Here is a 118,237-nt window from a genome sequence, read left to right on the forward strand (position 1 = left end):
TTCGGAAGCGAGAAAAGATCTTTCTTATTCTCTTCGTTCTTTGTTGTTATGTATGTTTAACATAGACTGTGATTTCTCTTCGTTTCGTGCCATCTTTTATTTTAGTTTCTAAACAACGTCTCCAATAATTAACCCTAAAATTATAATAATTATTGTGATTCAATAAATAATCTTATAAACAAAAGTGACGATAGAGAGAGAGAGAGAGAGAGAGAGAGAAAGAGGTGTGGTCTGACGTCTGTGAAGCTTGAAACAACTATCGATTTAATAGAGATTTTTTTAGGTAGTTTAACTGGGAACTCATCAAATTCAAATTGGATTGGGCAACTCCAAAAAAAAAAAAAAAAAAAAAAAAAAAATTACAAATTTGCCATATTACAAGTTTGTCATGAAAGCCCAGCCTAATAACTAATTCAACCAGTCTCACTATAACGAAATTATGGGGGTACATTTAAACAGTCTCGCCATGTCATACACTCAAATGATACCACCATATTGTTCTATTGTACATGCACGCGGTCTGAGCTTGTCGTTTGAGAATTGGCTCTCTGGATTCTCCATGGAACGGTCTAAGTGTGCCGTTTGTGTGTACACTCAAACGGCTTGGCAATATCGTTTGAGACAGAGCTCTCTGTTTTTTTCATGGAACAGTCTGACCATATCTTTTGGTATCACATGCAAGTGGTATGGCTGGGTCGTTTGGGGCTTCTATGGAGTGACATAGGGGAGTCGTTTGGATTAAAATAATTGAGAAGTTTTAAACCAAGGAAATTCCTGATTAACCAATGATTAGCCCAATTAACCAATAAAAATTGGTTACATAAACACCAATTACACTTTTCTTATACATAAACACTGAACATTTTTCCTATAATACAAATCATTAATCAATCATAATTGTACAATAATTTATTTAAACATTGATCTGCAAAATTGAATTAGTAATGATCAATTATCAACACATCCAAATTGAGTTAGCAAAATTGAAATCCGATTTAAAAAATTGGGTTAGGAACAACACAATTAGTTGCACCAACGCAATTACATGCATTATGCACTCTTTATCTTCTGTTATGACATAGTATATATATAACCAAATTAAAATATGTAATCAAACATGTAAAAATCTAAAATAATGTAATGAAACATGCCAAAATCTAAAATAATAATTTGTTTTATATCTAAACTTGTTACTTTTTATTTTTATTTTTCAATTGTGAATCATAAACTAGTTTGGGGTTTAGGATTTGGGGTTTGGGGTTTGGGGTTCAGGGTTTACAAATTTTGTACCAACATATTTTACTCAATTATTTGAAGTAATAATTTGTTTTATATCTAAACTTGTTATTTTTTATTTTCTTTTTCAAATTGTGAATCATAAACTAGTTTGGGAGTTTAGGGTTTAGGGTTCAGGGTATACAAATTTCGTACCAACATATTTCACTCAATTATTCAAAATAATAATTTGTTTTATATCTAAATTTGTTATTTTCATTTTATTTTTCAAATTGTGAATCATAAACTAGTTTGGGGTTTGGGGTTTAGGGTTTAAGGTTTACAAATTTCGTACCGACATAAATAAAATTTAATTTCAAACATATTTCACTCAATTATCTAAATCTAAAATAATAATTTGTTTTATATCTAAACTTGTTATTTCCCATTTTTTTCAATTGTGAATAATAAACTAGTTTAGGGTTTAGGGTTTACAAATATATTTCACTCAATTATTTGAAATATATCAAAATTTCAAATATCTCTACACACAATACTCAAGTTTCTCATTTACTCCTCACTCTTTTTTTCATACTCAATCAAATACTTAAGTTTCTCATTTACTCTTTACTATTTTCATACTCAATCAAAACCCAATCAAAATCCTAAATGGAACACGAAGATAAAGAAGAAGCATTTGAGGTAATGTTTGAGGTGCAACAACTAATTAGAGAAGTAAAAAATAGAAGAAATGTTGAAGGTGAAGAACAATCAATAGAAAGTGAAGAAGTGGCAAAAAATATTGAAAGTGAAGAAGTGGCAAAAAATATTGAAAGTGAAGGTGAAGAAGTTGAAGAAGTTGAAGAAATAGAAGATGCGACTAGTAGAGCAAATGAGATACCGAGAAATCGTCGACGACAAATACAACCAAACCTAAATAATGAGGTAACACTTTATTAGAATGGATACAAAACACTTGATTGAATGAATGAATAAATGAATCTACAAGAGAGCATTGATTAGAATGAATGCAAAACACTTGATTGATTAAATGAATGAATGAATGTAAAATACTTGAATCAATCAATCAATCAATCAACAATATTTAGAACCCGAGCCCAAACAACACCTTTGGGTCGTTTAGGAACTCCAGCAATCAACATGGCTGGGTCGTTAGGACCCTCTATGGAACTACATGGTTGGGTCGTTTAGGTACCCTATTGGCCGATGTGGCTAGGTCGTTTGGACTAAATTTAGTGAGAAGTTCATTTTTTTTTTTGTGACTTTGAAATCCCTCATTACACAAATTGTTTTAGACTCTTGTTTTACTCTATATGTAGGATCATTTGCCGCGATCAGAGAACCGATCTTCTGCAAACTCGAATGACATGGATTGTCAACCGATTTTAAGTAATACAACAAAAATATTTACTACGAAAGAGGTATGATGGAGTATGCATTGATTTCATTTTTTTTTATTTTTTAAATATAATTTTATTAGTGTATTAATAATAGTTTTTTTTTTATGTGTTTAGGTCTTTCATACACGTAGCGAGGCAATTAGTTAGGCAACCGCTAGAGGAAAATAAGTTAATGTGGTTGTGGTAATTGAAAAGTCGAAGTATGATAAAGAAAACCGAGTAGCAAGATTGAATTTGGCTTGCGAGTGCTTGGGTGTGTATTAATCACACAAGAAGGAAGGCGAAAGGAGGGCTAATAAGAGAAAGTCTGGAACCAAGAAATCGGGATGTCCATTTAAGTTAAAAGGTGTTTTCCAACACGACACTGTCGATAGTTGGGAAATAGAAGTTAGAAATGGTATTCACAACCATATATTGGCAAAGACCCTTGAAGGACATGCATTTGCTACTCGTTTGACCGCTCCAAAGTTCGAGTACTTGTCAAAGATGAGTAAGTGTGGAATAAAGCCTAAATAAATTTTGGATTCCATCAAAAATAGGTATCATGAAAACATATCTAGTATATCCCAAGTCTACACTGTAAGGCAGAAGGTGAGGAGATTTGATATGAACGGTCTCACACAATTACAGAGATTGCGTGAGTTGTTAGCAAAAGAACATTATTTTGAGGAGTTGAGAGAGGATGAGAATACCGAAGAGATAACGGGGTTATGGGCCCATCCAGAATGTGTTAAGTTGGCTCGGATTTTTCCAACAGTTTTCATGTTAGACGTTACCTACAAAACTAACAGGTATCGGTGGCCTTTCGTACAATTTGTTGGGGTGAGTTCAACGTGGAAGTCTTTCATCGTGTGTCAGGTACTGCTTCAGTCTGAAACAACAATCAACTATGAATGGGCCTGCGTCAGTTTAATGGCTTGCTTGGTGACAGAAGCTCATCCATGATCGTGTCTGACAGGGACTTGGCCCTGATGAGTGTCGTTGATAAAGTTTTCCAAGACTCACACAAGCATCTATGTAGATGGTATATCGCTACATGCGTCCTTTCAAAATGTTACGATATTTTTCCAAGCGCAGAACTTGTAGAGAAGGCCCAATTCTCATGGAACACTGTAGTCAAATAGAAGATAGAGGTTATTTTCCAACGTAGATGGGATGTTTTGGTACAGGGTTGAGTACTCTAATTTTGTTAGTTATTTGCGAGAGACTTGGTTTCCTCACAGGGATCGATTCGTATGTTGTTGTATTGACCAACACATTCACTTTGGGAGTACAATGACCAATAGAGTTGAAGGGTCTCATGCTCAGGTGAAGCGTGTACTAGGAAATACAAACTATCATGATTTTTTGAGATCCACCCGATTCTAGAGATCCAGATGTCTGAGATTAGAGCTACCTTCGAAAGGAGTATGATTGTAACTCAGCACCACCACCAGATTCCTTTGTTACATGAACTCAGAGGCCTTGTCTCACGCAAATGTTTAGACTTGCTATTTGAAGAAATAGATACCTGTGTAAAACATGTTAAAGATGGAGAGATCAGGTGTTGGTGTTATTTGCGCACGAGCCATGGACTACCATGTGCTCATGAATTAATTGAGTTTGAAGAGCAAGAGCGGTCCATCCCTTTGATTGCTATCGACCCTTTTTGGAAAATATTGTCTGCTTCTCCCAATGTGTTAGTGGGTGTTGGACCCGATGTTAGACCCTCGATGGACTTGTTCATGAAAAGATTTACAATGGTTTCTGAATAAGAGCAGAGGGTTATAATTAGGAAGCTTATGGAGATTGTCATACCAGAAAGTACATGGCTAGTACCGCCTTGTGAGGAAGCAAAGACCAAAGGTCGGCCGAAAGGTAGCAAGAGAAAGCTTCCAATTGGATATGAGAACTCTTCAAAGCGAGGTCCATCTCATTTTGAACATTCTCAATGTGACTATGAGGAGTGGGTCTCGTCACAACAAAATACTACGCCCACCCAAAATACCCACACCACACCAAGAAAGAAGTCTTCTCCAAAAACACCAACCCAAAACACCACACCACACCAAGAAAGAAGCCTTCTCCAAAAACAACCACCCAAAATACCTACACCACACCAAGAAATAAGGTTTCTCCAAAAATACCAAAAATAACCACACCAAGAAATAAGGCTTCTCCAAAAACAACCACACCACAAAATGTGAAAGATGGGGTAGACTTTGGAAAGACGATGGGTCCTAAGGATTACGGGTTGGATATTCCTGATGAAATGCACAAATATATTGTTATAGTCAATGACCCTATTGGTGATGGCAACTACGGTTATAGAGCTTTGTGCATTGCATTAGGAAGAAGTCAAAAATATTGGCCGCATATGAGAAAGGACTTGTACCAAGAGCTTATTGACCACCTCCCCCTTTATTGTATTTTGTACAATCAAAATAATGAGATTGTTTATGTGAAGAAAACAATCCCACATGAAGAAGGTTACACACCCTTAAATAAGTGGATGAGCATGCCCTTAATTTGTTGGATACCTATTTGCTTCAAGATTTAATGTTGTCCTCCTGTATTTAGGAAGTCGTCAATGCTTCCTTATCATGCCACTGAGAATCCAAGCAAATCCTAAGAGAGTTAAAAAGTGTTGGGTAGCGCACATGTTGGTGGAAATTATTTTGTCAATGTTGAACTTGTTGAAGATTGTCTAGTTCCTTCAGTAATGTGTCAATGGCTTAGAGCTCAATATAATATTACTGAAAGTTGGAATTTGGCATTCACAGCAAGGCAATTGTAATTTATGGCATTGAACATTCCCAATCTAATATGGGAAGATGAGCCCGTTGAAGACCTAACAATACATGATATCGACTAAGTTATTCGTATGTTGTCAATATGATATTTTGATGTAATTTGTAAATTCATTTTGACATGTTATTTTGATGTAATTTGTAAATTCGTTTTGACATGTTATTTTGATGTAATTTGGAACAAGTGTAATTTTATTTTATTTTTATGTTATTTGGAAATAATGTTTGGGCTTTTATTTTGTTTGATTTGGAAATCGAGTGATTGACTAAGTTAATTCGGACGGCAATCGAGTGATCGACTAAGTTGTACAATGTTGTCAATATGATATTTTGATGTAATTTGGAGTAAGTGTAATTTGATTTGATTTGATTTGATTTGATTTGATTTTACCCCAAACAATATGGTGAAGTCGTTTGACCTTTGAACCAAATGGTCTGAGCTGGTCATTTAAGACAGAGCTCTCTATTTTTTTATGAAACGACATGGTGAAGTCGTTTGACCTATGAACCAAACGGTCTGAACTGGTTGTTTGACCTTTGAACCAAACGGTCTGAGCTGGTCGTTTGAGATAGAACTCTCTGTTTTTTCATGAAACGATTTGAATGGGTCATTTGGGAATTCAAGGGCACGATGTGGCTGGGTCATTTAAGCATTCAAGGGGACGACATAGCTGGGTTGTTTGGACAAAAAAATTTTAGAATTTCATTTTGTTTTTACAACACTTTCATATCCAAAAAACAAACAAATTTCACTTTCGAAACATCAAATTCATATACCAAACATCAAATTCATATACACTTTCAACTTCATTCCAAAACATCAAATTCCACTTTAAACCATTAAATTCATATACATCAAATTCAATTCGAATACATCAAATTCCACTTCAAACCATCAAATTGGATTCCACTTCAAAATACATCAAATTCAAAAATACATAAATTACATCAAAATCGGAAGCCACATTCAAAAATCAATTATGATAACTGTACCGCCCACCACTGTACTTGCACTTAGTCAAGTTGTACGCCTCCTCGAACGAGGACCTTGCTTCTTCTGGAATATTATTCCCACCTAATTGCATACCTCTCTCTAGTAATTGACTCGTTTCATCGATGACGTTGTTCTGTTGAAATAAGAATGCAAAACAATCATTAAATACCATACCCAAAATACAATTAGAAAATCATAATACTCACAATCGGTGCATAAGTGGGAAGTGCCTGCAGGGAGAAATGGATAGGAAGCTACTTGGGATTTACCAATCGAATATGAGAATGCCTCACATACCACTCCATGTAGTTTGGATGACACTCCCATGGATAAGTACAAATGGGTCCTCAACTATTGGGTTGGATCACGTAATTCTGCCACGACTCCCAATATACAGGCCTAACAGTTGTCAATGTCCATTTCACTTCATACTCGCGTCCGGCTACAGTCCTGGTCGTGTAATTTGGTTTTGGAGGAGCTGTAGGTATAAACTGCATATGACCCAACTGACGCATGAGCCCTTGCAACAGCATTAATCTCCACAATGTCAAAAAAACAGCTCACTCCCTCAAAAAAAGGCAATGTCTTCTGTTTCTACCAAATATGATCAAAACACCAAGTGATGACGAAAGAGGTGAATAACGTAGAAGAGTAGTGCGAAAAGTGATGGTGATTGAGTGAATGATGAGACTGTACCTTTCGATTGCCTACGTATCCAAATTATCGATGGGATCAAGTCTCAAAAACGTAGTTCTTTATGAAAAAGTCACTACAAGAAAACAGGTTATTAGCCACGGCCCAAAACCGTGGCAAAAAACTTTTACCCACGGTTAAAATCTGTCACACGACCGTGGGCTTTTTGTGCGTCGGTAATAGTGTGCCCACAATCATGACCGTGGCAAAAGCCAACCAATAGCCACGGTCATTGTGTCGGTCTAAGTCCGTGGAAGTCGCGACGACACTAGTCCGTGGGAAATGCTGGTTTTTGCTTACGATCACATAATATTAGCCACTGCTTTGGACTGTGGGAAAAGACTTTTTTTTTATTAAAAAAAAATTAGGGCCAATGTCACATTTCAACCTGTTTCTACACATTTTTTCTAATTAAACAACCACCAATTGTCCACAAAACTTTCTACAGATTCTTCATTACACAATTATTAAAAAATAGTTAATAAGGAGAAATACAAGTTGTTCAATTGAAAAATATATATATATATATATAAGTTACGTTTTACTCTAAAATAAGAACATGGACTTGAACACACCCATCTTCATCATCTGGCCTTCACGATACCGTTAAGGCAAGTCTAACCCTTTATATTCTTCAGGCACTTCATGCTTCCCACCATCATCACTTCCATATGGGAAACTAACCTTCACATCATACAAAAAATTCTTATTTAATTGAATAAATTCCAAAATAGTTGTTGCAAAGAATGACCAGGAAAAGAAAAAAATGATTCGTCAATGTACATTCTCACAATCAAGTTGTTTTAAAGTAAGGTCCTTGTTTTTTAAAGTAAATTCTCACAAGAGAAACCATTTATTTAGGAAATTCAATGTATCAAAATAAACTAGCATGCATACCACAAAACACAAAAGTAAAATGCAATCAACCCACGTGTGAGTAGCAATTATAACCCAATGAACATAGAACAAATCAACCCCTATGCCAAGTACGTGACCACTAAACAACATGTCGCCAATAACTAACTTTGAAACATGCACCTCATGTGGTCAGTAACACAAGCCAACTTTGAGAGTCACCATGTACCAATAACCTTACATAGATGCAGTTCTGCTATGTATACCCCATCTTAGTATACTCATGTTCATTAAAAATAAAAATAAAAATAATCTTAATAGACTCATAAAAACTTCATCCTTAGAAAACAAGGACCAATGTATTGAAAATCTGAAATCTATTAAATATTGGGGGCAACAGAAATATTTTGTAATTCATTGACAATATCATATCCTTTCTAGCCTATATGACATATATCAACCTCATGTGTCTACAAAAGATAAACATGATACATAATACATATCAAAGGTCACAACTAAAAGAATAAGATGTGAACTTCAAATAACTAAGTAAATTTTAAATACTAGCTAGCTGCTTGTCAATGTATGAAAAACTCCAAGAGATTATACCTAGCACGAATTTAAGCTCCAACGAATTTCCTTGTACTTGTCAATGTTAAAGAACTCCAAGAGTTTTCCCAGGCATCTGCTAGACAAAGGAAGAATGTTTACATTAGCACCCTAATTATGATCTTCCAAATCCAATCATATATAAGTACCTTTATCTATTGCTTAAACACAACCTCATCAAGTTCAGCATATATAAAAAATCAAGTTAAGGTCCTTTGTGTCGTAAAATAACTCTTATTTCAAATACACATACAAAAAAAATATCTCTAGCTTTCCGTACTTCTGATATAATGATATCAATTCAAGTAGTTTTGTTAACCTGATCCCTAAACCCAAATTACTTGGTTGAAGTGCATGTTCACAAACTCCGCAAGATAATGAGTATTGATCGAGAAAGAAGTTAACCAAATATTGAACTATTAAATTAAAATATGGAATTGGTCAAATCAATCCATCGTCTGAGGAGGATGTAGAGGTATCATCCATTAGAAAACCTATTTAACCATCCTTAACAATAAAAGTCAACAAAATCAGTCACAATTAATACTCGTGGTGGGAATAGCTCCAATGCCAAGTTACAATACTCAAGGTTAACCCAATATATTGGGAGCCTAAGAGTTGGGCCCTTTTAGAAGTCCAAGATTTGCATACACACATTATCGAAAATCAATATATACTAAAAGAGCTAAACTTACCAGGTAGCGGAACAATGAGAATATCACCAGCCTTAACAACAATACTACCCATAGCACTAATATTCATAAGATCAGAAACAGTAGTAGAATACCTTGCTGCAATACCTACCAACGAATCCATAGGCATAACAAGATACGACGAATAAATAGCTGGCAGAAAATTATCATAGTAGAGTTATAAAAAGTACAAGAAATAAAACAACTAAACTCTCCCCAACAATCAAGTACAGTAGGATCCGGTATCGATTTGGCATCTCTAAACTGATCAGAAGAAATAAACAAAACCAGTTAGAGAATACCAAGCCAGCAATAGATGAAATTGTATATCCGAAGGGCATGTTTTAAAATGCGTAGAAACAGATTTATGGATACCATCTACCCAAGAACAGGTAATGGGGATCATTAAAAAGAGATGGGAAGGAATGATAAGGCATTCGACATATGAGATACCATTTGCATTGGTAGTTAAAAAAGATATTAGGTTGATTCGGAAAAGGGCAACGACTTCAGAGACTTTGAGGTCAGTGTAGAAAGTGTAACCAAACATTGCATTGCAACAATCAGAATTTGAGCATTGTTCAATTGTTGATTTTGAGTGGACTAGTGTATTTAACCAAAAAGTTTTAGCAAGTTCTTTGACTGTAAGTAAAGAGCTTTAAGAATATGTGTACAAAGAAAATAAAGTGTTTGATACGTTACATTTAAATCCAAAACATAACAGCAAGTCAGCAACAAAGATTGAGTTTTTCACCAAAATTACCAACAACCGCATTACATTTAAATGAACACCTTTGAGTTCAGAGAAACCCCAAATCGAACAATCAAAGTCCATAGCCGAAATAAAACATTCAATACCAATTGGTGGAGAGAGGGAACCCAAATTTATACCAAATGCTCGGAAATTTTCCTACCAAAATAGAAAAGCTTTTAAGAACAATCCCTAAATGACAACCTTTGCTCAACTTTTTTGGTTTTAGTTTCTATTCGAAATTTAGTAATCTTAAAATCAGTTTTCTTTCCAAGCACTCAAGAAATTAGGCAACAATTTTGATGAACTGGGTTTTGGGAAACCAAAACTTGGAAAATAACTTCAATTAAACTTGAAAAGTGAAACCCCAATGAACGAAAATTATCAAAGTTTGGAATTTTTAGATTTACTTTAAGGAAGAACAAAAGAGATTTTTTTCATCTTTGACTATCGAATTGAACCAAGAAGAGATGCGTCCGCCCTCCACCTTCAAATCCCAACGACTTAATTATAATTCTGATTCAGGCTGTCACAAAAAAATGGGGATGAAAGTTCATCTCGTTGTGTTAAAGAAGAACAATTTCGCTCTAGGGCTTTTTCTCAAGTTCATTTTTTTTTGTTTCAGAATACGTATGTTATTAGGTAGACCTTTGCCTACGGTTCTTGACTTCACAGCAGCCGTCGCTTAACAGTGGCTAAAGGATGCAAAATTGGTCCACGGTCCTTTTAGGAGTAGCGACGGTCACAAAATGTTGGGTATCTAGCAAGGGTAATTGACCGTGGGTAAAAAATCAGGGAATCCGTGGCCAAAAGCTCACTTTCTTGTAGTGAGTAGTTTGGTATTTATATGTATAGACTAGAAACTTCTTGTAGCTCAAGTAATTGTAATTGAACATGACTCTTAATTGATGATTATCTCTTTAATACGAAACGAATCTAGACATAGATTAATGTACGTAAGTAGCAAGTCATGTGGTTAGGGTTCAGACCTAGACAGTTTAGCTAATGGGCATGTACATCATTCCATGATATTGCAAATTGGTCCTTAGCCCTGTTGATTAAACGAATAAAGTGGAGACTTTCACCAATGGACATTTGCCACGTAGGTGGGGGTCGAAACACCGCCCCCTCTTTGGCATGCTAACAAAGTTCATATGGCAAAGAAGGGAAGAAAAATCGAGGAAAAAATGGAATAAGAAAAGAGTGAGCATAATGTATAACAAAGTGTCGTGTGAATGTAAACAATAGGACAATGGACTGTCGGGAAAAATACATGAAGTATTGTGAACGAAATAATGTCAAACTAACTTATATGGGATGCAATGTAGTTAAATGAAAGATGGCTGAAGTGAGAATCGAAATGGGTGGCACAGAAAAAATTGCAAAAGAAATTGATGGAAAAAATTGTACCAAAATAATTACGTAATAATAATAAAATTGATTTTAACTATTCATGCCAATGGACGTTTGCCACGTAGGTGGGGGTCGAAACTCCTTCGACTGGGCGTATAGCTCTAACATTATCATATAGACGCCAATCAACCTTAAACAAAATAAAATGTGTCATTAATCACATACTCAAATAATCAATTACTAAAAAAAAATGAAACAAACTGAAATACTTACATTGAACACCGTCATATCATCAATTATCGCTCGATAATACTGCAATGCATAACATGGGTTCTCATAGTGCACAATGCTAACTGTGTGTCTAAGAACAGGCGACCCAGCTAACTTATACTCCAAGTTTGGGATCGGCCTGAATAACGGGAAGTACTCATAGATCCACGCCTAGATATATACACACACAGTTAACATACTAATAGAATAATATAATTAACATTAAAAAGAATCTGCAAAATATTTAAGTTTTACCTGTAGAAGAGAGGAAGCCTGAAACACCTTTCACCTTCGCACACGTGGCAGTCCAAAGTCCTCTATACAGAAAGGCCAGAATTGCTGCACCCAACGCATACTCACCGATCTCACTGAATTTTAGCAACAGCCTCAAATAATAAACATGCACTCCAATCCTAGACTTGTCGGTGAAGATGGTACATCTAAAGAAAAATAGTAGATAAGCTCTTACAACCCGATGTATCTCCACCAAAGTCGACACCTTTCCCTTTACATTCCTATCTTTGTCCTTATTGTAGACCTTCCCAGCAAACTGGCTCTGCAGGAATTCCAATCTTACCTTTGAAATGAATCGGCTCATGTCCATCTCCACTTTAATCACAGGTAGCGAGACACCCAGAGCATGGTGTAGGAGACTCTCCGATTGTTCACGGGTCAACTCTGTGTTCCCTCTCACTGCTCTACCTCTAATCGCAACGCCTAAGATTTGGGAGACATCATCCAAAGTCACAGTCATCTCCCCAAATGACATATGGAAGGTGTTGGTATCTGGATGCCACCTCTCCACAAACGCAGAGACCAATGCCGGATCTTGATGTTTGTAACACCCAAATACCATATCATAAAACTCAGTCCTCTTAAGCTCATTTTCAAATCTGGGAGATCTTTTGAACTCATTCTTGAGATCCCATTGGCTTAACTTGGATAGATGCAAAACACACTTCAACACTTCACGCTCCGCCTGAAACAACAAAAACTCAATGAGGAGAAGCCAAAGGTTTTGTAAAGACAAAGGAAAATCAAGATACTAAGTATATGATAATACCTTATTTTTCCAAACATCACGAGCCACATGCACCGAATAGTCATACAGAAGCTCTGACTCAGTATGGCCCCCACCACATACACCTCGTGTGTACTCCAAATCATCTTTGGATTTTCTCACATAGTCTACCACTGAAGGTGCTTCGACTTTGACCGGTGCTTCAACTTCCATCAATTCTTCCAAATCATCATCCTCCTTATCATTGTCATCTTCTTCATCACCCTCCTCATCACCAGACTCTTCCCCATCATCCCCATCATTTTCAACTATACTCTTTCCACGATCCATTGCTACATTTACATCATCTAAATCTTTATCTACATTATCTAAATATTTATCTACATTAATATCACCCTCACTCTCAGTTTCATTATCACTCTCAGTATCTACATTACTCGGAACAACCTCATTGTGATCCCCTCTACACACTAAGGCCGAGGTTCCCGCTTCTTTTTTTCTCATATTCTTTCTTCTACATCACCCACATTAGTAGGATCATCATCTGCTTTTCTATCGCCTCTACGGATTGAAGCCGTTGTTTTCGACCCCCTATCTCTCTTCTTCTCAGGCTTAGGCACGTCACCGCGACCCGAAGAGAAATCACCGCCACCAAACAACTTCTTTACACCCTTGAATATAGATTTAACTACATTCTTGACATTCTTTGATCGAGGACCCATTACTACAAAGAAAAATAAAACAAGTATTAGGATTCCAAAACATCCAAACTTCCAAAAATTCCAACAAGGATTACTTCAGCAGTGAAACAAATGTCATAATTGGTAATGGAATCGATCTAAAACTAACTAACAAAACTAATCGAACAAATGTCATAATTGGTAATGGAATCGAACCCATTGCTACAACGAAACAAACTTCCACCAAGATTATTAAAAGAAAAATCAAACACCATTAAATTCAAACAATTTCCAATAGATAATGGAATAAAACTAAAACTAACCAACAAACTCTAGTATTAAACCAGACATTGCATTACTACTCAAATTAAGCTTCCATATTTTTTTTTCTATATTTCCAGCTAAATTACAATGCTTTCTACATTTCGAGTTAAATTAAAATTCTTTCGACATTACAATCACTACAATTACTAAGATGGATAGTTGAATAACACAAACACTCGAACCCTACAATCACTACAAACACTCAACTCTATGACATCCTAAATGAGAAACTTGAACACTCAACTCCTTACAAACACATTCAAATGACCTCATTGTGTCGTTTGGGTCATATACAAAACGACCTCGCTGAGTTGTTTGGGGCATTTTCAAACGACCTCACTAGGTCGTTTGGGGTTTTTTCAAACAAAAACAATAATTCGTTTTGGTACTTCCAAACAATCTTGGACTCACCAAAATAACAACAAAACATTACGAGTAATCAAAATAACAATAACAACCATACTCATTATTCAACAATATACACAAAAAATTGAGAAACTAGAGTTTAATCAAAAAAGAAATAAATTAAATTGTGCACTCACCAAAATTGTTATTCGAAACTGGAGAAATGATTGTTTGCACCAAACTCCAAACTCTCAACCAAGCTCCAAACTCTCAATCTCCATAATGCGCCCAAACACAATGTCCACAATGAGTGTTAACAACAATGTCCACAATCAATTCAAACTCAAACTCAAATTTTGTTTTGGCGTTTTTTGGATTTTTTGGTGAAAAATCGCAAGAGAGATGACCAGTTAGAATACTTTGTAGCCAGTATGCGTTGAGGGGGGTGGGCAATTGAGTTTTTGCTGGAGGCTGCCCAATCGAATTCTAGTGGTGCCCAATATAGGACTCTTTTTATACCATATTCTAGACGAATATCGGTTGCTGTTGATACTTTTCATCTTCGGATGTGAAGAGCCCAGTATGTGGATCAGTGGATGCGTAGACAGTCTTTGGGCACCCACGGGTTATGGAGTAAGGGCCCAGCCCACAGTGAAAATTCCAAGCAGTCAATCATCAGATTTCCTAGGCTCAAAAAATTGATTTTCTTTTCTGTTAAGTTGTGTGATGAAAAACAAAGTAAACATCTTTTTTCGAGCTCGAGTTGTCCTGTGCTACGAGAGCTACCCATCATACTGCAAGATGTATGGTCGCGATTAGAATTTTACAATGTTTGTACATAACTTGAAGACTTTGCGGTTTCGTGCAATGAAGTCTTCTTATTTTATCTCTGCCCCGTATCTCCAGAGAATTATCTACGCTGATGCCACAGCACCAAACATTAGTCCGGAAACCCTCACTTCTTTGGTGAAAGCGAGTTTCAGTTTCATTCGGTGTCGTATGTGCATTGATCTAATGATATTCACCGTGCCAGTACGATCTTGAAGAAGTTGAGTAATGTGGTTTCACTTAAATTGAAGTCTAATTACATTGAGGTAAGAATAATTCTATATAATATCAAATTTTCAGTTATTTAGCTTAGGGTAATAATATATATACTTCACAATGATTACATTTTGTGCTCAGTATCTTTGTAGAGATCCTGAGTTTTTAGCATCACTGCCTCCACCATGTTGTGGCCTGGAAGAATTAAATCTTCAGATACTTCCTACCCAAAATTCAATCATGTCCACATGGTATTCCAAACTTGAAAAGATTGTTCATACGTGTTGATCATCTCGAGGTACGTCTTGAAAACATACCGGTTTTTTTTACCCATTATGGTTACAAGTAGAGCCGTAGAGGTATACTGGCTAAAAATATATATAGTTCGTTGGATCCATGTCATATTCGAATACGGCAGTGTAGTCAAGGCGCGTGCCTAGGAGCGCTTAAAGCGCAAGGCGTACGCATTTTAGTGTCTCGTCTTGACCAAGGCGCGAGAGATAATATAAGGTGTGCGTTTTTTGTGCTTTTTTGCGCTTTTTATCGAGGCGCGCGCCTTATCAACTTTTACAGTTTTTTCATTTTTTTTACAATTTTGCTATACGTGACACATTTACACTCTATCCAATTGTTGTATAATATAAGAAATTGTACAAATTTAGTAAGTTTCATTGTGGAGTACACTTTAAACTTAATTTTGACTAGTTTTTGTTAAGTTGTATGGATTGAGAGAAGACACAAAGATGGATTAAATTTTAAATGAAATTTTACGGGATTCTAAAATTGAATCACGTGTTCTATTTTATGAAGAACTCATTTGGCTCAATTCGATCAGTTCATTATTTTAGTTTATTGAAGTTGAGCTAGATTGTATTGAGAGATACGAGTTTTATTTTGCTCTTTACTTATTGTTTAAGATTTTTCTTTTAAATGACTACAATGGTTTTATGTTTACAATCACATAAAATTAATTTTAAAATTTAGCTAAGCAAATCAGTGATAATTCATATCATATTTAATATTTTTTTTATTTTTTATTTGATATATCTATTTTTTTTTATTATTATGCTCCTCACTTCAATCAGGTCGCGCCACATCTTGCGGCTTAAGCAACAAAAAGGTGTTGCGCTTTAGGTTGCGCTTTAATGCCTTTACTACACTAGTCTATGGTATCTTTTCTGATGTTAAACAGTTACAGTGAGTCCCCTTTATTCTCTTGTAGTCTTGCACTCTTGGGTCCAATAATAACTTTGGCAGTAAATAAATTTGGTTCGAAGATTAATATTGTTGATGGCTATATGGTATGAATTTTTCAGGCCATGTAAGTGTTATAATTTTGATATGAATGCTGAAAAATAAGCATTTCTACTAACTTAACTTGCATTAGAAACATAAATAAGAATTATATTGGAGTGAATATTATGAGATTGGTTTATATAGTTGCTTGAAATTTGCAGAAAATGTACAATGAGTCAAGGACTCAGGGAGGAATATAATTGGATGCTTTTATGCCCAGGTTAATCACGTGAAATACACGTATCGATCTAGTGAAAGAAACTGTTATTCCCAACCCCTCACATTGGGTTTTGTTCTTCCATCTAAAACAATTTTGCCCCTTTTTATATGATACAAAAGATACAGTGTCCGGAAGGGTTTGATTTTACATTTATAAATGCCCCGTTGTCTCAAATATTTTGCTATTTTATTGTGGGTGAGCCTTTTTTACAGTAATATTAGACCAACCCACTTACTTGATTTACTATTAGAACCTATTAATTAATGTGTCCAAAACTTTAATCATTGATTTACAGAGAAATAACAGAGAAATATGTACCCGTGGTTATCCAAATAGTGAGTCCCAATAATAAGTCTTTATAGCACTACTCGCCTTTTTGAAAGCAATCAGGAAATCTATTTGGCTGATACAATCTACAAATTACACGAGTTCTAAGTTGAAATCCTTTGCATTGTATATCGAGTAGAGCAGGAGTGCTCATTTACTTCTGTAATTACCCGAGTAAACTTATGGACAAGCGCATTAGGTTCTGAACACCCAAACCCCATTTCTTCAAACAATTTAAAGTTAAAAACATATAGAATAGTCAAATATCATACCAATCTGTTTGTCATTCATGTGGGTTCGTATAATATTGGACAAGTTCCACGTCTTATGTATAATTTATGATCCGACTTAACAGTAACAAATCATAATTAAGGTGCAACTACTGAGATTAAAATGGAAAAGCCCACAAATTCTAACTTACTTCTTTCTTTTCAAATTTTCAGTTAATTTTGAATTTTGAAATTTTCATTAGAAATGGAAGTTTCTTGTAAAAGTTGCACCCCATTTACATCTTCAACATTGGTCATAAACTCAGAATCACAGACCAGTAAAATTTACAGTAATTTATTTAGCCATACTGATATTCAAACTAAACAAAATAGAATTGCAATTGTAATTTGTAGATAAACAAAGAACAGCTTTTCTCATTAACATAATAAATTTTTTTTCAATTACACTAATAAACAACTATTACAAAAACATATTCCTAATCCACTAGTAATTTCTACATCTAACGTTCCCCATTCAGTCTTGAATGTTGGATCTTCACTCGTCATCAGCAGAAGCAGCAGCAGATTTAGTACCAGCCTTCTTAGGCAACAAGAGATTATGAATATTAGGCATGACCCCACCATTAGCAATAGTAACAGCCCCAAGCAATTTACTCAACTCTTCATCATTCCTCACTGCCAACTGAATATGCCTTGGCACCACTCTAGTCTTCTTATTATCTCTAGCCGCATTTCCAGCCAACTCCAACACCTGAAATAAATAAAAACACACAAACCCAGATTCATAAAACCAAACAATATTTTTGAGAAATTAAACATTGTGAGTAATTGGTTACCTCAGCAGCGAGATATTCAAGAACGGCAGCGAGATAAACAGGAGCACCAGCACCAACACGTTCAGCGTATTTACCAGCCTTGAGAAAACGAGCGATTCTTCCAACTGGGAATTGAAGACCAGCCTTGCTACTTCTTGATGTCGCTTTCTTTGCTGCCCCTGAACCTATTGCCTTTCCTCTTCCAGCCATTTTTTTTTTTATTCAATTGGAAACAAGGTTTTGTGGGATGCTGGTGTTGTTGTGTTTGGTTTATATAGAGAGACTGGGGAGATTCTATTGGTTGAGAAAGAGTGGTGCGGATTGTAATCGTTGGCCGTTGATTTGAAGTTGAGGAATGGACGGTGAGATGAAAGGTTAATTAGTCGGTATTTTAGCATCGTGTACGCATTTGGTTTTACACGTGGATGTCAATGAGATATTAATAACTACTAGGAAATCCAGTATCAGTCTATCAGATGAGCAAGAAAAAACCGAAAAAACGATGAGCTCTTAAAAGCCTAAAAACACCCTTCGGTTTAAGTGACTTGAGAATTCAGATTTAACTCAAATGATTCAATCATTCAATGTGCCTGGTAATGCTCAGATATTAGTGGCTTTCTTTTTTCGATTGTTTTCAGTTTTCTTGTGCGACTTCAGTATTCCTCGTTTTAATTCTTCATTTTGATGAGTCTCACAGTCAGTATATATCCCTTATATAAAGCATTCACTTCAATCCGTGGTAACTCGGAACACACTTTGAAAATGAACATAATCTTGCAAAGACTTGTATTCCGATTCAGTTTTGTTACTGTGTCTGCACAAAATTTTAACTGTGGAATAAAAAAAAACTAACGAAAAAAATTTCCACTGGTAGAGATGGAATTGTTAATGATCTGATATGTATATCGTTAATTCTGTTTACAAAGCTCGACCAGCAAGCTCAATGCCCAAAATTATGTAACCTTGGAACAAATGGATTTTTTATTCCCCGTGTTTGACGGCTAAAATATATTGTTGTTAGAGTCAGCTTGGTAGTTAACATCCACTGCTGCTTGACTGCTTCCCTGAACAAGGTGCCCATGAAGAAGTTAAAGAAGCAATGGATCTATCCTGTTAAAGACCAATCTTATTAACAAATTAATGTACATGGAAAATGGGCAAATTGATCAAGGATCGAGCTAAAAACTTCATAACTTTCTGCAAACCACCATTCTCTGCATAAATCTACAGTACTCAGCAGATACCTCATGACAGTCTTTGTGGACACCTGAATAAAATGGCAGAAATACAAAGAACTATTAACTAGTAAGTTCGAGACAGGCAATAACGGGCTTAACAGCATTTGAGATAATAATCGTTTTTCTCATTCGAGATTCACTATGTTGTTTCAAAGCCAAAGACATACCTCTGAACAATAAAAGCTAAGAGTCCTCATCATCAGAACTGGAATGATCCATTCGACGGTCCACGATTGCAGGGAAGAGACGCTGATGCAGATCTGGAGAAGGTGGCACCGATGGACTCTCCTTATTTCTTGGTATTCTTGTTGCCTTCACTGTCGATTCTTTCACTTCTTTGCATGTCTTGTCTAACATTATCAAAAAATTTCTGACAATCACAAACAAGCGCAAGCCCTCATCCTTCTTTGCATTCCCATGGAAGTAATCAGCTGTGCTTCTTACCAGGGACATTATTCTTTTCTCTTCCTCCAGTAGCCATTTGATGTCGACCTCAGCATTCTGTACAAAACTTTGTAGGATTCGATGGAACCCACTATCTTCCTCTAAACTTTTCATTTCTGAGTTCAAGAATTCCCTGCTCTTACTTAGTGCATTTTCAAGTTTGGCCACCGTGCCTGACAAGCCATCTGCGTCCTGCACTGATGCCTTCTTCACGTTCTCAAGCTCACCACCCAAACTTGAAACCACCTGAAGACCAAGGCTGCCATAATTCTCTTCTGTTTCATGAAGAGAATCCTCAAAAAGGTCATCTGATTTAACACTTGAGAGGCTCTGGCTTTCTCTAGCTGCCCGGGCTGCTCGTATCCCTTCAGAACGGATAATCTCTAAGACAACAAAATTCAAAAGAGTGGTCTTTCCATCTATTCCTTTCACATCTGCCAGTTTCAGGAGTGTGTCAAGCTTGAAAGCCTGAGCGCCACCGCGGAATGTACCATCGTTCATGCGGTTGCCAGTTTTGAGAACAGCTTCCAATAGTTTTAGGAACAGCCGACTGTTTCTGAGTTCCTTGCAAGCTACCTGCAATGCAAACAAAGTAGGATACAGTAAATACATTAATTAGGATCTGAGATAAGATGACTGCGATTAGAGGTCGCTTTTCCCATTATCAGTAGCAATATATATCTGCGCTGTCTGAGCAGTAATATGCAGTAAACCAAATTTTAGCAATTTCAGTAAATCTTAAATTTATCGAAGATATATTTCTAAAAATGCCATAACATCCCTTTTCCTTTACCATTTGATCATTAAGAGCTGCTGCTTCAAATATTTTAAGATATAGGGAATCACTTTTGGACTAAAACTGTTGATCGAATTCTTCCTGGGAAACAGGAAAGAGGGCATCCACTTCAGAAGAAAGAACCAACTGATTTTATGGTTGCAATGTGGCACAAAGCTCAAAGATAGATCCCCCTAATAGGGGAACATCTGCTGCTTTTCATCATTAGTGCATGCAGATCTTATGTTTTATCATTTGTTGGAGCAAAGATTCATCAACAACGAAACACTTAACAAGGACAGCAAAGTTTTTTAGTAGAAGTACAAAGAATTTACTTTATAAACAGTCGGACATGTGCACTCCCTAGGTATTTTGTCAAGAGGTTAGCTTCATCATTGGTCTATACTCTATACTCTACGACTATACCAGAGATAACTTACAACTTCAGTCCACCAGGTAAGTCTGAAAGATCTATTCAATTTAGCATTGTTCCAGACCGTCAGAAAGTATGAGATACACTCCCGCTAAAAGGTTCACAAGTACCACATCTCTCCATGCTAGGGACCACCAAAACATGTAAATACAACCAATCTTACTGTTCGACTCTTTAAGGTAAATTGCATTTAGAGACTATAAATCAAGGAGAGGAGTTTCATGAGAGGGATAAGTGTGGAACGAATATTCGAAATAAGGAACAAGACAAAATAGATAAGCTAATTCACAAGGAACAATCTTTCCATGTAGGGTGAAAGGGTGACAGCTGCTTGACCAATAACATACTCCTCACTTTACAACTATCATCAGCCACTACTCGCTACTCTGGAAGTATATAGCGTATTTTATACACCTTTAGAGACACACTCTACAAAGGCCTAAACGTCAACACAATGAGGAATCAAATAATGGCAAGGACTCGGACAAACCACCTGATAGGCTCTCATAGTATGTCTAGTTAGCTACGCATTGCCCCATTATTTTCATAGATGGAACCATTCTATCAGTAGGAAGTTCAAAAGTTCATAATTAAAAAGGGTGCTGACAATGTTAAAAAAAAAATCATTGGCATCCCCTTTTTGACGAAGTACGAATGGTAAATATTGCAACACTTGGTAAGTGAATTAATTTAGAGAACCTAGTCCTCACCTCTAAAGTTGCCAATGATTCCTTCACACTCGAGACCTCCTCCTGGTAAGAACTCATGAAGCACAACGAATCCAGTCGTCTAAAAGCAAAAGGGATATCAACTAGAATTTTTAAGAATCTCTCTGCCGGCCCTAATTGGGAAAGCTCGCCACTATACAATCTAAGCTTCAATTCTTCTTCCGCTGTTGGTGCCATCTTCAACAATGTCTGGCAAAGCTCCACGGGAAGCTCATTTCCTGCTTTGGTGAACGCAACATGTTAAATGAAGATCTACCGCAGTAAAACAAAATACAACCATACCAAAAATGAGCAAACACTAGAAAGAAGTAATCAGATACATAAGTTCGTAACATAGTTATTTGGATCATGTAATCACACGCAATTAGAATCATTACACTTTCGTTTTAAGAGTATGTATATCACTATTAATACCCAACATTTTCGTAATAATAATGGATCTCCTTATTTAACCTCACTTGTCCATTTTCATTATTTCATCGGAGCAAAATGGTCTTGGAGCAAATTTGGAACTTCCAGTAAATATGAGAGTCCAGTGGGTGTTGGGAGTAGAATGAAACCTATATTGCTCACCTAAACCTGATTAGGGGGGAAAAAAAGGTAGGCTAGCCATACAGCTGGAGACTTCCATCTAAGTGAGACGTTGGGCCTCTGACACTCTGAGAAATAGAATGAAACTTGAATTTCAAATTTAACTTTATAGGAATCCAAGAAGCAATGCTAAGATCAATCATTAATTAAGGCAACAAAGATTATCTAACAGGACGAAGTATATCCATTGCAGCTTTAACAATGACAGGTAAAGGAATGGGGGAAATTGATTGGGAGGAAATATCTGAAAGAAGAGTTTAAACGGATACCACTTGGCATAAAAAAGACGGTGACACCGAAGTATGAAACATAGATTACGATTGATATTTAGTTCATAGTATGGTTAACATGTTATAAGCTCAAAACGCTTACACAAAGTTGATGAGCTCCAGTAGCAGTTATCAAAATCCGATAATTATCCGATACTTAAAGCATTCTAGGGACATCAAAAGTGGATGTCGTTGAATTAGTAAACAGGAAGAGAATAGAGCGGGACCTGAACATTACTAACTTAAGGAAGGGGCCCTATGAAGCAGTTGGTGCAGGCCCTGTTATGTGCTAATATATACTGGGACAAAGAGAAAAAACAGAAAGAAGAGATGAAGAAACCAACCAAGTTGGTTTTTCAAAATGAATATGGCGGAATATACTTTGGGCAAGTAACCGAAGACAATTCATGAATATGGCCACAGCCAAGGTTCAGAGAATAACATGAAACTAGATGTCATGGATCATGTACGTTGCTGCTTTGCTCACATTTTCCGTTTTAGGCAACCAGAGAACCTTTTTACCAATTCACTTAAATTCTGTGCAGACGAGGTGTGGAACAATTCACTGACACAGCTTTTGTGAAAGCCGTTCTGGATTGGTGAATGAAAGTACCATTGCAATTACAACAAATTGCTTGGCAATGAGGTAAGATATGGTTGTCACCCTTACTTAGGAAGATGCTCAGTCAATTGCATTACCCACACAACACAACAGTAAATATTACAGTATCTTGTCCATCCTATAGTCCTTTATCTATATATTGGCAAGCCTGTTTGAAATGAGAACAGTAACTCAGGAATGCTAACACCCAAAGATTTTACCAACTAAGCTAGCTGGCACCTGCATACTCCTTCAGATTAAATAAGAATAGCATGTTATCATCACTGCAAATTACTTGTGATGATAGTAACAAGAAAGGAGGAATTACCTTCATAAAGTGCATCACAGACTTCTTCTGTTGTCAAATTTAGTGCCCTTAGAAGTATTGATAAATTCTGTGCCTTCTTAGAATCAATAATCTGAATGTACTGTGTAGAAGGATCTTGAGACAGCACATCCTTTTTGCGTTCAGCTTTGGCTTTATCGGCATTGTTATACCCAAAAAGAGTTTCTATCATCTCTTCATTAAACCTGTAAAACTCCATTCTTTCAGTATAACTCACTCCCTCTGATATATATCACTAGTTTAAGATGAAGATTGATGAGGAACTAAAACAGACAGACTTACTGGAATGAGCCTGACTTAATTTGATGCCAAACCATTGACTGATCAGGGTTTGCAAGTACTTTGTCCCAGAAGAACGGCTTTAGCTTAGTTTTTGGAGCTTCAGCTTCAGACTCTGCTCCAGCACTGGCCGTATTTCCTGTATGGTTTTGCCCAAGAGGCGACGGATGAGCCACTTTTGACTTCGTAGAGAAAGGTTGGGGTGGACGAGGTGGTGCACCACCCATGGGAGGAGGTGGAGGACGAGGACCAGGCTTGACGCCGAAAGGTATAGGTGGTGGTGGTGGTCCAGGTGGGGGTGGACCAGCCCTACCTGGAGGAGGCTTTAGAGATTGAGTAGGTGGGACTGGAACAGATGTATTTTCGGCTACAGCAGGTGAGTCGATTGAAAATTTTGCAGAACCTAAAGCAGTTCCTGAAAATGAAGCTCCACTTAGCCAGAGTTTGTCCATATCAGCATCTATCGAATTTCTATCCAAAGACGATAGTCTTCCATTTTGGGTAGGAGAACTAACAGAGACAGTTCCAATCTTCTCTCTGCTGATTGAATTTCCTAAACCCATAGATTTGTGAGAGGATCCTGTAAAAATTAAAAGACCAAACGCAACATGACATAAATAGTTAAGGATGTTAATAACAAAATTAGGACAAACTGATCCATAGACATTTTTTCGGGTACATACCACCAGAAAAATCACTTAAGCTTATGGAGAGGAGAGGACTGTCATCCCTTGGCCCATGTGTATAAGTAGAGCTTTTTCGGTACTTCTGGTAACAACAAAAGAGCAGAGCAGCAAAGAGGAATGTTATCCCTGCTGTTACAACAACAGCAACAATAATTTTTCTTGAGCCACCTCCACCTCCTGATGTTACAGGCAGAAGACTTCCAGAGTTATGTATAGTAGCTGGAGGTTCGGCACTCGAATTAGTAACTTGCGGATAAGATGGTCGTTGTGGAGCCTCAGCAGGGGCCTGAGGGCTGGGAACTTCAGAGCTACCAACTGTTGGACCAGCTGCTGGTCCTGGAGCATAAGTAGGAGGTGCAACCCCAGGGGAAGGGGAAGGGGCAGGTGTTGCTGCCCTTCCAGGCACCTCATCAATCAGATATCTTCTTGAAGCATCAGGCCATCTAAAATGGTATTTAAGGTACTCAGTAAACTGGCTTTTATAGCCAACCTCTTTCCCATAGCGATGCTTTGTTAAACAATCTAGAAGAGTTCGCTTAATATGGGGAGGTAGGATACTGATGGCTTTTCTTAGGTTTCTCCTCGCTAATGACTGTTTGTCTGAGTTGCTAGCTTTGGAGTAAATGGACATCTCTTCTGAATGACACAAGTCACGACCTTCAGAATTTCCTTGCATGTCCATCAAACCCACCTTGCAATTACTCCACAACCACTTTGCCTGCAGTTTCACAACATTGTCAAATTGCAGAGATAGTAAATTAGTGTTACAGTATGTCATGGTGTTTGAAATTTTATCAATTATATATAATCAAGCTTTCTCATGACAATCCTGTGTATTACTGGACACCTTCATGGAGATATTACATGGAATATGAAGAAGGATCAAACTTATGCAGTATGTCGATTGCAATATAAGGGAGTTTACAAAGTAGAGACTAGATAGAGAGTCCATTTCGGGCGATTAACATGACAGACTACAATTATACAAAATTTACAAAATACCCTAGTGCAAACTGTTTTCAAAGTCATATAAAGGTAAAGACCAATTAACGGAACACCTTCTCTTTCTAGCTCAAGCTGATAGTGTGTCACTGATGAGAATGACAAAAAAACTTGAATACATGAAATTACAGAACTTTTGGTTGAAGTGTCCAAGTTCCTTCTAAATAGGGAAGAACAAGGAAAAAAGAAAAAAAGGATTTATCAAAAGTTGAAGTGTCCAAGTTCCTTCTAAATAGGGAAGAACAAGGAAAAAAGAAAAAAAATGATTTATCTCAATTATAGATCATAATCAAACTGCTCATACCCATCATAATAATAAGGTAATGTCCACGTTACTTTTTAGAAACCATCATCTTCTGCAATATAGGTCAATGCATTAGCTAACAGTCATACATATCCTGACAGTAAAGTCTCTCCCTCCTATATATTTCAGTTAACAAGAATCCAAGTTTGACAAGAAGTTCAGAACGATTCTTTTCAAAAAACTTACAACTATTCATCTCATCAATGTCTTATGTTACACGCCTGAGTCGGCGAGTCCAAAGAAAAAAAATATAAAATAAACCTCTTATTTTCACAAAACCATAATCTATGTCTCATGCTGTGCAGCGAAGTCAACAATATAGTTTCGTTCTTCCATAAGCCCATATTCAAAACATGTATAAAGCCTTCCTTGTTAGTTCAACCATTGTTCAATTCCACCTCTTTTCAACCCCAAACTGTACTGAAACAAATCTTTGATTATTGCTGTCAGTGACACCGGCTTTATTGGACATCTCCATACAACCACAATAGAAATTCCAGATCAAGATCTATTTAAAGATGTAGCTTCTCTTGAACCAATAAAGTTATCCAAGAAGAAACAAAGATATATAATTTATTTCCCGCAAGATGTACTCCGCCCTTAAGGGTTGCATATTACAGAACCATAAGATGACTATAGTCTCTTCAGATACCCTTATACAAACACCGATACTCACTGGTATTGAAAAGCCCCCATGGCAATGTCTGAACATCACTAAAGCTATTCTTTGGTCTTTGTAATAGGTTTCTATGCATTCAGTTCTTACATGTTTATAAGGAAACTACTTGGCTAGTCTTGCCACTGATCACAATTGTATGTACTTTTTTCACCACACTAATTTGCATGAGATTCTTATACTACATTTCAAAACAGAAAAAAATATATACAAGTAAATGGCATAGGTATGTATATTACCGTGTATTCATCTTTGTGTTGAAAAGTGAAATCCAAAGAATCTCTTCTAGTCCTCCCTTCCAAACTACCAATCCTTAATGCACAAACCAAACTAACAAAAACAATAATACATCCAAATCTTCTCATATCCATTACCTATCGTATCATTCGTATTCCAAAGCATATTATCTCTCTATTCATTCCAGCTCAATTTTGATAATTCGGTATATAAACCAAAATGTTGCGAAATCTCGGAGACTCTTCTTCAATTTCGTCAAGATTTAGATCTAAATAGACACAACCGTGTTGTTGGGAATAGAAAGTGAAATAGAAAATCTTTTTGTTTGTTTGTTTGTTTGTTTATTTTACTGGACAATGACACTTTTTTTTTTTTTTTGTCGTGTTTGAAAAATGAATGAAGCCGCAAAGAAACAGAAGAAGGAAAGATTAATTAATGTTTGATTCAATAATAACGCGGAAAGGAGACGTGCTAGAGGAAATTACTATATTTTGTGATAAGGGACTTTTTTGTTACAGCAGGGAAACACCTTATGTTTAGGACCCATTTGGTAATAATAATAATCTTTTGTAATAAAACAATAAATTGGTCGCACACCCCATTTTCAGGTGAAAATCACTCTTTGGAAACAATATTTTTTTTTGGATAATCTTAAATACACTTTCCATTTCTAAGAGGGCACTCTCTGTTTGTGTCCCAACTTAAAACTAGGGCTGTCCACAAATAACCAAAATCAAAAACCAAACCGAACCGGCCATTTTTTCGGTTTTTAACCGAACCAATTCGGTTTATAGCTCTAAAAACTAAGAACCAATCACTTTAAAGCGGTTTTCAATTTTGTACCTTAGTTAACCGATATAACCGAACCGGATTTATTGATGTATATAAATATTATCCTATTTTTAGTACGATCTATTAAATTGATGTGTAGCTTATTGGACATCTTGTATTCTTTATAAGTGAAAACCCTATTTTCAAAACCAAAAAACCAACGTATTCTCTTTCACACACTTCACTTCAAGTCTTCAACTATGTAGCCACCATTCTCTACTTAGATCAAAACCCAACAACAACAAGGAGGGAGGAGATCTACATTCATCCATTCCGAATTTCCGACATCTCTAACTCTCCATTTCCACTAGCTAATGCTTCTTCTTTTTATTTAACCATGGATTCTTCAATGCCTCAAGTGGATTCAGAAGTACAAGTACTACAAGATGCTAATGCCACTCAAACACTTGAGCCTGGTGCAAATGCGGAAAAGCGAAATAGAGGAGATAGGTCAGAGGTATGGAGTCATTTTAAAAAAGTTGAAGGTAGTATTCCTTTAAAGGCTCTTTGTAACTACTATAAAACACCATTCAAATGTGATTCCTCTTCCAATCGAACCTATAGTATGAAGTCTCACATTGAGAAAGTATGTAAGAAATACCCTAACAAAAAACCAAAATACCCAAAATAGTCAATGTTATCATTCAAAGTAAAAGAAGATGGTGGGCATGACCTTGTGGCCACTACTTCCAGTCAAGAGTCTTGCCTATAAGCCCTTGTCCAAATGGTTATTGTTGATGAGCTTTCGTTTAGATTTGTAGAGAATCAAGGGTTTGTGAACTTTTGTCGAGTCGTTGTTCCACAATTCTGTTAAAAAAAATGGATTTGCACAAATCCATTGAGATATTAATGAGTAATTTGTCTCCCAAGTTACCCCACTTGAAATGAAATGAAATGGGTTTCACTTGAAACAACACGTAAAGAGAGAAAAATATTTTCGAAATGGTGCACTGGTTCGAAACAGTGCATTATGCCGAAAAAGGTGCGACTTTCGAAATATGCACTAGTTTGAAACAATGTTTTATGCTGAAAAGGTGCGACCTTTCGAAACAGTGTTTTATGCCGAAATGGTATGTCATTTTGAAACACGTGACTTTTCAAAGAGGTGCCTAACTTTTTAAAATAGTCACTGTGCTGTTTCGAAAAGGCACTTCTCACCTATAAATAGTTGATGAATTTGGAGAGAAAGACACACTATATCACACATTTCTTATCTTTCTCTTCTCCCCCTGTTCTTAGTCAAATACTATATTGTATTCACTGATTATGTAGAATTGAAATGCTAGCTTTCTATAGAATGAAATTTGTTCTATCTTAGGAGATAGTTTCCCATCAACCTTCAAGTACCGTGAGGGGGAAAATCTGTCTTAAGGACATAGTGTACCTACACTAGGCTCGGATTTAACAAAGAAGTACAAGACACTTACAAGACAAAATGTTTGTACTGTTTGGTGATTGGTAAAGAGTAAGTATATTTAAGTTGTATATTCCTAACAACTTAAGACATAATTTTATTTGGTAAATTAAGTTCATTCGTTGAACTAAAGGTTTGTTCATAATATATTTGTTATATCAATTTGATTTTCTTATTTACTTAACAATAAGTATAATTTTGGAATAAGTTTTCTACAAATTCAATGTCCCACATCGCACGACAATTACTCGGCATCGTTGTATTTAGGGGTGGCAATGGGTCGTGTTGGGTCGGTTTTGTGTCGTGTCATATTCGGGTCACGTATTAGGAGAGCAAACCCAAAACTGACCCAATTACTAATCGTTTCAAGTTTGTCAAACTCAAACCCAACCAACGGATGACTCGCTAAGCCAACGGGTCAATTTTGGATCAATTTCGGATCGGGTTAATAGATAACCCGTAAATTCTTTTTTTTTTTTGGATAAAGAATATTTATTGATCTAAATAATAAAATAACTTGCAAAAGTGCACAGAGTTGTTGAAACATATCTGCTGACGCCTGAACCAAACAAGTAAATCAAGGTAAGGGATTTGAGAAATAAACTAAGTAAACATAAAAAGAAAATATGAATTACAAGAATTACAAGTAAATCAAAGTAAAGGGTTTGAGGAATTTGGGCAGTAGCTTAAGGAGAATTGGGGTTGAATACTTGAATGTGACTTTGACAGCTTCATTGTTCTCTTTTTAGAATTGAGACTAGGGTGAGGGTTCAATGTTGATGTGATCATATTAATATTGAATAAGTCTATAATATTCTATATGCTGGATTGCCAGCTGATCCCACTCAATATAGTTGATCCTTCTCTTTTTAGTATTTTCTTTTAAGTAATTGGGATTATGAGATTTAATAAAATACGAAAACATATATGTTTAAGGACTTAAAACAAGTCATACGGGTCACAGGTTGATGACCCGACCCATTAGACCCGGGAACTAATCGGGTATACTAACTGGTTACCCGGGTTAACATGTGCAACCCTAACCCAACCCATTTATTTGACGGGTTTGGTGGGTCAATGCTTAAATGACCCAAAAACATTTTTTTCCCAATCCAAACCTGCTAATTTCGTGTCGGATTTATGTCGGGTTAGCGGGTCGTGTACAAAACTGCCACCCCTAGTTGTATTGCTTTATATTTTTGAGGAGAAAAGTAAGTTAAAGCATGTCTTGAAAGGCCAAAAAATATGTGTTACTACTGATACATGGACCTTTCTCCAAAATATTAATTACATATGTCTCACTGCTCACTATGTGGATAGCAAGTGGAAATTGAACAAAAAAATCCTTAGCTTTTGTGTAGTGCCGAACCATAAAAGTGAGACCATAGGGAGGATGGTGGAGAAGTGGTTACTAGAGTGGGGTATTGATACATTTTTAACTGTTACATGTGATAATACAAGCTCAAACAACTTAGATATTGATTGGTTGAAGAAAAATACTAGTTATTGAAAAAATACAGTCTTGGAGCATAAATTTTTGACTTCGATTCTCGAAGAACAAAATGTATCGAATGCCTTTGATATCTTGAGTTGGTGGAAGAGTAATGCCACTAAGTTTCCCATCATCTCTCATTGCACGAGATGTATTGGCCATTCCAGTGACTTCAGTTGCACCGAAGTCAGCTTTTAGCACGGGAGGCATAATACTTAATCCATTTCGTAGTTGTTTGTGTCCTAACACAGTTGAAGCCCTCATTTGTACTTAAAATTGGCTTCAGTCTAATGCAAAGCCAATTGATCTACAAGCTTCAATGAAGGAACTAGAGCAATATGAGGAAATTGATTATGGTAATGTATCCTTTAAAAAATTTAGTTGTTCCTACTAAACTATTACACTAAAATAATTTAACTCATTTTTTAGAGTTGTTCGAAGCTGCGATTTCTTCGGACAACAGGTCTGATTGAAGGATTGAGATGTAAGGGCAATAGCCTTGTTGTTTCTTTTGGAATTTTAGTAAGTGAGAAATCTTGAACCTTTTAAAATTATGATGGCTTGTTTACGACTTTACATTCATTTTTTTTTTAATACGATTTTGTTTTCTCTTGTGGTGATGAACAGTTTTGGAGATAATTTTTGACTTGCTTTCGTGAATGTCGAAGATATGCTACACCACGGGCTTGTTTGCCGAAAGCTAGCTTTGATTTATTGTTGTGAATTTGTGAAGAAGTGTACTTTTGTGAATTTGTGGAGATGCAAAAGCTATGGCAGTGAATGTGCTTAATGTAGTTATGTGAATTTGTGGAGATATAGGCATATATAGTAGTAAATGTGCTGACCTTTTGTATATTTTGAAGACATAGGGTTAAGTTGAATGTTATAACTGTTATTTTATCAATGGTTCATTACTTTAAAATGCCTTGAGAACTTTTGTCATATATATATGTGTGTGTGTGTGTGTGTGTGTGTGTGTGTGAACTTTTGTCAGAAGCATCTACAAGTTTCCATTTTCCATCTAAAATAATCAAGAAATGAAGCTCAGCCCCTTGGTTCTAACTCGGTTGAATATAAACTCTCTCCCATCGACCCATATCACATAACCTCCCTATTATTTAAGTCTCGTTAAATAACCTCTATGTTTTCCAAAAAAGAGATAAAATCTTGTTTGTTTTTATTTCCCATTTTATCTTATTTCCTTTTTACCCTTTTGGGATTGAAATTTTCCCGACTGTATGTAAATGTATTTTTACATAGTCATATATATATGTAAAACTATATTTGCATAGTCATTGGAGCTATAAAAACTTAAATTTACATAGTAACTTTTGGGATTGAAAATTTTTCGACACCTGAAAGAATATATATAAATGTATTTTTACATAGTCATATATATGTAAAACTATATTTATATAGTCATTGGAGTTATAAAAACTTATATTTACATAGTAACTTTTGGGATTGAAAATTTCCCGACGACACCAGACAGAATATAAATTTAAATTTTCCTATGAAAAAAAATTTCATATGAAAATTTAAATTTAAATAGGTTAAGAAGAATGTGTAATTTTATATTGTCATATGTAAATACAAATTTACATAGGATAACGTCAGCCCGGTTTGTTCTTCAACCGAAATTATAAGTAAAGATTGATGACGTCTGCCCGGTTTTTACAGGGGTATTTTGGTCTGTTTTGGCTTTGATGTTATGTTTTAAATAATATAGAGGTTTTATGCATTTGTTCGCTTACAGGGGGGGTTTTTGTGCAACCATTTAAGTACCAGGGAGATTAAACCCATTGTTTGCTAAAATAATTGACCGCCAATCTTGGTCTACTGAAGATGGTAAGACCTATTTGTGTTTTGTCAGTAGTCTTCCACCCAAGTGCTTCTTGACATGCCAAAAATGCAATTCAGAATCACCAAATGATTTATGACAGTACCAACACACCCAGAAATTCCATGTTTGGTGATCTTTAGCACGAGATACAGAATTTGAAATAATATCATGTGCCATCTTTATAGAACTGAAATGAGCCTTGAGATCACTAATACCAACTTTAAAAGAACTCCATTGCTCATAGAGATTCAAGGAATTCCAGTAGCCTCTTAGCCTTTCATTCCTCATGTTCATACAATATGTAATAAGTTTTTTATATCATTTCTCACAGATTTAATTCTTTCTTTAGTAGTAACAAAAAAAAATTTTTGAAGAAGAAGCTAGAGGTTAGGCAGACCTCGACCTGTATTAATATAAATCATGTTCTCAAGTACAATTTCCCTTGTGCATCCTCCTTTACAATATCTAATAGTGCATAGTCTATAGGAGGCAGGAAATACAAAATAGAATCCTCATGTTCCTTACTCATCTTAGAGAAGTAGTCGGCGACTCGATTTGCTTCCCTAAACACATGCATGAAATCTACCCATTCAAACTGATGTTTCAAACAATCGATAGCAACCACTATGTTAAGGTAGTACACTACAAGAATACTGAGTATTTGCCACGGCCATTAACCGTGGCTAAATACTTTTTGCCACGGTCAAAAGCCGTTGCACGACCGTAGCCAATGCGCCTATGGCTAACTTTTTGCCACGGCTAATGGCTGTGGCCAAAGCTTGCCTTTTTCCCACGGTTTTGAACTGTCCCAAGAGCCGTGGTAAATAATCCTTTTGCCGCAGTTGATGTCCGTGGCTAATCCTTACATGAACCGTGGGTATTTATTTTGTGCTAACTGAGTGTATTGTTTGGCCACGGTTTAAGGCCGTGGCAAATGTTTTAAGATATTTAAAAAAAAATTGGTCTCACTTTTTTATTACGCTTGCTGTTCATACAACAATCTAAGAAAACCCAATTGAACAATAATTCTCAACAATTAAACATGGGTTTCATACACAATATGTATTGTACATATCATAGAACCCATTAGCAATCAAAACTTGCATAAATAACAAATATAAGAAATTGGAAATATACTATTAAGAATGACTCCCAAAAAATATGAAAACATCACTATAAACGGCACCTAAACTCGTTGGACTATGTTCCTAGCCATATATACACAATGCATCAACTATTTCTGATCAAAATCTACATATTTTGGTTCGCTTCTCTGTACCTCATCATGTATCTTGTCGTAGAGAGTAGGCTTTGAAAATATATCTACAGCCATATAAAAACAAACATGAGAACTTGAACTACATATATTCTCATAGAAAATTGTGTGATATAGCAATTCAAATATAAGGAAAAATCACTAACCATTACGTGTTGTAACCGTTGCCAAAGTCATAATTGTAATTAGTCGTTGACACCAACTTCTTTGCTCAACTTATATTTCAAACGGCCTAGGTGAGTCAATCCAAATGAGATATAATAAAACCCAAAATCATGGAATATGAAAACTGTAAAAGCCACCCTTATTTATAGTTTCGGTTGAGAGAGAGGAAATGAATGTATAGAATTCAATCCAAGTTCTGTTACAATACCATACTAGCAGGTATTGTTCAAAAGTACATACTCTTCATCTTATAGTTCACCTAGGCAGTTACAACATCAACCAAGGTCTGGTATTGCCTTTGGTAAGTTCTCATTTGAATTGGGTAGGTCAAAATATCTAATAGACCTGCTATCATGCATTCACTTGCAATTTACTAGAAAGGTTAGTTCTAGTAGTAAGTTAACTATACTAACATCATTATAACCTAAGAATGAATGAAAAATCCCAAATTCATGCATCATATTATAATGCAAACCAATGTACCTATTTGCTTTCCCGGATTCCTAAGTGTAAATGTGAGCTTTAGGCACACTACAAGAATACAAACAGAAAACAAGCTATAGTTAAGCTCAAAACAAAAAAATGAACTCACTTAAAATGAAATATAGTGGAAAGAAAATTTGGGCCAAGTACACTAACGTCATTCTAAAGCTTCAAACTAATGCTAATAGCAAGCATCAATAAGCTCACAGTTCACACAAGATATTTATGGGAGAAAGACACAAAATAAGGCATAGGATTTCGTAACAAACTTCATAATAATGATATTACCTTTGCATTTATTGAACCACTAATAGACCACAAAAGTTCTTCAACTACCCCTCGCCAAAAAACTTTTTGAGTAACCAAACATTAGCTTAATAATAAACCTTTCACATCCTGCAAATATTATTTTAACTTGTGTGTGTGTTTTTTTTTGGTGTGTGTGTGAGGGGGAAAACATTATAAAGCTAAGGCTCTCAAAGCTACTTTGCTTGAGTGGTATGCGAAGGAAGAATCCTATTGGAAGCAAAAATCCACCAACCATTGGATCAAAGAGGGGGGGAAAATACTAGGTTTTTCCATCTCTCTACCATATATAAGAGGAGAAACAATAGGATTGAAAGCATAAAAGACAATGATGGGAACTGGCAAGTTGGAAGAGAAGATGTGGGCAAGGCTGTTAATGATTACTTTGGTAACATTTTCTCTTCTGACTGCCCTGATACCAATAATAAGATTTTGGATCTTTTTACTCCTGTTATCACTGATAGAGAGAATGAACTTCTCACTGCTATCCCAACTGCTGCTGACATTTGGCAAGTGGTTAGGAAGCTTGGGAAGCTCAAGGCTCCTGGGCCTGATGGGTTCCAAGGAGTCTTTTACCAGGACTGCTGGGATATTATAGGGGATTGTATCACAACCTTTGTGCAAGATTTCTTTGTTTATGGTAAGTTGAATCCTAGTTTCAATGAAACCTACATAGCTCTGATTCCCAAAGTGTCTAACCCTGATCACATGTCCAAATTCAGACCTATTAGTCTATGCAATTTTAGCTATAAGATTATCTCTAAGATTATGGCTAATAGGCTGAAGTGCCATATAAACAAGATTGTGTCCCCATTCCAAGGAGCCTTCATAAAGGGGAGGAATATAGGGGATAACATTGGGTTAGCATGTGAAGCTTTCCATAACATGAAGATTATGAAAACAAAGAAACATGGATGGATGGCTTTAAAAATGGATATGGCAAAGGCCTATGATAGGGTGGAGTGGTCCTTCCTTGATGGCATCTTTAATAAACTTGGGTTTAGTGACACTTGGAGAAATTTGATCCTCCAATGCCTTACTCTTGTATCTTTCAAAGTCTTGCTTAATGGATCCCCTATTGAAAAAATTGACCACGAAGAAGGGTCTTAGGCAAGGGGATCCGTTATCTCCTTATTTGTTTATTTTGGTTTCTGAGGCCTTATCAAGGATGCTTACACAAGCTGAGGATAAGGAAGAGATCCAAGGAATAAAAATCAAGAGGAACTCTCCGCTATCACTCATCTCCCCGTATGCAGATGATTTGATTATTTTCTCTAAAGCTACCCCGAAGATAGCAATCACCTTAAGGCTATCTTGGGGAGTATTAATGGTGCCTCCGGTCGACTTTTATTAACTATGACAAATCAAGCATTTTTTCTTTAGTAGAAATGTCGATTCGAAAGTTAAGTTTAAACGAGAAAAGATTCTGGAAAATGAAGCTGTTTGATCCTAAGGATAAGTATCTTGGGGTTCCAATCATGTTATCCAGAAAGAAATCTGAGAATTTTGACTATCTTGTAGACAAGGTGCATTGCAAGATCAGGGGTTGGAAAGCTAAGGTGCTATCCCAGGCTGGGAGAGCAACCCTGATACAAGCTGTGGCCCAGGCAACCCCTCTGTATGCCATGGCTACCTACCTTCTCCCTGTCTCTACTTGTGACAAGATAGACAAAGCTTGCAGAGATTTTTTCTGGAATGGGTCCTATAACTCTAATAGTGTCCACACCATTGGGTGGGGGCAATTGTGCAAACCTAAACAAGTGGGAGGTTTGGGTTTTCGCAAAACTAGAGATATGAATATAGCCATGCTAGCTAAACTACCTTGGAAGGCTGCTACTGACTTAGAGTCCTTGTGGACTAGAGTCTTCACCAGCATTTATAGTAAAAGTTGGATTGGGGATGTGCTAAAACCTCCCGAACGACATCCTACTACGGAAGGGGTGCATAAGGTGTTTAATCTCATGAGTGGGGGTCTGATATGGAGCATTGGAAATGGGTTAACCACTTCTCTTCTTCATGACCCTTGGCTTTGTAAAGAAAGTAGACCTAGCACACTAAAAGAACTGGGAGTTGATCACCCAGATCTTGAGAGGGCACATGTGGTTGATATGTTCCTTCCCAGTGGCAATGGGTGGGATATAGGAAAACTGAACCAGCTTTTCCCACCTCTTATCAGCAAACAGATCCAAGAGGTGGTGGTGAGGCCTTTGGGGGCCAAAAAAGACAAGATGATATGGTCTGAAGATGGGAAAGGGGCTTTTACTGTGAAGACTGCCTATAAATTCTTTAACCAAAGAAGTTGGGAAGGGCAGTCCTCAAGTTTCAGTCAGAAGACCATATCTAGAATATGGACATCAACTCTCCCAGCTCACATACAACTGTTCCTTTGGAAAGTTTACAAAAGAGCCTTACCCATGGGAGATTTACTTATGGAAAGGAACATGAATGGGGAATTCGCATGTCCTTTTTGTTGGAATACTATGGAAACAGATACACATCTCTTTTTTGGATGTGACTGGGTCAGAAGTTCTTGGTTTGGGTCAGAGCTTGGACTTCATGTGCAGCTGGATAGTGGGAATACTATCAGATCATGGCTGGACAAGTTTCTGATGTGGTGCTCTAGTGCAGAGGAATACATTAACCAAGCAGGAGTCTACAACTGTGTCTTGCTTTACCATATTTGGGAAGTTAGAAATGCAGCAAAGTTTGAGCTTAAGATTCCTAATAGGGCAAGTCTTCTAAGGAGAAGCTCAGTGGTCACACAAAGCTGCTGCAAAGCATTCAGAGAAGATCTTCCTAACCCTCCCCTTAATCCACATCCAATAAATGATCTAACGTCTTTGTTTCCTGTAATTCCTAGAGATAGCATTCTCATAAGATTTGATGCCGCTTTCCACAGGGATACAGGATGTGCTAGTGCGGGGTGTCTGGCTTGGAATGATGTCGGGGATTTGGTTGGAGCTGCTGTTAGGAGTTTTAAAGATAAGGGCCCTGAAGAAGCTGAGATGGTGGCAAGTGAAGTAGCTGCTCTGCTGGCTTGTTTCTTAGGCATTTATAACTATGTGTTTCAAGGGGACTGTAAAGAGGTCATACAGTCTTTTAATGGGGATGGATGTAGATGGAGTTTGCAGGCTTTACATTTTTCTATAACAAAACTGTTAAGTAGTTTAGAGTCTGTAATATTCAGCTGGGTGTGTCGGTCTGTAAATGGTGATGCTCACCAGTTAGCTCAGTGGGCACTCCACCAGCTACCTTTAACAGCTCTGCCAATGTGTATGGTGGAGACAAACTCTGTGCCTTTATGGCTTTAAGGCTTAATATATAATATGGAAAGTTTATCGAAAAAAAAAGAGAAAAAAAAAAAGAACTGGGAAAGACTTCCGCAGATTGAATCGCATCTTGTGAAGACAGAAGCAAAGAAATAAAATATATCAGTCAATTTATTACGTACCAAACAATTAATTAAATAGCAACCATATATTTTATGATGACGATCAAACCTGGCAACCAAATTTTGATAGGGTTCCAATTCCTGTCCTGTCATCTTTCTGAATTCCATTTGAGATGATATCTTGAACCAATTTGAGATACATGTATTTCTCGTGTTTTTCAAAGATCATCTTTGGCAGGGAAGAGGATTTATCAATCTCAAGTTTAACAGAATTTGAACCATTACTAATATCTCCATTGTTAGAAGTAACAGATTCCAGCGCAGACTGTCTCACATGAATATAGGAAAAATATGAAAGCAGAATGTTGTTTTCTACTAATAGGAAAGAAGAGTACCATGGCTGATAGATCGAATGATCAACTGGAGGCATGAATGTGTCACATTCAATGCTAGTCGACAGCATCACATTCAGGAGCATTGAGCGCCTCCCTACAGTCAAGTTCATCAATATCTCTCCCAACAGAAAAGATATTGTCACCACTAATGGAATAAGTAACAACATACTTACTTCAATATCTGGCCACAACCAATTACGAACACCTTTTCTATTGACAGACAATAGGGAGAGGCTGCTAATAACTCCAGAGCAGAAGTCATGCTTCCACATATGACAACATTTTCAGCAGTAGCAATATCAAAACTCCTTTAAGTAAGCAGCACAACATTTAGGCGACCGGGCAAAGGTCTTTTTTCGGGAGGTATACTTTCCCATGTTTTCCTCCCTATTATGACTGCATTCCTTTTCCCAGGATCTGGCGTAACCATTGTAACCTCTTTAAAAAATTTAAGGTCAGATGGTAAGTTCCACGGTAACTTCCCATCCTTACCAATGCCCATAGTCTGAGTTGTAGCCACAACAACTTGATAGGACCTCAAAGGATTTGAACTCCCATTCGAAAGGTTCACAACTATATCAGCACCAGCCATTCTATCAATCGACAAAGAGCAAACTCCTGTACGTGATAGTGTGAAAAACATCCAATAGGTGAATGGTTTTTCTGATGACGGAATTTAATGACAAGAAAAAATAGCTCCGAACAGCAAGCCAACAAGTAATATAGTTCCTAGAGTGTACTATGAGCATGGAAGAAGCTAGAAACAATTATAAAAACATAATGCAACACTTTCACATGTCACGCTGTTTCAGCATCTAGGAATGTCTAACTAATCCACTTAGTTAACTAGAATGTCAATGACCAACAGGTCTCCCTAGAGAGATGAAACACACTGCATAAGCAGATATTGTCACATACATCCATTATTCCACGCATCCATTACTAAGATTAAAGGATAGTTTGGTGTCATGTCAGGCTATTAGCCATCAACTCAAAAGACGAAACCTACAATGTCCCTGATAAGTAAAAATAGACTGATTGACAACGTGAAATTAATCATTGACTCACTAAAACCTTGCTTAAATAGTTAAATAAACTACAATAAAGATCACAAATAATGTGAGTGAAAGAAAGAGTGGGTAAAAAATCAAACCTGAAGAAAGATTTGTTTGGGGACTGAAACCAATTTGATTTCTTTCTACCAATAAAAGTTACGATTGTAAATTATGAAAAATTACAACAGTGAACTGCCGAACTCATATCTGTGATGGCGTGATGGCGTGAGAGAGAGAGATGGGAAGAAAACCAAGAAAGAGGGTTTACCCTAATGCTATTTTGTCGAATATTTCACAGTGATACATTTCATTTCGTGCACCTTTATTTTTCAAGAGATCAACGGATACAAAAACATAGATTTACATCAACGGTTCAAAGAAAAAGAAACATGACCGTGGCCAAAAACTCACCTAAACTCAAAACCACACACGTAATTGGCCACAGCTGCTAAAAGCTTTAGCCACGGCTAAAGACCGTAGATACTCTGCCACAGCCGTAGACCGTGGCTAAAGCTAACTTGTACCTGTGGCCAAAAGTCATTTTTCTTGTAGTGGTACCAAGGCGGCTCCTCTGTACCAGTAATAACTCCTATTGCACCCTTAGAGTTTGAGCATACACTAATTTGTCTCGCTCCTATCTGAAATGCTCCCTTCATTCCAGCCTCAACTGCCAACAACTCCTGGGTGATTACCGATCTTTTAGTCAAACTCCCTGTAAAAGCAAGCTTGACGGCACCAAACTCATCTCTGATAGCACCGCCAAATCTATTAGAATCTTCTGATACATACCCATCAGTGTTGACTATTAATTCACCTGGCTGCGGCTTAGACCATTTGCACCATATTGGGGCGCGTGAAGTGAATTGAACTTGAATACCAATCCTGTCAAGTAGAACCTTGGTAGCCACTGTTTTAGGCACTTCTGTCAACATAGTTTGAAGATATGTCTTCATCTCTTTCTTGATTTTCGCACATACTTGCGCCTCAGAGTGTCTTTTCTGCTGGAATCTCCTCAAATTTCTCTCAATCCAGATGGCATATATAGTGGCGAGAGGTTCTTTGCTATACTAATTTCAAATTCAAGAGAGGCATTTCGACATATCCTTAGGATGCTATACCACTTTCGGTGAGTTGATGCTTTCAACTTAGTGTTAAATCCCAGCCATCTTTTCACCCTCGACCAAACATCTTTTGTATATGGGCAATCAAAGAGGAGGTGTTTGGAATGCTCCCTGGAAGCATTGCAGAAGCAGTATATTGAGTGGTGAATAATATTCTTCTTAACCAGTCGATCCTGGGTGGGTAAGCAATTCATAAATAGTCGCCAACCAAGAAAAGAGTGTTAAAAGAGTGTTTTCGATATAACCAACTTACCCCCAAACCACTCGATACCATTTAACTCTTGGTTTGAGCTGCTTTAGTGCCATGTACACTGATTTGACCGTGAATCTGCCTGTAGCAGTTGGTGTCCAGATGACTTGGTCCTGCTGAAGCATATGGTTGATTTCAGTGCCTTCTATCTTCTTTTTCAGAGCACTATCTGGTAGACTAGAGACAAGGTGGTTCCATCTACCATCAGAAATGAGATTGTTGACCAAGGAAGTGTGAGGGACCAGTAGTAGCTGAACTGCTTCAACCCATTTTATGAGAGGAGTGTCATGGCACCAAGGGTCATGCCATACATATATTTGCTCGCCTCTCACTATCTGGTGCCGAACAAGCTTCTGTGTAGCTTTGCGATTCTTTAAGACATTCCTCGGACCATGAGCGATTCGGGTTGGGATTTCCATTGTCTAGAAGTGTTGCTTCCTAACATGATGTTCAATCGTCCATTTGACCCATAAAAGAGTCCTCAGAGGCTGGCAATCTTGAACACAAGGCCACAGTAGGCAGCCTTATTCCACATGATGGGGTCCACAATTCCCAATCCTCCATGTTCTTTATCCATTCTAATGAGTGAGTGACTAGCATGGTGCATCTTCGGTGTCATGTCTGGTCCTGCCCATAGGAATCGATTACAAATCTTAGCAATATCCCTCAAAAAAAATTTGGGTAAGATAAACGGTCGAGCCCAGTAAACATGAAGAAAGGATAAGACTGATTGAATCAATTGTAGCCTTCTCGCATGAGTGATTGAATCATATAACAAACTTTCCTCAGCTGGATCATTGGCACCAGACATTGTGTGTGCTCTTACACATTCTCGAATCAGTTCGCGACGCGCATTACCATCATTCGCCACCTCCAAGAGCAAAAAACATTGAGACCAAGCAAACTCTATAGACTTGGGAGACATTTCAACAGCCTTTCTTATTGCACTTCGGATAGCATTATTCGATCATATACCTCTCTTTGAAACCAACATCCATAGTATTAGAAGTCGCAATAGCTTCTTCAACTTCTGCTTGTATTATGTAAAGATAAACATTCTCCTCACCGCCTTCTTGTTCACGTAAGTCTTTCATGATTTTCATAATTTTTTTGTGGCTACCTTCTTTTGCAAACTTAAGTGCACTCATTATCTTTATAGCCTTCCTTTCATTTGGTGTTGGTTCTGATGATGTAGGACTAAATTTATATATAAAAAAAACAGCCTACAAGATGAGGATTGGAGAAAGGCTTCAAACATTTATTGTTGAATCAAATGGTTGATGTGAGAGTTTGGGCTAGTAGTCATGAAATCAATGGACGACAAACCTTTGGAAATATTGATGCGGTGTTGCAAAATAAAACTCTACTTTTACTCAGTTTTTTTGGTCTCATATCATCTATGATCGAGCAAGCCAAGTTTCTTAGAATGAAGTTATAGATAGTTTGGGCCAATAGATATCTTAGCAGTAAGCATGGGCCTCATCGGTAGGGCCTGTTCCTAAGTTGTTGGAATGGGCCTCTATTAAATGAGCCCGTGGTGATGTGAAAATTGTTGTTAGTTGGGCTTTAAGTCAATAGATTCGGTTTTAAAACTGAACCGAACCGATTTTCTGATTTGGTTAGAACTTCGTTTTTTTAGTCATGATGCGGTTATGGTTTGAAAAGTTAGAAACCGACCCTTGTGATTCGGTCCATATATTTGGACTAAACTGACTCGAACCAAACCGTGGACATCCCTACTTAAAACCCAAAACCCATGTTTTCTGAGAGGGTACTCCTCATAAAAAATAGTGGTAACCTCCTATTGCCCTTAACTAACTAATTTACACTATGCAACTCTATACACTATCAAAATACACTCTCCGTCTCTAATTATCTATATCCAACTCAATTTTCCTCCACTTCTCAACTCTCAATACCTCTACATTTTAACTCTTAAATGGAGTATGTATCATTACCCAACTCTTAAATGAGCGATTTATCGCAATACAACTACCCATATCTCAATGTCGAATAAATTGAAGATTATATGATGTTAGAATAACCAATTTAACATGAAAAAGAATAAATTGGAGATTAATATAATTGAAACTAAATGGATTACGATAGTTTGAATCATATATTTCAAAATAAATTTTGTGTAATCTTGATGTATATGCAATTTGAGGAACGATAGCACATTACCATAAAATATCATAAACCACAGTAACGGGTTGCTGAAATATAACTGTAAATTATAGCGTTGGGTTACCATTTACCAAGTAAATATATAACAAATAGACACCGGAAAATCTTAAAACATTTGGTATATCTTGTGTTGTGTTGTCAAATTACAATATTTAAATGTTTCATCATTTATTTGATAATAATTTGATTAATATACTTAGCATATTTTAATTTATTTGTAGTTGTTTTAGGTGATAACTTAGTTCCAACAAATAGAAAACATTTAGGTTATAATTTTTTATTTTTGAATTGGTAGCAATTGTACATGTCTCTAGGGTTTAGGGTTTCAATAAATACAGTTCTAACTAGACTTTGAATCTAACATCTAAATTTTTACCAACAAATTAAAATTGGATTATATGATACAATTTAAATTCGTTATTCAATCTTATTTAAACCCGTTAAAATTGGATTATACTTTAACGTACATCTTATTGTTTTTTCAGGTCACAAGTTTATTTTGGATGAAATATCTCAAAAGATGAACTCTAGAGCCAAAATGAGCTTATTTAACATATTTTATGGGAGCACAAGCTTATTGGAAAAGAAGCCAAAAAGTCAACGGTCAAAGTCAAAGTCAATATTCAAGACTCAAGGACTCAAGCCTAAATCTCACGACTAGAGGACTTATTTTAAAAGACTAAAGGACTTGGTCTTAACTAGGGGTGGGAATTTGGCTCTAACGACCTTAACCCGGCCCTGACCGACCCGACCCTAATCCCTATAAAGCCCTCACAGAGTTTAGGAAAGGGCTGGCCCGGCCCTAATGCCTTCTAGGGCAGGGCTAGGGCTAAGGTTCTAAAACATAGGCCCGACCTTAATTCAGCCCTCATTAGCCCAACCCTAACCAAGCCCTAGTTATAGTTTCACACTTTCACTATAAATACATATACCTTGTCAAACTCTTTGTTAAATATTTTCAATTAAAATAACATTGTCCTTTGTAATTTATCATTTATACCCAAGGGTACTTCCAATAACTTGTCTTATATAACAAAAATTTGTCAACTTAGCAACCATGAAGAACAATGAGCACTAGCCTAATAAAAAATAAGACTTTATTCCTTTGATAATCAAATCAAAGTTTAGAACTTATTATTCTCAATTTCTTTTCCCACTTACTTCTTATAAATTATATTTTTATACACGTCCAAGTCAAGTCTAGAACTAAACGTTTCCTTCCACACCATTAAAGCGAAATACAAAGCAGAGACATTTGTAACACGGAAACCAAAAAACAACCTTTGCCAGAAAAATGACATTTGTAATCTCAAACTTTTCTCCATCACTTGTTCAAAAGCCAACCGTTTCATTTCCACATACAAAGCTTGAATCACTTTTAAATTAGAAGAAATGTAATATTATATTCGTTTGAATCTATTATGGAAACAGTTTATGATATTGGAAACAGTTTAACAACTTCCCTGACCCTTAACCAAAGCTATTATGTTTCTTCTTTATACCTATAACTTCTTCCTTTAAAATGATAATATAATTATTTGTCTATGTACTTGTCAATGTTAAATGTAATTTTAGTGAGGTTTGAGTACAAGAAAGAACAAATTCCGAACTCTCGATGTACTTCAGTTCATTAGATTGTGGATGTGCATTTTAAATTGTTGGACTTATCCAGTATTATTATTAGATTGGTGGGATTTTGAGTTTGTAGATCTTTGTACATTTTTGTAATATAAATGAGTTTTAAAACTGATGTAGTAAAGAGAATAAAATATATAGGCCCCGCCCTAAAGCCTTTAGACTTGTGACCCATCCCGACCCTATACTGATTTTAGGGTCGGGCCGACCCGACCTTAATATTTGAAGGGCTTTAAACGTTTAGGACCGGGCTAGCCCGACCCGGCCCATTGCCCACCCCTAGTCTTAACTCATTCCAAAAATTCAAGTACGGTTATTGAATTGGGTTTAGCTTGAAAAACCTAAATCTCTTGCTCTTATCTAAACTTGGCCAAGAATAAAGCAAAAGAAGACAAAAATGAGTTGTCACAAGAGTAGTGGAGGGTAATCATGTAAAATTCTCTACATAAAGGAAAAAGATTGAGAGAGAAAGATGGTCTAGGAGTAGGTTAGAATGAAGTTTTTATTTTATTTCTTGTGTTTCTACCATTGTTATTTCCTTTCAAGCTTTGTGCTTTCTTTAATAAAAGTTTTTGTTCTTATTTATTTTATTTGTTGTTGTTTTACACAGGTTCTTCATTCAATCTTTACCAATGAAGCTTGAGTAGTCTCTCCACTATGAGGAAGAGATGTGAAATCAAGTGGAGGTGAAAAGGTGATTGAGTGAAGCTGACTTGTGGACTTGTGGTTACTATTGAGTTTCATCTTATTCTCTTGCATGTTAGAATGGCTAGAGATAGAGCTAACTAGAGAGTAAGAGAAAAGAGATAGAAGGTCTAGAGATAGGGCTAGTTCTCTTCACACACTAGATTTGCCTACTTGCAAAACAAGATATGAAAGATCTAGGGATAGAAAACCATGGGATGGTTAGTAACTTTAGTCATCTTAATTTATTCACAAATCTTTTTCCTCCCACTTGGTGGATCACTCCTCGTAGTGATTTCTCCAAGTAGTATTCTATTTTTCTCTTATTGTCTGGTAGTTAGGAAACCAAATCAAAAAGAAAACCCACCCCTTTTAATCATCAAATCATTCTTACGCACCAAAGTTACACACTAAAGTTAGGAGACTTATTCATTGGTGAACCTCAAACACACTAGACTCAACTCGTCAATAGTATTTGGTCTCATTTGTATTTTTTTTTATTAATTTATGAGTGAGCGAGCACTGTGCTGGGTTTGGACATCACTATACATATATATGAGAAAAATGTATGAGTTCTTATTGAAAATGAAGAGAATAACAAGATGGGAGACGTTTTGTATATTCGAAATGTAAATAATAAAATATATTTCCCTGTTCACTTAAACACTTTCTTTTTTAGGATAAATGCCACTTTTTAGGGTGGTTAAAAGATTGAATTAGTTTGAAGTAAAAATACTCCTTAATCTGTTTGTTTTGGTTTCCTATGGTTTTTTAAAGCTAGTTCTTGCATTATCCATATACTTACTAATTTTAAGACTGATGGGTTGGTTTGATTGTTTATGGTGCTTTATTAAAGAAATAAGAATTAAATAATATGTTATATTCATAATAGTAAATTGATGTAAGTATGTTGTTAGAAATAATTGTACTTTATTATAAGTGTTAAATCGATAATAGTACGTGTTATAAATCTCTCTCATTTCTTAACACAAAGTTGTCCATCCTGATCATTTGATTCAACTATTCTCAAAGTCTCCATTGTAATATTTCAAGAGCTTATCAATTTAATCACCATAAATTCAATGTGGACACAACAATTGCCAAACCATATAAATACTTGTATCAACTTACATTTGACATATATTTCTATGCCACTTCTATTGTATGTCAAATAAATACTCACATTTGTTGTACTCATTCGTGCATTTATAACCACTAAGTAACTAACTAGTGACTCTCTGGTATTTCATAATTGAACAGCAAACTGAATTAGTGAATCAATCCTGGCTTTTAACTAGGACTGGTCATTAGGCTCGATGCTAATGAGCAACTCGGTGCTCGGCTAGAGCTCGCTTATTTAAACATATGAGTAAAATATGAACACATTTTAAAGCTCGAGCTCGTGAGCTACTCAAAACTATTTGTATTTTACATAATTTTGTTAAAACATAGGATAATTATTATAATAGTGTGTTGAGTTATAATAATTTATCACATATTGATTGTAACAATAATGTGTTTAGCTTATAATATTTGTTAGATAAAGATTCATTGCTATTTTAGTGAATTGTATTGTAATCACACTTTCATATTGTGAGATTGTCTTTGAATGTTATTTTGGTATTTAATATGTATGATATATCTATTTTTGCTCAATTGTATCTAGATTATGTTTGAAGGGGTTGGTTAAACGAACTCCAACAATCGTGACTCCAATCTAACGCCACATTGAGGCCGTCAGATTATGCGAGATCCAACGAACCGGATCTATTTGATCTATTCATTCAATTATAAAGGGGCGTTTCTGGTATTAAGAATTTTTTTTAAACAAATAAAACAAAAACCTGTAAATCTGTAGAGAAACTCATAATCGTAATCTAATAAAGCTTCAACAGGCAAATTCGTCTAACTCATACTATGGATTGATTGGTACGGATTGTTGATCTTTTTTCTTTTCTTTTTTGGAATTTGTATTCAGGTTATAAGTTGCCAACTAAAATGTGGTATTTAATCCTCTCATTTTCTCAAGTTAACGAAAATGGGATCTTTAGCTCAAATGATAAAACACTTGAGATTTCAATTCATCTCAAGAGGTGGTGGTTTCACCCAAGATCCATATCTCATCAACAAGTTAGATATACTTTTTATTTTCTATCTAGATTGAGCGCGATAGGGAGAGAGAGAAAGAGAGGGACCGTGTGCTGGAGAAGAAGAAGTTGGAAAAGAGATAGAATTTGTTTGGTCCAGAGAGAAAAATGTGAGAGTTGGGAAGAAAATGAAGTGGGAGTCGTGGGTTTTTTTTTCTTTAACTTGCTAATAAGGGACGAAAACACCCCTATTCATATTAGACAAATAAATTGAACAGATCTTGTACGGTAGATTATTTAAGATCTAACGGTCAATAGGCGGCGTTAGATTGGAGTCACGATTGTTGGAGTTCGTTTAACCAACCCCATGTTTGAATTCAAACTTATATATATAAAACAAGTTGAATCAATATTGGAAACTTGTGATAGAGTTCGAACATATAGTTTTGAACCATCAAGATCTAGACTCGAGAGCTACTCGGATACTTGATGAGCCAACTCGAGCTTGATTCGAAAGAATTTGAGCTCCACTCGGGACACATGAGCTCGACTTAACTCGTTTGATGACCAGTCCTACTTTTAACGCTTTAAAAAACCTATAACTCAATGTCTATGAATTTACATGATGCAGATACATGTATCGTGCTCAATGTTTGAAGAGCACACTTAGCTTTATTGGTCAATGGCCCGAGCCAGGGGCGAAGCCCACTTGAATCCAAACCAATAAGATAGGGACTTAGAATTTAAATGTTGTCCAATAAGACTATTATTGGTAGATTACGGACATACCATTCAACCCAAAACTAAGATTATTTTTTTAGTTTTTCAATTTAGTACTATTAAATTTATAACTACTAGTATATATAAAATGTTAAGAGGCTTGATGGATTAGTGTTGTAGTGCCACATATAAAGTTTGGGTTTGTCTTACTACACTCTATTTCAGTATTTTTGAGAGAAATAATAAAAAAATATACTACTTCCATGTAATCTTATTGGACCTAGGCTAGGCCCGAATTCGATCATGTCCAACGAGATCTAGACATTGACCTTCATCCCACCGTCCATTCCACATTAAATCAGATCAACCGCTAAAGACCACGATCCGCGTCACTCCTTATAAACCAATAGAAACTCTCCACTCACGTGATATAAAAGTGATAAACCAACCTTGCTCTCATTGACCTTTAATCCAACCATTAATTTCCATACCACCAAATCAACGGCCAACGATTACAATCCGCACCACTCTTTCTCAACCAATAGAATCTCCCCAGTCTCTCTATATAAACCAAACACAACAACACCAGCATCCCACAAAACCTTGTTTCCAATTCAATAAAAAAAAAAAATGGCTGGAAGAGGAAAGGCAATAGGTTCAGGGGCAGCAAAGAAAGCGACATCAAGAAGTAGCAAGGCTGGTCTTCAATTCCCAGTTGGAAGAATCGCTCGTTTTCTCAAGGCTGGTAAATACGCTGAACGTGTTGGTGCTGGTGCTCCTGTTTATCTCGCTGCCGTTCTTGAATATCTCGCTGCTGAGGTAACCAATTACTCACAATGTTTAATTTCTCAAAAATATTGTTTGGTTTTATGAATCTGGGTTTGTGTGTTTTTATTTATTTCAGGTGTTGGAGTTGGCTGGAAATGCGGCTAGAGATAATAAGAAGACTAGAGTGGTGCCAAGGCATATTCAGTTGGCAGTGAGGAATGATGAAGAGTTGAGTAAATTGCTTGGGGCTGTTACTATTGCTAATGGTGGGGTCATGCCTAATATTCATAATCTCTTGTTGCCTAAGAAGGCTGGTACTAAATCTGCTGCTGCTTCTGCTGATGACGAGTGAATGGGGAACGTTAGATGTAGAAATTACTAGTGGATTAGGAATATGTTTTAGTAATAGTTGTTTATTAGTGTAATTGAAAAAAAATTTATTATGTTAATGAGAAAAGCTGTTCTTTGTTTATCTACAAATTACAATTGCAATTCTATTTTGTTTAGTTTGAATCAGTATGGCTAAATAAATTACTGTAAATTTTACTGGTCTGTGATTCTGAGTTTATGACCAATGTTGAAGATGTAAATGGGGTGCAACTTTTACAAGAAACTTCCATTTCTAATGAAAATTTCAAAATTCAAAATCAACTGAAAATTTGAAAAGAAAGAAGTAAAATTGGCAACATAAAACAGTCTGAGTTTGCAAAGTAGCCTTTTGCCTCGTAAACAGGGGCAAACCTATTTGAGAGCTTATCGTGTGTGATTATCATTTCATCAGATTAGATGCAGTGATTGGGGTAATTTCTTTTCTGTCATTACTTGATTGAATTTGACTCGCGTTTTTCACACTATTAACCTGGCTTACCAGCAAACTTCAAGTAACTATATAAATTATAAAGCAATCTAAGAATATTAAATTGAATCAATTGTTTATTATTAGCATGAATCAAGAGTTTGCACATAATGCAACACTGATTCCTTTATTCTCGTACAATGACCAGAACACCATTTCCTCTTAAGTCTGAATGTCGGGCTATTCACTGCTCCCAGATTTTTCCTGCTGCAAGCAATTTCAAATGATAGAGATTATTGGTCATACCCAAGTAAATATATATTGCTCATCACCAAGTCTTGAAAGAAAATGAATACACACCTCTGGGACATTAATAGCATTCGCCATACATGGAATCTTTTGGATGAGATTTTCACGATGGATTTGCCTGTCAAATATGCAAAACTTCTAATGTTTCAGCCAAAAGCTATAAGTTAATTTTCACGAATTTATATGGTTAATGCATACAACCACACACAAAACCACAAATCAAACCTTAGTTCTTCCTCGAGTTTTTCCTTGTGTTCTTCAAGTTCTTTTTTCTTGAGCATGATTTTTTCATCCTGATAGAAACATAAACATTTAAAACTATTACGTAGCTACAAAATATCAAGATGATAATTGCAGAGATTAATATAAGATGATGAAATAGTATTTTGACTCTGAGTATCAGTAGCCAAGTGACTACCAGCTGCAAATACACTAAGGGGACCCAAGTCATTTCCACTTTGTATGTGTTGAATAGATTGTAGAGATGTCAGACTGAATCAGGGGTGATCCAAGTCTACTTCAGTGTCTAGGACACAGACCCATCTCCTAAATAATTTGACTTCACTAAACCAAAGCCAATTTAAGAGACGATTTGGAACTACCTATTCTAAAGAGAAGCACCAAGCAATCTCTAAAAGACGAGCATTTTACAATTACCCTGAAAACAAGATTCAGGGTAGCGTCATAGCATTTCCAATTTAATTTAGTCAACTAAAAGATTAATTCAATTATTAGATTCTCATTGAATATTGTTATTCTATCCAAATTTAGAGTTAAACATTGTCAAGACTCAATATCTTCTTCGTAAATATGAAATCTTTAAACAAATCTATGCTTCTTAAAACAAATCTACATTACTGGCACACGCAAAAAATGGATATAAGGGTATAAGGGCTACCTGCTCACTTTCCCATTGCCTGCAAATGCAAAGAAGATACATTTGCATAAGAACTTGTTAGATAAATCTATAAACAAAGTAGAGTCAAAATAAAAACTTGAAAATTGGGGGAATCAATTAATAACACCATTACCTTCGATCCTCCTCAGGTATGCCAAACTGACGGAGTATGTCCTTGTCAATCCTAAAAAATCAAAAGAAACCAAAAAAACCATAAAACTAATGTAAGAGATATATTGTGTAATGATATCTATCAGATCTATCCCGTAATAGTAAGTGTGAAGTGTTTTATGTTACCATAATAGCATATAACATTTTTTGTCATTTCCAATTGCACATATCTGGAGACCACAATCCACTAAAATTAAGATTCAAAAGCTTATTTATCAGGCTATACTTTTTTCTTAAAAGTCACCATAAGATTATCTTAAAACTATCCTTGATCTAAACATTGACATAGCATGTCCTATCATGGGTAGGAAGCTCAACAGCATTTACATATTTAAATATATTTTTCATCGTTACCTTCCAATGGTAGCAAACCTGGTCAAGCTACCAGTTGGAAAAAACATTATAAGACCAACATCAGTGCCATACAGAGCTGATACTTCAGCAGCATCTTTGATAAACTCCTTTCTAAGTTTGGAGTAGTGTTTCAGACAGGGCAAATCGACGCTTCATCTCTTTCGGGCAACCTTAACCTTGAAGCAAACCTTGAATATTATTTGGTGAAAAAAATAGGTGAGCGAGGTATTACTTATAAGGAGAAAAGTTATAAAGGCATTCAATGAGAAGCTTATCTCTAAGGTTTTCTTCTGGAAAGAATAGTTTTTCAATATTCCACAAAATTAAATTAGTATAATAAATCACATCTTTCGCAATTGGCATACTAATAAAAGATACATTGAGCCTTCTTAGTTGGCATGGTGTGTGTGTGACACTGAAGGCCAAGAATTATGATTTATTCAGCAAAACTATGCAATAATATCTCTCCTTCAAACTTTATTAACAGTTAACTCCGAATAGTATATATATATATATATATATATATATAAAACGACCCTAAAGTCCCTTTTCCTGCTGATTTGATTCCCAAGACTTTGGGTCCAACCTCCCAACGATTGACAAGTAGGCCACTGGATAGGCGGATACCTCATTATCAATACCACATATCTCAGTCAAAAGCTTGTGAATTTTGGTCTATACCTGGCACCTCCATTCACAGTCCTCCACTTTTTGTCTTTGTTGAAGATAATTAGGCTTAAAGAGGAATCATACCTCATATTAGGTGCTGTCGAAATCCCATAAAGCAAGTTATATTACTTTTAATTAGTGAGTCTTACGTCCTAAACAAGAAAAACCAATACAAGGGTGATGGAGGACAATAAGGATGGTATCTATAGAATTAGGAAGGCTATCTAATTAGTAGTTTCGTATTTGAGTTTAATTAGAATCAGTATTTTTCTTTCTTGGTTATCAAGTATGGCTTATCTATATAAAAAGGCCAATGTAGTTTGTTTAGATTCAATCAATAAACCAATTATCAATTATCAAATCTCCAAAATCCTATTATACTTTTCTCCCTAACTTCTACAATTCTTTTTCTTGATTCCATTCTCTCCTTTGAGGATCTCCGCATCCTTTCATCTCTTTCTAGACCCTTGTTCCCCATCAATTGGTATAAGAGCCTCAATTTCTAGATTCTTATTTAGAAATCAATCCACCATCCACCATTAATAAAATAAAAGCGCTTCCGCACAACAACACCAATACAAACAAGAAAAAACGTCATCTTCAAAAATTCACCTAGAACAATATACTTAGAGTTAGTCGTCAGTAGGTGCCATATACCATTGGAACACAATCAAAGTTCTTCTATCAAGGATTTCCGTATCCTTTCTTCCAAGTCTAAACCCTTGTTCCCCATCAAAGGGGCTGTTGGGAATAAGTTAAAACTATTCCTAGCATAAAGGAGATCGATAAATTACAGATAGGTAGTTCAGATATTACACCTCTGAAACAAACTAGATTTTAATAACTAGGTAAAATCCCACCTGTTTCTGCAGGACAAACAAAATCTACTAAGAGATGAAGAAATAGAAATTGTATAACGACACACAAAAGCTATTTTAATTTTCAGTAAGAGGCTTACTAACTAAAGACCAACTACACATAGTTTCCACACATCCAAAATAAACACCTACTACACCTAACCAGCATGGAAGCAACACTCAGAGTAATTTAAAACGGCAAAAACAATTCAAAAGTTCTCCGTGTGAGACTGAGCATATTTTGAATAAGAACAAATGGATGAGGAATGTCGTCCTTCTAATCAGAGGTAACTGCAAGATGAATAATGGAGATTGGGCTACATGGAAAAATTTAAACACTAGATCACCTGATCAAGATGGGCTTGAATGTTCTTTCCAATTGTTTCCTTTGCAGCTCTCTCCGCTGAAGCAGCAGTCCACCTATTTCTACAGTGTCCTTGATCCAAGCAAGTCTGGCTTCAGATCCTTAATGGAGTTTTGGATATCTCAAACATGTTAGCTATTTCAACATCTCTCCAGCACTTTCTCCCGCAATGGCTGAAAGCTTGCGGTGGTTCTGTTGGGAAGAAACTTTTGAGAATCATTTCTTCTGCAGTGGTGTGGTAATATGGTCCAAACGTAGTGATATAATATTTAGAGGCAAGGTCTTCAAGTGTGATCAAATTATTGTGGATATTGATAGGAGGTCATAGACAATAGGGATTACAAAATCGAAGTTTCAGAATATCAGACTTAACTGGTTCTCTAAATCCAGGATATAGTTTGGCTGAGAATATCAGGGGATCATCCCATGGTTGCAGCTGTGAGACCCTTGGTGATATTCTAAATAAATGTTTTGTACTGCATTCATATTTCTTTCTTCCTGTGCAGCATTGTAGCCTAAGGTCAAGTAACTTCATCACGTTAAGCACTAAATGCCATTTTCAGCCAACCTTGTCACCATTTTTGTTTAAATGTTAGAATTTTAATTCCATAAAGGTTCACTAAAATAAAAAAGGCAAAACCTGATAAAATTATCAATCAAGCAGATTTTCCAAGGGGATAGGCAAGGATACCCTAAAAATACATTTAGTAAATATATCTCAATAATCTGGTAAGTAATGACAATAAGGCATAAACCATATGAAGTTAACTTTGACTATCTCAGGGTTCCCTTCTTACTACTACTAAAAGCTTAAACGTTAAAATAAGTAAACAAAATAATAAAAACTGAGAGACTTTCAAATTGAATAAGGCAATGCACCAAAACATACTGGCCTTTCCAACTTACATGTGATTAATGCATTGTGGATGGGCTATTAACATGGAATGTACTCCTCTTTGCTGCTACATCATGAAGAATATCAATACATGTAAAGAATGCATATGAACTTTTTGTATCATTTCGGCATCCATCACTCAAGAAAGTGCGAATAGTTTGAATTGGGAATTTGTAGGTGGATTAACTAAAAAGTGCACTGAGATGAGTCATGGAGCACATACACTGTTACAGTATCAATTAACATGATATGAATTATACACAACCTAGCAGAAATGCAAACTCAAAAAGGTATGTATAATCAGAATATATGAAGATTGAGGAGAAACCGACCACAAACTCAAAAGAGACTAAAAATTAACAAAATTGGTTTATTCTATAATTTCGTAGAGCTACAATTTAAGTTTAAAATCCTTATTGGAAAGGTTAGAGAGGATACAAAGTGTTCATTGAATGACAAAAGTGTTACCTATCTCAATCAAATATGTGTACAGTCACCAGTAATCCCCACACGAGCAATTCCCGTCTTTGAAATGATGAAAACGACTAGCATCCCTAACAACAATTTCCCGTCTGCTAATCATCGCTATGAACTTAATGACATTGTGACAATCGCTGCAGATTCGATGGCTCTGCACTATTTGCAATGACGTCGAAGCTGACGTACTAATGAGCCCAAAAGCAATGGCCAGCTTTTCACTGTGGTAAAATGAAATCCATTCTTCCTGTTTGTCCACGTCAGGAAGCAAGGACTTATTGGTGGGAAGATAACCATGTTTTGCAATCTCCAGCATCATTTTGTCTAATTTTTGGTAAATCTCATCTGTTTGAGCATGAGATTTATCTCCAGAATGAAAACAATGAGCCTGTTTCTTAACATCAATCCAACTACAAGCAGGAAGCATTCTTAAGCCTCTTCTTCTCAAGGTCTGTACGACTGCAGCAGCTTCCTCCAATCTTCCGGTGCTGTTATATATATTCATAAGCACAACATAGTTGCTAAGCTTCTCAGGTTCCATGCCATAGAGCCTCTCAGCTGCGAATTTCGAGCTCTAAATTCTTGTGCACTCTACAAGCATTCAGCAAAGCAGCCCACATGTTTTCCGTAGGTCTAAATGGAGCTTCTCTTATCAATGCCACAGCTTCATCTAAGAGCCCTTCTCTGCCCAATAACTCAACCATACAGGCATAATGCATTGCTTTCGAGGCTTCACTTTGTATTCCCTACTCATAGACTCAAAAATCTCCCACCCTCTATCAGATAAGCCTGAATGTGCGCAAGCTGATAAAACAGTAAGAAAAGTGACATGGTCAGGAGCCATTCCTTCGAACCATTTGCTCAAACACCAAAACAGCCTCAATCCCTTTACCGTGGTGACTATATCCATAATCATAGCATTCCAAGATGCCAAATTCTTACACGGCATACTATCAAAAACATGACGAGCATCTTTTATCTTACCCCATTTTCCATAGAAATCCACAAGAGCTGTATTAGATTCCAAATCAGACCCAAATCCATTACATTACTAGACCTGCATGAGCTTGCTTAACTGCATTTCGACTGAAGCCAACCTCGTACATAGGCTAATAATTGTCGAATAAGTAACGGGATCCATCTTTACACCCAAATCCTGCATCTCACAATGCAAATTTAGTGCTTTCTCAATATATCCATTATGCACATATCCAGATATAAGTGTATTCCATCCAACTAAAGTCTTTTCCGGCATCTCATCAAAAGCTAATTGAGCATCTTCAACAATACCACACTTACCATACATATTAATCAGCCCACATGACACAAACACATCTTCATTTATACCCATCTTCAATGCATTAGAATGCAATTGCCTCCCTACATTACCACGTCCCAAACCCGCACAAGCCTTAATCATCGTATTAAACATACGAGTACCCGCATCACCACACTCTCTCCACAAAATCAAAAACAAATCAAAAGCAACCTCGTAATCACCACAATCAACTAACCCACCAATAATAATATTCCAAGAAACAACATTCCTAACAGGCATTTCATCAAACAACCTTTTCCCATCCATCATCATACCACATTTCACATGCATTAACAAAACTCTATTATGCATATACTGATCTGGTTCAAACCCAGTTTTAACCATATAACTATACAATCTTTTAACACCTCTAATAGATTTCAACTCAATACAAGCATTAACTAATGCATCAAAAGTACTTACCCCAACATCATAATAATCACCTTCACATTCTACTATTTCAAATAACTCTAATGCATCTCCATACTTTCTAAACCTCACTAGATTCTCTATCTCATTACACAAACCAGAAGTTGATTTCCTAACATGGGACACTTGTTTTTCAATGTTTTGAGTTGGTTTTGGCTTGGGTCTTGGTTGTAAATTAGATGAACATTTAATTAAAGTTAAAGGGGAAGTATATTTTCTTGAAAAAAAAGAAAACTTTTTTTTACTGTTTTTTGTAGTAGTGTGGTCGAATGAGATGTTTGGGAAATGAGATAACGGGAGTTCCATTGATATGGAAGAATGGAAGAGACGTTTTGTTTTAGTGTAGAGAAATTTGCATTTTGAGTGGGTGTCTTGTTAACATTGTAAGCTTCGCCATTTAGAAAAATTCTTTGGACAGTTGAAAAGTAGTTAAAAAACTGTTGCATCATTTACAATTTTACATCTACATTATTTGTTTTAAAGGTTTTGACTTTTGTCAACTTAATTGTGCTTGGTAAATCCAAGGCAAAAAAAATGTAAAGTTAGATACATCATCATCCCACACATATATATATATATATATATACTAGGTAATGCCCGTGCCTTTGGCACGGATTGTTTTTGAATTTCTTGATTTGCATTGATTTTTTTAATATTATTGATTGATTTATTATTATTTTTTTTGTTTAGATTCACTAATATTTCTCCTAGCCACAGTTTTAACAAACATCATCTCTATGTTCGTCTCTTATTTAAATAATAATTATTGATTCATTATTTTATGATTTTGGTACAGTTTTTTGTCTTGAAGATATATATTTTAATTCATGTATTTTTCACAATTTCAAGAAATAAAACAAAAACAAAAAGCACTTGTGAAAAATTTATCCAACCGAAACAATTTTGACTAATATGATACATTAAATGTGCTTGTCCACAAACTTTATACATCACACATGTTTTGGCAATATGTATCCTTAGCATGTATATACACCCTCCTAATGATTTAGTTTTCGATATTAAAAAAATAAAATAAACTACAAAAAATAATAATAATAAAAAATAATAATAATATAAAAAATAAAATAAAATAAAATAAAAATATATATATATATATATATATATATATATATATATATATATATATATATATATATATATATATATATATATATATATATATATATATATATAATTACAAAATATGAATATGATATACTCCATTTAGCCATGAAGGCACAAATTATGTTGTCGTCTTTTTATCTTTGGTGCTATCTCTACACGCCTATGAACACCATGTCGCAAAGAATTTTGGCAAAACCTTCTTTGTGTTTGTTATTTTGGGATATTGAAGCAATACAACCACTGTTGACATTGAAAATGTAAAGAAAACCTATGCAAATTGCAAATATACCAAAGTTATTGGGCAGGTAATTGAACCATACTATACAATTGAGAATATTCACTGCAACAATTAACTACACTTTGAGCAATCCTTTGCACATTGTAAGGTATATCAACAAATGTTAATTTGTTCTTGTTCGACTCATGACGGCACACCTGACTCATCTCTTACTTCAACGTAACCGGTAAAGTATAAGACACGAAATAAAAAATAGAAAAAGATTTGTGTCAAATTCACTCTACAAAAATTATTTTGAACATACTTCAACGGACTGAACATGAAATTTTGTAGTTCAAAAGAAACTTAATTCAGATATATATATATATATATATTGTACGTACGTCCACATTCGTACCCTGGCTAACGAACTCATTAGGGACTTAGTCTTTATAGTAAGTCTAAGTGACCGATCCTCGGCTACCTGGACGGCTCATATGTCCAGTTAGCCACCTGGACGGCTCACAAGTCTAGTTAGCTACTTGGACGGCTCACTTATGAAGTAGACATCGGGACGGCCCGGTCAAACTGAGCGGTCACATGTTCGATTAACCGGCCCTATCTAGTAAGAGTCCTTGTCTTTGTCCGGGGACTCTTATTTTCTGTTTCTATAAATAGGACTCTCCACTTAACAAAGAACTACGTTTTTTAGAGACTTGATTCGGATACATATTCGGATCGTGAGGCGACCATTAAGGCACAGTCTCATTATTTATACAACATCTCCCCTTGCAGATTCAATAGTGTGTCTGGGTGAATTCATACCCAAACATAATTGGCGCCGTCTGCGGTTCTTGTTAACGTTCTCTCTTCCACGTATTTCTCTCAATCTTTGTTAATGGCTACTATAACAAGATCTCTAGCAAACAAGCAGGCAAGAGCACAACCATCAGAGGGAAACAATCAACAAAATGCTGAAGTTCGTGTCGATCAAGTTGCATCAAACCAACAAGCTCCACCTTTGTTGCTTCCAGTACCAAGGCAGTAGCGGATCTAAATTTCCAAAGGTCACGGGCTCCGGTATCTTCTCCTCCTAATGATACTAATTCGCGGCGGATGCGATCCGGATCAGATCGGATCGGATGCAGATGAAAATATGGTTGCAGATCCAAATGATAACGACACAGGTGATGAAGAAATGACCCTGGAAGCTCTGCGTAACAAACTTAGAAGGGAAAAGGAGCATAATGCGGACTTGCAGAAGCAAATAGATGAAGGGAAGCAAGTACAGATAGACAACAATGATACTGCTTCATCTATTCCATCAAGAATCCCAAGATCGGGAGAAAACAGCAGTGTATTCCACCGTTTGCAAAGCAATAGCGAAAGATTTCGAACCACTGATGATGTCCCTGAAAATCGTCCAAATCAATCCAGGCCACGACATATTTCAACCAATTTATTAAGGCGATTGAGGACTCCTGATGTCAACGGTCGTAATAGCAGGCGTGATAGACAACATCACAGGTCACATACTAGTCGTCGCATCTCCCCAAGTGAGTCTGATTCACACTGAACAAGCCACCAGCCATACTACCGAGGTAATACAAACCTCGTAAGCCAGAATAGCAGCACATTACGGCGGTCAGATCGGAGGATACCACCCAACATTAGAACTCACTTGGGGCATCGAAAGCGTGACCTCGGGCAAGATCCGAATCCGCGACCTAAGACTTCGACTTGAGCGAAAGGAATCGGTGTAGAAGACAATTTGGAAGAACGACATAGAGATAACACTCATCATATAGATTACTCTCCGGTGCACCGAGACATTTCAAACTTCCGTCATAGGTCTCGCATGATCGAGAGCACCCAAGGTTTCGGATAGGGGCAACAAGCGGGGGCGAGACGATATGACACAAGGTCAAGAAGTTCAACCACAAGTCGTCCATCGCCAAACAAATGAAGGAATAACATATCTTGAAGCGTGATTATTAAAGACATCGTTAAAAGGCAATGAATAATCTTGATCTAAAGGAAAAACATTGGAAAGACTTAGCGGTAAATGAAGACATCGTTGGGCGTTTTTCTGGCGTATACAAAATCACGAGAACATCGAGGAAGGTTTCAAACGGCCGAATTGCCCTAACGATGAAGCGATGAAAGCGGCGATCCAAACAACCATGTTATGGAGTTCAAAAGCGGCTAGTTCTTTGGCGTAAGGATGGCGCTCTCTTATGCAAACTTTTTCGGCAACCCTAAAAGGGGAAGCTTTGCGATGGCTATCGGAAGTTCCGGCTAGATCTATCGAATCTTTCCGGGGAGTTAGCAGATCGGTTCCGCGGATCGATTTCAACATAATTGGACTCGGCCCAAAGATGTCAATATCTTGCTAAACACAAAACAACGAGAAAGATGAAACACTTGCAAAAATTCGTTGTTCGATTTAGCCAAATCAGCGAGGGTCCACGGATGTGCGGCAATGATGATCATTCATGCATTCAAAGAAGCTCTCGTTTTGATACTAACGGAATATATAACTTCGGTAACGAGATCCTCCCCAGACGAAATCTGACTTGTTCACACGAACGCTACAGTTCATCAATGTTGAAATAGATGCGGCAGCACGAGCTTCAAGGGACAAAGATTTTAGAGGAAAAGAATCTACGGATATCAAAAGCAAGCAGAAACAAAGCACAATGGAAACTCAACAACCGAAGCAGGATCTTAAAAACAAACAATTTTCGAGAAGAGATGAAGCTCACTCAATCGAATGCCAAATATGCCTCAATCTATGAAAAGATTAAAAGTATAATCTGCTTTTCCCTCCAATGCCTTTACCCGAAGGTACAAAGTCTACGGCGTGATAAAATCTATGGTGTCTTTTCCACAATGACTTTGGTCACTTAAACCGAACAATGCGGATCCTTACGAGGAAAGATACAAAAGCTAGTAGAGAAGGGACAGCTAGAGGAATTCTTAAGCACTAAAAGCGCTCAACAGAATTTGTCAATCTCAAGTTACAACGTCATCAAAGCTGGTCACACCAGAATCAACGACGTGTCACGCACAAAACAAAAATGTGAGCAAAGAGAAAAGTTGGGATTTTTCGTGAGTTATATCACATAAATAGCCGATTTTATTGAAGGAACTTCGATAGAAACCATCGAACCAAGCCCACTATGTTTTACTGACAGAGACCTAATTGGCATTCATCATCCTCATTACGATGCAGTCGTTATCACAGCTTACATTGGTCTATGGCGAGTACAGCGTGTCATGATAGACACTGGAAGTTCTGCTAGTGTAATTTTTGCAGGTTGTTATAATGACATGAAACTCTCAGAAAATTTGATTGTCACAGATAACAACCCGATAATCGGTTTTGATGGAACAGCGAAGAACTCGGTCGGAAGAGTTTCTTTACGGTCAAACTCATGGATAAAGGCGGTCAACATTGATTTTCTTTTAATGAACGCAAATCTTCCTACAATGCAATTTTAGGTAGGGATTGGCTCCATTGTATGGGTCTTTGTTGTCTCTACTCTCCACCAAGCAGTGAAATTTCCATCTCTAGACAAAATTTGCAAAATACGAGGAGATCAGATGGCTTCTAGCCGTTGTCACGAAAGAATATTAGATGATTATCGTCAATCTGATATGCATGGAAACACAATTTTAAGCAATTCACAAGAAGTCATTCAAGCACAATCCGCACCACAAAGAAACTGTTCCACCATATCAGCAAGTGAAGGACCACCGACTATAGACCGCCTCTTAGAAGTTCAAATTGGAGAATCTAGCAAAGAAACAACCTTCATATTAGCCGAGCTATCAGAAAATGACCAAAGGGATATGGTTACTCTACTCAGAAAGAACAAGAGCATTTTTGCTTGGTCTTTGGAGCAAATGCCAGGTATACACCCAAATGTTGCCTGTCACAAGCTTGACATTGATACAAGTGTTAAGCGCAATGCGACAAAAGCCCGGGCGTATGGCTCGATAGAAAGCTAAAGGTTAAAGAAGAGATTGATCGTTTACTCTCATCAATTTTATTAGCCCATTTCATACCCTAGATGGTTGTCCAGCGTGGTAGCGATGCGAAGAAGAATGGCAAGATGAGAGTATGCATCGACTTCACCAATCTTAACAAAGCATGCCCTATACACCCATTCCCTCTTCGCGGATATCGGAACTTGTTGATGCCACATCTGGATTTCCACGCTTATCATTTATGGACGCTTCTTCGGGGTTACTATCGGATCCGTTATGCGGTGAAGATCGAGGGAATTAACATCATTCATAAGCGATCAAGGTATTTTTGCTATCAAGTAATGCCTTTCGGGTTGAAGAATGGCGCCACTTACCAACAAATGATCAATACTATATTTGGAGACATGCTAGGCAAGATTATGGAAGCATACATTGGCGACATGGTTGTTAAATCCAAAATCGGTAGTGATCATCGATGGATTTACAAGAAGTATTCACAAGAGTGGAAAAGTTTAATATGCGGCTCAATCCTTCAAAATGCTCTTTTGGCTTGATCTCAGGAAAGTTCTTGGGTTACTTGATGACTCGCAGAGGCATTGAAGCAAACCCTGAACAAATCAGAGCAATCCTCGATATGCCATCACCAAACAAAAAGAAGGAGATACAACAACTCACGCTGGCTGGCGTGAATAAATCGTTTCATCTCCAAATATTCGATAAATGTCGTCCTTTCTTTCCGGCGTTAAAAGACCTCAGCAGTATGGAATGATGAGTGTGAAAATGCCTTTCAGTCAATTAAAAAATATCTGGTTTCACCTCCCATTTTGGCTAGTCCATTTCTGAGGGGAACGTAGGAATTTACTTTGGCGCCACGGAACCACGGTAAGTGCCGTTTTATTTGTTGATGGCGAAGATGGGCGTCCAATTTTTTTCATTAGCAAAACTCTAACGGGGGCGGAAACTAGATATTCAAGAATTGAAAATTGCTCTCGCTTTAGTTCACTCGCAAAGGCGCTTAAGCCGTACTTTCAAGGACGATTGGTCAAGGTATACACTGAGTACCCTATTCGCAAAGTGCTCCATAACGCACAAGAGTCGAGTAGACTGGCTGAATGGGAAAGTTACTTGAGTGCATATAGCATTACTTTCGAACCGCGCACTACGGAAAAAGGTCATGTTCTTGCATCTTTGATGTCGGATTTTCCAATTGATGATATGGTCCCGAAAATAATCAAGGCGAAAGCCCATCCGTTGATGAGGCCACAATTGGGGGCAAAGCGGTATCATCCACATCTATTACCCGTCTTGAGGCGACGTCGGATAGTCTACACGGGCGGTTCACATAACAAGTTTGGATCCGGGCTCGGGTGTGTTTTATTAATCGATGATTCGATGTCGGCGGTCGGTTCGTTTGGTTTCAAAGCATCTAACAATGTAGCAGAATATGAAGCAGTCCTTTATGCCATGCGTGCAGCTTTAGAATTTCACGTTAAAAAGCCCGAGGTTTTCTGAGACTCTCGATTAGTAGCAAGTCAATTTGAAGGCTCTTTTGAAGCCGCGGGATGATAAGATGGCAGCATATCTAGACTTAATCCATAGGCTTGCTTTCGCCAATTTGATGACATTTCAATCATTCAAAGACCTCGAAGCGACATAAGACATGCAGGCGCCTTAGCATATCTCTGCAGTAAGTCGCTATTGATGGACCAAGCGTCGGCATTGACTTCCGGCCAAGACCCAAGTATTGACTTGTCGGTTGAAGCGACTCATCGACATATACATCAACGCAGCGTCTTTGTTTTTCACTGCTTCTTTGAGCCATCACCTTCAAGTATTCATGTTGTGAACACGGAAAAAGAAAAATATGACAATGATGGCGTTTTGTTGCCTAACAAATTTAACATTGACTCCTTGCGGATGGAGGAATGTGTGCTTGAAGGAAATGACCACGAAATTGTTCAAGGTGACCGAATGTCGACAAATCAACGGAGGAGCCACACGTCTTTAATCTACCTATGTTAGAAGCACCAACCGAAGATCGCTTAACCCCATTAATTACCTTTCGAAAGCACCGGCATCATCCCTTCAAACCCCAAACTTCATTTGAAGCGGTAAAGCGAGACGCTTGGAAATTTGTAATAGTATCTTCGTCGAATGGTGTTCTACAATTGTACAGAAAAGGACATCCCTTGTCTCCCATGCTCAGATGCCTCACCAAAAGCGAAGGTCTACTTGTGTTGCAAGAAATTCATGCAGGCATTTGTGGCAATCACGCCGCTGGTCGAAATTTAGCTCATAAAGCAATGACACAGGGATATTGGTGGCCTCATATGCAGCTAGATGCCAAACATATTTCTCAGACATGCGTCCCTTGTCAGAAGCACTACAACATAGGCATCCTACCTGCCACAGAATTACATCCAATTTTTTCTCCATGGCCATTTGCAAAGTGGGGTTTAGACATCATCGGCCCTTTCCTAGAGCTCCCAGGAAATGTACGTTTCTTGCTGGTTGCTACAGATTACTTTACTAAGTGGGCGGAAGTACAACCTTTAGTGCACATTCAAGCTTCCGATGTCAAGCGCTTTTTGTGGAAAGATATAGTTTGTCGTTTTGGCATCCCTGCTGAGTTAATATTTGATAATGGCAAGCAGTTCGATGCAACCGAAATACACAATTTTTGTGCCAATCTCCGTATCCAGCATAATTTTTCTGCTCCATATCACCCTCAAGCTAATGGACAAAAGCTGAAGCAACAAACAAGTCTATCCTAGCTATCCTTTAAAAGCGTCGGCTAGAACATGCTAAGGGGAAATGGACAAGAGAACTACCGGTAGTGCTTTGGGCATCTGAGAACCACTCCAAAAGCGCTCAACCGGTTTGTCCCCATTTAACTTGGCTTATGGTGCGGATGCAGATCTTACCCTAATGAAATATTTCTTTGAAACGACTTCGACCGCTGCAATTAAAATTTGGTTGTAATGGCGAAATGGTGGCTCACTCTAAAGCCAATTTAGATGAAATTAGCGAAGAAAGTATAGCTCGTCTACTCCACTACCGGGCTTCAATGAAAAGGCGATTATGACAAGAAACTTTGCCTAAAAGTTTTTCGGGATGGAGATTGGGTGTTATGCAGAAAACCTAAAATCATCGACATGGGGAAGCTAGGTGAAAATTGGGAAGGACCGTTTGTGGTTGATCATCCTGCCTCGAAAGGATCATATTTCCTTCGCACCATTTCGGGAACACCTTTCCCTAAACCATGGAATGCACTCCATCTTAGGCGTTTTTATCGTTAGGTTTTGTTTGGTACTTACCATATCAATAAATTAATTGTTTCGTTTTCTAGTTTTCATGGTTCATCGGAAAATGACATCGTACATCTTTTCATGTTTGCTCAACATATCAATGATTAATAAAAGTTCATTTCTTAGCATTTATTTCAATCACCGCTACACGCCGGGTATATATTATTACTATTTTTATTATTATCGAGTTTTGCGTTTGCAATACCAAACTCGTGCATTCAAAGTCATGGAGTTTCGTTTGCAATACCAAACTCGCGTGCATTCAAAGTCATGGAGTTTGCGTTTTGCGATACCAAACTCTGTGCATTCAAGACATGGAGTTTTGCGTTTGCAATACCATGGTGCATTCAAAGTCATGGAGTTTGCGTTTGCAATACCAAACTCGTGCATTCAAAGTCATGGAGTTTGCGTTAGCAATACCAAACTCGTGCATTCCAAGACATGGAATTTGGCGTTTTGCGATACCAAATTCGTGCATTCAAAGTCATGAAATTTGAAATTACAATACCACTAATTGTATACATTCAAGCCATGAAATTTGGTCTATGATACCAAAAGATATACAATTAACGCCATAAACGGGTTAACATTTCAATGGTTATGCTTGAGTCAATTAAAAGTTATATGAGCATTACGTATTTTATTTCTTGATTCAAACAAATCAGTAATAAGATTCCATTACCGCACACCGCGTGCAATTGGATATCACATAAAATGACGTCTTAGACTTTTTCAATACATGATCAGTGGAATATCCAAGTTAATTGGCTTATTCATATCAATCTCTCAAACAATTATCTAAACCAAAAGTTCAGTTACACAGTGAAAAACTATGAGTCGAAGATCACCATCTATGGACTATCAAAAACTTGACAGCCCAAAAAAAGCCAAAACTAAGTGATATTTGAATTTTTACAGACCTTGCTTGTAGCTAAAGCCATTATATTTCTTAGAATCCATTTCCATTCACCTAACATACTAAACCATCCAAGAAATGGGATAGCAATGGACAATTGAAAGATATGAGCAAGGCTAAGTGGCATAAATTGTATTTATATAATGATGAAGATGCATGTGTTCAACGTAATATCTCAATTATAGTGGAAAGAGAAATTACAAATCGACAAGATTGAAAAGGAAACTTTCAACTGTTTTTGAGATACACAGCTATTGAAAATATTAAAAACAATGTAATTAAGTTCTAAATCAATCAATAGCCCTCAGAAGTTCTTTCTTGGTTATGTCTGCTGCGAGGTGGAAGCTCAATTCCATCACCACCTTTTGCCTTTGGAAATCTGATTTCCTGCTCCTGAAGATAAATTCTCCTGGCTGCTTCCAATTGAGACATCTCTACATCATATGTAAACCAACTCAATGCCTCAGGTGTACTGACAAACCGAACACTGCATAATCAAGTTAAGTATCGACCTCATTGTCCAAGGGCAGAATAACCCTTCGACATGTCGGCAGCAGATTGTTTTCGTCTTTTGCCACAAAGGGCAGAGTAACGCAGTCTCAGGCATTTTCATACGCCAATAGTACGTCAGAGCAGCTGGAATAGCTCCAACCATTAGAATAATAAGCCAAACGTAATCAGCCTGTGGGACAGTTAAACCTTTTGGATCGATCAAGTAAGAGGGAGCGGCAAACGCACCGTTAAATGCTGATGATACTATAATTCCAACGATCCTACCGGCTAAAATTCCAAAACCTTGCATTGCAAAGACAGCAGCAATGAATGCACCGCGAGTTTTCTTGTTGGCATACTCAGACATGATTGTAGGTGAAGGGTAATCACCACCAATGCCAAATCCAAGCCAAAACCGAAAGGAGCAAAAAGTAGCTATGACACCTTGGGGTTAACTGCTTAACATCTGTTGTGATTAATTCAAATTGTCTTTTTTCTGGTGGGTAATGATCAGGACGGTCTGCAACCACATTAACCGCGTCTGGTACAATAAAACTATGTTCTGGTGTATGATCGACCTCCATGCATTCGAGGAGAAGATTTCTGGTTTTGCTTCTTTTCCAGTATGGGATGTATAACTGTCCGGTTTTGTGGGTGACATGCATCAATGGAATGGACCTCTTTAGCCTTTGAGAAGATCTCTGATCTCGAATGTGCTCGATTGAGCAAATTACTTCTTGAAGAGGGCTTCTCATATATCGACTCATGCAGTGCTCTATATTTCTGCATCTCAAGCTCCGCTTGTTTTCTCTTTACGTTGGAGATCCTCACTTCCTTCAACAACATTTCTTTTTCTGCTGTGTCCAATTTGGATTTCCTCAGCATGGCGGACAGAATCTTATCCTTCTGTTCCGAGTGCTTACGCATCTTTATACCTTCTTTCGATAGCTGTTGAACCATCATGACTGACTCATCCTTTTTCTTAATTTCTGAGTCAAGCTCGTGTCTTGCTACTTCAACTTGTCGGAGGGCACGACCCATTTCAGCTTCAAGCTGACGCTGGTTTGAGACAAGCTCGAGGAATGTAGTTTTATGCTTCCAAAGATCAGAGTTATGTTTTTGAGCTTCTTTCGTTATAGTTTCTCTGAACTCCTCTGCAAATAGCCTCAGCTCTTTGTGACTTTTCTTTACCTTCTTTTCTCTTAGCCTCTACTTCCTCCAAGGCCTTATCTTTTAGACTGTATCATAAGCTCTTTCTCCTGAACCTTTCTGTCAAATTCAAAATAATTTCTTCTTTCTTTATTTTTGTAATCTGTAGCTCATTAACGAGGGCACCAAGTTCTTTGTTTGAGCTGCCTTTTTCGATGAACCAGATCAGTTGCCGTGTTGCATAGATACTTACAACCTTCTCGATTGCTTTTGCATCTTCGGCTTCTTTGCTTCTTCAACTCTTCCACTTCTATTAGGTGCTTTTTCTAGCCTGTTTACAAAATCATAATGGGGCAACACTCATAATCGCAAACAGAACTTAAATACTTATTCACTCATTGCAAGGGTGTCAAAGTGTCGACTTACTCTAAAAGGGAATAAATCAAACGATACAAACATATTCGATCAAATTGTGGCAAATAAATAATATATTATTGAAAGGGAAATAACTAGTAACTAATAGATGAGTCGATGACTATAGCGTAACTACTAAGTCTACGACAAATAGATAACTATTTAAGTTTCATCGTTCGTCTTCTTCTTTAGGCGGGTAGAATCTCCTCCTAAATCATCTTCTAAGCCGAGATCTTCAATGGCGTCTTCTATAGCACTAGGAAGAAGTATACCATCATTTTCTTTCAATGGGCCGAGAATCATATAGCAAAGTATAGTGTTCAGGCGTTTTTAGCACATCAGCGTTCCATTCAGCAAGTCGACATTCTTCTTTTTTGAAGATTCCGGTGAGCATTTTCAAAACTTATTGGCTGGCGAGCTTTGGATTCAATGCGGCTAAGCGTGCACTTTTTCAGCAGCAATTCTCGGCGCAATTTTCTTATAATCTGTATCTTTCACTTTTAATGCTTTCTCCATAGCCATTTTCAAACAACCTTTTTCATGCTCTAAAACAGCCACTTTCGTTCTTTTAAAACCGGCGACTCATTAGTGACTTTGGCAACCTCGGTTGTAGCCTCATCTTTATCGTTCAAGCTTCTCTATCATCAGTGGTGATAGACCCCGTTCTTTTTCTTTACCAATCATTATCATTGCTTTAGCAAAACTCTCTTTAGCCTACAAAAATAAATTTATTACTACAATAAACTATGATAAATCCTATAATTTAAAGTGCAATGGAATACTAACCTCTTGCAACTTTTGCATCCCCATACTGCAAAAATCTGAAGTATCACCTATACACATCAAGTTACCAGATAGAGGGTTCTCTCCAGAAGTGGGCTGCATCAAATGTTTGTTAACATAATCATCGAGCAAATCAAAATCCATAACTTCAGTAGTTCTTAACGCATCTATCATGTCTTCTTCCAAAAAACCAATTGACGTGGGTGCAGCAGCCTCCATTATTGTGGTGTTTACAGCTTGTGAAGGGGCAACAACATCTTGCATAGAGCTATCAACAATAGCATGAACCTCATTGGCCTGGGAAGGTCCACTCCTTGAAGGCTGCAGTTGGGTATCTTCAGTTTCTAAGCTAATTTCTATAACAGGTAAAAAAGAAGTTGCTGCATCTTTGTTAGTTGCAACGAGGAATGCTTTAGCAGCACTTTGAGGAGCATTATCTTCACATGCTTTGGGCTCCACAACATCAATAGAGCGGCTTTGGGAGAGTGTGAACTCAACTTTACCGCTAATAAAGTTTTTCGTCAACTTTTTGTTTGTTCCTTCTACCTTCCTCTTTCGGATGCCTTAGTTGACACCGGCGTTTTCCAATCTTCCCAACCATCATCTTGCACTTCATTGGTTAGTTTTTGCTTCTTTTGATTTGAGCCCTCTCCGAATTGACCGATAATTTCCTTGGCAAGCAATCACTTCTAAGATTCGTTCCATTACCCGGGCGCTTTATCGTCAATTGATCTTTGGATGCAACATATTGCTCTTGATCGTTTTTGGCCCGTAAAGTTTCTCACGATCATTTAGTCTCTCGCTTCGCCAACCCCAATAAGCAACCTCATTAGGCCAAGTTAAATCAAGAATGTGTTCCTCACGGTCACTACTAAAATAAAATTGTAAGTTCTCTGCGTTTTCGTTTTCCAATCTCAATATTTGGAATAATAGGGCTTTCATCTATAGAGCATCACAAAGCGGCATTTAAACATACAAATTTACAACAATCAAATCAATAAAATTCAATGTGAGAATTTAATGCTTGTCGTACCTCGAATTTTATTTGGAACACGTATTCCATGGGGATTCCATGGTCCTCGGAGGAGAAAACAATATTTATCCCAGTCTTTGTAACCTTTTGGTAAGCCTTTAAACTTCTTCTCAGTCTTCCAGTCCACGGTAAAATATGATGACCCATCTGCCTCATTGCGACGTTGCGGTCGCAGCAAAAGAAACAATTCTTCAAAACCAAAGGGACGCTTATAGCTTTTTGCCAAAGCTTTAGCTCGTGCAAATATCAACCATAGCGGCATCCCGATTTGTATTGGTGCAATCTGCCATAAAGACAATAATCGTGCAGCGTCATAATCTAGCGGGATTGTTAAACCTTGGTCCATCTGCGCATACGTTACGACAATTTCTCCCTCTTCCACGGGATGATTTGTGCGGAAATTTTCAAGTTGCTTGACATCAAAGTTCTTCAGGCTGGCAAAGACCCTTAATTCCTTCCGTACCGATTCTGCGAATAATAGATCTTGGCGGTGAGCTTAACTCTAACCATCGCCGTCGAATAATTTCACCGATTACCGTTACCATCGTCATTCTCGCATCTTCACGGCTACTTCGGACTTTCACGTCATCTTTATTTCCACTCATAATAACCATTATACGATCGGGTATATATGTTTTACTTTTGTTACTCTTACTTAACAAAAGTGTACGTCCTATATAAATCCTTATTAAATAGATAAGGATTAATCCTTTTCTATAGCTGCCTCCTGATAAAAGGGGATAAATGCTCCTAATTCAAGCCTTGAAATAATCTAGTTTCACAGTCCCTATTAACCAAAACACCCATTTCACTTTAATCCATATTAATCCTTATCTTTTTAATTATCAAAACATAAGATTTGATAGTGATTTTAAGGGGCAAGCTGATTTTAAATGTATTCGGTTGGGAGTAGGACCAGGATGTACATGGCCATAATAATTGCGGAACACATGCTTCCCCTTGCAATAGGTACATTAATTAATGAAACTATGGTCCAGAAATGAGCGATAATGAAACCCAGAACTCGCATAATCTCTTTGTAGTAAACATCTCCCCGGATGTACCTGCAATGCATGAAACAAAAACTAGTGCTAATTAGTATTTATCCTAAATGAATATATGAAACGGCGTGCAAGTTATGGGTTTAAAGTTCTGTTGCTGGAGATAAAGCAATAATCCTTAGGCTTAGGCCTCTGATTCTATATCAATATTCCTAATTTTGCTTAAAAATAGTTGATTTCATCCTTTTTATCTTAATCATGCCATATATTGTACATGGTCTAAACACTATACCAGTTATTATGGTTCCGTTTCTTTTCCCCATTTTTTCTTTGCCACATCCAATCAATTCCATATGGCAAAGAGGGGGCAATGTACGTACGTCCACATTCGTACCCTGGCTAACGAACTCATTAGGGACTTAGTCTTTATAGTAAGTCTAAGTGACCGATCCTCGGCTACCTGGACGGCTCATATGTCCACTTAGCCACCTGGACGGCTCACAAGTCTAGTTAGCTACTTGGGCGGCTCGCGTATGAAGTAGAGACATCGGGGCGCCCGATCGATCCTGAGCGGTCACATGTTGATTAACCAGATCCTATCTAGTAAGAGTCCCTTGTCTTTTCCGGGACTCTTATTTTCTGTTTCTATAAATAGGACTCTCCACTTAACAAAGAACTCCACGTTTTTAGAGACTTGATTACGGATACATATTCGGATCGTGGGCAGCCATTAAGGCACGATCTCATTATTTATACAACATCTCCCCTTGCAGATTCAATAGTGTGTCCGGGTGAATTCATACCCAAACATATATATATATATATATATATATATATATATATATATATATATATATATATATATATATATATATATATATATAAACGGTGACTACATGCACTGGAGGTACGTACTTTTCCTAAATTTCATAATTTGATTTCATTTTATGGTTTTGAATTGTTTTTTGTTTATTTCATTTTCGTTAACTCATAGTTTTTCTATAATTCCAACTGTTCATCGAGACGATGTAAACCAACTATCCATTTTAAAGTGTTGCATAATGGTTTTGTCGTCCTCATATTTTAACGTCTCGCATGTTATTGACTCAGATTGAAATACAACTATTTTAGAGTATGTCTTATCCTATATTTTAACCAATTAACTCTGTAGTAATATCCAATTCATACTTGTCATAACTTTCCGATCCGTTTTTAAATTCTTGTAAGCTATCAATTAAGAAATTAAAATACCCATGAAAAAACCTCATTGAACTGTTGATCATCTCTATAAGAACTTCTCAATAAACTTGTTATTTTTTATTTTGATTTTTTCGTAGACTTGTCTTTTAATAAATTGCTTTTGGAAAAATGGTAGAAACCTTAAATAATTTGCTAATTTTATTTTAGTATTTTAGATAGTCTAAATCTTTGGCATATAGTGTAATACCCCGGCCCGTGTGGGAATATACTGCATCGCCTAGCCCGTGAAGCGAGGTTGAAACAGGTACTTGGAAAGGTGCCTAGCCCGTGGGGCAAGGGTCGCCTCATGTATGAATTCTAGCATCTATGAAGTTGTTTGAGATATGAGACATAAGTAATTCATTCGCCAAATCCCAACATAGAGATTTTTTTTTTCCGGATTTATGGATTCATGGAAACTATGTAGTGAAGTTTGCTCATGTAGGAGTAGTCATAGGATGGGTGGCCTCCACGAAAACTTGTTGTCGGTGTCAAAAACCTTTTGCTTGTGGTGACTATGTGGGAACAATCGATGTGTAGGATTTTTTATTCCTTAAATATCAACTTTGATAATAAAAAAATTTTGAAAATTTTGATTGGTGAGTTCTTTATTTTAATTTTTGAAATATTGCAAAAGCATTAATTAATTTGATATTATTGAAAAATTATTTTTTAATTACCTAATCAAACCATTATTTATTGATTTGCAAAATTAATAAAAAAAAATTTAACTATCATTATTTATTGATTTAATAAATTAATGAAAAGTTTTAATTACCAATTAAACCATTATTTATTGATTTGCTTAATTAATAACAAATTTTAACTATCATTATTTATTGATTTAATAAATAGAAGTCTTAATTACTATTATTTGATTTGGTAAATTAATGGGAAGTCTTAATTGCCATCAAACTCCAACACGTGGCGGAACGGTGGCCCTCGATTTATACCCGCTCATATTGAATCCAATTTGTAGGTCATAAAACTTCCCTCCCTTGTTATATATATATATATATATATATATATATATATATATATATATATATATATATATATATATATATTTCACATTTTATATAGAGCATGTCTTGGTCTTGTGAGATGTATCGTCTTGCAGGATGTATGGGGGCCTTTTCGATCGGTACTTTTGAGTGATGCAATACATAACGCACTTCGTGGATGAGTGGTCCACATTAAATACATCATCGCACCATAGATTTAGCCTTTTATATAAGAGAAACCACCTCTTTTGTGTTTGCATCTATTTACATAATTTTTTTGGTTGCAAGTGGATATCATGAGAACTACTTAAATAGTGCACGTAATTGTTGCCGCAACCGGCTATTTGCATTTTGCTACCAAACACTATTTTGTAGGCAGTTACATGGAAATAGGTGCAACTGCCATGTAAATACATCAAACCAAACAGATCATTTAGATTTAGTGGTAATTAAATGTTGGGATGTAGAGATAGGAAAGGGGATGTAGCTCAGAGCCTCAGATGGTAGAGCTCGATACCCCGCATCTCCAAATTTATATTTTTTTGTTCGTTATCCTTAATTGGGCCAAGAAGTGTTAGTAGGCCCAATCCAAGCCCTATTCTAAATCCAGCAAACCTAATGGCGGCAATGACTGCCTATATATATATAGCCGTTGCATACCTGAAACGTAACCAACAAGAAAAGAAGAAAAGAAAATACAGAAAAATTATTAGGTGAAAGCAGGTTTCTAGGAAAGCTCACTATTCTTTATTTTTGATAGGTATTTGAACTTTTTGTTTTAAGGGCTTGGAAGATTGTTTAAAGATAGTAACCATGTCAAGAAAAGAGTTGATGGAGCAAGATGTAAGTAAGTTGGACCTAACTCTCGTCAGGCCACGATTAATATAGGTAAAGTTTTTAAATCTTTTAGTTTATAAATTTGATGAGTTGGTTATAAGTTATATACGTTCGTTGGTTGATTTTCTTGTACGGCATTGTTATTTTAGGAACTATTGGTCATGTGGCACACGGGAAATCTACTGTCGTGAAAGCAATATCGGGTATTCAGGTAAAATTCCCTTTTCTGGTTTTCTCTAAAATTTATTGTTTTAGTTTTAGCAGTTGCTTAGTTTCACCTTGATTTTTCTTGCTCAAATTTAGATTTGCAGTAGTGAATTTTGATTTTACTTTGGCTATTTGTTTTTATTGTTGGATATTTCTTTACCTTGTTCTCGATTGTATATTGTTTGAGTTGGAGCGTAATATAACATTACTATATGTGCAGACGGTTAGATTTAAAAATGAGCTGGAGCGTAATATTACTATCAAGCTGTGGTATGCTAATGCGAAAATTTACAAGTGTGAAAACGAACCTTGCCCAAGACCATTCTGCTACAAGTATGGTGATCTCCAGTATGCTTAAGTTTAAGGTTCTTGTCTTTCTCATTCTTGTATTCATTATTTCCATTTAGAATATCTCCAGGTCCTATGGAAGTGGAAAAGAAGGTAGCCCAGCCCTATATGTGATGCCCCTGGATGTGAGAATGCACGAATGAAGCTTCTGCGACACGTGTCTTTTGTGGACTGCCCTGTAAGTTGGTTGACCTTTACGCTTGTAATCTTGTATACAGTCTTTTATAGCTGCTTGTAGTAAACTAGTCCTTGATAGTGTTTAATAAATGTTGGTGTCGGGAGTCCACATTTTTGGATCATGTAGGTTATTTGATTTTAATTATCAACGTGGTTCTACTTCAAGTTTGATATAAACTAGGCAAGCAGTCACCGAACTGCAGATGTACTTCCTACAAGTTTTTATTGAAGTTTTAGAGACATGAGCTGATTGTAGGTGGACAATATCAACCATTAACAGGTTCCTGGCAAAACTTTGCTGTTATGGGAAAAGTTCTGACATCGAGGTGTTTTCCTAGCCCCAACTGTAAAAGTAGTTCATAGATTTATGATGTGATTATGTGAGCTAAGGAATCTAACATCTTGTTTATAATTTAGAAGTTACATGTCTAGGTATGAGAAACTAAGAACAAGGTTCCAATCGTAGGAATTAGGGACTTTTTTGCAACTTAGGGAGACCAATTAAATCAAATCACAAAAATATGATGTGCATATTCGATAGTATGGGAGATTTGATGGACCACTTAAGTTTCTTTGGTACAAACATTTGACATTGAGTTTAAAAGAAGATCTCTGCTATCACTTTACTGCAAATCTGAGTTATGGTTATTGCCATGTGAAATTTTGTTCTCCTTAGGGTCATGATATTTTGATGGCTACAATGCTCAACGGAGCAGCAATCATGGATGGAGCGTTGCTTCTAATAGCTGCCAACGAGAGCTGCCTCCAACCTCAAACTTCCGAGCATTTGGCTGCTCTTGAGATTATGCAACTGAACCATATTATTATCCTTCAAAATAAGGTCGATCTTGTCCAAGAAGATGTAGCGATCAACCAGCATGAAGCAATTCAAACACTTATCAAGGTTAGTTAACTTTGGCAACCAAGTACTATCTGGTCTAGTCTATACTTATTTAATCAACTCAAGGTTGGATTTCTGAACTGAAACTTTTGCAGCACTCTGTTGTTGATGGTGCGCCAATAATACCGATTTCTGGACAGCTGAAGTATAATATATTGATGTTGTTTGTGAGTACATTGTGAAAAAGATTCCCGTCCCAGTTAGGGACTTTGTTTCACCTCCAAATATGATAATCATCCGATCATTTGACGTGAATAAACCCAGGTCCGGAGTTGATGATTTGAAAGGTGGTGTTGCGGGTGGGAGCATCCTCAGAGTATGTTCTTTTTCTTTTATATTTACTCTCTCTTTATGATGAAAATGATGTGTGATATGATATGTCGTGCGATATAGCTGTTACCAATTGAATTTGTCATACAGTAACAAATAAATTAATACAATTTTGGAGGAAGTATGTGTATGTTCAATTTCCAGTAGTCCTCGTATGACATAATTTTTAACAAGGATCGGTCTTGGAAATATTTGGGTGCCTATGATGTAAAACGATCTCGTCTCATACTGGCAAACAACATGAGCATTGGGTTTTACTTGGAGATAAGAAACTGTTCTTATCTTACACTTTCTTGATATTAAATTTCTCTGAATTCTTTAGCAATTTTTCTTTCTGATTGACTAAAGTGACTTGGATAGTTTGTAAAAAGGGCCCTATGTACGTCTTGTTTCCTCTGTATGTAGTAACTTAGTGCAAGTGAGATACATGCTTGCCTTCTCAGACTGTAGGAACCTATTTCTGATTCATCACACTCTTACCAGGATAGCTGTTACCGATAGGAAACCTGCATCCTGATATAACTAATTGTGGGGAATCGTGATTAAACATGTTTCATTATGCAGGGCATTTTGAAGGTGAATCAAACCATTGAGGTACGCCCGGGAATTGTCAATAAAGATGAGAGTGGCAAAATCATCAGTTGCACTCCCATATATTCAAGAATAGTTTCTCTGTTTGCTGAGCAAAATGAGCTGCAATTTGCAGTGCCTGGGGGACTCATCGGGGTTGGCACTACTATGGACCCCATGTTGACACGTGCTGATAGACTGGTTGGTCAGGTTCTTGGGGAGGTTGGGTCACTGCCAGAAATTTATATTGAACTTAAGGTAAGAAGCCAGAAAAAACTTGACAATTTTATTTTTTCACTTGCTTCTGATGTACACATTCTTGAATCTTGATAGTACCTTGTATTGGTAGTTATTTGTATATTGAATTAGTTTTTTCTTTCCAATATTCCACGTAAACTTCTTCCTGCTCCTGCGACTTCTCGGTGTTAGAACAAAGGGTACAGAAAGCCAAGGAAATGTCTCAAAGCTTACAAAGAATGAGGACCTGATGTTGAACATTGGGTCTATGTCAACGGGGGCTAAGGTGCTTGAAGTGAAAAAAGAGGAGAAGAAATATGTTTGTAGGTTGCTGCTTACATCTCCTGTATGCACTAGAGTAGACGTGAAAGTTGTGCTCAGCCGAAAGATTGAACATCACTGGCGCCTGATTGGGTGGGGTAAAGTTACAGAAGGACTAACAGTTGATGTCGTCTCACCTTTGCCATTCTGAGTAAACCTCACACGAGAGAGCAAGAGCAATTAGAAGGGTGCACATAGTTGATCGAAGAGATGAGGGGTGGTAGGCTAGGAACTAACAACTTTTGTTGTGTAGGAAAGACCTTTTGAAAGCATACTGTTATTCCTTTTTTCCGACAATAATCGGAATGGTTGTAGTTTGTGTGATGCCATTTGATTTCCTTTTTAAGAAGTGCTGTCTGCTTCAAAAGAATACTTCTATTTGAGTATCAGCAGAAAATAAAAAACAGAGAATATATGCACAGTTATACACCTGTTGTATGCTCAGTTATATACATATAATCAAATCAATTTATATTCAACAGAGAAGTGGATGCTAAGATTACTGTCTCCTTACTTCAATGCATGATACACTAAAATTGTTTTATATAGCTCAAAGCATGGGAGAGTGGATGTTTTGAAAGTATACTGACACATACGGTACGTTTCAGAAGAACATAAGGTATGCTTATTTATACTCATTGTTAATATTTGAGTATGCATTTGTGCAAGTGTTGCAGCTGGCTTCTTTAATTTATAGCTTTCAAATCATAGAGAAACTGATTTCATAATTCTTCAGAAATTGAATTACCCTTTAAATTACATCCGAACGTTTCTTAAAACGAGAGCAGAAATTACACCAAGTCAACAGATATTTAACCGATCTTGGCAAGGACATCATTCAGGGTAGATACAGTAGCAGCAAAGGACTTCTGTGCATCAGAGCTGCTCTTCTTCTTTGCAGCGTAGTCTAGCTGAAAACAGAACAGTAGCCAGTCAAAAAAGGCACCGTAAACATCAAATGAAAAACCCACAACAGAATTTGAGAAAAGCAATTCTAAGTTTACTCACACTATCAATGTTCTGGAAGAGTTTTCCAGTGAGATCTTTCAGTATTTTCTTCTCGTCTTTAGACTTGGATGAAATAATGGTGTTGAGGTCATAGCGGAGATAACCGGCCTTGTTACGCAAATCGTTTTGGACATATGGCCATGCTTTCTTGTCTATAAATTCCTTCACATTGAGAATCTCCTTGGCAGACTCCTTTTGCCCTCAGTGCAGCCGCTGTTGGAGGAAGTGGCTGAATGTAGAATCGGTTCTTTAATGGCAGATCAAAGTCCCTTGCCTCGTCTGAATTCTCAGTTCCAGCTGCCAAAATGAGCAGAGTATTAGAAACGATTTGTTCATGCATGAAGAAACCTAAGGAAATTGACAAATGACTGCAATACTGCATATTACTTGGTGTTTCAGTTTGTCGTGTCATAGATATTCACTATCTTTAGTTATATGTTACGGATGATAGCATCCAGTTCGATAGTAATGATACTGTCATTGCATCTTGGTCCAATACTCTTATATCGTGAAATATGCTATGCTAAGCTTTTATGTGATTGTAAACAGAAGATCCTAAATTCTATCAAAAATAATTTTCACATACCCTCTGTTTTTTACTGGAAATTACTCCTCTTTTGTGCATCAACTTCATGCAGGAAAAAAAAAAGGTAGGGATGAAGGATTTACTAAACTACATGTAGGACTTAAGCTAATCTGTTTTATGCAAAGAAAAGAGAACAAACAAAAAAACAATGTAACAATTTACTTTAGGCTTACCTAAAACAAGTTCTAGGAATGTCATCCAATAGGATAATCAATATGCTAATTTTGGTAAAGACGCAACAAGTACATACAATGTTCAAACATATAAAAAATGGCACATTATATAAACTGATGGAGAACTTACGCAATCCACCAGAGGGTGGGGGAGGTGGGCCTACTTTAATTGACCTGGCTTCAGCAAGTACTACCTGAACAAACGATCCAGTAGCCAACCCAGCAGCTACGAGTCCTAATATTGCTCGGCGGCTGCTCTGAGCTACAACTTCGCTCTCAGATGATACTTTCTGAGCTCTAACTGTCAAACCAGATCGTCTCAGGGCTACTCGGCTAGTACCCGCCACGCTTAAGCGGTTGGAACTATTTAACTGGAGACTTCCCTCCAATACCGCTTGAGAAGTACCACGTAGTCCAGCCATTGATGCCACTGCTTGGGCCATTTTTATTCAGCTACTTTCTTTGTGATCTTTTTTCTGCTTCAAAATGTGGAATATATTTTGGATTTGGTTAGTGTGGTTTGTCAAGTGTGTCGTTGTTTCTGTGATGTGGAATTATTTGGGCAACGATCAGATTGCCTTATCTGCCCACATGTTATTGGATAAGTTGAGTTAGAAACATACCACTCACCATTTGACAAGTGTTACCTATGAACTATGTTATTAGACAAGCTGGATTATGTATCACTGTATCAGCCAAGTAGCCAACTAAAGTATGACAAGTGAATATTTAGTAGTTTTAAATTTTTAATAGTTTGGTTTTGTTGTGTTATCTAATTAGAGAATGGAAGAATTGTTGGGGTCCATGGATTTATACTGGATACCCTTAAAATCTATGCCACCTCATTAGCCTGTGGGCTAATGGTGTGTTGCACCCAACGCCACAATCGCTGGCTACAAAACCAACCTGTCCGGACCATGATCTCTGCTGCAGCAACACTGTTCATGTCTTCAGACCTCAAGCCTCAATTTAATGCTGTCGGTGGCAAAGCTCGTGTCAAGAGTTTGATAGGAAACTATATTGCTGATGAAATTACCGTGCATTAGCTCTTGTGAGGCATTCCATGTCACTTTGTTGGCTTACATAGAATGCTTGTCAGAGTGCGCCGTGAGAAGTTGTAGGCCTTCGGTGCTTTAGGCGGCATACAAATTGTTTGGCATGTCGCGATCCCCTATTTTTTTTTTCCATACCAGTAAATGCCACTTTACCTGCCTTACATATTGTCTCCAATTCGTACATGCATTCTACACTAGGAAAATGTTGCTATTTGTGTTGCAGATTGACTCAGATGAAGGTACTACACCTAAATCAGTTAAGTGATAGTCCTGTTGCTTAATATTAGATCCAACCTAGGATCTCAAAAGATGTATGTAGTTCTACTACATATAAAAGTCCAGAGATACCTACTCTCAGGATGTATATGGTGCCCGCAACCATTCTTGATGTTCAATTCTTTGTAAATGAAGCTATTCACTGATTACCTTATAAATCCTTGTTTACAGTGCAAGGTGGCGCCATTTTGGTATTTTCAGTATGCAAGATAACACTGGCTTTCTAGCATTATTATCATTACATTTTAACCACGAGGAATGCCCGTTTAATACAATTCAACAAATCTAATTGATTATTCTGTGAACATATTGACCGCAAAAGATCAAGTTAAACCAAATATATTGGAAAAAGCTTTGAAACAGAATGAAAAGAGTCACTTAATTTGAACTTTAAGTTTGTAGGAGGCAATTTTAGGCAATGAAGTTATCTACATTTTCTAACAATAACAAGCTAGAAAGATTATAAGAAAATTAGTACAGCAGCTGTTACTCACTTGAACCATTTTTGTTTGGGTTAAGTAGTATTACCCCCCACTAGATGAGCCAATTAGGATTTCCCCCCACTAGATGGGAAATTAGGGTCTCCCTCCCAACACACGGTCAACTTGGTTTGACTGTTAACTTTTAAGTCAAATAGTTGAAAATGACACAATTGCTCCCACCTAATTAAAATTGAACATTTGTTTTTTGAAAATAATGAGGACATTTGTGTAATTTTCAGTTGCTTGACTTGAAATTTAACGGTCAATCCAAGTTGACCGTGTATTTAGGAGGAGACCCTAATTGGGAATCCTAATTGGCTCATCTAGTGGGGGGGGAGGGGTAATACTAGTTAACCCTTCTTGTTTCCACCTCCTGAAGTATAGCTGTGGTGTCTTGATAACATGATTCTGCTTGAGGAAGACTGCATCTTCACAGCAGCTTCAAGCTGTGAAAAAAAATTATTAAAAAAAATAAATTTCCGTAGGCTTATCTTCCAAGCTCAACAGAGCCAAACAAATCAATCTAGTAGTAAGAACGACTATTAATAACTCGATTGGATCATGACTAATGGATGTCCTTTTTCAAAGAAAATGTTATATCGAGATTGTCCTGTTAACCTTAATAACCACAAAGAGGTTAATGTTGGTGCATAGAAAAGAAGTCTTTAATCTCACTGTGTTCTACAACCAGACAGGGAAGCAGCAACTTAGAGCTGAATTGCACTAATACACTTGCCAAAGAATCACATTGATACAACTCAGACTTGAATGGTGCTAGGCATCTTTCAAATGTTTTGTTATCAACACAAATGACTATAAAGATGGTTGTGCATTGTTACCTTTTCCACACTATCGAATAATCGTTCAGCCAGGTCAGTGAGAGGTCCCTTGTCATTAACTGGGGATGCTGAGATCACAGTATCGAAATCATAGTACATGATTGAGGACTTTAGGCGCAAATATTTCCTTACATAATGCCATGCATCTTGTCCTAATATATCCCCCATTCCCATCAGATCAAAAGCATACTTCTTTAGCCTGTAAGCACTTCCCTTTGGTTCAACATTTGCTACAAAAATTCCTTTCTTGAGAAAGGTTGGAGTCCCGGATTCCTCATTTGCGATCTCTGCAATTGAAATATAGCTTACTCACTAACTTAAAACTCCGTCTATATAATTTACTGGTCGTCTGGCTAATGGAATATAATTGAAGTTCCATATATGTTTGAGACAGCTTTCTTGGCGGTGATTGTCTAGGGGACTAATAATTGCCCAGTAACAACACGCACGGGGGATCTTTTAGTAGATATCAGCTATTTACAATGACATCTAAACATACACGTAAAGAGGATCGTTTCGGGCGTTAGCATATATCTGCATGTAAATCACTCTTTTGTGAAACACAAAGTTTGTATATGGACAGTATAGGAGCTACTTGCAAACGTGCTACATGTTTGGTTGAATGAAGAGTACCCAATATCCGCTACTCAATTCTATTCAAATCTATTATTTTTTGGTAGAGAGCGCAAAAGTTTATGCCGCTTACTCCATTATCAGGACTTTCTCACAAGCAATCAAGTACAAAATATTTGCACACTTGTGGAGTTTTATCTCGAAATTTGATACAGAAAAGCCATTACTAAAACAAAGCAGTATACGAAATTTGAGCATTCAATTATCATGAAAGCGCATGTCATGACTCATGAGGGTATACAAGCGATGTGGTCTCAAGAAAACTTACTGCTGGAAACAAGAGGTACTGTTAATGGGCCAGTCCTCCAATTAACTTTGTTGTTGGTTTTAGGGATTAGGGAGCATTAATTACCATGTATAGTCTAACTTTGCTCCTGATTAACTTTGTTGTTGGTTTTAGGGATTAGGGAGCATCCTGGAAACTTCAACATGGTGTAAACTGTAAACGTGCTCCATATTTTTATTCCTCGTTTGTTTTTTAAAGTAGACTAGCAACAGTACATGCATCAATTAAAGCAGTTCGTAACTTTGTTGTAGGAAGAAATTAATAATGCTGTGGGTCGTAAGGATTAAGAAATATACTCATTCACATCATTTGAAGAATCTTGCTCTCTAAGAAGCACATTGGATCCATAGGAAGAACTATTTAATTATATTTGCAACCCTGTTCCTTAATTTTACAGGAGCCACGTCACATCAAAGTTTATGTTCTTCATACATGCCAGGAAAGTGATTTTGGCATCATAGGATGGAACAATTGCTATTGTCATTCTGTGTGACTTACTGTAAGGCGATTAGGATTTATGAGACAACAACCTCTTTATTTTTAGAATTTGCACGCAGAATGTAGACTACGGTGATTGTAGAATTCTGTTGGGGTGTTTGAAAATGAGAAGCTGAATACATTCTGGGCATCATAAGTTCATAACTTTAAGCACGATTTCATATTATTTCGCAGAAAACTATATTCCAGCAAATAGTCGAAAGAATTAAGGAAAAGGAAATGCAAAATTTTATTGTATATATCTATATATTTGAAAGCAGAGGCTGAACTGTTGATGATATTTGCTAAAAGCACATCTACTTAACAGATAGATCAAACTTTGAGCTTATTATAGTCCTATTTCACATTGCTCACTTTATTTTAAATATAGAAGTGATCTTGTCTATCACATTGGCACATTGCCCAACAATTCAGCCGGACCACCTCCAGTTCCAACGCTCATGTCTGTTTCTGGATCAAATGAGAATGGTTTCAGTGGTTTTGTTGCCCAACAATTCAGCCGGACCACCTCCAGTTCCAACGCTCATGTCTGTTTCTGGATCAAATGGGAATGGTTTCAGTGGTTTTGTTGCCTCAATAAGTTCCTCTATTGGTATTTGTGGTTTAGATCTCTCCAGCGGAACAATGGGATTGTAATACTTATTTGGATCTTGACAATAATCCTGTGGAAAGAGAAACAAAAAAAGCATCTGAATTATTTACTTGGATCATTACGTAACCGGGCTGTACCATAATTTTATGATCTGACTGACCTGATCAGCATGCATTTTCCTCACAAAAGTATTGAATATCCTGAAATTTTCGCTCTGAAATAGATCATCTGTGAGCCTGAGGTATGTCATAGAAGCCATCCGCAGTTTTGGCGGCCCATCTTTGTTAACTCCATTCGCCTTGCATTCTTAAGTATTTGATTATAAGCTGTCCTATCATATCTAGGGGCGCATTTTCACCTGCAACCGATATCTTCTCTCCAACCTGCGCTGAACACCTATACATACATATAATCAACAAGCAACAATTCACCTTCAGATCGTTGATTCCAATATAATTAGGGCTCTTCAAGCTAGGTTCTTACCTGCTGTACAAGTTCCTCAGGTCCACTCTTAGCATCTGGCGCTTTGTTCAGAGTCTCTCATCTCAATGCATGTGAAATTTAAAATTGCATAATGCCTTGAGAGCATTCTGGCAATGGGGCGGTATCCATCTCGATCATTCAAGTTGTAGTATCCTGCTGTAAGTTCTGCTGCATGGTTCTCGGTCTTATACCACCAATGGATTCCAGATACCTGTTCAAAATATCGTGCTTGGATCAAATCATATACACAAAAATAAATTCCGGTTGTAATTGAAGTGATTAAATAAGACCAGTCTTGGGAGGTTTACTTTGGCGGCTAGCTTGACTTTACACCCACGGAAAATTTTGTTGGCTTCGTCAAGTATCTGATCACCATGGAATAGCAGTTTGTTTGAATACCATGTCAGGAAGAACTTCCCTTTGTCAGTGAGATATGTCCCAGTTGATTTGAAGAACCCCGTGGAATCAGGCTTGTCATTGTACACCCCTGCATTATCTGGTAATTCCCAATCAGAATGCCCTGCTTGTCTAGCTGCTTCTTTGAAATCTGCTTTGAGATACTTGTCATAACACTGCAAGTTAAAGATGTTGTCAAGGTTCTTATCCTTAACTCAAAAAACTAAAGCGAATCATACTAGCCTATCTATAATTGCTCATGACTGTTTGGCATGACTTTCCGTACACAAATTCGTTTTTACTTACCTAATCATCTATAAATGTCCAATACTTTTAGGCCATCAACAAGAAATCGAGGATCCATAGAATGCAACAAAGTGATGTGTATAACACTGAAATAATAACCATCTTCACACACAAGAAGATCCTTGAAGATCCCTTGAATCAATAAGACAGAGAACAACATAGCAATTTTTTTAACAGACTGAAGTTTTACGCATTACAAGCACCTATATAGTCCCGAAACTCATGATTACTAGAATGATTATAGAAACCTTCAGTACATAAAAAGAATACGTAGTAAAGAACGTCGCAGCAATTGTGGAGTCTCTACACTCTGAAGGTATGCAAAAGTGTGTGCCAATTACTAACACAAAGGAAGGTCTTTGAACTACATATCAATGAGTCACTGAGTCTAGTGGTCCGATTTATTTTCAGCATCTCAATTCAAATAACCACACAGTACATTTGCCGTTTTGTTAAAAAGAAGATAATGGAAGTAGTCTCACCTGAAATTCTCCGATTCCTGGAAACACCCACCCTTTATTTTCTTGATAAGATGGATATCTAAGCTCCCCAGCTGGACCAAGTCCTACTTCAATATCCATTATCATCCCCGACTCCAAGAAATCCGACATGTTCTCTCTAAAGCTTTTCATAAAGTCACTATACATCTACATAAAAATAATCCCAAGCTTTAGAACTACTATTAACTCATCAAACACATCAAACATGACCTCAATTATCAAAAATAGAAAAAGGGGCCAAACCTCAATGGCAGTTCGCCTGCCGAATAGTGGTTTATGATCCAAACCAACTGAAATATACTCCTTATCCCTCTCACCGGACAACGTAGTGTAAAAGATATCGGGGTTGGTTTCTCCGACATCAAGTACCCATTTCGGTATAGGAATATTAACAATATCTCCAACATTTCCACCACATTGATGAAATGACATAATTGCTTGCAACTTTAGTCCACATTTTTGTACGATTTGAAACAAACTTCTATATGCACTCCAATCATATTGTTTAGGACCATTTGATTCTATAATCCCCCACCATACATCCAACATGACCCCATCCACATCTGCTGCTTTTAGTTGCTTTAGTTGTTTCTCTATTTCTTCTTTGTTTTCAAATACATTATTTGGTGTTATAACACCCAACTAAAAACACACCACATACCAAAAAAAACACACATTATGTTACAACATTAGTCTAATATTATAAATTGAAGTGGTACTTAAAGAAGGAAGTGTTACTTACAGGGAGCATGACATAGACAGGAACGTAGTTTGCTAACATCTTGTCTTTCTGAGTGCGTACAGTGACTAGAGTTGGTGTCTGCATTTTTTTTTGAGTAAAGAGTATGAAACTGGAGATGGAGATGATACTATCGAGTCCGGACTTAAAAAGAGGTTCCAATTAAGAAAAAGACAATGGGTACTTAGCTTATGATTGAAGCGCAGAATCACGTGAGGGAACAGGTGTTAAAACGTGAAATTTGCATTCATACAGTCTGCATTACGTCTTAGGCTGATGGGCTTGATTGCCTGTAAAAATGTTCATGTAAATATGAGCACTATACACTAGCAGTGAAATAAATTTGAGTTTGTGTTACTTGCAAACAAGCACAACCACCCTCTAATCTTCAGTTATGTAACATAAAGTTTGTGTAAGTAATCTTTTCGGTTATCAGGTTTTAAAATGCTAATGCCGTCAAAAATTTAAAAATCAATTGGTTTACTAACAAAGATAGTGATCATTTTAGCCAAAATCACAGCCTAATTGGCTATCAAAAAAATCACAGCCTAGCTAATTGTTTATTATGAATTCTTTGCAGTAGCTAAACTAGATAACTGCTAAGCAGTGGGGGCGTGAGCGGAGGGTGGAGAAAAGAGAGAGAGAGATGGGTTTTTGGGTGGGGAGAGAGAGAGTTAGGGTTTGGTTGAGAGGGAGAGGAGAGAGAACGAAAGAGGGAGAGGGAGAGAGAGGGATAGGTGAGGACAGACGAACAGAAATCTACCAAACAACTTTTTGTCTTTTGTCCCAAAGACCCCCACCCTCCCAAAAACGTTCGCTACGCTCACTTGATTAATATTTGAAGTTTTTATAAGCTTTTGAAGTTTCACAAAGTTTTCACTTCAGCGAAGAAAGATTGCAAAACTAGGGGTGTCTTCGGATCGGATCAGATCGGATTAACCTCTTTCGGAGTTTTTCCAAAATTTTTTCAGAACCTAATATGCTAGCCAAATCCGATCCATCTTTTTTTTTCGATTCAAAATATATTTCCAATTCCGAAACTTTGGAAATTTGAATAACTTCGGAAATTTTCAAAAATCTCTTTACTTTCAATTATTTTGGAAATATCATGCGCCAATGTTCATTGTAGGGAGAAAACCATGTCCACAACACCAATGTACCAACAACAATACGCACTTGTTTACCGAGAAAACCCATTTTCATTCAAACAAGTGATCCAAGAAAAACGAGAAAAAAGAACCCGCAGACCACCAATAGCAAGCATTGCATTACATTGAGGTCCGGGTATTTGTAATGTTTCAATCTTTTTTCGTGTGTGGAAATTGAAGCGTGAAGTGTCTGCATAAATAATGGATTATGGTCTTGGACTCTAAGTTACATAATATTCTATCTATTGGAATTTGGCTTTTGGATTAGTCTGGAAGTCATTGTATGACTCAATGACATTTTTTTTCATATCATTGTTGTTATGACAGATGGTGTAATGACAGTAGAGTGGTCCAATTCAAGTGGGGAAGTAGTAGGTTATGTTTTTCTTTTGTTTTTGGAACTAAAAAACTATAAAATGAATGAACGGCCGAGATCTAATCAAGTGGATAGTGAGAGAAGTATATATTTTCGGAATAAATTGGCAATAATATCGGAATTTTCGGATCGGATCGGATTTTAGAATTATATCCAAATCCGATCCAATTTTTTTTCGGAATTTTGGGAAATCGGAAAAACGGAAAATCGGCCCATGAAAACTACACCCAGAGCCAGACCAATTTCGGGTCAGATTTCGGAAAAATCGGAAATTCGGCAAAAAGAGACACCCCTATGCAAAACAAAGCTAAACTGAGCTCAGAAAATCATTCTTACGTGCTCAATCTCCAAAGATAAACCCATGTTCAAGTGTTCAGTGCGCCTGGTCAAATTATCACGGTGAATTATCTCCTACTTGCTACTATAAAATTCAGTTTCAAGAGCTTAGCGCACCTGGTTAAATGGGATTGGTGGCTAATCCCCTCCCATTTATTCTGAAATCCAAGTTTTGCCACTTAGTGCGCTTGGTCAGGTTTAATGTAGTAATCAAACTCTCCCTGTAAAAATCCAAGTTCCAATGTTTAACATGCCTGGTCAGGAGCCTCACCTTTCTTGTTATAATCTAAGTTCAAGCGCTCAACTTGTTTGGCTGAGTTTGGTGTTTGATAAGAGCCCAAAACTGTAGTTTTAACCCCTTAACAATCGTACCTTTAGACCAATTATGTGAGTAATAATTAAGAGTTAATACTTATTACGTGTTTTTATGCGTTTCAGGCTTCAAAGTCAATTATGTGCAGAAATATGCCACTTTGATGAGATAAAGGAGCAATGGTTGGTTCTAAGGAGTTCTATGATTAAAGGCCAAGATTCAAGAAGACAAAGCCTTCTAAAGCCCGGGCCAAATTTGAAAAGTCAAAGTCAATGCGGGCGTAAACAAAGACTCAAAGTCGTGAAAACTTCCGAAGGCCGTATCTTTGGACTCAGACCTCGGAATTGAGCCTACCTTATGTCAACACGACCGGCTCGGAAAGAGATTTCCAATGGTCTAAGCCTTGACCCAATCAGAGGAGCAGAAGTGGACGAAAAATCTGTCGAAGTCAACTGCAGCTGAAGAGGCCTTTTTGGACTGAAAGAATTGGGTTTTGGGCCTGATTCTCTGGCCCGAAACATGGATCCAAGCCCATGCAAGATTTTTGGATCTGAGCATATAAAAACCAAAGCTTAGCTCTTAGTTAATGGTAGTTAGTTAGACCTAAAACTATATAGAATTCTAGATCTAGTTTTCAGTAGAGTAATTAAGTTGAAGTTCCATTTTCAATTCTTGTTTTAGATTAAGTCTTTGAATCATTGTTCTTGATTGATTAGATAAATTAAATAGTTATTTTGTCAATTTCGAATTGTGTTATTTCGATTTATAGCCCTAGTTTTAATTCTTGTTGAGTATCATTTCGTAGTTTAAGTAGATTGAAGCATTGTTAGTTAATTTAGTTAAGTTAGAATTTTAATATGATGTGTAGTTATAATTCAATGGGAAATGATGGTTTGATGACTCAAGGCTAAAACCTCCATTAGAGGGGTTGATGAAGCCTTGATGAAAACTTAGTGGTATAGCGTAGCAGCATTGTAGAATCGATTCCACTCTAGAAGGTCGTGATTCGCCATGAGAATGGGTAGACGACCTCACATGCTAGTTAGTATTCGGTAGAAATGCCATGAACACTAGGGATTAGAACTCGAATTTCTTGCCGTAAGAACGTAAGAATCGAGATACAAGAATCTATGCTAGGTTATTAAGTTGGATTCGAGGTGGATTCAATTCCCTCTAATCCTTTATCTAGATTAAAAACAATCATATTTCCCATAGCATTAGTAGTTAAATTCAACACAATCAATTTCATATTGTATCGTAGTATAACACCCTTCGTAAAGCTCTCATTAGACTTAAGACCGACTAATTAGATTATAAAACATTCCATGCTAGAGCACTAGGAGTAGAACGAATTTGTTACTCCACTCTATTTCGATAGAATTGATAGTAGAAACTTTGATAAAATATAGACACAAAAGATAGTTTTAGTTTTACTTGCGATTTTAAGTTTCATCGCTTTATTTCGTAGGTAAAACTAGTCATTTTATCTTTTATCAAATGGCGCCGCTGCCATCTTAGTTGCACTTTAGCATTGTTTTCATAGTAGAATTAGTCATTTTTAAGTCCCATTAAACCCACCCACCCTTGTTTGATTCATACTGTGGTTATCCGTTCCAGCGTAGAAAAATTCCGCGACAAAATTACACCGAAGCGATCGGCGCTATAAGGAAGCGCCGCCTATAGCTGGAACACGCGCGACCAGCCCCCATACGAAGCGCCCCGTGCTAAGTTAATGGAACACGGAGCGATCAGCGCTATAAGGATTTAAGCGCCTCTAAGCCAAATTTTTCGGATTTCTACAGTTTGTTTGAACTTCGATTTTTAAGTTTTTCAGTTGTTCTAACTTGTTATTTACATCGAACACGCGTAAACAAGACGCTATTCATAAAGCGAAGCAAGGACGCTATCGGTATTCCTTTCTTTCATACCTCGCGATCTCCGGTTAGAGGTTCATACTAATATATCAAGATTGTTTGGATTGTTTTCGTGTTTAGACTTAGACTTGCATGAGATTAAGGTCTGGTCGGAGAAAAACAACGAACGTAATTAACCGTTAACATCAACAAACAAATCTATCGAGTATACCAATCACTACACCTCTAACGGTATTCCACCAACCACACCGACATAATGGTGAAGAAAGAGACTCCTCTCTCCGACTTTTACAAAGCCTTGGCGATAGCCCCTAAATCTTGCATCGTTCTAGCGGACCAAATGGGGATTTTCGAATCCCCAAACATATTTAATTTGTTACCCGTTTTCCATGGTTTAGACCATGAAAAACCTTATCAACACATCGTAGGATTGAACAAGTCCTTACAACATTCCATCATCCTACGGTTGGTGCGGAACGATTAAACCGAGGGTATTTCCCTTCACCTTAGCCCGATAAGGCAACGTCTTGGTTAAGCGCCGCCTAACTCTGTGGACTCGTGGGCTAAACTTGTTCATTTGTTTATGGAACATTTTTACCCCCCCTAAAGACGGATGAGATGCTTTCCAAGATTCATTTTTTCCGACAAAATCCTCATGAATCATTTTTCGAGGCTTGGAATCGTTCACCGATTTGCTTATTGAGTGTCCACACCATAACCTAGCAAAAGACACGTTAGTTCGCGGTGCCTTTTCAAAGGACTTCAACATCACCATAAAGAAGTCCTTGACATAATGAATGGGGGTAGTTTCCTAAGTAAAGGAGCCCCGGAGGCTTACAAATTTTTAGAAGATCAAACTAAACGTAATAAAGGGGGTAGTGATGATATCCCCGCCTCGCTAGTTCTTCTTCAACTGTTAAGGGCCCGGTATGTTTGAGATGAAACCCGATCGAACTTAAAATTTTAATCGAATCTCTAACTAAAAGGTTGAGGCTATTTACGTTCAACAAAAACCTATCCCCGTCATGAATGTAAACTCCAACCCATGTAATTTCAAAGACTCGACTCCTATTGTCCTCTCGCCTATGAACAACAACAATTAGAGCAAGATAATGTTTGCTCCATTAATAGCTATCCTATTCCTAATGCCCCATGGAGACAACATCCCAACTTTAGTTGGCGAAACAATCAACAAGTTTCACCTCCAGGGTTTAATAACCAAAATGTTAGGCAATCGAACAACTATAATCAAGCTCCACCTAGGCAAGGACAGGGACTAAGTCAGGGAAATTATAATAATTATAACAACCAAGCGCAACCACGACAAGGTTTAGCACAAGGTCAGGGTAATTATAATAGTTATAATACCAATAGAGGTATCGTTCCGGTTAACAATAGTAACTATCACAACCCACCCATAAATAATCATATCGTGAGATAGTTCGGTCGCCCCACGTGACTACTACACCATCACATCCGGATCGTTATCGACGCCTTTATACAGGTTACCCAACAACTTTTCCAATCAATGACTCAATCAAACCAACAGATCTTACAATCCATAAATCGGGGCATACAACGGTTAGCCCAAGAGAAAGCCCAACAAAAAGGCGTGTTTCGGGAATGAGCGATACCAAACCCTAAAACAACAAACACGGCCTTTGAGGTAAAGCGGTAATACTAGTACGGAAAGCGACAATAGTAGGTGACCTAAATGCCATCACCACTCTCCGATTCGGAAGAGTGGTTGATAACAAAAGTAACTATGCCTATAGTTACCCCTTCAAGATACTCTACACCGGATATCGAACTAGATACCGAAGTAGAAACTGAAGAGCCTACCACTGTAGAGGTACCAGTTAAACAACAAACTAAGAAAAAGAAAGCCAAGGTATCACATCAAGTCGAGCCATACGCTAAATATAGAGCGAAACCACCGTTCCCTAAAAAATTAGCCATGCTAACCAGGGATACCAACTTTGAGGAGATTAGGAACGTTTTCAAAAATCTAACGATAAACCTTCCTTTTCTCGAAGCTATTAAAAAGCTACCTAATCACGCTAAGTTTCTTAAAGAGTTGTGCACTACTAGGCGTAAGACCAACATACCTAAAGACACCTTTCTAACTGAACAATTCCCAACTTTATCCGAAAATAATGGAATTGTTAAGTACAAGGACCACGGTAGATCCCCATCGTAAAATGCACCTTAGGAGATTCCCACCACGACGACCGCACTATTAGACACGGGGCGAAAGTGTTAACTTACTCCCATATTATTTGTATAAACAAATAGGTTTACAGTGAAATGCAACCTACAAAAATAAGCGTTGCAACTAAGCGGATGGTCAATTAAGTATCCTAAGGGTGTAGTGGAAAACGTGCTTGTTAAGGTTCGAGGGATTTTTACTATCCTGGCTGATTTTGTTATCCTCGACACGAAAGTAAGCTAACGACTCATACCCGATCATCTTAGAGCCCTTCTTGGCAACCGCCAACACACTTATAAATTGCGCGATGGTAAGATGTCCTTATCTTTTGGCCATCTTACGGTTGAGGTAAATGTTTTAAAATGATGAAACAGTTACGGATCCGTCTATAGATGGGGAGGTTAGCATGATCGAGAGTTTAGCTCAAAATTATTTTAACAACACTTTTCCCGAAAACAATATGTACAAATTCCTTTCTTTTGGAACTTCAAATTTTGTTAATGACTCTACTTAGAGGAAGTCAACACCATCCTTGAGTCCACACTAGTTGTAGACCCCCGGTTGCTTCATATACTTAGTATGAAGACTTGCTACCTAAGCAAGTATTCATTATGCAAAATGAGGACCCCGACGAAACATCTATTGATTTTCCTTCCACCCCAGTGCTTAAACCTCTTCCCCCGGAGTTAAAATATATTCAACTTGATCCGGATGGTAGTCATCCGGTAATTATATCTTCTCTGTTATCTAAGAATGAAGAGACACGTTTAATCAGGGTGATTAGGGAACATCGGTCGGCGATTGGTTGGTCCCCTAGCCGACATTAAGGGAATTGACCCTAATGTTTGCACTCATCGTATCAATTTGGAGGATAACGCGAAGACTTCTCGCGAACCTCAGCGTCGCTTGAACCCTGCCATGAAAGAGGTGGTTAGGGAAGAAGTTTTACGATTACTCGATGCGGGTATCATATACCCAATCTCGATGGCGAATGGGTAAGCCCCATTCATGTAGTTCCTAAGAAATCGGGAGTTACCATGGTGCGTAGCGGGAAGGGTGACTATGTTGTCACACAAGGTCCTATGAAATGGAGGATCCGTATTGATTACGGGCGTTTAAATGCTATGACACGAAAAGATCACTTTCCTTTACCTTTTATAGATCAAATGCTCGAGCGCCTAGGCGGGTCATGCTTTTTATTGTTTTCGGATGGCTACTCGGGCTATTTTTAGATTATTATTGATATTGATGACCAAGAAAATACTACCTTCACATGTCCCTTTGGAGCGTCGCCTATAAACGAATGCCTTTTGGCCTTTGTAATGCTCCGGGTTCCTTCCGGTATGCTTCATATATTTAGTGACATGGTAAGCTTTATGGAAGTTTTCATGGATGATTTTTCTATTTATGGAGACTCCTTCATAGATTTGTTTGTCTAACTTTGTCTAAGGTTTTGACACGGTATGAAGAAAAGAGCCTCGTTTTAAATTGGAAAAAGTGTCATTTCATGGTGAAAAAAAGGGCATAGTACTAGGTCACATCGTATCTAGTGATGGCATTGAAGTAGATAAAGGCAAACTAGATAAGATAGCGACCTACCTAAAACCCACGGATTTGTCCGGTGATATTAGAACCTTTCTAGGCCATGCGAGGGTTCTTATAGGCGGTTTATTAAAGACTTCTCCAAAATAGCTAGGCCTTTAACTAATCTGCTTTTCAAAGATGCAATCTTTGATTTTAATTTTAATTGACGTTGAGGCTTTTGAAACTTTAAAAAGCATCTAACCTCTGCACCAATTATCTGACCTCCCGATTGGTCTAAACCTTTCGAACTCATGTGTGATGCTAGTGACTATGCGGTTGGTGCCGTCTTGGGACAAAAACTAGATAATAAGTCCTTTGTTATTTATTATGCTAGTAAAACCTTAAACGATGCTCAACGGAATTATTCAACTATCGAAAAAGAATTCTTAGCTGTCATTTATGCTTTAGATAAGTTTCGGTCCTTATTTGGTTGGTTTTAAAACTTTAGTTTACATGGACCATGCGAATTTTAAGTACCTTCTTGCAAAGAAGGATGCTAGCAGAGATTAATCCGTTGGATCCTTCTCCGCAAGAGTTCACATTAGAAATAAAGGACAAAAGAGGGTCAAAAAGCGTAGTTGCCGACCACTTATCTAGACTCACAAACGACGATCGAGTGATTCGAGTCCATCTTGGACTCTTTTTAATGATGAGCATCAGATGCGATTTTTCAAGCACCATGGTATCGACATTGTAAATTATTTAGCGGCTGATGTTATGCCTTATAATTGGTCAAGAAATGAGCGTAAGAAGTTCTTGGCGAGTTAAGTTATACTCTTGGGATGAACCAAACCTTTTAAGTATCATGCGGATCAGATTATTCGCCGTTGTATTCCCGGTGGGAATATAATGAAGTTCTATCGTTACGCCATGACAAAGAGTGTGGTGGCCATTTTAGTGGGATGAAAACAACCGCTAAAGTGCTTCAATGTGGATTTTATTGGCTTACCCTTTTTAAGGATGCCCAAGTGCATTGCAAGGCGTGTATTCGTTGCCAACAACTTGGGCGAATCACTTAAACGTAATATGATGCCATTAAATCCAATCTTAATAGTAGAAATTTTTGACGTTTGGGGCATTGATTTCATGGGCCCTTCCCCGTTTCCCACGGTTTCATTTATATTCTAGTTCTGCGTGGACTACGTGTCTAAATGGATAGAGGCCCTAGCTTGCCGTAGCAATGACCATAAGACCGTTGTATTTTTATTAAAGAATATATTTTTTACGGGTTTGGCATTCCTAAAGCCATCATTAGTGATGGTGGAACACATTTTGCAACAGTGAGTTGTTGCATCCCTAGTGAAAAAGTATGGAGTTACACACAAAGTAGCAACTCAGTATCATCCACAAACTAGCGGACAAGTAGAAGTTTATAATAGGAAATCAAAAAAGATTTTAGAAACAACTGTAAAACCCCGATAGAAAAGATTGGTCAAAGCGTCTATCGGATGCCTTATGGGTATAGAACTGCTTTCAAAACTCCTATGGGTATGTCTCCCTTTAGACTTGTATTTGGGAAACCATGTCATTTGCGGATTGAATTAGAGCACCGCGGCTCGTGGGCTATAAAAGCCTTAACTTCAATATTGATGAGGCGGTGTCAAACGCGAAGTTGCAATTGAATGAGCTTGAAGAAATCCGAAGCGATTCTTACGATCTCGCTGAAGGATTATAAAGCTAACATGAAACGTGTTCATGATAAGCACATCTTGCGCAAAAGAGTTTGTGGTCGGTCAAAAGGTCTTGCTTTTACAACTCCCGCCTACATATTTTCCCGGAAAACTAAAACCCGTTGGTCCGGCCCTTTTAAGTTCTTGAAGTCACCCCTTACGAGGCAATCACCTTGGTAAATCCAAATGACAATTGCACCTTTCAAGTTAATGGTCAACGGTTAAAATATTTTCATGAACTTACGTCCCCCGAGGTAGAGGAAGTCCTTTTACGGGACCGCTCTATCTATGAGGATTGACCTTTGTCATTGGTGTACTTTCTTTCACTTCCATATAGTGGTAAGTGCACCATTCAGGTAACCGGGCCCTCCCTATGGAGTGTGTGGTTGTAAGTACCGGATCCTTAGTCCACAGTTAACATAATTCACGTTTTCCACTTTTGCATGTTTTCTCGGTTTTTGAGTCATGTTCCTCTATGGGGTGAATTATGTATTTATTGTTTTTCATTTTTCTTATAATAAACTAATAATAATAATAATAATAATAATAAAAAAAATAATAAAAAAATTCTTAATCATAGAAATAGCAATCCAACAAGTCTAGGGAATCTGACTTTAAACGACCCACGTTAGAACAAATTTTGTGTGTAAAAATTTGTTTGGGGGTGGGCAATCGGTCTTTCCATTTGGATTGCTCGAACTTCCCATTTCTGTTGCTTAGGCCCATTACTTGTAGTTCAAAAGGGTTGACGTTATCTTAAACTTAGATTTCCTTCGTTCGCATAACTTACGTCACACACGCACTTCGAGGCATTTTCCACCTTCTTATACGTCACCCATGGTTGGAATTGAGTGTTTTATGGATCATTGAATTGGAAATTCTCTACTGATCATTTCCATAACTCATTCGCCAAAATCGGACCAGTAACGAAGCGACAAATTGAATTTGAAATTGCGCGAAAAATCGAAAAATTTCGGAATACAAATTGGGCTTGGGCCCAAGCTGCACTCACGTCTGTGCGTCTCCTTCCTTCCCAAAAACGCACAGTGTTTCCTTTTCCAATCCCGCCGGTTACCAAGGTTTAAAACAAACCTTGAACACCAAAATAAAAAAAAAAAAGAGAGAGAGAGAGAGAAGAAAACCTAACTACACCCATGCCAAGAAATTCAAATCAACCTAAAATCTTCTCCAAACCATTACCACCACCACCCTAACTCCGAAAAACAGCCACCAATTAAAGTAACCACCGCCACCACCGTTGTTTTTAGTAGTTTTTCTTCAAACTTCGCCTCCCCCACGGTCTACAAACCCATTAGTTGTCTCAGAAACTTCAATGGCGCTTACGACGAAGAATTTTTCGGAGCACGCGTTTGAAGTCCGACGACTTAGCGCCATTTTTGACGCGGAGATGATTAGGAGGCATTGGAACGGATTGTGGTACTTTCGATCGAGGAGTTCTATCACTATGATTTGGTAGAACAGTTTTATAAAAGCGAGAATTGGAGGGGATAGGATTTTCATAAAGGTAGCGGAACGAGGAGAGGAAATAACGAGGCGGTTGTTGGGTATTTGTTAGGAATTACGCTTTGAAAGTAACACGGTAGCGACAATTCGGGAATCGGTATCTTGGAGTTCCTGCTTTGATGAAGGATCTTGTCGTGGAGGGTGAATACAATCCGACATCTCATTCGTCCCGCGATCAACCACGAGAACCAATCAACCCGGTCAGTAGCTCAATGGATTGGTAGGAACGCCCCGGGGAAAGACAAAGTCGATTGATATCGACCGCAATGTCCGCGACGCGTTCTCGGATTTTGCAAACAAATAAGTATAATTTCTACATCTTCGATTTAATGTTTAATGTGATTCGAGGAGTGGGGAAGAGCTTGGCCTCTTCCCAGTATTGATCACTAAGATCATGCTCTCCTTTAGAGTCGCCGCAAGATCTTCTCCTATTAAGATCAAATTGCATTCTAATGCCGATATCTATACGGATTGCATCCAAGAGACTTGACCGTTGTCGAAGAAAAATGGTTGAGTCGGAGGATGAAATGGAGGATATGACATGGTCGGATGACGATGCATTAGATAAATGTAGTTCTAATTTAGAATGCATGCAAGTATTGCAAACCCGCCTTTGCGTTGCGTTTATGGTATTTGTGAAGATATCGCGATAGATAGATTGTAATTGAAAGAAGCAAAGCGAACCTTCGACGAGACTTGAAACATTTCGAAGGGGTTCGGGGCGATATCTGTCTAACATGGAGACTATCCACCAAAGATCAACAAGCCCGATTATGCGATTACTTTCGGAATCGAGATGGAAGCCGGCGTTTGTTGAGAATAGAGATGCTACGACGCATGCCACCCTTGGGCGACTCTTTTTCAGCCCGAGTCCAGCGGGCATGGCGTCGTCGCCCGACGACGATGGTTCAGCCAATCTCCATCTCGGGGTCCATCTTCATCACATAACTAGGTGTTCACCATCAGTTGTGTTCGCTGTTATTTCATGATTTTGATTGTTTTATTAGTTGGATTTTAATTAAGTAGTTAAATTTAAATATTCATGTGTTTGTTTTATGTTGTTTGGATTTAAATTTTATTTTTAATATAATTGGTTAATTTCGAGTACTGCTTGTTTTTATCATTAAACCCACCTTCCCGACTTGTTTGGGGGTGGTAATATTTATACCGAGCTTAATTCGTTATATGATCATCTGCGGTAAAGTAGTCTTGAAGGTTAGGTTGATAGTTTGGCCGATATCGGCATATCTATGATTTGTGTGGTGGTAGCGTGAAATATAGGGGAGTTTAGAAGTTACTATTCTAAATCCAGTATGGAAGATACCAGGATTTTTAGAGAATCACGAAAATGGTTTGTTTCCGTTTTCGGGTTTGGAATTTTTCTATTTCCGGAAATTGCCTTAAAACAATTTGGGAACTTGCCAATTCGTTTTGGAAGCTCAAAACCTATTTAAACTCCCTTCATTCTACACTAACAAACCACAACACACCCCACCATCATACCACAACTTTCACTCCAAGCTTTTTTCCTTCTTTTCCTCTAAACTTACGTTTTCAAAGATTCTTACGGCCGCGCGCGCTGTTCATTTTTCGAGCGTTCGTTCGTGAGCGACCACGCCCTCCTTGGAAGCGACTTCGGCCAAAACTGTAATTGCAAAAACCACACGGCGACCGCGCCTAAATGGCGCACCAGCCGCCTTCGCGTGGAGCGGAAAATTCCAATTTTCGGAGGGTCATTCGAGGATTTTTGGGAACTGTTCAAAGAGTAGTTAAGATGACATCTCCTATAGTCATACCTAAACAGTCTTTTCGAAGATGTGTTGGGCAACCGATACCTATGGACATTGGTTCCGACCACGGGATCCGCGATTAGGATGGCCATCATCACCGGTAAGTGATGGCGATTCATATTCACCACGACTTCTCGCTTATTTCTACGACCGCGTTAAATTCTATTATGTCGGGATGGAGAACAAGAATTCTCCGTCGTTGTCGATGACACGACACATGAATTCAATAAAAATGTGGTCGCTTTAGTTTTAGTTTCGGGAATACCAATACGATCTTGTTCACACATGGGCATATATGACCCGATAATGCATATCTTTATGATTATACATATTTTCATGAGTATTATGGGGAGGGTATTTCGAGTAATGGACCAGGCGATATAGCATTGCCGCGGTAGCCTTTCCCTAAACGTAGGCACCGCCATGTTATTCATCGATGAATATTTTGGGGAATGACGGTTTATTTCTCGCAAAACGATCTGCTGGTGACATTTTCCTCGCTTTAGGCGAGGGGCGTCGCCGATATGACATTCCCGAGTTGTAGTCGCTAGTCTTAAGAGAGCCAAACCATGAGGTAAGTATCTTCTTATGCACGTGTTGGTAAGCCGCATCATGCGTAGTTGTTTTACGTGATTCGTGAACAATTCACAGATTGTAAAAGGGTTGAAGTCATGAGACCCACCAATAGGGTGGTGGTTCTCATTCGCGAATAATGACTTGGCGGAGGGATGGCGAGGTGCAACCTCATTTGGTCGCCCGTACATCCCATCGGACATAATAACACTTAACAGGTTAGCATTAGTAGATGATAAATGGCGGCAAGCTTGGCAAGTTATAATGGACTGGCAAGATGCGAAGGAACCTTATATCTTCAATGAGGCGGACGATACTTAAGCGGGAGATAAGGTAAGTTTTTAGTTTTGTTATTGTCTGCTTATGTCCCAAGCAATTTATTTCTGTTAACCCCATAATGGGTGGAAGAGTTGCGTCAGTATTTTTATTTCCTATATTAGTATGTTCTAACCTTGTTTTGCAGATGTCGAGAATTTCACGTGTTTCCATGGTATTTTTTTTCTACCCTCTTTTATTTAAATGCTTTGAGGACAAAGCATGCTTCTTTGTTTTGGGGGCATAGAAACACGCGTAATTAAGGCATCTGTTAGGATATAGATATGTATAATATGCATTTGTTTTCAAGTTAAAATTTCAAAAATATAAATAAATAAGTTTATGCTATACACTTAGGAATATTTGTATTGTTTTATTTCTCTATGCTTAACAATCTAGAAGTCTCAATGTAGCTTTTTGCATCGAGAATAATTGTTAGAAACTTAGGTTAATATGTAGGTAATAATCTTTCCATCTATCTATAAATATATTACATGAGTATCATGATTGTTAGCGATGAAGTTTAAAATCTAGGCTAGAGTACTTATTCTACAAATCCTGTGAGAATATAGCCTAAAGCCTTATATGAAATGAAACATTTGAGAAATGACACAAAGGAGAAGTAAAATCCGGATAGAGAAACCAAGACGTCCACTTGCTTGATCACTATGCCATATCCTAAGCGAGAATTTAGGCCCTCTTTGGATCGATATAGCCAGAAATTCAAACCTATGAATTATTTTCGCTAATTAAGCCCCTCGAGCTTTTCTTTAGCCTTCCATAAACCACAATTCCTTTACCTGTTACAAAACAAAACAAAATAAAAAATTCAACTTACCCAATCTAGAATAAGTCCGAGAATAGAATGAGTGAAGAAAGAAGAATAAAAACACCGTGTAAAAACAAAAATTAGTTAGTTGCTTGAGGAAAAGAAAAGAAGTTTCCATCAAGGAAAAGAAAAAAAAATAATAGAAATAAATAAAACTCCAAAAAAATAGAATAAAAGGGAGTCAAAAGCCAAAGAAAAGAAAAGGAAAAATATGGCTAAGGATGGAAACAAAGTATAGAAGCAAAAGAAAATAACAAGGTTTTCTCTAAGTTACATAATATGAAGACTCTATTATCTCGGACTTGTCCTTTTGAATATCCATTTCCTTCCTTCTTAAACCATCTCCTAATCCCGCAACACCTAATAAAGACCTCTAGCTCAATTAGGAATAGGTTAGTGTGATAGTAAGTGGCGGATGTGTTTGATCGACTCGCTTCCTTGTTTGTCATTGAAGATTGTAAAGGTAAAGTGTGCTTGTTTGCACAATGGAGTAAATAAAAACGGTGGCGGAAAAATCGAGTGGCTTTTGTCTTGACATTTATGTGAGCACCTACTCGGCGATGAAACTTAAAACGCAAGTAAAACTAAAACTATCTTTTGTGTCTATATTTTATCAAAGTTTCTACTCTCAATTATATCGGAATAGAGTGGAGTAACAAATTGTTCCACTCCTAGTTGATAAGAGCCCAAAAGCGTAGTTTTAACCCCTTAATAATCATCTTGTTAGACCAATTATGTGAATAATAAGTAAAGAGTTAATACTGATTATGTGTTTTTATACATTTCGGGCTTCAAAGTCCATTATGTGCGAGAAATGTGCCACTTTAGCGAGATAAAGGAGCAAAAGTGAGAACTTCCGAGGTGCCATATCTTTGGACTCGGACCACCGAATTGGGCCTACCTTATGTCAAAACGACCGGCTCGGAAAAGAGCTTTGCAATGGTCAAGCCTTGACCCAATCAGAGGAGTAAAAGTGGACGAAAAGTCTTCTGAAGTCAACTGCAGCTGAAGAGGCCTTTTGAATTTGAAAAGAATTGGGTTTTGGGCACGATTCTACGGCCCAAAACATGGCTCCAAGCCCATGCACGATTTTTGGATCTGAATGTATAAAAACAAAAGCTTAATTCTTTGTTAATGGTAGATAGTTAGGTTAGAAAATAATTAGATTAGTTAGCCTCCATTAAACCTTAGTTCGGATCTAGTTTTTATATTAAAGTAATTAGTTTTTATTCTTGTTTTAAATTTAGTATTGAATGATTGTTCTCCCTTGAATTAGATAATAAAATAGTTGTTCTTGATTCAATTTCGATTTGTCAATTACAATTGTTAGATCTAATTTCATTTTACTACTTGTTATTCAATGCTTAGTTGTTAATTAGATTTTTGTTATTGTTTCATTTAGATTAGTTAAATTTCATAAAGTTAGAATCTTTATATTATGTCTTGTTTAGATTCAATTGTTGGGAATGGTAGAATAGAAATTTCACACCAAACACATCCTCTCACCATTGTTCCTTGTGTTGGATCAATTGAATTTGTTTAAGTCTTGAGAATTAAGAGTGGAGCGAATCCTTACTCGTTGTATTGCATGATTATGTTTTGAGAGTAAGAAGAATTGATTTAAACGTAAGAACGGTAGGATTACGTATTAGTGTTCTTGTAGCATTAATATTTAGGATTCTATTGTTTTTACGGTTATCAAATGGCGCGCTGCCATCTTAATCTCGTTTAAGACAAGAATTCAATTGCTTGAATCGAGGGGCAATCCCCCATTTCTCTACCCACCCACCCTTTTTAATTTTTCATTCTTATTTCTTGAATTTTTTCGGAAACATTCCTTTGTTTTCAGCTTTAGGGGCTCTGCGGATTCATGAGAGAAAAACACTGCGGTGAAGGTATTTCTAAATTTTCGAAAATTCTGAAAATATTCATACATAATATTTAATGTGTTTTTGATTTACTAGAATATTTTCAGATTTTTTCAAAGTTGGTTTACCTTTGTGAAAAAAAATACGATCTTTACAGTGCTGCATTTCAGTTTTCACACCGTATGTTCTTGAAAAACAGACGAATAAGGTTACTTAGGGAGTTCTAAAATTCTATAATTTTTACAGGAGTATCTATCCTAATCCAGGAGTTTGTAGTAAAAATTTGATGAGTTTTGATTTGTTTTGACCTCCTAAATAGTAGAGTGTTTCCAGTGTGTTTCTGCAGTGTTGCAAACACTTAATATCTGGAACACCATCCAATAAGGAGAGGTTGTAGACATCCAATTGCTCTAAATTTTTTACAGAAACAACTAGAATCTGTCAGGAGTCTCCAGTAAAAATTTGGAAATTTTTGGATTTGTTTTGATGGGTTAACCATTCGGTTGTTTGTATTGTGTCCGAAAACGGTTTCGCAAACTTTGGAGGGCTGTAGAGGGACTTTCACTGCTCCGATCGATCTGAAATTTTACAGGCTACTTGATAGACGTCTTAGCAAATTACTGTAAAATTTCAGAGATTTTTGGAGTACGATAAAAGGCCTAAAACTTGAAAACCCTGGAGCGCGCCCGCGCCCATGTTGAGCGCGACCCGCCCTTATTCAGCTGTAATTTCAACTTACCTTGAAGCGCCCGCGCCCAACCCGCGCCCAACAAAGGAAAATTCATCCGAACAGCCCAATTTTCATAGGTAAATGCATATTTTTATTCCTTAAAGTTATTTAGTGTTTCTAACTTGTTAAATACACTTAAATCGGCGTATACAAGGCGCTATTCAAAGCGTAGCAAGGAGGCATTCAGTACTCATTCTTCGCTCCTCGCCTCTTACGTAGGAGGAGTTTTAATTCTAGTATAATCAGGCTTGTTTTTCATAGAAATAAATACAACACGCCTATCTAGAATTTCACACACTACACTTGCATCAATGGCTAAAGAACAAAGAGACTCCCTCTCGATTTTTATAAAAGCCCTAAGCGATGGCCCTAAGTGGGTGCATCGTTCTTGCAAACCTAGTGGGGATTTTTCGAATCCCCTAATATATTTAACTTGTTACGGTTTTCATGGTTTAGACCACGAGAAGCCTTACCGGCACATCGCGTAGGATAGACCAAGTTCTCACTACATTCCATCATCCTGGCGTAAGTCGGATCAAGTTAAACTTAGGGTGTTTCCTTTCACCCTAGCCGACAAAGCGGCGTCTTGGTTAAGCGCCAAAGCGCCAAACTCTGTGGACTCATGGGCTCAACTTGTTCAATTGTTCATGGAACAATTTTACCCACCTTGAAGGCGGATGAAATGCTTCACAAGATTCATTTCTTCAGCTAGAATCCTCATGAATCCTTTTTGAGGCACGGAATCGTTTCAGCGATCTTCTCATTGAATGCCGCATCATAATCTTTGAAAGACACGCTTGTTCGTGCTTTCTTCAAGGGCTTTACATCGTCATAAGGAGGTTCTAGATATCGTAATGCGGGGGTAGTTTTCTTAGTAAAGGAGCCTTAGAGGCTTATACATTCTTAGAAGATCAATCTAAGAGGAACAACAATTGGGGAGGTAACGATTCCTCCCGCTCCTCTCCTTCTTTCGTGAGGTTAAACATGATCGAGCTTAAAACTCTTATCGATGCCCTCACTAAAAGGTAGATGCCATCTCGTTCAACAACAACCAGCTCGGTCATGAACATTAACTCTACTTCGTTGTAATGTGCATTTGTAGTCTTGAGCATTCCGACTTCTATTGTCCTCTTGTCTATGCACAAACACCACCACAACCATCACACTTTAACCCGGTTAACTCAACATCAAGGACAAAGGGAACTTAGGTGACGAGAATAGAGCTTTGTACCCATAACCCAGAACTATCAACATCAAGACATGAGCGGCTCAACAAGCTTTAATTCAATACAACCATCTCGGACAAAGTAGTAGTAACCTTGTTGGAGAAACAAAATCAAATTATGCAACAAAACTCCAACTTGATGAAAGATCGAAAGATGATCAAAACTCTAATATGATGAAACAAACAATGCAAATGATGCAGTCTTTGTGCCAAAAGGTTATTGACATGTCTTCTAACCAAAATAATAACCAAACCGGCGTGTTTCCAAGTCAGCGATTGCCTAATCCTAAGTCAACAAACACCGCATTTGAAATAAAAGTATTGATTGTAATGGTAATATAAACCAAGGGGACCTCTGGTGATCACTACCCGCCGTTCGAGGTGAGTAGTTGATAACCAAGTGACTATGCCTAAAGATTACCCGCAAACTAAAAATGATACCATACCAAATACTATAATAGAAACCGAAGACCCTACATTTGTAGAAGTACCGGTTAAACCACAAACCAAAGGGAAAACATTACAAGACCCAATAATAGAAAGTGAAGACCTACACCTATAGAGGTTCCAATATGGATACCTAGATGGAAAGCGGATAGAGATAAAGCAAAGCCTAATAATACTTTTATCCCTTCATTTAAAAATAGCGATAAAGCACCATATCCCCAAAAGACTAGTTGTGTTTTAAAAATGGCGAGAATTTTGATGAGATTAGGGAAGTGTTTAAAAATTTGACTATAAACCTACCTTTTCTAGAAGCTATAAAAGTCTACACGGACGCTAAGTTTTAAAAGAGTTGTGCACCAAGAAGAGGAAAACCAACATACCCCACGAAGCATTCTTGGCGAACAATATCCCTCTTTATCCGAACATAGCGGAATTGTTAAGTACAAGGACCACGGTAGATCCCTCTATCTAATGCACCTTAGGTGATACCTTCATAACAACTGCTTTTTATTAGACACGGGGGCGAGTGTTAACTTACTCCCTTTTTATTTATATAAACAATTAGGTCTAACAAAACTTCAACCAACCAAAATGACTTTGCGGTTAGCCGATCGTTCTATTAAGTATCCCAAGGGTGTAGTTGAAAATATTCTCGTTAAAGTTCAGGGATTTTTACTATCCGGCCGACTTTGTTATTCTTGACACGAGAAGTTGCTCATGATTCCATTCCCATCATCTTAGGGGCGTCCTTTCTTGGCAACCGCCAATGCCCAAATTAATTGTCGGGATGGCTCAATGACTCTTTCTTTTGGAAATCTTTACGTAGAAGTTAACATGTTTAGACAAAAGCAGGGACAACTAGGTTTGCCTATAGAAGGAGAAGTGAAGTCCATTGAGAGTTTTGTACCTCACATTAGTCGCGGTGACACTTTAGTCCCCCACACTAGTAGATACCCTCTTATGGAAGAAGACAAGGATCACAATTTCTACTCTCCTAGGCGTGATAGATAACATCGAGGAAGATTTCCTTCGACTCCTTGAGTTCTCTCTATTGACATCCATTCATCTCTTGACGCCATGACGGAAGAAGAATTTTTAAGCCCTCTATCCTAGTGATTCTTCTTACCCACCTATTGAGGAATGTCTTGCATATCTCAAGGCCTCACGATGATATAGACCTAAGAACACTAGTTGAACACCATTCACCCACCTCACATCCTCATGTCACTCATTCACCTTCCATCCGCGAATGTTCCTCGCCCTCTACCTTTTCAAAGAACCATTGAGTTTGTACTTGACCTTGGTGTTTCTCCTATGCTTCATAACTATCTAAAACCAATTGGTGAAGAAGTAACACCCAAGGACAAGCCACCTGACAATTTTTCATTTTTTCCATTTTTTCCTTCTAAAATTATCCACATCCTAACGTATCTTCCACAACCATCAATTTTCTCGCGTTCATTTACTTGGCATTCCCCGTAGGAGGACAAACAAAAGAAAACTGTATGCTTTCGATTAGGTTTTAGATCTATAAGGCTTTACTCTCATTCCACTAAGCTACATCATAGGAAATCTTGGTGCTTAATTACGTTTGATGGTGCATTCCATGTTAATTATTTGTGGAAAGACCCACAACTTTTAGATTATTGATATATGGGAAACCGCATGTAAATACATATATATCACTTTAAGTCTAGGGAATCGACTTTAAAAGACCGACGTTTTTAAAACAAATTTTTACAAACCTGTTTTCAAAAATTTGTTTGGGGGTGGGGTGTTTGGTTTTTCCATGCTTGATCACTAAACTTCCTATTCTTACCCCACTTTCGCTCCCTTGTAAAAAAAACGTTTTCCACTCCAAGTTTTACCTTCTTTTGCTCTAAACTCCGTTTTGGTTCGCCGAGGCGGCGCGCCTTCACATTTTGGAAAATTTATTCAGAGCGACCGCCCTCATCGAAGCGCGACCAGCCCTCATCCATCGGACTGGAAGCGCTACCGCGACCAAGTTGAAGTTGACCCCCGCCAAACACCGGAATTCTAAAAAACTTGAGCGGCAAGTCAAAGCGCGACCAGCTCAAACACTGGAATTCCAAAATACAAACTGAAGCGAGGCGCGCGCCTAGTTAAGGCTTTCACTGACTTCGCCGACCCGGAAAAATTCCAGTTTTCAGCGGGTTGTTCGGTTCATTCGCAAAGCTGTTCTAGAGCGTAGTTCGAGATGACATCTCCTATAATAATACCGGAACAGTCTTTCAAAGAGTTGTTTCAAAGCACTACTTATGGTGCTTGGTTTTTGAGGTGATCACACACGTGGGGAACCGCTTATGGTTCTTGCTAGCATTTGTTCTTGGACTTGCCATGCTTTCATTTGAAATACAAGACCCATGGTGCTATTGGGTAGATAATATGTATGTCTACACTTATGAGTTTTGCATGAGTCATTATGGGGCGGGCATTTTTCGATATCGAGGACCAAAGGGAATATAACGTCGCCCCCTTGGTAGCCTGGGTCCATGAACATAGGAAATTATGTTTTGGATCATGCTAAACATTTTAGGGGAATGACATTTTTCTTACGTGAATAATGCCACTTGCAGCGTCTTCCCTTGCTTTAGCCCGCGGGACGTATGTGCCATGACCTTCCCTAAGAACTTTGATGTCTAGTTTAGCACGAGCCCATAGCATGAGGCATAAGTATCTTCTTATGCCTATATTAGTTTTCCGTATTATACTATGTTTCTTCCCTGTTTTTGTGCCCCTTTCACGGGTTGGGTTAGAGTCGACATTGTGAGACCCACCAATTCTATTATTCGATCTTTCCGTGCAATGACTTGGCAAGGGTGGAGGATACAACCTCATCAGGTTGCACCTTACACCCCATCCGACCAAGTGGGCTTAACAGTTGGCATCCGTAGATGATAAATGGCGGCAAGCTTGGCAAATTATAATGGCATGGGGGGATGCGAAGGAACCTCACTTCTTTATAGAAGAGGAGGATGATGAGTAATTTGGAGTGGAGGTAAGTTTTTTTTTTTTTTAATTTCAATTAGTGTGCGCTTATGTCCCCAAGCAATTTAATTACGCTAACCCCATAATGGGTGGAACTCTTATAGAGTTTCGCGTCATTTTTTTTATTTCCTATATTAGTATGTTCTCACCTTGTTTTGCGGATGTTCGAATTTCACGCATTTCCATGGTATTTTTCTACCCTCTTTATTTAAATGCTTTGAGGACAAAGCATGCTTTTTGTTTGGGGGCATAGAAACACGTGTAATTAAGACATCCGTTAGGATATAGATATGTATAATGTGCACTTGTTTTCTAGTTAAAATTTCAAAAATTCAAAAATATAAATAAAAAGTATGCTATACACTTATGAATATTGGTATTGTTTTCTTTCTCCATGCTCTTAACAATCTAGAAGTCTCCGCGTAGGCTGTTGCATCGGAATAATTGTTAGAAACTTAGGTTAATATGTAGGTAATAATCTTTGCATCTATCTATAAATTTATTACATGAGTATCTATGATTGTTAGCGATAAGTTTTAAAATCTAGGCTAGAGTACTTATTCTACAAATCCTGTGAGAATATAGCCTAAAAGCCTTATATGAAGCTAAACATTTGAGAAATGACACAAGGGAGAAGTAAAATCGGATAGAGAAATCACACGCGTCCACTTGCTTGATCACTAAACCATATCCTAAAGCGAGAATTTAGCCCTCTTTGGATCGATATAGCCGAAATTCAAACCTATGAATTATTTTCCGCTAAGTAAGCCCCTCCGAGCCTTTCTTTAGCCTTCCATAAACCACAATTCCTTTACCCTGTTACAAAAACAAAACAAAATAAAAAATCAACCTACCCAATTTAGAATAAGTCCGAGAATAGAATGAGGGAAGAAAGAAGAAGAGAAAACCCATTGTAAACAAAAATTAGTTAGTTGCTTGAGGAAAATAAAGAAAAAGAAGTTTCCATCCAAAGAGAAAAGAAAAAAAAGGAAAAAAAAAAAATAAAGAAAAAAAAAAAAAAAAAAAAAAAAAAAAGAAAAAAAAAATAGAAATAAATAAAAACTCCAAAAAATAGAATATAAAAGGAGTCAAAGGCCAAAGAAAAGAAAAATATGGCTATTTGGGATGGAAACAAAGTGTAGAAAAAAAAATAAACAAGGTTTTCTCTAGTTACATAATATGAAGACTCTATTATCTCAGGACTTGTCCTCTAGAATATCCATTTCCTTCCTTCTTAAACCATCTCCTAATCCCCATGAACACCTAATAAAGACCTCTAGCTCAATTAGGAATAGGTTAGTGTGATAGTAAGTGGCGGATGTGTTTGATCGACTCTCGCTTCCTTGTTTGTCATTGAGATTGTAAGGTAAAGTGTGCCCACTTGCGACACCGAGTAAAAACTTGAGGAAAAATCGAGTGATTTTTGTCTTGACTTTTATGTGAGGACCTACTTAAGGACGCTTATTCGAAGTTTTCGGAACGGACTGCTAAGCATTTCATAGCATTACTCATTGTATATATGTTTATTCGTAGATGATTGATTATTATGCATATATTAGCTTAGGTTTCGACATGATTATTCTCGTATTCAATTGCTAGTGAGATGTATAGATAGTTGAGACATGAATGAGAAAACAATAGTTTTATTTCTTAGTCGATTTGTAGTATAGATGAAGTTTGTGAGTACCTTCACTTTGGAAAACTCTCAATGAGGTTATAACTCGGCCCACTAGGGAATTCCTAGTGGTTTAAGGCCTTGTTGCATATGGTCAATGCAATCGCTGACTCAAAAACGAGAGTAGTTAGAACTCCATTTTGGTCACTTATTCTAATTTTCATCTTTGCTTGAGGACAAGCAAAATCTTTGTTTGGGGGTGGTTTGATAAGAGCCCAAAACTATAGTTTTAACCCCTTAATAATCATACTGTTAGACCAATTATGTGAATAATAAGTAAGAGTTAATCTGATTACGTGTTTTTATACATTTCGTGCTTCAAAGTCCATTATGTGCGAAATGTGCCACTTTAGCGAGATAAAGGAGCAAAAGTCAGTGAGAACTTCCGAGTGCCATATCTTTGGACTCGGACCTCGAATTGGGCCTACCTTATGTCAAAACGACCGCTCGGAAAGAGCTTTGCAATGGTCCAAGCCTTGACCCAATCAGAGGAGTAGAAGTGGACGAAAAGTCTTCTGAAGTCAACTGCAGCTGAAGAGGCCTTTTTTGATTTGAAAGAATTGGGTTTTGGGCACGATTCTCGGCCCAAAACATGGCTCCAAGCCCATGCACGATTTTTGGATCTGAATGTATAAAACAAAAGCTTAATTCTTTGTTAATGGTAGATAGTTAGGTTAGAAAATAATTAGATTAGTTAGCCTCCATTAAACCTTAGTTCCAGATCTAGTTTTTATATTAAAGTAATTAGTTTTATTCTTGTTTTAAATTTAGTATTGAATGATTGTTCTCCCTTGAATTAGATAATAAAATAGTTGTTCTTGATTCAATTTCGATTTGTCAATTACAATTGTTAGATCTAATTTCATTTACTACTTGTTATTCAATGCTTAGTTGTTAATTAGATTTTTGTTATTGTTTCATTTAGATTAGTTAAATTTCATAAAGTTAGAATCTTTATATTATGTCTTGTTTAGATTCAATTGTTGGGAATGGTAGAATAGAAATTTCACACCAAACACATCACTCTCACCATTGTTCCTTGTGTTGGATCAATTGAATTTGTTTAAGTCTTGAGAATTAAGAGTGGAACGAATCCTTACTCGTTGTATTGCATGATTATGTTTTGAGAGTAAGAAGAATTGATTTAAACGTAAGAACGGTAGGATTGCGTATTAGTGTTCTTGTAGCATTAATATTTAGAATTCTACTGTTTTTTCGGGTTATCACTAGTGCTCTAGCATGGAATGTTTTCTAATCTAATTAGTCGGTCTTAAGTCTAATGAGAGCTTTACGAAGGGTGTTATACTACGATACAATATGAAATTGATTGTGTTGAATTTAACTACGAATGCTATGGAAATATGATTGTTTTTGAATCTAGATAAAAGATTAGAAGGGAATTGAATCCACCTCGAATCCAACTTAATAACCTAGCATAGATTCTTGTATCTCGATTCTTACGTTCTTACGGCAAGAAATTCGAAGTTCTAATCCCTAGTGTTCATGGCATTTCTACCGAATACTAACTAGCATGTGAGGTCGTCCACCCATTCTCATGGCTTAATCCGACCTTCTAGAGTGGAATAGATTCTACAATGTTGCTCAATATTTATACCACTAAGTTTTCATCAAGGCTTCATCAACCCCTCTAATGGGGGTTTTAGCCTTGAGTCATCAAACCATCATTTCCCATTGAATTATAACTACACATCATATTAAAATTCTAACTTAACTAAATTAACTAACAATGTTTCAATCTACTTAAACTACGAAATGATACTCAACAAGAATTAAAACTAGGGCTATAAATCGAAATAACACAATTTGAAATTGACAAAATAACTATTTAATTTATCTAATCAATCAAGAACAATGATTCAAAGACTTAATCTAAAACAATAATTGAAAATGGAACTTAAACTTAATTACTCTACTGAAAACTAGATCTAGAATTCTATATAGTTTTAGGTCTAACTAACTACCATTAATTAAGAGCTAAGCTTTGGTTTTTATATGCTCAGATCCAAAAATCGTGCATGGGCTTGGATCCATGTTTCAGGCCAGAGAATCAGGCCCAAAACCTAATTCTTTCTGTCCAAAAAGGCCTCTTCAGCTGCAGTTGACTTCGACAGACTTTTCGTCCACTTTTGCTCCTTTGATTGGGTCAAGGCTTAGACCGTTGGAAATCTCTTTCCGAGCCGGTCGTTTTGACATAAGGTAGGCCCAATTCCGAGGTCTGAGTCCAAAGATACGGCCTTCGGAAGTTCTGCTGACTTTGAGTGCTGTTTCTGCCCGCGTTGACTTTGACTTTTCAGCTTTGATCGGGCTTTAGAAAGGCTTTGTCTTCTTGAATCTTGGACTTTAATCATAGAACTCCTTAGCAACCAACCATTGCTCCTTTATCTCATCAAAGTGGCATATTTCTGCACATAATTGACTTTGAAGCCTGGAACGCATAAAAACACGTAATAAGTATTAACTCTTAATTATTACTCACATAATTGGTCTAAAGGTACGATTGTTAAGGGGTTAAAACTACAGTTTTGGGCTCTTATCAAACCACCCCCAAACAGCATTTTGCTTGTCCTCAAGCAAATATGAGAAATTAGAATAAGTGACCAAAAATGGAGTTCTAACTACTCTCGTTTCGCTGAGTGCGATTGCATTGACCATATGCAACAAGGCCTTAAACCACTAGGAATTTCCTAGTGGACGAGTTATAGCCTCGTGAGAGTTTTCCAGTGAAGGTACTCACAAACTTCATCTATACTACAACGACTAAGAAATAAAACTATTGTTTCCTCATTCATGTCTCAACTATCTATACATCTCACTAGCAATTGAATAAGAATAACCAAGTCAAAAACCTAAACTAATATATGCATAATAATCAATTATCTATGATACAAATATATATACTATGAGTAATACTATGAAATGCACTGTACAGATTTTGTCAATCTGTACAGTGCATTCTCAAATTCTATAATCTATGTGAATGGCGTTAACCCTCTGGCCTGGTACAGACTTGAGCGATCCCCCTATTTGTGAAAACCCTCGGCATTGACTAGGGTCGGTGATGAGGCAAGTGCTGTGAGTGTGTCGGGCTTGAAAAATGTCCTGTACGACTAATGTATCGGGTCCAGGTACATGACTTTGATCCTCTTGCCTGGCTTCGGCGTGAAACACAAATCCCCGAAGTTCAAAATGCCAAGGTTTAGAAGCGCACTATAACTTGGTCTGAAAAAATGGCGTCGACCCTCTAGCTCAGTCATATTTGTGAATTGGGTAACTCCGAACCTTTAGGACTTTGAAAACCCAAGTGCTTGATGCAATCTATCTCTTGGAGGTGCCGCTAAGTTTGGATAGATGTTTTAGGACTCACTGAGCCTATCAGTTAAAGTAGTCAACCTCTAAATTTTTAGACACTCATCTCATCATGGGTGGCTAATCTCTCTAAGTTGCCGGGATCCCTCCAACAAAGTGACAAGTTTGTCTCGTAAGCGTTGAAGCTTTAGCTTTGCTTCGACGCAAGCTTCACGGAAAAGACTGGAATACTAGCTAAGACCTCCTCAGCATACTGAAATGACAATGAAAATGGTATTTAACTAGAACAAGGGTCCCTCTTAGCTCTCTTAGCACGGTGATTATCTCTAATCTTGTGGCTCTCTGAGCAACCAAAGACATGGATAGAGCTAGCTAGCATACTACACATCATATCTACAACATCGTTTGGTATGATTGTATGGCATTGACCCTCTAAACCGAAGATAAAATGCATAGAATTAGTCTCTGTGCATTAACGTCATATATGAGCTTCACATCAAAATGCTCAGCCCAGTTACGCTTCAGGCTAACTGGGATATTCCAAAAATGTCTATGCATAAAATCACTCTATGTGCATTAATGCCATATCTGAGCTTTACAACAAAGGCCCCAAATTTGCCTACGCCTTGAGGGCTAAGCGGGTTAATCTTTCCAAAACGCGTCTATGATAACGCCTTCAAGGGTTCAACTATACATATATTATTTATTTACGGGCATTATCGCAAAAGCCAACCGACACGTTTCAAGCTCATCGAAAGTTATTCTTTAACTACAGAGTTTGATATCCTTTAACATGTATAATATGAGCATGGCAACATGCTCATTTCGGTTGCATCATTTAACCGAAGTTATTTTAAAAACGTAACTTTTGAACCTCGATTTGGTGTTTATTCTTATTCAAACACATGCGAATGATATCCACACATGGTGTTTGGGGAATACATTACTTTGCTAATACACATGCCATACTTTTCAAGTTCTATTCTATTGTCAAAGCCACTATTGAAAAATTTTCATTTCATAAAAGTTTATGGTTTGGAACTACTAAGAGTATTATAGTACTTCAAAATAACTAAAGAGCAGGAGTTATCAAAATATTCGAGCTATAGCCAGTAGATACATAGTGAGAAAAGCGAGATGTAAAGCTAGTCCCTAACATGCTCCATGAGCTGGCACTCCTCTTCAGCTAAATGCCAATAATCTTGCACAACATGACCTGTATGCTCCTTACTTAGCTAGATGATGATCACACTCCACAGTTTGTACAATATTTTGGGACCCACTGAGCCTATCATTTAAAGTAGTCAGCCTCTAAATTTTTAGACACTCATCTCATCATGGGTGGCTAATCTCTCTAAGTTGTCGGGCTCTCCCTCCAACAAAGTGGCAACTTTGTCCTGCAAGCACTGAAACTCTAGCTTTGCTTCAATGTAAGCTTCACGGAAAAGACTGGAATACTTAGCCAAGATCAACCTCCTTAACATATTAAAATGACAATGAAAATGGTATTTAACTAGAACAAGGGTCCTTCCTAACTCTTTTAGCATGGTGATTATCTTTAAAATTGTCTCTAATCTTTGTTAATATATTACTTTGATAATATACATGCCATACTTTTCAAGTTCTATTCTATTGTCAAATCCACTATTGAAAAATTTTCATTTCACAAAAGTTTATGGTTTTGCACTACTAAGAATATCATAGTACTTCAAAATAACTAAAGTGCAGGAGTTATCAGAATATCCGAGCTATAGCCAGTAGATACATAGAGAGAAAAGCGAGATGTAAAGCTAGTCCATAACATGCTCCATGAGCTGGCGCTCCTCTTCAGCTAAATGCCAATAATCTTGCACAACATGACCTGTATGCTCTTACTTAGATGACAGTCACACTCCACAGTTTGTATAATATTTTGGGACTCATTGAGCATATCATTTAAAGTAGTTAGCCTTTAAATATTTAGACACTCATCTCATCATGGGTGGCTAATCTCTCTAAGTTGTCGGGCTCTCCCTCCAACAAAGTGACAACTTTGTCCCGTAAGCACTGAAGCTCTAGCTTTGCTTCAACGCAAGCTTCACGGAAAAGACTGGAATACTTAGCCAAGATCGACCTCCTTAATATATTAAAATGACAATGAAAATGGTATTTAACTAAAACAAGGGTCCCTCCTAACTCTTTTAGCATGGTGATTATCTTCAGAATTGTCTCTACTTTTTGCTAATATATTACTTTGCTAATATACATGCCATACTTTTCAAGTTCTATTCTATTGTCAAATCCACTATTGAAAAATTTTCATTTCACAAAAGTTTATGGTTTTGCACTACTAAGAATATCATAGTACTTCAAAATAACTAAAGTGCAGGAGTTATCAAAATATCCGAGCTATAGGCAGTAGATACATAGTGATAAAAGCGAGATGTAAAGCTAGTCCATAACATGCTCCTTGAGCTGGCGCTCCTCTTCAGCTAAATGCCAATAATTTTGCACAACATGACCTGTATGCTCCTTACTTAGATGACGGTCACACTCCATAGTTTGTACAATATTTTGGGACTCACTGAGCCTATCATTTAAAGTAGTCGGCCTCTAAATTTTTAGACATTCATCTCATCATGGGTGGTTAATCTCTCTAAGTTGTTGGGCTCTCCCTCCAACAAAGTGGCAACTTTGTCCCGTAAGCACTGAAGCTCTAGCTTTGCTTCAACGCAAGCTTCACGGAAAAGACTGGAATACTTAGCCAAGATCGATCTCCTCAGCATAATGAAATGACAATGAAAATGGTATTTAACTAGAACAAGGGTCCCTCCTAACTCTCTTAGCATGCATGGTGATTATCTTCAGAATTGTCTTAAATCTTGTGGCTCCCTGAGTAACCAAAGACATGGATAGAGCTAGTTAGCAGACTGTACATCATAATATCATATCTACAACATCAAGATTTGGTTCAGATGTACCTTCTCCTTCCACATTGGCATTAGCATGGTCTCGTTATTTTGGCCACACGACATTGAGCGACTCCCAAAAGCTTACTTGTCAGACTCTTCAGCACCTCCCATGCTCACTAATCCAACAGTTGAATATTCGAGGGAATGAGTTGTCTCATATTTTCATATAACATCTTCAAATTCTCTTTCATACAATACTTTCACACAGCATGAACTACCTTAGGAGTCTCGGCTCTTTCACGGTAAACTCTACTCAACAACAGCTGCAACATGCCTAGGCTTATAAGTATCGGCCTCAAAATCCTCTTGCTCAATACAAATCACATCACTGATGGTTGACTCTTTGTTATTTAATCATGGTTAGTGAAAAACCATAGCCTCTAAAAATGTATCGAATCCACAGTGTATGATATGATAAAACGAAATCAATGAGCATGGCAATGGAGACAATTAACTTGGATGACTAACAAGTCCAATAACTCATCCAAACATTAGCCTTAGCATGCTCAATTTCTATACATTTAAATCCAAGCATTGGCCCGAGAGTATGCTTGGCTCAGTCGCAACATAGCATTGGGTTGCTTTTAAGTTCTAATGCTGAATAATATGGCCTCCACATGCTCGGCTTCTAGAAAAATAAATCTAAATGTCGCTCTCAGCAAATGCTCAAGCCTCTTTTGCAAATACTTCACATGGACAACAATTTACTAACTCCAAAATGTGTAGTAGCTATGCGTTTTTCATGCCGGGGATATCAGCCATAGCGTGACTAACTCTACAAGCAAGCAGAATGTACAGTTAAAGAACATAATATATGAATCATCACAGAAGATGGTACAAAGGCAAAGCAAGGGGGGAATCAACCCTCAACTCCCACAACATCAGTTGGTACAAAAGACAAATGGAACGCAACAACCTTAACATAACTTGGACTGACCTCACCGTCACTAGGCGGATCTTAATTTTTGAGCATCTTCAAGACTTCTTGAGGTCTAAAACTCTATAGACTGAGTGGAAATATTGTTCCTCTACGACGATGAGCTCAAGATATCAAACATCCCTGAGCTAGACATTCTGCGCTCCAGGCTCTTGAAAAAGAGAATCAGGGAACATTTCTATGTTCTAGGCTTACGAGTGCTCCGCTGCAAGCAGACTTACCTATATATGTTGCTGAAGCACTGAGGATCTAACTAGCGACACCAAGACATCCTATGCCTGCATAATTCAAATACAAATATTCATAACTTTCTCTTCTTTGCGTCGGTCGCTCGGAGGTGAGAGAGGGGCGATGTGTGGACCATCATAGATGGTCCACATGGTATTATCTAATTCTCCAATTTTGTGGCCTCATTGGACCAATTATGCTAGACACATTCAGCTTGATGGTATGTTCAACACAGTGTCTTTGTGGGTCAGTTGGGCATGTTCTCTGCACATGACACCCAGATTGAACCCTTTGTATTAACAGGCTTAGCCTGGGTTCATAGCTAGGGCATAGCATGGCATGTGGGCCACACTCATTGTAAGCCCAAAAGTAGTTATAAACAAGGCCCAACCAGATCCCACAGAATTCGGAGGTTATGACCATTGTTCTAAAAATCGGTCTAGGCAACCGCCTAGGCGGTGCCCAACCGACTCGCCTAGGCCCAAGTTGTTTTAAAAATTGGTGGACCACCTAGGCGGACCGATTAGGCGGGTCTAGGCGGTCCAGTCAATCCCGTTTTTTTTTTTTTTTTGAATGATTAAATGTCGAAAATTAAAGGCTCGTATAGGCTTAAGATTTGAATGAGTTTAAAATACTAAAGTCTAATGTAAATTATATGCTACTGTAACAAAGAGTATGTTTTTATATGAAGTCGATATTCTTCAACTATTATACATTTTTGTAATAAGTATATTTGTTTGTGTTTATTTTTTGAGTTATGGTAAATGATTTTCTTCATTTCTTATAGTATAGGTGTGTATTACTATATATATTAGGAAAAAAAAACTGCCTAGCCCGTATAGGCACTACCTAGAAGGCGTAGGCGCTAGGCGCTCTCCCACCGCCCGACTACCGCCTAGCGTTTTTTAGAACACTGCCTTATGACTATTCAATGTACCTGAAAACTAGAGATTTTAACCACGAGGAATGCCAGACTATTCAATCTAGCATTATTATCATTACATTTTAACCACGAGGAATGCCCGTTTAATACAATTCAACAAATCTGATTGATTGACCGCAAAAGATCAAGTTAAACCAATTAAATATATTGGAAAAAGCTTTGGAACAGAATGAAAAGAGTCACTTAATCTGAACTTGAAGTTTGTAGGAGGCAATTTTAGGCAATGAAGTTATCTACATTTTCTTCCAATAACAAGCTAGAAAGACTATAAGAAAATTAGTTCAGCAGCTGTTATTATGCCATTCTTGTTTCCATAACCTCCTGAAGTATAGCTGTGGTGTCTTGATAACATGATTCTGCTTGGGGAAGACTGTGCATCTTCACAGCAGCTTCAAGCTGTGAAAAAAAAAAAAATTATTAAAAAATAATTTTCGGTAGGCATACCATTATCCTCGGCCAGTGCCTTCTCAATTCCAGACTGCAAAGAAAGAGCAACAGCGGCAAGGCCTATAACAGCTCCTTGTTGTTTGTCCGGATACAAAATTGTTTGTGGGCAACTGAGCTGGGTGTTCTTGGGATTGTTCTGTTTCATTGCTGGATAGTCCAACAACTGCCAATCTTCTTGAAGTGTTTTCTACTTTAGAACTCTTCACTTTGAGAGATGAGGTTGGAGAAATACCATTAAGGTTTGCTAGACAAGCCATGCTTT

The 118,237-nt window shown here is 37.3% G+C and overlaps 6 protein-coding genes, 2 long non-coding RNA genes and 4 pseudogenes across 11 annotated transcripts; 2 read left to right on the plus strand and 10 right to left on the minus strand.

Moving 5' to 3' along the window:
• Window positions 1–7,664: 7,664 nt before the first annotated feature.
• On the minus strand, window positions 7,665–10,169 carry LOC147477479 (uncharacterized). The gene is made up of 4 exons (XR_015207349.1): window positions 10,061–10,169; window positions 9,272–9,376; window positions 8,577–8,652; window positions 7,665–7,791 (listed from the first exon to the last, which is right to left on the minus strand). It is a non-coding gene; the product is annotated as an uncharacterized LOC147477479 (long non-coding RNA).
• A 7,354-nt stretch (window positions 10,170–17,523) lies between these two features.
• On the minus strand, window positions 17,524–18,193 carry LOC147477480 (putative histone H2A.3). The gene is made up of 2 exons (XM_086581796.1): window positions 17,966–18,193; window positions 17,524–17,880 (listed from the first exon to the last, which is right to left on the minus strand). Exons 1-2 carry the CDS (start codon window positions 18,152–18,154, stop codon window positions 17,665–17,667), a joined length of 405 nt encoding a protein of 134 aa, XP_086437922.1. The 5' UTR covers window positions 18,155–18,193; the 3' UTR covers window positions 17,524–17,664.
• A 709-nt stretch (window positions 18,194–18,902) lies between these two features.
• LOC147477481 (formin-like protein 3) lies at window positions 18,903–27,058 on the minus strand. Its single transcript, XM_086581795.1, has 7 exons — window positions 26,556–27,058; window positions 24,332–25,052; window positions 23,652–24,228; window positions 23,352–23,554; window positions 21,545–21,780; window positions 19,350–20,202; window positions 18,903–19,211 (listed from the first exon to the last, which is right to left on the minus strand). Exons 1-6 carry the CDS (start codon window positions 26,685–26,687, stop codon window positions 19,366–19,368), a joined length of 2,706 nt encoding a protein of 901 aa, XP_086437921.1. The 5' UTR covers window positions 26,688–27,058; the 3' UTR covers window positions 18,903–19,211; window positions 19,350–19,365.
• A 6,093-nt stretch (window positions 27,059–33,151) lies between these two features.
• LOC147477482 (uncharacterized) lies at window positions 33,152–33,675 on the minus strand. The gene is made up of 2 exons (XR_015208234.1): window positions 33,556–33,675; window positions 33,152–33,456 (listed from the first exon to the last, which is right to left on the minus strand). It is a non-coding gene; the product is annotated as an uncharacterized LOC147477482 (long non-coding RNA).
• A 4,063-nt stretch (window positions 33,676–37,738) lies between these two features.
• LOC147477483 (bifunctional dihydrofolate reductase-thymidylate synthase-like) lies at window positions 37,739–38,763 on the minus strand (annotated as a pseudogene). The gene is made up of 2 exons (XR_015208235.1): window positions 38,323–38,763; window positions 37,739–38,243 (listed from the first exon to the last, which is right to left on the minus strand). The product of XR_015208235.1 is annotated as a bifunctional dihydrofolate reductase-thymidylate synthase-like (transcript).
• A 9,557-nt stretch (window positions 38,764–48,320) lies between these two features.
• LOC147477484 (putative histone H2A.3) lies at window positions 48,321–49,136 on the plus strand. The gene is made up of 2 exons (XM_086582092.1): window positions 48,321–48,707; window positions 48,793–49,136. Exons 1-2 carry the CDS (start codon window positions 48,519–48,521, stop codon window positions 49,006–49,008), a joined length of 405 nt encoding a protein of 134 aa, XP_086438218.1. The 5' UTR covers window positions 48,321–48,518; the 3' UTR covers window positions 49,009–49,136.
• LOC147477485 (uncharacterized) lies at window positions 49,093–53,653 on the minus strand. Its single transcript, XM_086586024.1, has 7 exons — window positions 53,629–53,653; window positions 53,058–53,175; window positions 50,793–50,843; window positions 50,660–50,678; window positions 49,987–50,054; window positions 49,813–49,879; window positions 49,093–49,719 (listed from the first exon to the last, which is right to left on the minus strand). Exons 1-7 carry the CDS (start codon window positions 53,651–53,653, stop codon window positions 49,693–49,695), a joined length of 375 nt encoding a protein of 124 aa, XP_086442150.1. The 3' UTR covers window positions 49,093–49,692.
• A 663-nt stretch (window positions 53,654–54,316) lies between these two features.
• On the minus strand, window positions 54,317–56,640 carry LOC147477486 (pentatricopeptide repeat-containing protein At5g50390, chloroplastic pseudogene; annotated as a pseudogene).
• A 17,014-nt stretch (window positions 56,641–73,654) lies between these two features.
• On the plus strand, window positions 73,655–77,606 carry LOC147477487 (eukaryotic translation initiation factor 2 subunit gamma-like; annotated as a pseudogene). The gene is made up of 8 exons (XR_015209612.1): window positions 73,655–73,755; window positions 73,854–73,915; window positions 74,132–74,244; window positions 74,330–74,437; window positions 75,113–75,340; window positions 75,433–75,653; window positions 76,232–76,500; window positions 76,634–77,606. The product of XR_015209612.1 is annotated as a eukaryotic translation initiation factor 2 subunit gamma-like (transcript).
• On the minus strand, window positions 77,504–79,093 carry LOC147477488 (oxygen-evolving enhancer protein 3-2, chloroplastic-like). Its single transcript, XM_086585021.1, is given in 4 exon segments — window positions 77,504–77,706; window positions 77,804–77,998; window positions 78,000–78,100; window positions 78,693–79,093. Coding segments are annotated over 4 exon segments (708 nt in total). The 5' UTR covers window positions 79,006–79,093; the 3' UTR covers window positions 77,504–77,607.
• Window positions 79,094–80,721: 1,628 nt separating this feature from the next.
• Window positions 80,722–83,073, minus strand: LOC147477489 (photosynthetic NDH subunit of lumenal location 3, chloroplastic-like). Its single transcript, XM_086586026.1, is given in 4 exon segments — window positions 80,722–80,800; window positions 80,802–80,821; window positions 81,215–81,501; window positions 83,055–83,073. Coding segments are annotated over 4 exon segments (405 nt in total).
• LOC147477490 (beta-amylase-like) lies at window positions 82,837–85,810 on the minus strand (annotated as a pseudogene). The gene is made up of 7 exons (XR_015207647.1): window positions 85,651–85,810; window positions 85,152–85,550; window positions 84,891–85,055; window positions 84,015–84,278; window positions 83,707–83,917; window positions 83,384–83,619; window positions 82,837–83,293 (listed from the first exon to the last, which is right to left on the minus strand). The product of XR_015207647.1 is annotated as a beta-amylase-like (transcript).
• Window positions 85,811–118,237: the final 32,427 nt, after the last annotated feature.

Source organism: Coptis chinensis, chromosome 9 (genome assembly GCF_015680905.1).
Source record: "Coptis chinensis isolate HL-2020 chromosome 9, ASM1568090v1, whole genome shotgun sequence".
NCBI classification, from domain to species: domain Eukaryota; kingdom Viridiplantae; phylum Streptophyta; class Magnoliopsida; order Ranunculales; family Ranunculaceae; genus Coptis; species Coptis chinensis.

Excerpts from the sequence above, each read along its gene's own strand:
- LOC147477481 (XM_086581795.1), bottom strand. The coding sequence starts at position 26,687 with ATGGATATGAGAAGATTTGGATGTATTATTGTTTTTGTTAGTTTGGTT. Across the intron at positions 23,555-23,651 it reads ATTAAGTCAGGCTCATTCCA|GTTTAATGAAGAGATGATAG; the intron begins GTAAGTCTGTCT and ends GGAGTTTTACAG. Across the intron at positions 20,203-21,544 it reads AATCATTGGCAACTTTAGAG|GTAGCTTGCAAGGAACTCAG; the intron begins GTGAGGACTAGG and ends TTTGCATTGCAG.
- LOC147477484 (XM_086582092.1), top strand. The coding sequence starts at position 48,519 with ATGGCTGGAAGAGGAAAGGCAATAGGTTCAGGGGCAGCAAAGAAAGCG. Across the intron at positions 48,708-48,792 it reads TTGAATATCTCGCTGCTGAG|GTGTTGGAGTTGGCTGGAAA; the intron begins GTAACCAATTAC and ends TATTTATTTCAG.
- LOC147477485 (XM_086586024.1), bottom strand. The coding sequence starts at position 53,653 with ATGGTGACAAGGTTGGCTGAAAATG. Across the intron at positions 53,176-53,628 it reads GACAAGGTTGGCTGAAAATG|GATCTGAAGCCAGACTTGCT; the intron begins GCATTTAGTGCT and ends AACTCCATTAAG. Across the intron at positions 49,720-49,812 it reads ATGCTATTAATGTCCCAGAG|CAGGAAAAATCTGGGAGCAG; the intron begins GTGTGTATTCAT and ends AATTGCTTGCAG.
- LOC147477480 (XM_086581796.1), bottom strand. The coding sequence starts at position 18,154 with ATGGCTGGAAGAGGAAAGGCAATAGGTTCAGGGGCAGCAAAGAAAGCG. Across the intron at positions 17,881-17,965 it reads TTGAATATCTCGCTGCTGAG|GTGTTGGAGTTGGCTGGAAA; the intron begins GTAACCAATTAC and ends TATTTATTTCAG.